The sequence below is a fragment of the Miniopterus natalensis genome, chromosome 1, assembly GCF_054644295.1.
Source record: "Miniopterus natalensis isolate mMinNat1 chromosome 1, mMinNat1.hap1, whole genome shotgun sequence".
Classification (NCBI taxonomy): domain Eukaryota; kingdom Metazoa; phylum Chordata; class Mammalia; order Chiroptera; family Miniopteridae; genus Miniopterus; species Miniopterus natalensis.
In genome coordinates this window covers 48,444,525-48,588,703 of record NC_142081.1, presented here as the reverse complement: position 1 = coordinate 48,588,703, position 144,179 = coordinate 48,444,525, and the positions used below count along the sequence as shown (strand labels likewise).

The following is a 144,179-nucleotide window of genomic DNA, read 5'->3' as shown; positions in this document are numbered from 1 at the left end:
GAAAGGACCTCTGAGCAGCTATACAAAATGAAAAACTTAAAAAATTTTTTAAAATATATTTTTTAATTGATTTCAAAGAGAGAGAAAGGGAGAGGGAGAGATAGAAACATCAATTATGAGAGTCATAGATCGGCTGCTTCCTGCACACCCCTTGCTGGGGACTGAGCTCGAAACCCTGGGCAAGTGCCCTGACTGGGAATCAAACCTATATCTCCTCGATCTCCTCGATCATAGGTCAATGCTCAACCCCTAAGCCATGCTGGCTGAAAAACTTTTATAGGCAGAGGGAGCAGGAACAAGAGAGTTATACTACCAAAACACAGATTGATTGTGGCAAGTCACTTTCCTTTAGAGCCTACCAGGCAGATTACCTAACAAGTGCTGATCAGGTGATTCCTGACTGGTTTAAGATCTATTTCTGGGAGACCCAAACTGTAATTAAGTTTGGTGACGTGGGGCTTAGCATAAGTGACTCCATTTTGGCGCTGTTATCTTTTTTCTTTTGTTGTTGTTGTTATCTTTTTTAAAATATGTTTTTATTGATTTCAGAGAGAAAGGAAAGGAGAGGGGGAGAGAGAGAAACATCAATTAGCTATCTCCTGCACACCCCCTACTGGGGATCAAGTGGGCAACCCTGGGCATGTGCCCTGACTGGAAATCAAACCAGCAACGTTTTGGTGCATGGGGCAACACTCAACCACTGAGCAACATCGGCCAGAGCTTTGCTTTTGTTTTTAATGCGGTTCAACAAATATTTATACAAGTAAAATTCTGTAATGTGAGCATGGGGATGCATAAGCTACACAGAAGCAGTGCTCATGAGACTAGAGAGGAGGAAGTCATTCTGATGGGAATGCTTAAAGAAGGCTTTGCATACAAGGTAGCATTTTAGTTTGGTTTTAAAGAATGAGTATAGTTTAATGTACAGATTTTGCTGGGGGGGAGGGCAGGGGTCAAGGGGGATATTCCAGGGATTAAAAAAGGGAAAACAGTTTGAAGAAAATCCTAGGGGAGGCAGCAAATGATGAGAGGCAGATAGGTAGAAATCAGCGAGTAGGTTTTGAACAATTACATTTTAGTTTGAAAAATCACATTGAGGAAGAGAAATGTAAAATTATAATTAATAACTGGATGGAGAGCAGAAGAAAATTTAAAGACAAGATCACTTTGGAGACTTAGTTCAAAATTACTTTTAAGAAAATAATAATATGGGTACATGGCAAAACCACTTTGGATGATACAAACATATTGGAAAAACCTTAGTATTTTAGACATGGTTAGGATTAAGGTAGAGGTTGGAAAAGGGAAGGTAATGTTCTCATTGGGTTCTCACAACATGTTTGAGCATCCACATATTCGTGCATATGTCTCTCCCACTGAACTCTTCTGGGTCCCTTGCACTTAGCGGGTACCCAAGGAGCATTTGCTAAAATTAAATGTGGCACATAGTGAGTTTACAGTTTAATATAAATGTTTAATGTAGGTGTCAGGGATAGCCCCCAACCTCAGATGTATAAAAAAAGTAAATTTACTTTTCTCTAAGTCCTATTCACTTCTCTCAGGATGATGGAAATTTCATAGTAGTCAGTCAGGGGGCCTCGCCTGCTTTCCCCTAGGACTGGGTATAAATTCTGGAGGGCCTGTACAGAGTCATCTTATACTCAGTCTTCCATCTACATAGCTCATAGCTGGGTAGTCTCTTGTTCCTTGAGTCTTCTCTGTGCTTCTCGGGCTCAAGGAAATTAATTCTACACCCCAGTCCCTGATTCTGGTGCTCAGACACTCACATAGCCACACCCATTCTGGCATCTGGGCTGTGCAGCCTCTGGGTTCTACCAGAGGACCGGGGTACAAAAGTCCTGTGCTCTCAGCTTCCCCAAACCCGTCTGTGGTTTCTGTTATCATTTCCTACTGCCACCCTCCAGGCTAAGTCAGAAGAGGCAGGCAGGGCCCAGGCCTCTTTTCTCAGGGAGCTACCTGCTAATGGTTATTTAAATTTTTATTTTATTTATTTTTTCCAGAATCCCAAGGATCCCTAAAAGGCCTGGACTTTTGACTGTCAAAAGTGATTCTTCCACTTGTTAAGGCACTAACTGTCCTCTGGTCTAGCTGCCTGATTAAGGGAAGGGTGGAGGGGTACTGGGCAACACTGGGTTGTGGGACTCTAACATTTCAGCTACACAGGCATCTGGCGATGTAGGCTTATGGTAGAGAAAAGAACTGGAAATGTAGATTTGGGAGTCAGCATAGTGGTGATAACCAAAGAAAGCTGAGAGTGAATCCATTTTCTCCACATATGTCTAAGGGGGGGGAATCAATCAAGTCATTTTTTTAATTAAGCACTCTGCTAATTACCCCTAAGGGACAGACAGGAAACTTGCAATTTACTTGTAAGAACCTTTCTCAACCTGGCCCCAGGCTCCCTCTGTAGCCTCTTTTCTCACCACTGCCTTCCTTAACCACACTTGACCACCCTGCTTCTCACTCTACCCTTTGCCAGGCCATTCCCTGAGGCTGGAATGCCTGTGAGGCTCTCTCCCTTCTCTTCCCCAGCCGGCAAACTCATCCTTAAAGAAGATCAAATGTCTTCTCTTGAAAGCTTTCCTGCTGCCTGCAGTGGTATTTCCCTGCAGCTCTCTCCAGGCTGGCATTACAGCAACCACTGACCTGTGAAATATCTGAGGGCAGGAACAGAATCTCTCCCCAGCACCTAGCATAGTGCTCGGCACAGGTAGATTCTCAGTAAATGTTTGTCGACTGAATGAGGGAATTATAAAGACATTCAAAGCTATAAGTGACAGAACAGTAATGATATCCAAGCAGTCAACAACAATAATAGTAGACACTTGTATGTTCCAGATACTGTTCTAAGCATCTTACCTTCATAGTGTTATTTAGCCCAAGCTGCAATCCTATGAAATAAACACAATTTTTATTTGAAGACTCCTGAGAACTAGAGAGGTCAAGTGACCTGCTTGGGGTTGGTTACCCAACCTTAAGAGCAGTTGCTTAGCCTTGGGCAGGCTTCTTAATTCCTCTAGACTCCACTTTCCCCATATTTAAAGGAAGAGCACTGGATCCTGTGATCTATGGGATCGCTTTCAGTTTGAAATGAATTATGGATCCGGCTAAAATGCAAGGCATGCAAATGATGGAACACTGATGAGGGCAGGGCTTGGAGGGTGGAGAAAGGTGTGTTCTGAAAGCAGATGCCGAAGAAAAAGGCCGAGCGAAGGCTCACATCCTTTCACAGACGCGGCCCACGCATTCCCTTCTGACCAGGAAGCGGCTGGACTGCCCTCTTCTCCCATCACATACTTCCCACACAATTCCTTCAGAGAGGCACCTTGTAGCTCCTTTTCCTTTCTTAAAGCTGGACTACTTATGCTCACTTGCACTGCCTCTCCCTGGGGAACAGCGCTGAGGAGGATCTGGCACGGATGCACCCCTAAGATGGACTCGGGCCCCACATCTTCCTGGATACAGGCCAGGCCCGCCAGGCATAGTGGCTCAAAGAAGTGGTGGGACCCTTCTGAGATGGCAAAGTGCAGCGCGTCCCAGGGCTAAGCGGGTTGTGGGATAAAGTAACGGATCTGTGAAGGTGCCCACTCCAGCTCTGTCTCCTTTGTCCCCTTAGTGTCCACACATCTAGTTAGTGAATCCTGTCCACTGTACTCCTCAACCGAGCTTGGTTCTCTCCTTCTCTTCCCCACCACCTCTATCTGGTTTGGGTTTTATGTACTTCTTTGCTTTGCTGCAGTGACCTACCTAACAGTCTCTCCTCTTTCCAGTTCATCTTATGCCAAGCTGTCAGAGTTATTTAAGTCGCAGGTCTGTCCCACAACCCCAAGGCCCCTGGCCTCCAGTCTCTTCCCAGTCTTTCTGCTTCATGTTCTGGTCCCAAACTCTTTGTATTCTCATTTCCCGCTGTGTACAGGAAAACCATCCCACCCCCATCAGTGTCTGTTGAAACCCTCTTAGACCCAGTTCAGATGTTGTGGCTTTATGAAGCTTTCCCCAATATCCACAAACTTAATCTCCACAGCACTTCCTGGTGCCCCTGTTAGAGCAGAAGATCACAACCAAACTTGTACTCATGGTTATTTCTGTAAATCTGATTCCGATAGGTTGTGAGCCCCAGGAAAGTAAGAATCCCATGCTTTCCTATTTGTCACAGAGGCCAAATACACAACCTTTCATTTTGTGGGCACTTGGTAGCCACAGGAGATGTGAAAGAATGTAGAAATGCCTAGGCCATGTTCACAGGGGTTGAGAACATAGCCAACACTCACCAGCCACATACTCATGTCCACATTGAACTAAGAAAGGGAATGTGTAGGGTCTCTTTTGTTGAAAGCCAAATGCGATGTACTGGGTAAAAGGAACCCGGTAGTGGTTTCCCTGGAGCTTTCTGCTCCTGGGTTCAACTTGGTAAGTTGCATTATTGATTTTTAGTTTGTTCAGCACTTTTCTGTGTGTGTGGACGGGAGTGACATCTTTCAAGCTTCTTACATGCGGATGGGAAGCCTGAAGTCTCTGTGGGGTCTATTTTGGAATGAGAGAGAGTCAGATGACTCAAATTTGGGAAGGAGAGGACCCAGGGCAGCTGTGGGTACTGTGTAGTAGAAGCTGACCTTCTCTCTGGAGCCTCCATTGAGGTGATTTAGCATCCACAGAGCCCAGGCTCCCCTGTTACCCCTCATACCTCGCATTCTAGGATCAGTCAGCTACAGCCAAGGTCACTGAGACACATGGTATGATTGTGGCCTCTGGAGCCCAACCTAGTGGGCTGGGGCCAGTCCTCAGAGGAGGAGGAGTCTTTTGAGAGCCGTGTAGCATCCCAAGAAGCAGATGCCTCACAGCAGAGGTCCCTGTGTAAAAAGTTTGGCAGGAGAGGGACCTGAGCAGGGGAAAGAATAAATTCACATTGAGAGGAGGCAAATGTTGGGTAAGAGAAGAGCTATTACTGTCCAATCCCAAAAAGCTTGAGAATGTAAACAAGTCTTTGTTTTAAAAATAAAAAATGTTACTGTTATCCCTAGTAACTTAGTCTACAGTATTTTGTAAACTGGAGAGGTGGAGGCTGGAGGGGGCAAAGTATACATAACAAAGAAATTGATCTTAAACCCATTGCAGATTTGAATCACATATTCAAAGAATCAACTGTTAATGGAAAGAGAAATAGGGTGGTGGTGGAAGGAGGCTGTAAATTTCAGGAATTGCTCTCTTCATGTTGGTGAAAATGTGAGGATGTGATTGAAGGTGAGGATGGGAGGAGGGGGTTAGAGGGTGCAGGGTGTATTCTTGGGGACTGGGGCATGGCCGTGGCAGTCATGGCAGCTTCAGAAAGCAGATCTGCTGCTAGCAGGATTTCAGGGGGTAAAGAGAGGATCAGGGCCAGGGCTTGCGTGGGGTTATTATGTGCTCAGGCAGAGAAAGGACATCTGTCTCCCTCTGAGAACACAAGAAAGATAAAGAATTTGGCTGCAGAGGCAGGTAATATGGAGCCCAAAGGGCGATGTGGGACTGATCATGTACTAGCTGCCTGACGTGTTAACCTATTATCTTATTACTTTCAAGATGAATATTGTTCCTGTATTAGTTTCCTAGGGCTGCTATAACCAAGTATAACAAACTGTGTGGCTTAACAACAGAAATGTATTGCCTCGCAGTTCTGGAGGCCAGGAGTCTGAAATCAAGGTGCTGGCAGGAATGGTTCCTTCCGAGGGCTGGGAGGGAGGATCTGTCTCATGCCTCTCTCCCCAACTTCCGGTTGTTTGCTGACAATCTTTGATGTTCCTGGTTTATAGATGCATCACTCCAATCTCCGCCTTCATCTTCATGTGGCATTTTCACTGTGCCCTTACATGGCTGTTTTCTTACAAGGACACTAATCAAATTGGATTAGGAATCTACCTAGCTCTATATGACATCATCTTAATTAATCACATCTTCAACTACCCTATTTCCACATAAGGTCACATTCTGAATTACTGGGTACATTCTGAGTCAACATACAGTGGTACCTCAATTTTTGAGCATCTCTGTTGACGAACGTTTTGGTTTAGGAATGCTGTAAACCTGGAAGTAAATGCTTCAGTTTAGGAACATGCTTCGGAAGTCGAACATGCCACATGGCTTCCACTGAGGGCAAGATCCCAAGGCCTGGCTGTCAGCTGTGGATCCCTCAGTTTTCCAACCTTTCAGAACTCGAATGGTTTTCTGGGACAGATTACATTAGAAAACCCAGGTATCACTGTATTTGTTTTGGCGGGGAACACAATTCAACCAATAACAGTTCCCATTTTACAGATTAGCAGACTGAGGCTCAGAGAGGCTAAATGCATTGCCCACGGTCATCCAACTGGTCATCCAACTAGTTAGGGTCAAAGTCAGGATTTCAACCCATGTCCTTCTAACTTCAAGACTGAGATGCTCTTATCATCTCTGTGAACTGATGGTGGGTTAAGAGAAAATGAAAAGTTCAAGAAAGAAAAGGTTAACAGCAGCCAATGTGGGCATTGAACTAGAGAAGTAACAAGAGGGCTATTGGCAAGTGGCCAGGGCTCACCTGAGCTGGAGGAACTAAAATTCTCCTGGCGAGTCTGTGTAGTCAGATGTCAACTGATACATTTTAATAGCATAATATTTATGCACCTTAAGGTGGGAATGGCAGAATTGGGATTTGAGAAGTCCTCCAAATTTTGAGGCAAAGCTACTGAGTGCTATTTTTAGAGGTCAGAAAATAAAGATAGTGATGATAGCAATAACCAATACTTCCACAGTGCTTTACAGTTTATGTAGGCTGTTGACCCTGTGCAGTATCTATGGCCATCCTTAACTTACTGACGAAGAAAGCAAGGCTCAGGAAAGTAGTTACACACGCGTGCTGCTTAACAATGGGGATAGGTTCTGAGAACTGCATCGTTAGGTGATGTGTTGTTCGAACATCATGGCGCTCACTGACACAAACCTGGATGGCATCGCCCGCTACACACCTAGGCCGCATGGCGTACCACCGTTATGTGCAGCCCGTCGTTGACCAAAATGTCCTCGTGCAGGCCATGTCTGTACGTGGCTTACCCAGGGGCACCCAGCCGGCACGGGAGGAATGGCCAGGGTCTATCCTGCCCTCTTTCCACCGAATCCCCTTAGATGTCCTTCACAGTGAGAAAGCGAAGGCATCACTAAGACACAGCACAGTGAGGAGAAAAAAGAGAAGAGGGACAAAGCCCGGTCCTCAGACCATGTTTTAAAGCCATGGCAGCGACAACGAAGGAAGAAGTGGATCCGCAATGGGCAGAAGCACAGACCCAGGAGGTAAGAGACGGTGATAGACAACCTCAGATCTGGGGGAGGGTTGAGAGAATGAAGGTGGAGAAATATCACTGGATTTGGAAATGAGTGGTTCACGGGTGACCTCTGAAAGGTTTCAGGAGAGCAGTGGGAGGAAGCTGGCGTGCAGGGGGTGGGGTTGAGGAAATGGGATGATGAGTGGCTCCATTTTTCATTCAGAAAGTTTGGCAGGGAAAGGGAAGAGAGAACAGGATCGTAGCTGGAGGGCACAGCAGGACCCAGCAAAGGTTTTTCCAAGGGGGAGGCAGGGGGACCTGTGCATGTCTGGAATACATCGGATTTCAAGGCTATCCTCTGTTTCCAGATGTGCAGCAGTCCATGATGAATACAATAACGTCTCCATCTGTCAGCCGAGCCGTAGTCCTTCTGCTCCCACAAAGACTTCCGTGTTTACTAACATGTGTTATTAATTTTGTTTGCATTGTAGTGGACAGTCTATTGCCTAACACATGTCTACACAGGATTTAGATCTACATTGCCATTCAGCAACATTTACTGCATAGTGACCAAGAGCTTGGTTTTTGAAGTGAGTCAGACCTGGATGTGAACATTGGATCTGCAGCCATGGACCAGTTAATGTCCCTTAACCTCAGTTTCTCCACCTGGAAATCAGGGATCATATCTATCACGGAGTATTGTGGGTAGGATTTAATGAGCTAATCCATGCACAGTGCTTAACACAATGCCTGGAACATACTTAGCACGATGCCTGGAACATAAACACTCAATCCATGGCAACTGCTCATAGTCTTAGGTGAAGCAATAAAAGCAATATTACTACTGCCTGGTCTTTAAAATCAGAGTGGGGAATTTGCTTTTACTTTTTGCACCTCTACACTGTCCAGCAATCTCACAGTCTCCTTCTACCAAGATCTTCTTTCAAGCAGGGGCTGAAGGTACTGAATTGGCGACCCTCTGCAGCAGAACAGACCCCTCCCCCACTCATTCCTCTACTATCAGCTCAGTCTGTGTGTGGGAAAGGAGATCTGAGTTCTTTTCAAACAGATCTGGGATGAGGGGGGAGGGGAAGGAAAGAGGAGTGAAGGAAGGACACCAAATGAAACTCTTTGATCTAAAAAAATGCCCCCCAACACACACACACACACACACACACACACACACACACACACACACACATTTGGTTTCTCTCTATCCAGGCTGTGTCCACAAGTCTGCCTTCCTTTCTGAGGTCTCAGAGACAAAGATAAGAACATTGATGAGGGTTTCTACTTTTATAGATATTAAAAATTATAAAATCCAAATGAACTACCACAGTTCCTTCTTAGCCTATGAAATCATGAATGGATTAGGTGCTTGGAAAAATTACAGAATTACATATACATTTTTTTAACTTAGAAAACTATCTACTTTTGGGAATTAATGGGGTGAGGGGTGGAGGGATGAGGAAAGGGCAGAGCTGCTGAATAGCTGCAGGCCAGACTGCCCCAGAAACCCAGACAAATATAAACAAATATCCATGCCCACTGTGATTTTCTTTCAAGTTTTCTCAGCTCTTCACAAATACCACTTTTCCTTTGATCAAAGTGTCTTCTGAAGACCTGGGGGGAAAGATGGAACAGGCTTCCTGCTGCTCTCACCCCATTTTATCTCATCGAGACCCTCTGCTGATTAGGAGAAGGCCACTTGGCCGGGGAGCCCACACAGCTCTGCTTCTGGAATGTGCTCGCTACAGTACTCTCTGCTGTCACGGGAAGAGTGATTGCCTCTCTGGAGTGTGAAGATAAACAGATTTCTCTGTCTGCAAAGCTTGTTCCCAGCACCACCTACCCACCCCTGCTCTGGAAGGACCCTTCTGGTCATCCTCCTGCTTTAAAAACAACCCCCAAATATGAATGACTGCTGTGCACCCCCACTTTTTCTACAGTCACATATTACTGTCGTCTTAGGATTCCTGGGGAGGATGGGTGTTTAGCACAACTCAGGTTCTTAGGTGGAGGCAATGCTGTGACAAACTGGTTGAAAAATAGTGAGCAAACAGGAAAACAGAGAAGACGGGTATGAACACATAGTGGCCTCTGATGTTGTCATTGCCTGAGAACAGTTGTTTGAATTTCTTTCTGGGGACTGACATGGATCTTACCAAAATCTCACTGGCATTCCTGTGCCTGTTATCTTGCAGCTGGCAGAGGCCCCAGGTCCTCAGGAGGCCCGTAGCCACCCCCTCCTCCAGCAGACAAGGAGCACCTCTGAAGCCCCAGTGCATCTTCTTTGTTTATTTGCTGTGATTCAATAGCAGGTGGGGGTGCAGAGCGATTACCTGTGGAAACGACTCAAGTAGTCATGCACCTATATACTTAATAGTTTGGTGAAAATCACTGTGAGAGGAGAGAGTAGACAAGGAGCAGTTTGGTTGCTAGAAGCCACAGGCCTGCTCTGAAAATTCATCTTCCTTTTCATGGCAAAAGCAATTGGCTTTGTTGTCGGGACAATGACAGTTACTTACTGGCATGATTTGCAAGCCCCGGATTTATCTTTTCAAAGTGAAGGCCCCACATAAATCGAAGGAATAACCACTGTTCCCTAATGGATCCACACATGCAAATCTCACGTCTGCTGGTGGGACTGAAGCACAGAAAAGCACAGCCCCGGGCCAGGTAGGAATTTTAAACCGATAACCTTCTCAGAACAGCCAATTGGGTCAATAATCCCCCAGCAGCAGGTAACAAAAGGCTGCTTGATGAGTTGCAGACAGCACTCCCTGCCAGAGGCCCCTAATGGTCAGAAGTACATTCCCTGGTGTCTTCGGGCTTTTGTCCTAGAAAAACCTCTCCAGGCTCTGTGGGTTCCCTTCTGGCGCCAGCTCCCCCGGCAGGTGAGGGGAGGGAGGGAGGGAGGAAGGGCTTCCCTCTGCAGTAGCCCCAGGAAAGGGCTCTGCAGGGAGGAGGGAGGAGGGAGGAGAGAGGAGGGAGGAGGACTGGGGAAGCAGTAGATCTTACTCTGTGTTCTGCTTCCCAGCTTAGGAGCTGGGTCCCTTGACTGTGGGCAAACGGATGTCCCCAGAGAAGATGGAGAAGCTTTAGTAACCCCCCTCTCGGCTTCCCAGGGCAGGCAGGAGAGTGGGCTTTGGGAGCTTGGGACCCCTTCTTGGGACTCCAAGAAAGGTCCAGCTTTCTATCTGATCTCAGACAGGAAAGACACACATTGGAGGTGGCAAGCTCACTGCTGGCACCCATTTATGTGTCTCCTCTCCTTCCCGCCAGTTCTTCCACACCCAGCACCCCAGCCTGTTCTCATCCCCCAGGTCTCAGCTTGAGTCACCTCCTCCCTGAGGCACCTACATGAAATTACTCCCTTCTCTTTCCCCTTTACTTCTTTAATCTCTGGCTTCCTTTTTACACTCAGCCTGATTTGTTACCTGTCTGTATATTCATCTCCTCTAAACCTTAGGGCCTTGAGGTCAGATCATGTCTACCTGGCTGGCCTGCTTGGCATATAGCAGCATCTTGCTGAGTGCTAAATTAATGGAGAAATGAATATATATGGATCATACCCAGGATCTCTAAAATGTCCCTTCCATTGTTCCAAAATGTCTCCTTATTCTTTAACCTTCACGGAGGGTCTTCTAGGTGTCTGATGCTCCAAAACAGGACAAAGAGAATAAACGCTAAGACACATAACACCACGTGCCAGGTACTCTACTACGCACTTTTCATTTACTTGTCTAGACCTCACAACTCTGTGATGGAGGCATAATTCTCATAATCTCCATTTTACAGATAATGAAACTCAGTTTACGTGGCTTCCCTGAGATCACACTGCCTGTAGTTGGCAGAGGTAGGATTAGGAACATGGGGGCCTCCTCCCTAAAGGCTGCATTCAAAGGCTATAAGAGGTTCCTAGCACTGGATGTATTACTAAACCAGCAAGGAAATTTTTGGTAAAAATAAATATACCTACTTGCTTGAAAGGGTTGGTTCCCACCTCTTTTAAGTAAGCTGTCATAAGTTAGAAAGGCAAAGAGCTTGAGTAGCCCCCTTCAGGAATCCCCTTCCCCTAGGAGAGAGGCAATGACAATGAACATTACGGTGTCCAGAAAGTAGCTTGTTCATGCAAAAGAACATTTGAAGAAGTTCAGCTGGTTGTGGGATCTCTGGTTGGGATGAGAAACAGCTGCCTGGGGCTGTAAGAGGGGCGTCTAGAGACTGGCTGCAGGTACAGGCAGGGGTGGCTGGCAGAAGGCTGGTCTCCCAGGATCCTCAGACCATCTTGCTGCAAAGGGGACCCAGTCCATAGATCCCCCTTCCCCGTGGGATTCTCTAACAGGGTCTGGCATTTTGTAATTTCTATAAAGCATTCACCTTTATTATTTTGTGGGATTCTCATAAGCAGCCCTATGATTGGAAAAATATGAATAAAAGACAGGAGCATGTTTTTCTTTTGGAAAATTGTGCTAATAAGTGGATGGCTCTAGGAATGATCATACACTATTCTTGGGATGCTGGTGGGAGTAAACACTGCATGCTGGGAGGCAGTGAGGAGAAAGCTGGATGGGCAGGGGGGCTATTTTATGGACAGTCTTAAAAGTCAGACAAGTTTAAATGCTCTATTGAGCCCGACCGGGCCTGGCTCAGTGGTTAAGCATCGACGTAGGATCCAGGCGATCAGGGTTCGATTCCCGGTCAGGGCACATGCCCGGGTTGCAGGCTGCAGCCAATCAATGACTCTCTTATCATTGATGTTTCTATCTCTCTCTCTCCCTGTCCCTTCCTCTCTCTGAAATCAATAAAGATATATTTAAAAAATAAATAAAAAAATAAATAAATGCTCTACTGAGTCTTATGATGCCTTTGGAAGTTTTTGAACTAAGGAGTGTCCACTCATTTATTCATAATTTAACAAAATGGTTGCCGCAGGTGCTGCCATGATGAGTAAGTCAGTTCCTGCAGCATGTGATCCCTTAGACTGGTAGAGGAGACAACTGTATAAGCAAATAACTACAATCCAGCTGGACAAGTGTGCTGACAGAGGACTGTCCAAATAGCTGCCCAAGCACAGGATAGAAGAGGAGGGGAGAAGCTGGGGCTGAGACCTCCAGGAAGGCTTCCTGGAGAGACATCGGAAATAGGTTTTAAGCAACGAATAGGTGTTCGCTAGATAGAGATTTGATTATAAGTGTGGGAATAGAGGAAGGTGGAGGACAGTCCAGGTAGAAGACAAAGCATCAGCCAAAGCCCAGATGTGGGAAATAGCAATGTACCATCAAGGATTGCCAGTCTTATGACATGGGGTGTTTTGGGGAGAGAGGTAGAGAAAGAGAGATGATGGTGATATAAAAAAGAAAGAAAGAAAAGTAAAAGAGGTTAGAAAAGTTGTTTGGAGCCTGATGGTGAAGGCCTTGCCTGTCTACATCAGGGTTTGAAGCCAATCCCAGCCTTTCTCTCATTGTTTTCCAAAGGAACAGCAGTACTCTTAGCCATGGTAGTGCATGTTCCAGTTTGAAGGAGTCCTGTGGTCTAAAATACTTAAGGAATTCTTGGGTTAGACAAAGTTAGACAAAGGTCTTTTTCACTTCCAGAATTTCAGTGTCTAATATATTCAGAGAGGTGTCTGTTTGTGTGTGGGGGGGGGGGAGTTTTGTTGTGTTTTTTTTTTTTTTGCAGGACACACAATGTTTTATTGTATAAGATAGAAGCATTTTTGTAAGATTCAATAAATATTTGAGTAGTATATTAGTCAGGGTTCTTCAGAGAAACAGAATAGGATTTGAGTGTACACATGTATATGTGTGTATCAAGAGGGAGGGAGGGAGACAGGATGGGGGGAGGGGGAGAGGGACAGAGGCTTAATTTAAGAAATTGGCTTACACAATTGTGGCAGCTGCCAAGTCTAAAATTTGCAGAGCTGGCCAGCCGGCTAGAAATTCTGGAAGGAATTCATGTTGAAGTCTTAAGTCTGAAGACTGGAGCCAATATTTCTTCCTCTTCTGGGGACCTCAGTCTTTTCTCTTAAAAGGCCTTCAACTGGTTGGACAAGACCCACCCATATTATAGAGGGTAATCTACTTTACTGAAATTCTACCGATTTAACGTTAATCTCGTTTTTTTTAAAAAAAAAAAGACCTTCACTGCAACGTCTAGACTGGTGTTTGAGCAAGCAACTGGACACTATAACCTATCCAAGTCGATGCATAAAATTAACCAACATAAGCACTCGTGAGTCACTAAACATTGCTCTGGACACTGAGGCCACAGTAATGAACTAAATAGATGAGATCCCTGCCCCCACAGAGCTTACATTCATATAGAAGAGTCTGAATGTCACTCATGGGATGAGTTGGGGACTGGAGGAGCAGGGAGGAGGCCAGAGAAGAGAGTCTTGTAATAGCATGAAGGCATGAGGTAATGATGCTAAGATTGGAGTGGGAGCAGTGTGAGGGGAGTGGCTGGGGCTGATAAAAGATCTTTTTTTGGAGGAGAAATAAATAGTAATTAAAATCATAGGAAGATGCACAGCCCATGGACACAGACAACAGACAGGGGAAGAACTAGGGAGAGCTGGCAGATGGGACGAGGGGCGGATATCTGTAACACTCTCAATAATAAAATAATTTTTTTTAAAAAGAAGAAATGGGGGAAAATCATAGGCAGGGCACCTACACTTTATTTTACAGAGAAGAAAACACAGGTCTTGAGAGGTAATATGACTAGTTTAAGATCTCATGACATGTGGGGAAATTCTTGATATAAGACATTTCTCAACAGGTTTGCACTGACATCCTAGATACCTTGAATCATGCATGGGTATGGGCCAAATTTTAATCACTGTGAATTTAAGAAAAATATAGAACTGAGGATGCTTTATTTGCCTACAACTAAACATAGCCTATCGTGAAAAATCAGACTAAGATGCGAGCTGAATGGGTCATATGATGGTGTATAGCATAAAGTACCCTTAACCTGAAAAATGGTGGGATATAAGGTCAGGCCACCTAGTTATTGGAACACGTGAGAACTTTGCCTCAGACAAGCCTGGAATAGACCCAAAACAAATCAGGTTACAAAAAAGTATAGCAATCCCCGTTTGTTTTTCTATTATAGCAAGCCCCACTGCAGAGCTGAGGGAGTAGACTGTGGGCAAGAGTGTAGAGAACCAGCAGTAAAAACCTCCCCACTGTCAACAGGCAACGAGAGCTTCACATGAGCCAAGAGAAGCCCTGAAAGTGGCAGGCCTGAGGGCACCCTTGCTTCCTTCTGAGCCCAGCTGTGTTCATGCTGCTAGCAGAGGCTTCAACTTAATTACACTTAGCATTTGTTCCGATTACATTTTGGAAACGTTTTCTGTAGCAAAGCAGCACCATTACATTTAGACATTTAAAAAAATACTAGAGAGTGTACTGAACTCATCTTACTCCAGGATGGCAGCTGCCAGATCAAAGAGACCACGTGTCCATGGGCTGCCAGACAGACGGACATGCTGGGTGTCCCTCGTCTCCCTCCCAAAGCCTGATGTGGGGTCAGATGGCTACTGTGGTTGTTGAGTTTGAGTCCAGGCCAAATCAGGCCTGCGGGCTGGGCTTATGTAGGAGAGAGTCCCAGCATCCCATTTAGTTTGAGGTCAACTGGGATCTGTCCCCCTTCCTGGCCTGTCTTTACTGGGTAATGCTGAGCTAGACCAACCCCCACCCCCACCCCCTTCATAAAGGCCCCTCTTCCCTAGCTCACTACAGGCCCAATCAAGCTGAGAGGCAATAAAATCAAAGACAGCCTGTGATTAAGCAACAGTTGCAGGTATAGAGAAAAGCTCCCTGACTGTAGACAGGGATCAGTGAGGACAGGGAAGGCTTCAGAAAGTAGGTGGAAATCAAGTTGAGCCTAGTGAGAACTCAGCCCCATCAGATGCTTGGAATAACCACGATTATTTATGCAGTGACCGCTGTGTGCCAAGCACTATGCTGAGCAGTTTGCATATATCTCATTCTTTCTGTTCAACGAGGGTGAGTAACACAGCTGGCCTGCTCACTGCTGTATCCCTGACATCCAGCACAGTTTCTTGTTCAGTCAATATTTGCCCAAGTCCTGGCCACGTAGCTCAGCTGGTTGGAGCATCGTCCTGATACACCAAGGTTGCAAGTTTGATCCCCAGTCAAGGCACATACAAGAATTAACCAATGAATGCATAAACAAGTAGAACAACACATCGATGTTATTTTCTTTCTCTCTTCCCCTCTCTCTAAAAAACAAAACAAAAAAACAAACAAAAATTGTCTAATACCAGAAAGGCAGGCATCATTATTTCTCTTTCACAGTGAAGAATTTAGGTTGAAAGAAATAAAGTGACCTGCGAGAGCCCAGGGATGGAGTAGGGACTCAAACCCAGGGCTTGCAGCTCTCACTCTAACCCTTCTCCTGCACAGGAACCACCCGGGCTTTCGAGAAGGCAGTGCTCAATACCTACAGCGTGACACCTGGAATCAGTGCTGGGAAGTACCTAGTCTGTACTGTGGGAAATTAAATGGAGTAACCAGAAGAGGTCAGCATAATTCCTACCTTCTAGAAATCACCCCACATCACTGCAACTTCAGGGCCGTTCCTCTCAGCCCCTCTCAGTCAGTCCTATAATATACAACAGGCACACTGTTGCTACTCATAAATATTATTTGAATGTGTTCTGTCCTTACTTGTTTATTGTATTTTTTCTCGCATTTTTTAATTGCCATTTAACATATTTTTGCATGTTTATCTGGTTGTCCCAATTAGATTATAAGTGAGGTTTCTGCTCTCAGGGTTATTCTTCAACTTACCCTTCCTACTGTAGCCAGGCCAGGGCGGAGCATGGGGCACAGCTTCACTAAGCCTAACAGGAGTGGAAAAGCTTGTTATAAAATGCTCCACCGGCAGGGGCTCATAGTTACCCGAGGTCTCCTCCTCCTCTGTCCACTATTAGTTCTTTCAATTGGTCCACTTGTCTGACCCCATGAAAGAGGCTGAGCAGGATGGGAGAATGAGAAGAAGCCTGGCTCCTGCCCTCAGAGGGTGTACACAGAACAGGGACACAGATATGGTTATTAATACCCATATCTCAAAACAGAAAGAAATGATTCCATTAGGGAGCGCAGATAAAGCTCAGTGCAGCACGTCACAGGAGGGAGAGATTGTTTCCAGCTGTTGCGATCAGGGAAGATGGCTTCTGGGATGTTCACTGTCTTATGCCACTCACCCCCATCAAAGAGAGGTGACCTCGAGAGACTTCAAAGGATGCCGCTAACTAAGTAGATAACCGAGCAACTGGAGAGCCCAGCCTTGTCGGTGGCCCTCGGAGCACTTCTGCACTGACTGCGAAGTGGAATCGTTTTAAAGACTTGTGTTGACTAGAGAGAGCTCAGAAAGCAGAGCACAGAGAGACAGCCCCCGGCCTCGGTGATCAAGTCAGAGGTAATTCTAGAAAGAGAAGTGTGAGAGCAGAAGCTGGACGCAAGGATATAAGTTGGGAATGTATAACGAGAATTGGAGACATTTAGTGACTTATTTAGTAAACGTCTGAGTGCCAACTATATGCTTGGCACTCGCGTAGCCCCCGGTGACACAGAGATATGCAAAACAGACATGTTCCTGCTCTTTGGAAGCAGCCGCCTGAGTCCCCTTTCAAGATTAGGAAAATGTTATGTGTCAACTATACCTCAACAATTAAAAAGAAAAGGAAAGAAAAAGAAAGAGAAGCTTAGAGGAAGCATGATGAGAACTAGGAGGGCAGCACCGCCAAGTAGTTGGGGGACCGTTGGCTTTGTCCTGTTGTTTTGGTATTAAGGTGACAGGGACCAGGGTGTGGTCTCAGCCTGAGGGGAGACAGAGATGGAGAGTTTGGAAATGCCAGGGGAGGCAGACACCTAAGAAAGCGAAATCCTAGAGGAGCTATGTATAGGGTGCTTAAATCACACCGGCACCGTGCTAAGCACACCTTGTAAATGATCTCACTGGATCCTTACAATAGCCCTATAAGGCAGCTATTAGAGGTGAGGAAACTGAGGTGCAAGGTCACAGAGCAAGCAGATCGAATCAGAGGTGTGACGCCAGATCCAACTGCAAAAGTCAGGCTCACATTGCAATGTTTCACAGTCCTCTGGGCCCATGGGTGCCTGAACTTTTCCGTTTTAAGCAGTGCAGCGCAGGGGCAGGGATCACCTGCCCCCCTCGGGCTGCAATCATGTTCCTGTGCAGATGTGGGGGGCTGGTACCAAGGCTGACCGCTTCTTCCTCGCCTCAGGCCCCACGCTGAATCATCCCTTGGTGCTACTGATGCCCAGCATCCATTTTCCCAGCCCATTTCTCTAGGTTCAGGCAGTCACTCTCTCTCCCCATCCACCCCAGTTAAGGCTCTCTTAACTTAAAGAAGTACTTAGCACATAGTAGGTGCTCTAGTAGTGATTGACAAATAACATTTTGCATTCCTAAAGCAATCAACCCACATGGAATATCAGAAAAGCACAGGATTGGTCAGACAAGCCTAGAGTTCAGCTCCCTTTCTGGTACCTAGAAGTGTGACTCGGGACAAGTTACTCCTTGTCTCTGAACCCGTTTGCTCATCTAAACAATGGGATAACAAAACCTTTACACACTGTAGTGAGGACTAGATGAGATGATTCACAGCATGTGCTAAACATCTTCTTCAGAGTCTGTTTCTAATAAATGTTGCTTTCTTCCCACCTCAAGTACATGTTAATAAAGCACTATCCCTCACAGGAGCCTGTAGGATTGGTTTCCTTAATCCTTTATTCAGGAGAGACGTCTCAAAGAAGGAAACAGGACCAAAAGCATCTCCCAGTTTGTCAGAAATCTGACTGGGTTTGCTTCTCAAAATAGAAAAACCTCTATCTTCTGCATGCTGTCACAAAAGGCATTTGTTTGCACACCAGAAATGTGACTTTAAAGTAAGCAAAGAAAAGAACCACCTTTTGCAAACACTAGGCCCGGTATTGATGACGTTTTTCAAAGCCACTGCAGAATCCTCTGACAGAGTTCATTTGTTGGTGACGTCATGAGATGCCTGGCTAATCTTAGAGTAGGACTCATTTATTAGACTAGGAGGAAGCAAAATAAGTTCTTCCACCAGCAGAAACAAATGAAACCACGATACTGCTCTCATCCACATGCCACCTGCTCCATTCTGCAGATGGCATGGGGGCAAGAGCAGGAGGAAATGCTTTGGATGTAGCGGCCCCCATCTTCCCAGCCCACTGCAAAAGCAAGCCTCTAGCGAAGTCTGCAGGACTCTTCAGAACCATCCTTCTGACAACCTCCTGGTCCCTCCCATCCCACCTTTTAACCCTTGAAAGATGGGAGGGATGTGGGTTTTAAATATACATTTCAATGCCACATACAAAACACTTGGTTAGTTAGAAATGAAGAAAAATGATTTTTTGTAACAAGAACTACACTGCCATCCATGCGACCTGATGGTGTGTGATGTGACTTCTCTAGCAATCTAAAATAATAGGGTTAGCTCTAATAGAAAAGACCAGGGAGGAAACTGTTCTGCCTTCTCACTCCCTCCGCCATAGACAAGGAATCATCGTCTCTACTTCAGATAATTAAAAAAACCTAGCACAGGGCCTAAAAATAAGTTTTTCCTCTTTAAAATGAAAACATCCTAAATGGTTTGCTGAGGCTGGTACCAGAGAAGAAAAGTTTTGACAACCTAACATTCAAAGGTCAAAATCAGTCCACAGGATAATTTGATTTAGCCCATTAATTTTCCAGCCCGCCAACCAGATACATGTTTAGTGCTGACATGTGTAAAGGAGACAGGGTGAGCTAGAAGCAAAGACCAAATAACATGTTTATATCTTCTACTTTCTAAACCTTAAAATTATTTCTTTCTTAAGAGGGGGAAGGCAGGATAATCTATTTGAACATTAACTATTTCAGAAAAGTCATCTACCCTTCTCCCCCTTTTCCTCTGCACGCCCTTTCGTGCCTTCTCCTTCCTTCTTCTTCTGTTTAACTCTTGAAAAAAGCCAAAGGGTGGAAGAGTTAGAGAATTTTCATCTTAAATTCACTTTACTATCCAGGACTGGCCTTGGGTAAAGTGAGGATTTGGGCCCTATTGGCCTTAAGTTCTTTTCCTGTCCTGCTCACACCCAATAAGACTGATCCTGTTCACAGTAACCCCAGAAGACTAGGGACCCACATTTTCTGGGCCTCTCCAGCTTAGCTGCTGCCAGAGATCTGGGGATGCAAAATTGTATCTGTGATCTCCTCCCTCCATGGCAAAGAGGCAATAGCCAGTGCAAGTGGCCATTTGTACCCCCTGAAAAGCATGCAAATGGCTGATTGTGGGTGCAATTCAATAGCACATGCTCCTTGGTGTCTGCAGTTGTGCTTTTGAGCAAAGGGAAAGACCACAGTGGGGAAGCTGGCCCTTCCAGACTTCTCTTTTCCCCCCTTTTCCTAAATACTAAGGACCGTCCAGAGAAAGACCATTTCAATATGCTGGGAGCAAGTGAAAGAGTGGAAAATCCAGCTCGCAGTGGGGCAACATCAGCACCATGGTTTTAAAAGTCAGTTTAGAGCAGCTGCTAAGCAGGCCAGTTTCCAAGCTGAGGGGAGATTAACAAATGGGCAACCCTCATCTTTGCTGGAAACATGAATTAGTGGTGCCACCTCCTGGCAGAGATGACCTCCTGGCACAGGCTGGGGAAACGTGGCATCCATTTTGTTTTGGGCAGCAGAAAGGTCAGAGCTGGAAGAAATCACAGGGCTTGTTCTAGTCCAACCCGCCCTCGTTTTAGAGGACAGGAAACAGAGGTCTGGACAAGTGACATAACAAAATCAGTAGCAGAGCCGAGACTTAGGAACTAAATTAACCACATCTGTTGAATCCTTACTAAGGGCTGAGCCCTGTGCAAAGCACATTGCCTCCTCACAACTACGCTCCCATTTTCCAGGTAAGAAGAATGAAGGCCAGAGAGGCTCAAGAGACAGCTAATAAATGACTGAGCTCCTCACTGCCTTTCTGGTACAGTACTTCCCCACCGCCTTTCACACACATGGACAGATATTAACCCCTGGCTCCAGTGTATCTGGAAAAAAATGCTGCCTCTGAACAACCCACATTGCTCTGTTCACTGGTACTGAGAGCTTGAATGGACAGAGGCCCCGGTCTGTGAAGTGGGGAGGGGGGTAAGGGGAACCCCTGGGAGAGGTGGAATGAAATCTCAAGACGGCAAGAGGTTCCTGAGAAGTCACTAAATGACACTCATCAGACACCCTGTTCTCTTCATGAGCTTTTTCATAAATGTCAGACCAGCATCTTATTTGGAAAATATGGTTCCTGTGTGAAATGCAGTAGAAACTCAACAGATACTTGTTAAATGAATTGTTCCAAAAGGGAATTGGGAGATCATCTCCCCAGGCAGTGCTGTAGCCGCCTTCTCCCCCTTACTCTTCTTCCCTCCCCCACCCCCTCACACACAAACTCCTCTCCAGTTTCTCATTCAGCTTGAATATCTCCAGGAAACTCACTATTTTCAGAGGTGGCCAATTTTCAGGAAAGTGCTTATCATTAAAATTATTCCTAGTGTTGAATTCGTTTGTCACCCAACAGTTGTACTTCCTGGTCCTAATTCTGACCTCTTGGGCTACACAGGACCTATTTCATTTGTTTTCTATATAGTAATGGTCAAGTTTCCACTGGGCGCCTTCTTTTTATGTTAACCCTTTGCGGTCGTTTGTCTACTCTCAGCCACCAAAGCTTTTTTACCATTCTGGTCGTATGTCTGCTCTCAGCCACCACAGCAAGGAACCGTACGAATCTTAACTCTATTTATTCATGTATCAGTTCATAATTTCTCTTGTTTATCCTTCATAATCTTGCATGTTATGTATCACTGCTCTTTCAATGGAAATTAATTCTGACCAGTACAACACCCATGTCCAAATTTAATACAACCGCAAAAGGTTAAATATCCTTGGTTTCTTTCATAGTTTCGACACAAGGCCTCCTTCTCTGGTCACATTGTGTTCTCAGAACTCAACTAGGCATCTGGGCAGATTGGCTACTGAGGAGCAAGACTTATTCTCTTGTTTAAGCCCAGGAACACCCGGCCTAGGACTGCCTACCTCTGGACTTGATATATGAGAAAACAAACCTGAACACTTTCCTAGCTGATATACATACCTGCTCTCTGCCTGACTCTGTGCTGGATGCTGCACTACTGCCATCTCCAATCACTGGGGAAGCTCACAACCATCCCCACCTCAGTGTTCTCGTCTGTACCATGAGGGGTCTGGACCCAATTATCTCTGCGGTCCTTTCTGTATCTGATGCCAGCTCTACTGGCATCACCACCAATAGTCCCAATGCCCACATTAAATTCTAAAACAGTGCTGGCATTTTTCTTCAATGGTTTACAGTCACAACTGTGTTTAATTTGCATTTTGATATTTTCCTTCCTGGAGCTATTTTCATAATTGCAGATTCTGTTCCTGCTGAGTTGGAGAATTAATATTTTAGATCACCTTCTTCCTCCTCCCCCTTGTCATCCATTCCTCAGGCCTATGTAAGGACAAGCACCCCCAAAAACAGCCTCCATCGCTTGGTACTGAGAAAGCGAATTGGGGGCTGGGGTGAGGGATCTGGTGTGGGCTGCTGCCCACGGGCCACCAGGCTCCGGGGGAAGGATCACACAGAGCGCATGGACATATGATGAGCCAGATGCAGCACTGGCTACTAACCAGCGCCTGGACTTCTCTAGGCCGTGTGTGTCCATCTGTAGAATGGGGGTGGGGAATGCTACCTGCCTGGACTGCCCTGTGCGATTGCCCTGAGGAGCTGAGGAGTTTTGAACACTGTGAAGACACTGTTCATAACAGGATCAATTTTAAGTTTCTGACAGCTACTCTTTCCACATCATGATAATTTTCATGACCAGGATTATTATTATCTGTTACAACTCAGAGCTAGTGGATGTGGACCCTTGTCCTTACTCAAATATCTCCATGTGGTTAGAGCATACATTTATTTGTATAATCACTACATTTATCAGACCAGAGAATACACAGAGTAAGCATCTAATTATTCTGGCACAAGAAACATTTACTCTATTCCTAAAGGGACAAATCACCCCTTTAAAGTAAGTGACAGTTGCCTGGCAATGGCTTTTAAACACAACACTATTCCCGACTTTTACTCTTCAATCTCTGAAAACCAATGGAAGCTCTAACTCTAGCCCAGCATCAGGGCTTGTGGCTGCCACTGTGCTCTCGGACTCCCTTGTAGAGAATGGAGGCAGGACCCGCTCTAGTGGCTGCCACTGCGCGGGAATAATCATCAGAAGAAAGAAGAGACAAAACTATTTTAACTGCCTTGTAACCTCTCCTTAGCTGTGAAACAAGGTGGCTTTTACAACTGCCCCCCAGAGAGACTAAACACTAGGCCAGGACTGTTTTGAATGGAAAGCTATAAAGTCCAAGCTTTTAAAAGGAGTGTTACTCTGTAATCACGGCGGCTCTTTATAGAGCTTCCCCTGCTCCACAGGGTATGGCTGCGCAGAGAACACCTCTCAGCAACTCCCTTTACCAGCTAACTTCGCTGCCACTGGAGGTGAGGTCCTGATGGGACTTGCAGTTGGAAGTCTGGGCCCTGTGATGCTGCAGTCACTCACACAAGGTTTCCCAGGAGCGCTCCAGGGCTTGAACCCAAGCAGGCGGCTTCCACTGTGCCAAGTCAAGCAGGGAGGAAGGTAAGCCCACCAGCTGATCCCTACCATCTTTCCAACTCTTGGAAGCTAGGATCTATTCCCTCGGAAAAATAAAATAAAATAGACAATTTCTAAATTAGAACTTCTCTCCTAATGAAATTGAGCAGCTCTGGAGTTGTCTAGATTTTAGCATTTAGGGATTGTCTGGTGGACAACTAGCTTCCTGCTCAGTCACCTGCTGGCTGACAGGCCTCTGCCATTCAGATAATTTCTTAATCTTTCAGTCTTAAACATGAACAGAAATCCAGACAGCTGGCTTGAACTACAACATGAAATTGCAATGAAGGAGCCAAACAAATAGAAAAATTGACTCCAGAGGAAACCAGGGAACAGAAAAGAACTTGGAAAAAAAATCTGTAAATAATGTCCTCAGGAAAATGTGAGAAGGTATCAGGTCCTTAAAATGAGAACAGAATGCTATTTTATTTTCTCAAAATGCTATTTTAAAAAGGAAATGCATGAAAGAAATCTTGGAAAATAAAATGTTAATACCTAACATCTATTGAGATATTCAACACAGATTTTTAGAAATAAAGAAAATCTTCTTAGAAGGTAAAAATCAAAAGACAAAGACACTAAAAATAAGAGGGGAAAAAAGAAGAGACACAGGAAGGAAGTCCAAACTTTGTCTTCTGAGTTCTGAAAGAAAGAACCAGAGAACATGAATGGAAGAAAATTTTGAATAGAAGCGTTTAAGAAAAACGTCCTAAAGCTTAATGATATTACAATGTCAATGAGTGACATTGTAATTAAAATGGTCCACTGAGTACCTGGTACAATAAATTAAAAAAAAATAGATTTATACCTAGCTATAGCATGATAGTTCACAATACTGAGACTGAAGAAGACCCTAAATGCTTCAAGGTAGGAAAAAAAAGAATGTCTACAGAACAAGAATAGATGACAGTAGCAAGAGCAAATCCTAGAAGACAGTGGGACAAAGACCTCAAAAATCTGAGGGAAAAATCTAATAAACTTTTGTATACCCAACAAAACTATCATTTGGACATGAAGCTTATGCCAAGGCATTTTCAGACATGTTAGGACTCAATTTATCCCTTTACTAGGAATTCACTTTATGATATACTCTTGAAAAGAGAGGGAGAAAGCTAAAGAAAAAGGATAATCTCGGCAACATTGGAGCCAGTATAGAAGGGGAGTCAAGACATCCTGGACATTCCTTGAGCAAGCAGACCCAACTTGAGCAGGAAGCCAGGAATCCCATGAAAGAAGTGTCCAGGGGAAATGGGGATTTAGAATACTTCTGGCATTAAGAGTTTGGAAATTGTTGGGAATAGGATAAAGACAATTGGTGGAAGAAACAAAAAAGAAAGCTAATGGGAAATTCCAGGAAAAACAGAAAGCTGCCCCAAAAGGGGAACTTTGATTACAGTGCATACACTAGTTGAATTAGTAGTGTGCAGTTTTACCTGGTTATAATAATATGATTATTGCTCACTGATTTTCAGTTGTAAGATTAAACCAGTTTTGTATATTGAAGGTTTATGATAGTAGAGGTGGAATACATGAGCTATATAATAGATAAATATAATAGGTAAATATAATAGATAAAATATAAAATTGATAAATCAAGAAATAGAGGCATAAACATTGTTTATAAATATGGAGATGGGAAATACTAAAACTCTGGAGGTAGAATTGAGGGTGTAATAGCTGCATTGATAAAAATTTCAAACTACATTCATTTTTTATTTTTGGATATAATTTTAAACTTAAAGTTGCAAAAAATAGTACATAGACTTCCCATATATTTTTCCACCCAGCTTCCCTTAATGTTACCATTTCACATGACCATAGATAGCACAATGATCAAAACCAGGAAATTAACACTGATATAATTCTATTAACTAAAACACAGACCCAATTTGAATTTCACCAGTTTTTCCACGATTGTCTTTTTTTCTGTCCTAGGATCCACTCCAATCCTAGGGCCCCGTAATTCATGTAGTAGTCATGCATCCTTAGTGTCCCCTAATTTCAGTCTTTTCTGGTCTTTCAAGACTTTGACACTTTTGAAGAGTACTGGTCAGTTATTTTATAAACTATATCTCAATTTGGGTTTGTCTGATGTTTTCTTGTTATTAGACTGAAGTTATGCCTTTTTGATACAAGTGATGCTGTGCACTTCTCACTGCCTCATATGGGAACATGCTATCAACATGGCTCAGCACTGGTGATTTAACCTTGATCATTTGGTCTGCAGGATTTTTCCACTGTGAAGTTAATGTTTTTCACTTAGTAATTAATCTTTCAGGGGGGATATTTTGAGGATATGCAAACATACTCTTTCTCTTCAAACTTTTGCCCACTTTAGCATCCACTAGTGAGTCTGGCCTGCAACAATTATCACTGTGGTTGATTGCCTAAATACGATTTTCAGTTTCTCTCATTTCTCCCACATTTGTTAACTGGAATTCTTCTGTAAGGAGTATTTATTCATTTATTTATTGAGTTAATTATATCGGTATAGACTCGTGGAAATTTATTTTATTCTATGGGCTATATTTTAATACTATCATTATTTATTTTCTTACTCAGTTTTTTCCAGTTTTCACTGTTGGGAGCTCCTCCAGGTTGGCTCCTGTGTCCTTTTGATACCCCTTTATCAGTTTCTGAGCACTTCTTTATTTTCTGTAACTCCAAGATGTTCCAGGCTCATCTTTTCTTTTCCAGGCCCCAGCCCTGGATTAAACTATTTCTCCAAGGAGCCTGGTTTCTTTCATTGGAGAACGATGGATCTATCTATCTACCATTATATATTACAAACCATAGTTTATCCTGATTCCTCCAAATTTAATTCAACACTACAGAGCTCCTTCTGCCTTCACACTTTTCTTTTTGGTAACTTCTTTCTCAGACCTTGAAAAATGTGGCCTTCAATATCTACAATATATGTACTTAATTTTTTTGAATATGTTTTTACCGATTTTTAGAAAGAGAGGTGGGGGGAGAGAGAGATTGAAATATCAGTTGCCTCCAATATGCGCCCTGAAGGGGGACTGAACCTGTAACCCAGGCTTGTGCCCTGATCAGGAATCGAACCAACAACCTTTTGATTCATGGGATGACCCTCAACCAACCGAGCCACACTGGTTAGGGCTGTACTTATTTGTTTAATCCTGGTTATACCTACAGTAGTTTCAGAATTGCTAATCAATACCACTTTTAGAAACAAGATTAGAAACTGGAGTGCAGTACTTATATAGTTTGTCTTTAACATTATAGTATCCAGTAAAAATACTGTTTTGCAAAGTTATTTAGGTGATTGATTTCTTCCTGACCCGCCCAATGTAATTATTTTCTATCAGGTTCATTTTTTACTGTTTGTATGCCACATTGAGTTCTCCCACATCCTGGTAGATTTTAAATGTTTATTTTGGGGAGGTATGTGAAACATTACTATGGTTCTGAGTCAGAGCCTCACAAAAAGTTTTATTCAGAGAGTGGGTGGCTCCATCTTCATCCCTACTACCACATTCTAATTCCTCCCCGTTTTCAACCTCCTTCCCACCCTCCCCCATTGGGAACTGTATTTCCTAAGGCTGCCATACAAGTGCCACAAACTGAGTGGTTTAAAATGAAAGTTATTGTCTCCCAGTCCTGGAGGCTAGAAGCCCAAAATCAAGGTGTTGGCAGGGCCATGCTCCCTCTGAACCCTTCTCTGCCACTTCTAGCTTCTGGTTTGTGGGCAGTCTTTCGAGTTCCTTGGCTTGTAGATGCATCACCCTTATCAGCACTTTCATCTTCACATGGAGTTTTCCCTGTGCCTTTCTTCACATGGCCATGCTCTTATAAAGACACCAGTCCTATTAGATTAGGGGCCCAGACTACTCCAGTACACCCTCACCTCAATTACATCTGCAACAGCCCTGTTTCCAAGCAAGGTTGGCTTCTGAGGTACTGGGGCTTCTGAAACATATCTTTTGGGGGGGGGAGAGGGGAGGAGAACCAGAATTCAACACAGTAAACTCCCTCTTTAGTTTCTGGTTTATCCTTTCTGTATTTCTTTTGTACAAAGGAACAAATACCTGTATATCTTACATAACTTTTTCTCACATGTAGGACAGCAGACTACAGATGCTCTTTTGCATGTTATTTTTTTTTACTTAACAGTATATCCTGAAAATCACTCCATATCAATTTTATGGAGACATTCCTCATTCTTTTATCAGGTTGCTTGTGTTCCATTTTAAAGATGAGCCATGGTTTATTCAATCAATATCCTATGATGATCATTTAGATTGCTGCAATGAATAACCTGTGTATGTATATTTTCACATTGCTGGATCGGGATCTGCAGAATAGATGTCCCGGAAGTGGCATTGCCGGGTCAAATTTTATAGGTGGTTCTGCTAGGCATTGACTAATTCTCTTGGCAGTTTGCATTCCCACCAGCAATGTGTGAGAATGCTTGTTTCCCCCACAAAATATATCGTCATGCTTTTTCATTTTGGCCAGTGTCATAGATTAGAAATGGCATCTCAGTTTAATTGGCATTTCTCTAATTATGAGTGAATTTCAACATTTTTTTCATATATTTGAAGCATATCTTCCCATTTTTTGATTGGATTTTTGGGTCGTCTTTTAATTATTTTTTTAACATTTTAAAGATGTAATTCATACACCATAAAATTCACCCCTTTCAAGTATACAGCTCACTGGTTTTCGTATATCCACAGAATTCTGCAAGCAGCAACACAATCTAAGTTTAGAACATTTTCATCACTCCAAAAAGAAACCTTGTGTCCACCTCTGTTCCTTCCCACTCCCCAGCCCTAGGCATCCTCCAACCAACTTTCTGTCCTTGTATGGATTTGCCTGTTTTAGAGCTTTAATATAAATAGAACCATACAGCAGTGGTCTTTTGTGACTGGCTTCTTTCACTTGGCATAATGTTTTCAAGCCTCACCCACGTTGTAGAATGCAGCAGCACTTCTTCCTTGTCAGCCACAGCACACCGGTGAGCCGCAGGAATTTTTAAACCATGTGATACCTGACTGTTTAGTCAGGGGCACCGACCTCTTTTCTCTAGACTGTCAAATAAAAAATGACAACAGCCAATGCAACAATAGCCGTCTGGTGTGAATGAATCAAAATTATACCTATTTTTTTGTCAGATTGGCAAAACATATATTTTTTGGTGTGCTGTAGAATTTTAATAATTAGTTTATGTGTGCCACGAGATAAAAGGTTGAAAATTGCTGCCTTAAGTGATGGACATTTGGGTTGTTTTCACTTTTTGGCTTTTGGAATAGCACCATTTATTAACTTGCCCTATTTGAAATGGCAACTTTCATATCTGCTAAATTTCCTTATGTATTTGGGTCTATTTTTGGGCTTTCTATTCTATTTTACCCCATCAATTTGTTTATTCATGTGGCACTACCGCACTTTTAGTTACAGAGGATTGATGGCATTTAAAAAAAATATGTCTTTATTGATTTCTGAGAGAGGAAGGGAAAGGGAGAGGGAGAGAGAGAGATAGAAACATCAATGATGAGTGTCATTGATCAGCTGCCTCCCGCACGCCCCTGACTGGGGATCAAGCCCGCAACCCGGGCATGTGCCCTGACCGGGAATCTAACTGCGATCTCCTGGCTCCTAGGTCAACGCTCAACCTCTGAGCCATGCCGGCCAGACTATGGCATATTTTAATGTCTGGTAGGGCTAGTCACCTCTTGTTATTCTTTTGCAAGTGTTTTCCTGGCCATTTTTGCATTTCTGTTTTTCCATGTAAACTTTATTTTATATCAACTTGTCTAACAAAGCTTGTTGGTAACTCATTAGATTTTTAAATTAACTTAGGGAAAATAATATCTTTATAATGTTGAATCATACCATGTAAGAACAGGGGGTATCTTTTCATTTGTTCAAGAATGCTTTTGTGTCTGTCAACAGTGTCAAACTATATTTTAAAATTGCTTTTCAATTATTTTAGGGGCTGTGTTGAGTTTTTAGGAGTGTGATAACATGCAAAGTGGAGACAACACTGAAGAAAAAGACTAATTTCTTAAATGCTAGTATGACCCACATAGTAAATGATGTTTTAAAAAACTGTAGCCTGGTTGACCAATGCCTTTGATGAAATTTTATCAATGTCAGCTGTAGAGAGATGCTTTGGGCAGCCAGGAAATGCCAGAAATACAGGTTTATTTTCTTTCTCAGATCTTCCTCTCAGGGCCCTGCAGGGAGCCAGATCTTTCCCACCTAAACCATAAAATTTCTCACGAAAGATAAACAGCTTCTCCCTTCTTGAAGATGGGGAGACGGAGGCTGACATAACCAATGCAGTCAATGATCTGAGACAAAAAATGTTCACAATAGAGGGAAAAAAGAAAGTGTGTAAGGGTTTGTAGCCAGGACAGCAAAGCCCATGCAATAGAATAATCAGGCGCTGGTATCTGCAAGAATTTACCCATATAACCCACCCTTTCTACCCTCTCGCACCCACAGAGGACAGGAGTGATGAAAGAACTGATCCAGACACAAAGGTCTGAGGACACAGACCCCAATCAGCCCCCCGCTGGAGAATTCAGAGCAAGCCTCTGTACGGGAGGGGTGGTGTTCTGCGCCTAAACACCTTGATACATCAGGTTTCTAATCAGTTGTAAAGTTTAACTAGTTAGAAAGTTGTACCCATTGCCGACACCTGGTATTTTGAGAATACTGTTTACTAGGAGTCTCAGTTTAAGAACCTAATAAGGTTACATGAAAAATGCAGACCTCGTTAGCTCCCGCTGCCCATTAGTCCCGGGCCTGGGGATGGCCGGCCTGCGTTTAGCTTGTCCCCACCCTTTCTGTCTGGAGCCAGGCAGGGTACTGGCTAGATGGCTGATGCTCCCAGCACAGGGTGGCCTCCGGCCTCACCTGCAGGTCAGGCATAGTGAGATGCAGGTGAGCTCACTCCCTGCTGCGCAGTCCTGGGGCTGTACAGAGCCTGGGTCAGGAGACCACCCACAGGGCTGACCTCCCTTCTAGGCGCAGGTCTGCTCCTGATTTATTCTGTGACCAAAGCAAACCCTTGCCGCGTCTTGTTTTTCCTTTCTGACCTGTCAGATGAGAGTGATGGCACGTGCCCTACCTACTTTGCCGGCACTGAGTAAAATGAGACAGTAAACGTGACGACGTGTCAGAGAGGAGGAGGAGTGTGGTCCAGGTGAGGGATGCGCCAGAGCGCTCAGTAAGCTCCGTGTCCCGGTACTTTTAGTGTCCTAATTAGGGAGTGGGAAACGTTAGGTAGCTTGCAAACATATTTGTCATGGATTTAAAAATATCCACTCACTTGGGCTGAGGCACCATTGCAACCACAGTTGTATGTTAGGCCATTTAAGGGGCTGAGAAATCCTGTTCCACCAGCTGAAAAGACTCCAAGCCCCATCACCTGGCAGACAGGCTTGGGAAGGAAGCCATCCCCACACCTCTGCAGGGGAGCCCAGAAGATGGAGAAAGTTGGGTCAAAGACAGAAGCTATTGTCACTCTGGAAAAGAGTCTATGGACTCAAGGAAGGAGCATCTGTTATATTGAACTAGGGGATCAATATAATGAAGAAAGCGGCACATTTACATCTGTCCCTTTCTGTGTGAGCACATCTGTTCTCTGAGCTCATGCCCACGAGTAGTAAGCTCCTTCTGGGAACTCAGTACTTGGAAGCAGTTTGTGGCGTAGAGATTTGTGAGACGCTTCCACACAACAATCTAGTGAAACCTCACACAGAAGAAGTGACTCAGCAGTGACCTGCTGCAGCGGCCCCACCACTGCCCAGGCCGGGAGCGCTGCTCCAGCCATTCCTCCTGGACTGAGCTTGGACTCAGGTGAACCGGGTCCAGGAGACACGGCGAGGCTGGGACTTCGGTCTTTCAGGACCTCAACCTCCCATTTCAGGGCACTTTCCAACCCAGGGGAGGTGTCCTTTTCTGTGGGCCACACGCACTGCTGAAAATTAGAGGGCTGGTTCCAGTTCAAAGCCTTTGGCTGGACTGAGCTCCCAGGCAGAAGTTCTCCATCTGCACTCTATTAGCCTCCTGATCGCATTTTGTTATTCTCTTTGCACCAGAGAAAACAAACAGATGTCTCTCCCACAGTCTGCCTTCCCCCCAGTGTCAAAGAGGTTCTCTCCCAGGTGACCCCCTGTGACCCCATGGAGTTCCTTCCTCTGCAGTGGCCCTACCCTCTGGGTTGTCCAGTCTCACTGTCGCCCTCCCATTTCTGGCTGTTTCTTTCTGATAAACCACCCCATCCCCTGACCCCCTCTCATGTTCTGGTGATGATCTGCCAAGGTCCTAGATCTAGTACTTCACACAGGGCGCTAGTGCCAACAATTCCCATATGTTTGCTCTGCTACAGCTTCCGTGACCTTCAGGGTGGGACACCTTCAGTACTAGGGAGCAGGTCTCAGGCGTGACTTGGGGATTTGGCTTTCCTCCCCATAATCTGTATCAGATCTCTTCTAAGCCATTCCTAGGAAAACTACGATCTTAGTGGAAACAGTGTGCTTACAGGGTAAACACAGCTCCCCTTTCAACCAGACCACCATCCTTAAGCTCCTGAGTGTAAAATTTGGAATTGCCACAGAGCAACTGTCTAGAATGTTGTTTAGCTTTCAACATTTGGTGCTCCTGGAGGAACTTCCAAGTCTCTGGAGTTGCCTGGAGGAGGCAAGCTAATTTAGCACATCACCAGGGGAGCCACTTCTAGCTGCTTTTCAACTCCCTTTTGCTGTGTCAAAGCCTGACTTAGACCCACTGATTCCCGTGCTGTCCGATATGGTAGCACCAGCCACATGTGGCTATTTGAAATGTGGCCAGTCTGAACTGAGATATGCTGTAAGCATAAACTACATACTGCGTTTTGAAGACTTAGCACCAAAAAAGTGAAAGATATCTCATTAACAACTTCATATTGATTACAAACTGAAATGGTACTATTTTAGATATATTGGGTTAAATAAAATATATTCTTACCAGTAAATTTACTTATCTCTTACTTTTTAAAATGTGCTACTAGAAAATGTAAAATCACAGATGTCACCTACATTATATTTCTATTGGACAGTGCTGGACTAGACCTCCGCTCAGGGTGAGGCCTTAAATATGTCTTCATACGCCCTCCGAAGGCTTGCAGTAGACCCTAAATGCTTTCTCTTTCTCTCCCCTGGCAATGCCAATAACCCCAAATTCCTATCCACATTGTCCCTAGATGGCCATGGGACAAGTATGTAAATTGAGTCTCTGGGGCAACCACAGATACTGAGTCCTGGAAGTGACTGAGATGACAGAGCTTTCTATTTTCCCTTCTCATACTTCTCGTGAAGAATAAAACATGACTGGATTCCTCATCATTTAAAGCCCCACATCAACACGTATCCACAGGCAATACACCATCCCAACAAACGGCAGTACTGAAAAAGGAAGCCCAGTGGGCCACTACTCAATCACCACTGAGAACCTGGCCCTCCCGTTGTATGACCATAAGCTATTGCACTGTCAAGCCTGGAAGAATTGATGCTGCATTTGGGCTAACGCATGGTGACTGGGTATTAACAAATTCATTCATTTGGATCGTGTTTTCAAGTCCAGCATCAATGAAAATATGGTTTGTTTCAACGGAGGTGACTCTTAGCTCACTGTGCTCATTACCCCTTATTAATTTGAGAGAATATGCTTGAGTTTCTCATTTATGAAATATATGTGTTACAGAAAAACAACTCTCAGGAAGGCATGGGATTTGCCTTGCTAATAATTATTTTTCATATGAGAAATTAAATGAGAACCTAAATGATGAATTGAGTATGTTCATGGGCCTATAGTTATGGCTTTAATCTACGGTTAGCTTTCCAAGGAGAAAACTCTGCTCCAGACCTGCGTGATTGCTCAGGACTTTCCAGGGACTGGGGCCTGTGGAAGCCCTCACCTCCCTTTCTGGAAATTGAAGGACTGTAAATGACCAGCAACTCTGGGCTGCGAATGGCTTTCTTACCTTCTCGGCTCTATTTTGATTTACACCCATGTCATTGTCCAGAACATGATTTCACCAAAAAGAATACCAACCCTCCAAATAAATGAAAAGAGCAGCTGTGACCTTTCATTTCTGTTTAAATCATAAGGAATCTCCTAAGGATGAGATGAATCTAATTTCAGGCCAATTCAGTCTTGATGCAGCTGAGAAAAATGCAAACTGGCGGGCGCTCACCTGAAGGTAGTGACTTGTGAATTTACAGCAGCTGAGGTTGAATCCTGCCGGCTGATATTAGCATTAGTTTATCTGGCCTTTCATTGGCTGAGAATGGAAACTGGACTGTGCACTTTAAAATTAGATATATTTAGGTGTCTTCCAAGCTGAAGCTCTATAACCTATGTCCTTTACATTGTGTGGGAAGCAGGATTTCTAGGAATTGTCCCCAAGGGCTCTAGCCCCCAATCCCTGCAACCTATGAATGTGCTGAGACCTCACTTCTTTGATTGTTATGCCTGTGGCACAGCAGACCTTCCAAAGGGGAGATTATCCAGGTGGGCCCAATCTATTCAAGCGAGTCTTGAAAGCTAGAGAACTTTCTCTCTCTGGTGGCAGAAGAGTATGCAGAAGTTGACATGTGGGAGATCCTGAGCATAAGGATTGAATGATAGAGGAGTGTAGGTGGCATCTTGAAGTTTAGAGTGGCCCAGCTGACAGCCAGCAAGAAACTGGGGACCTCAGCCACAAGGAATTGGATTTTGTCAACAACCTGAAGGATCAGGGAAGCAGGTAAGAGCCCAACCGGTTGGCAGCTTCATTTTGGCCTTGTGAGATCCTAAGCAGAGAACCCAGATGGGCCCATGTAGATTCTGAGCTACTGAACTGTGAGATAAAAAAATGGGTGTTGATTTTAGCTGCTAAATTCATAGTATGGAATTTATTATGCAGGAATAGAAAACAAATACACCTTGATAATTTGTTGGATTCCATAGCTTTTGTTGTTGTTGTAGTTCATAATCCACTGAGTTTGCAAAGCTGTGTGGCCTCAGGTGAATTACTTGCCCTTCTTGAACCTATAAAACCTGCCTCGCTGAGTTTTCATAAAGATTAAATGGGATACACTTAAATGTTTACTGCAGACCCTGGCTCTCAGCAGGATCTCAATCAAGCTCCCACTCTGCATGTGTATTTATATAGTCCCCAATATCCCCCTCAGTACGGAACTTCCTGCATCTTGTACAGTGGTGGGGACATTGTAGGCGCTCAATACATGCGCACTGAATTGACTGTATACACAAACAGTACTCATCAGATTGTCAATTCATCAATTATTTGTGTTGGTACATGAACATATTAAAAAGATGTATACAAAGTAGTCTTTGTTCTCAAGCTTCCCCAGAGAGTGTAGGAGACAATTATGTAAACAAAGAATTGCAATACAATGCCATTCATGCTAGTACAGCGGTACCTCGGTCTTCTAACGTGATCCGTTCCCGAAGGCCGTTCAGGTTCTGAAACGCTGGAAAACCCAGCGATCCACAGCGCCAGCTGGGCCTCAGGATCCTGCCCTCAGCGGAAGCCGCGGGGCATGTTCCACTTCCGGGGCATGTCGGGAAACCTGAAGCATCTACTTCCGGGCTTACGGCGTTTGTAAACCGAAAAGTTCGTCAACGGAGACGTTCGAAAACCGAGGTACCACTGTACATCTCAAACAGCCCCTTTCCGCTGGCCTGAAAGGAGTGATTTCTCCAGTGGCTGTGGGGGTGAAAGCATGCCGGGCAGACCAGGGGCTGGAGGGGGGCTGCTTTGGGTGGAGCAGAGCCCCCGAGTGAGGTCGGATGGAAGGTGGAACTCACACACTAGGCACACACTGCATTTCATGTCCACAGGTTTGAGCTTCATGCTTCTGGCTCTGAGGAGCTCCCAGAGGTGATTTTGGCTGTAGAGTAACCTGCTCAGATTTGTTTACTGGAAACACTAGTGTGGGATGGAGGGACTGCATGGCACGGAGTGCAGAAGAGACGGGCAGAACCGAAAGAGGTGCTAATGTAGTAATAATCCTTAACTTTCAAAAATACACAAAAGTCTACTGAAGCCCTTTATTCTTAGTAACGTCCTGACATTCTAACACTTAGTTTAATACGCTTTATAAAAGGAATCTGTCTGTCCCTAGTGTGTGAGTTCCACCTTCCCTCCTGTATGGTGACGCAGGGTGTGAGCCAGTCAATGCTTGAGCTGGTCAGCACCAGAGGGGTGGAAGCAGAGAGGGCAGGGGCCCGAGTCCCAAAGATTCTCTGGATTTTAGCAGAAACTGAAAACTGGAACAGGGTGTGGGAGTGGATTCCTTTCTAGCTGGGAAACTTCCAGGTGCCTGAGACACTCAGTTCTGATTCAACACTCGGAACTCCTTTCCTCATAGAAACAATGTTATAAACAACAGTTAGGTTAAAGGCTGGCTTCTTTAATGACCAGTGGGCAGTGCCTGAAATCCAGTCCATTTGTAACTTTATTATTTTGTCTCCTGGATATTTCACTAAAAACCAGACTTTTGGAACATGACCTGTTTGTAGAGTGGAGATTATCTATGGTTAACAGTGTATAATGTATAACGATGCTAGTTCATCAGATATAAATGCAGGATGTCTTGAGAATTCCATCTCTGTTGCTGCAAAGGACTAGGCCAGAAGATATCACCCAGAACACTGGCCTGGAGGTATTTCTATTTAAAATTAATCACAGTTTTAAAAAATTAGGATAGAACTTTATTTGTGGCATCAAGATTTTTAAAAATGATTTTGTACTTTATTTAATAAATTTTGATACATTAATTTGATGAAGGTTTACCATATCAGGTTTTTTAAAACAAGGTCAAATGGCTTAGAATCAGAACGAAGTGTGTTTAACTTAATAATTATATGGAACAATTTTAGTATTATAAATAAAAAATGAAAACAAATACCACTTAAATTTCAGTTAGGATGAAATACATCTGTAATACAATTTTATGTCTATGTTAAAGTTTGTCTGATTACAGAGAAAATATAGGCTACAATTATGTACTTATCATTTCTAGAAAAATATGATGTTCTTGCTTTAAGAAAATGACATTACTTCCTCTCCCTCCATAGAATGCATGTGAGATATTTTCTGTCTGGGGTGAGAGGCTGTGTTGCTTGATACAGGTTTCTTCCAGACTGACAGCCCACAGCTGGGAGACAGAGGGGACGATGGTCTGTGGCTGGGGGCTGGTGGGAGTGAGCCTGGTCTCATTGATTTATCTGAGTCACAGGGTCATCCAAATGAATATCAGTCAGATGAAAAGCAAGCTTTATATTTTCTCAAGCTCTGATATCTGCTCTGGTATTTTACAGAAGTGATATTTAAACAATCGTGATAAAATCCTGTGTTGACAAAAATAGTTTTCACATTCAGTTCTACGTAACGAGAACATTCCAAAATGTATTGGCCATGCTAATGACTTTGCTAATGTGGAGAAAATAGATTCTGATAAGATCCATGTACAGTCAAACATATGTATACATATATGTGTGTATGTATTCAGTATCAGAGCGGTACCTACTTCCTTGTCTATTAGCAGTTTATTTTTAAATAAAGAGATTCTTCTTTGGGAGCAGTTAGTGTCAACGCTTGATTTGATGAAATCTGATGGTCGGCACAAAGCATCTTCTGATTGTAAAATACTTCATAAAAAAACCTCTCTGGAACAACAATCTTACGTGACAGTGAGACTGGGCACGATGATTCTCATTGGACAGATTACAAAATAGGAGCCCAGAGAGGTCAAATAAGTTGCTTCAGTTTAAACAGCAGGTAAGTGATAAAATTAGGACTGCACCTGCTGGTCTTGCCTGAACACTGGTTAGCACGAGTAGACATAAAACACAGGGTGCATGGATCTATGAGTTCCTTCCTCTACACTGAGCTGTTTGGAAAGTGGTTTTGCTACGGTCACATCTCAGATCTCTACCAGGTGCTGGCAGGTACCCATTTCCTTATATACCCACCAACTTAAACCAACAGCCAGAAGCACTTTTTGCAACACTTGGGGTATATATACATATATGTATTTAAGAGGCTTCATAACACTTATATGATATTTACAATTATTCCTGGATCCCCAAGACACCATATTGAGAAACAGGTTTAACTTTCTGCAAGAGCGTTTTCTATATAATCATTCCAAGACAGGTAGGAAACACATACAGTCTTGGCACACTATTTGGCAGGTACACTGAAACACTTTCCCTTTTGCCTTATTCTGCTCACTCCTACTTTGATTGTTGAAAAAGTCACTTACACACCTGTGAGTTCCTTGGGGATGAGGACTGGGCCAGGTTTCTTGGAAGCTGACAACTCTCTCCCCAGGGCCTAGCACAGTGCTATGTGCATAGCAGGCAAAATTTAATAAATGTTTGTTGAATGTACATGGTTTTCATGTACTTCAGTGTGATTAAGGTAGGATTCTATCTGTAACATTTTGCTAAAGAGTTTTGGAGTAATAGTAAAACGTCATCATTTTCATAGTAAACAGTATTTTTTTAAAAGCATAAGAAATGCAGTAATAAATTTAATACAATTTATGCATTATAACTATTCTTTGGTTATTTTTAACAAATTATTTGGTTTTTTTTACTAAAGTGACATACTAAAAATATAAAAAGGCGACTACAGAAATCAGCTTAATGTGTAAACATAATAAACCCTGTAAACATAGAGTTACTACATAATTGTGCAAGTGTAAAGAATGTCTAGTCAAGGCAAGTACTATACATTTAAACTTAGTTCTTCGAGGCACACTTAGAAATACTGCTTTGTGGAGCTCTAGCTTAACATCAGAAGGAGGAATTCTTTGAACTAACCTACCACACGAGAGAGCGGTGACTATACCGATAAACCATAAGGATACGCAGGCAAGAAGGACAGCGCTAATACTTCTCACCCTTTGCAAATCTGAGTTTGCGTCACATGTCCTCTACACCACTTTGTTCAGTAAAACCACATATTAACAAAAACCAAATACTTTTAAAATGAAGTAAACAAGTTTTGTTGTTGTTGTTCTGCCAGTGAGTCAGCTGACTGAAAATACAGCTAACACACTTTCTAAGGTTGTTCCAAAACTCTGGGCAATAAGGTGCATTGGGCAGGTCTACGAGGTAATAAATAGCTGTAGGCAGCGCTAAATATGGTGTAGTTGACTCAATGTTAAAGTATCCTTTTCCAGATTTCAGTTTTCCTTCTCAAAAAGCATCAAACTTTTCACACATGACACTTACCACAAATATTTCACAGTTATAAATTCAGTAGTTTAAGAAAGGACTGCCTGGCACATACTGGAAAAGAGGTAAATGTTAAAGACACAACTCGCTATTTCAGGCACGAAGGACTTAGGTCCGGGAGTGTGAACTCTAAAGACAGAAGGAAACAACTGTGTAAATGCAACACATCATTTTAAAGTGGATGAAATACTGGTAAAGTCGTCGCACTATTTCTTCTAATGCTTTTATATGATTTTCTCCACTATATGGGAAGAATCAACGGCTAAGTTTTAGTAGTTCCCTGGAAAATTTTAAGTCAAGATGTTGCTTATAAAAATGTGTCAGTAAAACACCGTAGATTTTTTACTTATAATCTAATCGACTCCATCGAAACCCTGAGTGTTCTCAATTGCCACCTGAAGTTTATCCCATAATTCTTCAAATGATTCATAGGGCGGCAAGTCCAAGCGATTGAAGCTGAAAAACAGAGAGCAACTGGTTATGAGAGACTTCGAGAAACTGAGCATCCCCATGGCGGACGCAGTAAGGCAGCTCTTCGTGATGATGGGTCCCAGCAGCACTAAAGGCCAGGTAATCGCCACGGGAGAAGGAAGATAGAGGTCAGCACTCTGGGCATGGACTCTCCCCATGACTTCTTGGTAAACTCCCCTTGTCCCCACCTCCAAATGTCTGGGTCCCTCTGTCATTTTAACCGCAAACAGGCAATATTCTAGCCTTCTTGGCATGGCCCGCTATTCGTGCGATGGGGGCAACATGTGGTCAACTGCTGAGGTTGGCATCTCCGATGTGCAACTACCTGGACTTCAAGCTCCAACCTACCTTGGGTTGGTGCTCCTGCCTCCTCCCCCTCCTCCTCCTTCCCTCCCTCCCCTCCCCACAGCTGTCACTGACACGGCACAGAGGGGACTGGGCCGTCTGTGCCAAAAGAACTTCGCTCTCTGAGGCCCGGTTCTCTCAGGGTCTAAGAGCCTGCTTACCATGTATGGGCTCGCGGCAGCTTTTCAGGGGTACCCCACTGCTCAACTGTAAAAGACTGTGGTCCATTCGAGCCTGTGAGGAAGAAGAGTTGCTTTGGCTTCATTTACTCTCTATGGGAAGCCCTAGGCATGTCACAACTCACTTTTTCTATAGTAAGACCTAAACATGCAGAGAACTAATCTAGTTTCTTCAAACTCCTGCACTTGATGCTTTATTGTCCAGCCATGAAGTGAGGATTCCTCCTCCGCCTAGTCACGCTGCCCATGGGGTGGGATGTCCCAAGGTGCTCTTGCTGTTCCCTAGCCCTGCACTTCTGTCCACCACCTCCTTCACAGGTACACAGAGAAAATGAGCATTTTTCTCTTTTATGTGTCCCACTTAAAAGAGCTTTAATTTTTCTGATGATAAAATCTTACCATAAAAAATTAAAGCAATCAAGAAAAATAAAGGCTGTAAAAATCACCTCAAATTCGACTATTAAATCTGAGTAAACATCCCATCATGAATCTTTTGTGCATGAGCATATATAATTTTATGTGTATGTGTATTGTATGTTATACATGCTACATTTTTCTTCTATTATGGACATTTCTAGAAACTCTTTTTTCCTTTGATAATTCCACTTAGCTCTTCCTCCTCTGATTCTCAAACTCCTCCAACCACCTAGCTAATCAATGCCGACATGTAACCTTCTGTACTTTTCTCTGTGTCCTGTGTTCTCAGAAAGCATTACTTTCCACACATTACCCATCACAGTTATGTTCACAGTTAACGCTTCAGTACTTTTGTTTTCTATAACATGGAGTCGTATCTGTTTCCCTGCCTCTTGATTCTCTCACCTAAACAATCCACTGGGAAGACTCCCTCTAAGTCTACTGATATAAACTTAACATACTTTTAACTGGCTAGATAATATTGCATTGTAATATTAATATTTTGAAGCAATGTTATCTTTGTAAATATAAAAGAATTTGAATTTAACTTTGTTTAAAAATTAACGCAAAATCAATCAAAGACCTAAATGTAAGGCCCGAAACAATAAGTTATATAGAAGAAAACATAGGTACCAAATTTATGGACCTTCCTTGGTCATAGAGAACACTTTATGAACTTCCCAAAGGCAAGGGAAGTAAAGACACAAATAAATGTTTGGGACTGTATCAAACTAAAAAGCTGCCCAGCAAAAGAAAACTTCCAACAAAACAAAGAAGCAGCCAACCAGATGGGAGATGATATTTGCAAACAGTAGCTCTGACAAAGGTTTCCAAAATATATAAAGAACTCATAAAACTCAACACCAAACAAACAACCCAATCAAAAAGTGGGCAGAAGACCTGAACAGACACCTTTCCCAAGAAGACATACAAACAGCCAACAGATATATGAAAAGATGTTTGACCTCACTAGCAGTTAGGGAAATGCAAATCAAAACTATAATGAGACAGCACCTCACACCTGTTAGAGCGGCTATCATCAACAAGACAGACACTAAGTGTTGGAGAGGTTGTGGAGAAAACAGAAGCTTCGTTCACTGCTGGTAGGAATGTAGGCTACTGGTACGACCACTATGGGAAGCGTCGGGAGATTCCTCAAAAAATTAAGAATAGAGCTACCATATGACCCAGCAATCCCTCTCCTGGGTATCTACCTGAAAAACTCAAAAACATGTATTCACAAAGATATCTGCACCCCTATGTTCACTGCAGCATTATTCATGGTGGCCAGGACATGGAGACAACCAAGGTGACCTGCGATAGAGGACTGGATAAAGAATACATGAGACATGGACACAATGGAATACGACTCAGCCATAAGAAGAGATGAAATACTGCCATTTGCAACAACATGGGTGGACCTTGAGAATACTATGTTAAGTGAAATAAGTCAGTCAGAAAAAGCTAAGAGCCATAAGATTTCACTCATATGTGAAATATAAATCTGAAACTCGTGGACACAAACGGCAGTGTGGTGGGTGCCGGGGGGAAGGGGGTGGGGGAGTGGCGGGTGAAGGGGGTCTTACTATATGGTGATGGGAGAAGATATGACTTTGGGTGGTGGGCACACAGTGCAATATACAGATCTTGTAACATAGAAACCCACACCTGAAACCTATATGTTCATATTAACCACTGCCACCCCAACAAATTTAATAAAGTGTTTAAAAAAAACTTTTAGTCCAGTATTTCCAATATGTATTCTACTACGAAACTCTTTGTGTTTTGTTGTATACTACAGGCAATGCCTTTTCTGTACTGGAACAAGAAATTTAAAACTTAAGGAGGGACAGTAACTCAAGTCATTTCCCATTTCCAATTTTCTCCTTTGCTATATGATTAGAAGGCATACATACATTTTGGCCTCCTTCAGGGTATCTAATTACGTCATTAAAAATCGTTTTTATTAAGCTGAATGTCTGTATAAATGATAGAGGCTTGAAGACTAATCAGCCATGAAAAGACAGTTGGCGCTGCTCCATTTTTAAGTGCCGCACGGGAAATCCTTACCATACAGTTCAGCAAATCCGTTCATGGGCACTCGCGACGTGCCCGTTACAAACTGCAGTAACCTTATTCTCTTCTCTGAGTCCATCATTAAAACAGCCTGAGCGAGAGAAAAACAGCGCTTAGGACTATCATGGGAAAAAGGTACCAAAATGATCCTGAAAAATATGATGTCCGAATTCAATGAGCATTAATGATCACTGACATATACACTAATAAAGTGACAAAAATGTCTTCTCAGATATGGGTCATGTTTGTTTGTTTTTTAATTACATTTATTGATATTATTGAGCGGTATACACACTTCCCTGTAAGACTGAACATCACACTTAAAGGAGCCACGTAGGAGTCCTAGACAATACAGTGCAGTTTATTACAAATTCTCTTGAAGAATTCCTACTTCAGTAAGAAACTAAGTGCCTATTTTAGCTGTCACTGCCACTTGCTACATTCTGAACATTTTACTTACTTATGTATAAATATGGATGGAGGCTGGGACCAGAAGGTAGATGTATACAGTACAAAATCAACTATAATCTTTGCTGGACTATATTCTGTATTCTCTATGAGAAGTTAACTAATATAGTTAAATATGATTGAACCTACTGAAAGTAATTTATGACAACAGAAGCTTTCGATTACCTTCCAAAACCACTGGATGACCTGATGGTTGGCGCTGTAGCCGTTTTTGTACTTGGTGTGTTCTCTCCAGTCGTTCACGTCGACATCTCCCAATCCACACATAAGAAGCTACGTAATCAGAAATGTCAAACTGCAGACAAGAAAAATAACCAGTACAAAAGTCCCATTTTAAAACAAAAATAGTATTTCTTACCTCTAGTTCATTTTCATCAAAAATCTTGATGAGATCCTGTGGTATCAGTTCAAAAAATCCCTAGAAGAAAGAATGTATTTAAAAACCTGGTTAGCAGGGTCAATGGACAATTCTCTACTTCAGCTCCTGGGTGCAACTGGAGAAATCGCACATCCACATAGATTCTACCATTACACATTCATGGGCTCTGAACGCGACTGAGATTTCAATATTGGCAAGAAAATATGTGTCTCTAGTCTGTTCTCTCATTGAATCCTCAAAGCGGCAATTTTAAAGCTTCCCCAAACTCCTCAAGCCTCCTTCTCCTCCATGTCACCCCTTCTTTACAGGAGATAATTTCTATTTGAAAGAGGAAACAGAGTCAATTATGCAGGACGAAATTCACTCAACCTTCCACATCCCCATGTACCAACCAGCACCTACACCTACCACGGCCTCCTCCCACCGCAGTGGGGAGGTCCCTCTCCCTCTGTGCTTCTCCTGCTTCCTCAAGGTCATCTCTCTAAACCTCCTTCTCTTTATTAGCTCACTCTTTATGCATTTAAATCCATTCCAGAAATATCTCCCTTAAAAACAAAACAAAAGAGCAAACATCCCTTCTTCTCTTCACAGCCCAGGTCTCGACGGTGTTGTATGTCACCAAATCTACTTGTTCACCTGTCTATCCCTCAACCCACTGCAGTCTGACCCCCAGGACACCGCTTCCCTGAAGCTGTCCTGGAAAAAAGTCAAAAGCAACTTTGCAGCTAAATCTAATAAACACGTTCTAGTTCCATGTCTTATTTGCCTTCTCTGCAGTATATCGTTGAAAACACCTTTGTTCTTGAAACTCTGTCTGCTGTTGATGGTTTTACCCTATGTCTCTGTCTACCTTTGCTAATTTCCTATATTCACTGTCCATCCTTTAAATGTTGGTGTTCCCAGGTCTCCACGTGTGGTCATCCACTTTCACCTTCCTGTTCTTTCAAATTTTCCATCTTATCTGGTCCACAGCTCAGCTACACTTTGACAGACCATTCCCAAGTCCATACTGCCACCTCAAGTATCTATCCTTTAGTCACCCTAGGCTGTGGATCTCCCCTCCCGAATACCATTCGAATGCACCACCATCTTGCTTCCTAATCCATTCTTCACCTGGATTACCGGAGCTCTTTCCCAGCTAGCCCTCCCCTCCTCTGACTCACTGCATATCACTTCCAGAATGATCTGACTGAAGTGTACATTGCATCTTAATGCCGCCTTCCTTCCCCTCACTGGACTTCAGAGAAAACTAACAAACAGGCCCTTCATAATCTGGATTTTTGGCCAGCTCCCCAGGCTCAGCTTTACCTTTCGCATCCTGTTTTCCAGTATAGGAACTGCTTGTATGCTCTCTACTGTGTGCACAGTCTGTCGCACGGCCAGACTTCACGGGTGCTGCTCCCTCTGCTCAGAACTGCATTTCCCCCCCTCTGTGGCTGGCCGGTCAGTCCCTCTATCCTTCCCTGCCCCTCCTCTACCTCTCCCCACCCTGGTTCCGTCGTCTCTCTGGGGTTCCCTAGCATGTCAGCCTTGCCTCTGTCCATTTCACATTTTAGATTCTTGGCTCCCCGATAGCACGACCTATGTCTTTTTGCCTGATTATAGCACCAAACACACAGTCAGTGCTCAGTACTGAATAAATAAAAAAGTATGTGATAAATATTTAACAAGATTTTAAGACAGCTTAAGAAATGAGTGCCCTGACAACAGCCTGAATGCCCATCAGTTAGGAGAAGCTTAAATAACTTAATTTATATTATGAATAAAAAATGCAGCCACAAAAGAAAGGTAGCTATATACCTTTTTTTTTTTTTTAGAGAGAGAGAGGAAGGGAGGGAGAGAGAAACCGATTTGTTGTTCCACTTACAGTACATTTGTTTATGTGCTCATTGGTTGAGTCTTATATGTGCCCTGCCCGACCAGGGATGGGACCTGCAGCCTTGGTGTCCTGGGACCATGCTCTAAATTAGCTGAGCTGGCTGACCAGGGCAGGGTAGCTATATATCTTGACACTGTAAGATCTCCAATAAATATTTGATGAGAAGAAAACAAGTCACAAACAAATATGTAGAGTGTGATCCTATTTAGGAAAAGAAACAAATGGTATATTCCAGTGTCCCTACCTATCGCACTCTTGTTCCTTTGTTCACTAAGGTTACTTAAGGTGAAAGGGGTGGGACTGGGAGCGGGAAGAGGCAGTGATAGATGTGAAGGGGGACTCTCAAGGTTGACTGCATGGACTTTTTTTTTTTTTTCATTCTTCTATTATTATTTATTAATTGCATGGACCTCTTGAATGACTAAGTTTTAACAGTGAACCTCTATTCATTTAATATTTTGTTAATATAAAAACGTAATTACATTGGTTTTAAAAAGTAAGTCACATACTAGTTTTTCTCTGACGTGATAAAGCTCCACTACTTACAACTTAAGGATTGTACTTTGAAATTACAGAAGCACAAACAAAAGAAGAATTACCTCTTTAAAAGCAGCCATTTGCTTCTGGATGCGATTCACAAATCGCCACTGTATTACAAGACTGAAAAACAAAATAGCTGGTTGTTTTCACGTGAACCAAAAAAAAAACTCAAGGTATATTTATTCTTGTTAGAAACAGACAAACGAAAAACTAGCTAAGCCCAAGGTAAATATTGAATCTCAGTGGGTAAAACGGCACCGTTAGAGAAAGGGACAGGGAACATTGAGACTCCAGCTATTGGGGAAGAGAGAGAACAAAGCCTCCCTGGAAAGAAGTACAAAATTATTTCCAGTAAAGCATTTACTAAATATAGTAAAATACCTACTAACAAAATACTTACTAAATATATTCCTTTTTGTTCTTATTGGTGACAACTATTTCTGATCCTCCAACTTTCAACTCATGCTGATGTGTCTGAAATTAAGCATGATAGCTTGATATGTTATTTTAGTGAAAAAAATTAAATACACATATTATAATTATACCAGAAACCTGGTTTTTAATTAAATCCATTCAAAAGCTAAGAAAACTTAAAATATTAGCTTTTACTAAAATAAATATGGAATGAGCCAAGTGTCAAAGGAAGCAGAAATTCTTGCTGAGGGACAGCTTTTGTTATTGGAAAATAAATTTAAAAATCGAGCACAGAAGTGTTTTGAGTATATACATTATTTAACACCTAAACTTGTTATAACATTTGTTTCCAAATTCCTGTACCATTTTAATGAATCAAAGTTTACAAACCTGTCCAAAAAGTTCTTCATCTATGACAAACCTGAGGTCCAGTTCTGTTGGGTCATTTTCAAGAATCCATCTCAGTGAATTATAATATTCACTATCCTAGACAGGGAAATGACATATTTAAAATTTGTAGACATATAAACAGAAGACACCTGAACCTGCAAAGAAAGTATACTAACAGTCTGAATGAATTGGACCAAAGACGAAAAGGTCATTGGACATCTTTTCCACACACACACACACACACACACCCCACACACGTATTATAGAAAGAGATGGATGACTAGTACGTGTGAGAGTAAAAATGTATCAATCAACAGAGTGGGGCCTGCTTAAAAGTTTAGAAATTTATCTCTGTGTGGAAGCAGTGAAGGTGCAAATTTTATTATCCAGTTAAAGGTCAATAAAGCAGTTTTCAGGTGAATCCTGACTTCAGTGGATGCCCAGAAGCACCTGGTGCCTTTCTCGGGTGGCCACTGAGACTGTGTGTGAACTGTTTAAGTAGCTATGAGGAGGCTGTTATTCATACCTGGTCCAAGTTAAAGAAAAACCTCAAATACAGAACCTCTATTAACCAACTCGAGTAACTGTGCAATCTTAGGATTTGTAAAGAATTACACTGTTCACACTGATACTGTGCCACAGAAAGGGGATAAAAAAATGAACCTGGTACCAAGGGAAAGGTCTTGGGGTCCATGTGTACACACAGCGTTTGAGGCCATTCAGCATGGGCTACAGTCAGGGATTCAATCCTTATGTTTCTGTTTCTTTGTAGTGGCCTAATCTCAAGGTCTTGCCTTTGAACTGCTATTTTGAAAACATATGCCATTCATCAAAAATGATCACAATTCAAATACTGATGTGAGAAATGCATTAAAATGTTGTTTAGTATATTGAAGTATTTAGGGAGAAGTTTATTGATATCTATAACTTTCTTTGAAATGCATCACAAAAATAAAATGAATTGATGGATACGGGGTGGACAGGTGGATGGGTATGTGATAAATAAGTATAGATAAAAAGCCAACTGTGGGATCTGGATAGGGGATACACACATGTCCACTGTAAAATTATATTATTATATGTTATAAATTTTTCATAATAAAATGTTGGGGAAAATGTTCATTTGTATTTTGGAACACTGTAACCTATTAATTTCTTCATCATTCAAAGCTAACTCTTTAAAATATTCAGTTGCCTGTTAAACTATACTCTCTCTATATTGTAAGTGAAAAAGACATACCACTGATTCCATATCATGAAGTGTTATTGGTTTGTGTAGCATCATCTTGTAAAATGGGCGGATGAAAAAACCTTGCGAAAAAAATCAAATATTTTCAAAATGATTACTAAGTGAAAGAAATCAGATAATCACATTATGATTACATTATACTATAACAAGTATAATTACATAGAAGGAAGTTTTAAGCTGAATACTAACCATCTAACAGTTTGCCGTGATAAACTGCCATTCCAGCTACCCGGCCAATAAACTTGAAGTAAGAGAGGTGATCTTCATTACACAATCCAGAATTTGGATTTATCTGTAGTGTATAATTATCCCTGCAAAGACAACAACATTTAAGTGCTCCTCTCTCTGTTTCATATAAAAAATTTAATATGACAAATAATTATAAATTATCTCCCTCTTTTTAGAGTTGTTTAACCTCTATTAGAGCCATATTAGACCATCGCCCTGGCGGGTATGGCTCATTGGTTAGAATGTCAGCCGTCGGACCAAAGGGTCGTGGGTTCAATTCCCCGTCAAGGGCACATACCTGGGTTGCCGGTTCGATCCCCCGTCCCAGTTGGGGCACATGTGGAGGCAACCAACTGATGTGTCTCTCTCACATTGATGTCTCTCTCTCTCTCTCCCCCCTCCCTCCCTTCCATTCTCTCTAAAAATCAATGGGAAAAAAATATCCTCAGATGAAGATTAACAAACAAAAAAAAAGAAAGAAAAGAAAAAGAAAGAACCATATTAGACAATTAGATTTAATAGTTTTAAAAACAGCGATGTCTGTCAAAAGATAGAAACCGCCCAAATGTTCACTGAAAGATGAGTGGAGAAACAAAATGTGGTATATACACATGATGGGATAGGATCCAGCCTTTAAAAGGAAGGAAATCCTGACGCAGTCTACAAGACGGATGAACCTTGAGGACGTTGCGCTAATGAAGTCAGTCAGGCGCAAAAAGACAATGCTGGATGATTCCACTTACATGAGGTATCTAAAGATGACAAATCCACAGAGACAGAAAGTACAACAGCGGCGCCGGGGACTGGGGGAGTTAGTGTTTAATGGGCCCAGAGGTTCGGTTGGGGGTGACGCCGAAGTTCTAGAGACGGATGGTGCTGATGGCGGCACAGCCACGTGCAAGTACCTGATGCCACTGAACTGTACACTCACTTTAAAATGGTTAACATGGTAAATTTTATGTTAAGTGTACTTTACCACAACTAAAAAGAATTTTTTTGTTGTTAATCCTCACTCGAGGATATTTTTTCCATTGATTGTTAGAGAGAGTGGAAGGGAGGGGGAGGGAGAGAGAGAGAAACATTGATGTGTGAGAGAGACATCGATTGGCTGCCTCCCACATGCACCCCAACCTGGGCTGGGGACAAAGCAACCCCAGTCAGGGCTAAAAAAGTTATTTTTGAAACATAAGTGATACTCTTCCTTTTGGCACATGGTACCATACGGTTTCCTTGCATCATACAACTCGGTCACTTTCAAAACAGTGATTTCTTTTTCTGTGTACGCTCATTGTAAAAGTGCTTACGTAGCAGAATATTCAAACAACCCATAATAAGGGTTAAACATTTCCTTTGAGATCAGGAAGAACCATTCTCTGGCGACGCCTCCGTAATCTAATCCCTTTTCACCGTCGAACTCAATCCACAGCCGGGCCTTGAGGAAATCTGCCCTCTTGACACCCATGATCCTCCTGTACGAGTCCTCGAGCACAGTCGCGCGGCGAAGTTTCATTTCTAACTTGTTTGGAATGTCATTCTGAAAGCCCAGAGGAGAGAGACTTCTGGATTAAATCAATTCAACACGACCGCAAATTTCTCTCTCATGAGAGTTATAAAATTCACTGTATTGCACCTTGTGCCCAAGACCCCCTTTCAGGGAAAATATGACTAGGAATATTGCCCCTGTTTCTTCTACAGTATGATATAATTCATGAATGCTCCCTTATCACTTAATAACACAGACTTCTGATTTTTATATTTGAAGCAGCTATTGATGGTAATGTCGCTCGGGTGAAGGCGGTTCATGAATAGTCGTTTGCACATTAAGTCCCAATGCAGACCCACCTGTGACCCCTGACGTGGCTGCGACTCTGCCTGTCGTCAGCTCAGGGTTTTTCCCTCCCTCCCCCACCCCTCCTTGGAGCCCATCGCGCCCACTCATTAACAGGTGCTGTGCCAGGCACTGTGCCAGCACTTTAATGGGTTAACTCGTTTGCTCCCTATAACAACACTATGAGGAAGCTACTATTATTATCTCCAGTTTATGGGTGAAGAAGCTGAACACCGAAGTTAAGAAAGGCTCAGCCCCTGAGTCTCTGCTCTTAATGAATGTGCTACGTTGTTAAGGAGAAGGCAGAGGTCAAGATTAAAGACAGCGCCAGGCTATGAGGCACTGGTTTCTAATATTTTTATCTCTGCCTTGGTGTTCTGCTCTTCTGCTGTGCTGTGTCCAGATATGGGTTTCATTGTTTAAGTCACGCCTGGGACTTTTTGTTAAACTGGGGATTCGGATTCATAGCCTCTTGCCCCAGGCTTCTCATTCTCTCCTTCTGGAGTGACTCCTTGTCTCTTAACTGTTCATTCATGTTTTTATCTCTTCATATGCGTCCGTTGCATTGCAGATAATTTCCTCACAAATTTTCTCTCTTAATCACCAACATATGTCATGACGGTTAAGAACACAGGCTCTGAAGCTTTGCCACTAACAACCGTGGGACTTGATCACGTTATCTAATCTCTCTGTGCCTCAGTTTCCTCACCTGTAAAATGGGATAACAGTCCCTTCCTGACATATAAAGAGCTTCCCAGACAAGACAAAGCTAAAGGAGTTCACCACCACCAAACCAGTATCACATGAAATGTTAAGGGGGACGGGGGGGGGGGGGAGGAGGAGAGGGAGGGATAAAATATATGAACAACAAAATGGCAATAAATACACATCTATCGACAATTGAATCTAAAAACAAAAGAAATGAGCAAGCAGAACAAATAGACTCATAGATACAGAGAACATTTTGACGGTTGCCAGATGGGAGGGGTGCTGGGGGGATGTGTGAACAAGGTGAAGGGCCTGAGAAGCACAAATTGGTTGTTACAGGTCACTAGGATGTAAAGCATGAGCATAGTAATATTCTAGTAACTATGTATGGGGCCAGGTGGGTGTGAGAGTTATTGGGATGACCGCTTAGTAAGTTACATCATGTCTAATCACTGGGGCATACATCTGAAACAAATATAATATCAACTGTTATAGAAAAATAAAAAATTATTTAAAAAAAACTTTTCCCAGAAATATTCAAGTTTAACGGATGTCCTGGGCCAATTTTAGAAAGTGATAGTTTTCTAGGAATTTTGTCTAAATTTATCATTTCAAGTAAGTTTTCAAATCTAAAAGTGTTATAGCAGTTTTTAATTTTCTCTTATATGTTAATTGCTGATGTAAATGTCATTTTAGTCCTCTTACATTTATGAGTTGTTTGTGCTTTGTGGTTTTTTTCTTTACAAGATGCCTATTATTCCACACAAAATAATTTAAAACAGATTTAATGTCACATTTTAAAAAGTCCTTTCTTTCATTTACTGTCACTTTTTAAAACTAAGTGATTTAGGTATATTCTGTTTGTTTTTTTAAAAAATTCTAATTTAACAATTTGATGTTGAACCCATTACTCTTTCCCTCTCTTAGGCAGAATATAAGGCTATAAATATCCATGAATGTGTTTTCACTTAACTCTATAGTCATTATTATTTAGTTACATGGATTTTCAAACCCCATTATGATTTAATTGTCTCAGAATGCATTATTAAAAGTACTTTTATTCATTTAAAAAAAAAGTCCCTTCCTTATAGAGTTATTGTAGAGATTACATGAGTAATACATGTAACTTGCTAAGAAGACTACCCAGTATGTAGTGAAAGCTCAATAAATATTACTGCTTTCATTATAATTTTTGTGTTCTGTAACCTGTTTATAAAGGCCTTGTCCGTATCTCCTGTCTGGAAGACATAAAAAAATAGGTATTGTTATAAGTGTTCGGAGTGACAAATAGAGAAGTTAGTCCTTTTATTTTACTAGCATCTTTTCAATAAGACTGAAAATATTTACCAGACAAATAAATCAATAATGACTTAAAATCCCAAAGAATTTTAAGAAGTAGGAAACAAATTTCCAGAGCAATTTTAACACAGTTACTATTGAAGATGAGTTTTAAAAGTTGTTGATATTTTAGGGTCTTATTTGGGCATAAAATAGGCATAAATAACTATTATATCTCATTTTTGTTAAATTTTGGATCTTGAATGTGCAAAAGCAGGCTTCTGGTTCAGAAAGCAAGAAAATATAACCCAATATGGCCACCTAGTGGTAGTATTTCTAAGCTGCAGGGAAAGCGGAAACAGATGAGCTACTTAGGTATTCAAAAAACGGTCACCAACAGAAACGAATTAGATGGGCAGGTAATGAGTTTAGTTCCAAACACATGTGATGGAAAAAAGTGTAGTGAACATATGTGTAGTACAAGGAGACAAGCAACAAGAGCACTGTCCCAACCACCGTTGTATTTTCAAATTATGCAGAGATATGTAATATTTGAAGTTGTAGAGAATGAAATAACTCTCATTGGAAAACAATGGTCAAAGCAGAAAAGGAATCCAGAGTCCTCCTACCCAGTCCAAGGCCAGGCCAGGAGATTATCTCCTGCGCTATTCTTGCTCAGATTCTATAAAGCCCAAGCCCTGCAAACCCCACTAGGAAACCACGTTAGAGTTCTTTAAAAGAAAACTTTTAATATTATTTTTCTAGATTACAGGATATCTTAAAAACTAAAGACATAAAATAATTATGGTCTCTAATGATATATCAAAAATAAGCATCCTTTCCCTGTAAGAAACTATTTTAAGTTACTACAAATATAGAATAAATTCTCTATTACTTTTTTTTTTCCTTTCTTTCTCTTTCTTTCTTTCTTTCTTTCTTTCTTTCTTTCTTTCTTTCTTTCTTTCTTTCTTTCTTTCTTTCTTTCTTTCTTTCTCTTTCTTTCTTTCTTTCTTTCTTTCTTTCTTTCTTTCTTTCTTTCTTTCTTTCTTTCTTTCCTTCCTTCCTTCCTTCCTTCCTTCCTTCCTTCCTTCCTTCCTTCTTTCCTTCCTTCCTTCCTTCTTTTCCTTCCTTCCTTCCTTCCTTCCTTCCTTCCTTCCTTCCTTCCTTCCTTCCTTCCTTCCTTCCTTCCCTTCCTTCCTTCCTTCCTTCCTTTCCTTCCTCCCTTCCCTTCCCTTCCCTTCCCTTCCCTTCCCTTCCCTTCCCTTCCCTTCCCTTCCCTTCCCTTCCCTTCCCTTCCCTTCCCTTCCCTTCCCTTCCCTTCCCTTCCCTTCCCTTCCCTTCCCTTCCCTTCCCTTCCCTTCCCTTCCCTTCCCTTCCCTTCCCTTCCCTTCCCTTCCCTCCTTCTCTCTCTCTTTCTGTGTTTGATCCCCTTCATCCATTTAAAAATGTGTTTACCATCACTTTTATAACATTCATTCCTAAGAACTCATTATAAGTATCACTAACCTGCTTCTTCAGCTTTCTTCGGAAGAACTCATACTTTCTTTTGTAATCCCTGGAGTAGGGCACGGCCTTGAGTTGAAATTTTTGGAAAAATAAAGAAGGTTTAGGTTGTTTTATTTTGGAACAATTTTAAAAGTTCCCCTCTGGGTATTTTATGAATGTAAGTTTAAGGCATTCAAAGAGGATATTTGGAAAGAAAAGTTTAATTTAAAGAAAAACAAATACAAAACTTAAAATTTCTAAATTTCTCTGTTTAAGATAAAATTGTACTCAGCAATTCCTATGGCTGTAATTTTCATCAGTCAATATTCCTGAAATGCAACATGCCAGAAACAGGGTATTTCTTCCAAGCAGAGAAATATTAGAAATGAAAATTTCCATTTCTAAAGAGGCTTTCAAAGTGATTTCTCCATTAAGGGAACAATTTGAAAAATGTACTTTTCCCCTGAACTTTGAGGAGTCACCTTTTTTATCCATTACTTTAAAAGACTAAACATGGAGACTAAAGAATAACCTAAAAGAACTGTATCTTCAATTTTACTTATTTTTGTGAATTAAAAACAAAATCTGAAAAACTAAAAATGGGAAAAGTAGCTCTATAAAAGAGGATAATAATTTTCCTATTATTAACCTGACTCAAGAGTAGTGTAAACATCATACATGGCGATATTTATACTTAAATATGAATGTGTCATACATATATATGTGTGTGTGTGTATATGTATACATGAATGTGTCATATATACAGGGTGTCCCAAAAAAATGTATACACACTTTAACAGCTGATAGCTCAATTTTGAAAATGAAATGTATTAATAAACACTGCCTTTATAACTATTCTAAGTGTGTGTATAATTTTTTGGGATACCCTATATATATATCTTATATCTTACATATACAATAATTTCTACCCAAAAGTTCAAGACCCAGCCCTGCAGTGGGTAGGGCGCGGTCTACTTCACCTGCGCACTAGGCTCCTCCCTGATTAGCTGTGGCCTGACGACACTGTTTTTCAGACAAGGCAAGTACGAGCCTGAGCACAGCAGCCCACCGCCTTAGCACTTTCACTCTCTGGCTCACTAGTCTCCCAAAGCTATTGTGCAGAATAATGATCTTACATGCTTTTTCCAAATATCTGAGACCTGGAGTGTGGGTGGTAACAGAGAGGACAGCAAATGTGCTTTCCTCTCAGTGCCTATGGGGTTATGCCCTTGACCATTCGCCCTTGAAGAGACAGGCGAGAGGACAATCCCATCAGAAGATACTGATACAAAGAGACTTACTGGTCCAGTAATTGCTACATTCTGCAACCGAGGATCTTCCCATTGCGTTCTTTTAATATCTGAAGAGAGGGAGGGAAAAAAGATGTTCTTCATTCTTATGCAAAAAATTCAATATTACGGAAATAATGTAATGAAAAATCACGTTGCACATACTGTGATTTATGTAGAAAATTCTTCCATCCGTGTGAGTTCTTTCTTCCCATCCTGGCTATAATAAAAAATGTATTTTAATTATTTTACAAAAAGGGTTTTAGACGTACGGGTAGAAAAATAGCATTGGTTATATAGTTACTTTAATTTGCATATTCATTCTCAGTAGAAGGCATCAACACTTTAATAATAATATTACTTATAGTTGTTAAAGAACTACTGTATTCCAAGATGCAAAACGTTGGAGATAGCCAAGTCAGACTGGTAGCAGCTCTACAAACTTACAGGTAAAGGCCCCAGGTCGTTGGAAGAATCGAGCGCTGTCTTTCCTCTCAGATGAGCTGGAATTCTCAGTCTGGGGTCTTCCTTTTTTGGTAGAGTAAATGAAGAGAACAATACACACACACAAATTTTAAAATCATGAAAGTCAATCTGTTATATGTTTTCTAGCATCAATGGATATTTAAACTATTCTTTTATTTCATTTGCTTAATCTGAAAAATAAGAGTTTCTCCGTGTACAACCCATCACTTTTAGGCCCTAGTATTCGGTTCTCAGATCTCAGTGGGACCTGTGTCAGCTCATCATCGCTCTCACAGAAACCATTCAGAATATTCTGCCCCACTCCTTAGCGGTTGTGTTACTACACAGGACTCTTCTCTCAATAAAAACTGGTGAGACAGTGGGACAGGAAATTGGACCACATGTTATTTCTGAGTCCCTGAACATGCTTTTTGACACCTATCTGTTAAGGTGTTAATTTATTAATATTTTTGAAACATAGGACAGTAAGCCCAAATAGGTTATTAAAATCAACCAAATTGTTGAAAAAAGAGAAAATTCAATTTATTTGGATTAATTTATAAGTATTATTATTTTGACATCTTATTAATTAAATAATTTATTAAATTATTTTAGGTTTTTTTAGGTACACTGGTCTTTTAAATAAATTGATTAATCAAATCTATTTATCTTGCTGCTAATTTTTAGTAATTTTTCTCTTTGTGGTGAACCAACTGCTAAACAACTTTAAACCTTGTCTTAAAATAAAAATACTTATTCTACTTAGCCTCACAGGTTTTTTTTTTATATTAAGTGAGGTGTGGATTCAAAAGTACTTTGGAACTATAAAGCCTCTTATAAAGGTAAAGGGTTATTACCACCTTCCTAAGCATTTATGACTAGTGAGTTAAAAACTGGATATAGGAAGTAAATTTATCTACAGAACAACCCCCCAAAATACTAAAAATAGTCATAAACCTATCTGGAATAGAAATAATACTATTATGAATTCAACATATCTTTAAATGAATACTAGAAAGTGTAGGTTATACTAATGTACACTTAAAGATTACAAAGAATTATACATAAGAGGTTATTATTGTTATTATAAGTTTAAACTGGAGAGTATTAAAGTTACCCAGGTGGTGGTTTTGGTGTTGTGGTCAATAAAGAAAGGCCTCCCATTTGGTGCATGCCGGACTTCCCAGCCTTTAGGAAGGAATCCTTGCTCCATTTCAGACGGCTGAGTCACCTGCTGTTCCGAATCACTTGTGGGGACCTGTGGTTGAGGGCTTGCAGAAAAACTCTGGCTTGGTGGCAGCTGACTCTCCACTGTGGCCTAGCACATTAATTAAGTCATGTTGTAATGTTTTATAGGGAACACACAAATTGCTGTGGTCAAAACAGTAACAGCCTGCAGGCAGAATATATACTTATAAATAGGCCTAAACACTGGAGACTCATTTTTTTTAATAAAGTGTTTTGTTAAACTTTGTTTTTAAAATCATTTATAATTTCTCAGCTAACTCCTGAGCAGTAAGATGCTGGTTAGCAAAGCTGTTGTTGTTGATGCACGTGACCGAGGAAGCTAGGTCAGCGGCCTGTGCCTACCTGCAAGGGAAGACTCATAGAGTGGGGAGTTCTCCACACACAGAAGTGGGTTCAAACGCTGGGTGGACAAACAGAACGGCAAATATCCACTATAGAAATGGATAACTGAGATGTGAATATAGTCATCTGATGAAATATTAGGCAGCAGTTAAAAAAAATACACTGGCTCTATCTATAAAACATGGATAGGGTTTTAAAAGAATGCTGCGTAAAAAGATTTAGAGTTATACAACACAACAGCTTTGCAAAATTTGAAACACAGGCATAAACAATATTTTGCATTTTTTAGCTCTCTTTGTAAGTATATAAAATAGGCTAGAAGAATACCCCAAAAAGTCAAGAAGGTGGTTGCCTCCAGGGGATGGGACCAAGTATTTGGCTAAAAGAAATTTTGTTTCATCTGCAAAATTTTATTTTGAAAAATAAAATGTCTAGAAATGAATACGGTAATTTGTTAATGGTGGTAAATTCTGGATGTGAGGAAAACGGTATTATTCTCTGTACTTTGCAGTGTTAAAATATTTCTCAGTAAGAGACATGATAATAAAATAAAATAAATATTTCTCTAAACACAAGAAAATATTACAAAAGCACTCACTGTTGTCAAGGACAAAATGTCATCAATACGTATTTCTTTAATAGATACAAATCACTAAGATTATCTTTTAGTTAAATAATGGTCTTAACTGTTTAAATTACAAAATTACCCAATGGATTGGATCATTTACTTTGTCCACTTACTCCCAACTGGACTTGTTTTACGTCATGACAAGTGGTAATTCGTGCGTATCAGAGATGCACAGGAAACAGTAGACACTTAGCACCAATGTCAGAAAATAATTAGAACATGCTAGAAGCATCCAGCATATACTACAAAGTGATGTAATAGCTTCCATACAAATAGGATAGTTTCAATTATGTAAGAAAAGTTAATCGATAGGTTGCAGGGTACCTGTACAGTGGGCTTTGTCCACGTAGTGGTTCTGGAATTGTGATCTACATAATACGATCTTCCTCTTTCATCTTGTTTTTCTTCCCAACCTGGTGGTAATCCAGATGATGTAGGCAAGAGCTAAGGTGAAGGATAATGGGAGAATTAAATATTACTAAGAAAAAAATTAGTTTAAAAAGACCACATCCCTCTGTCACTGCTAGCTCTCTTAAAAATGAACCATGTTTTGCCCGGCGGGGCGTGGCTCAGCGGTTGAGCGTCGACCTAGGATCCAGGCGATCGGGGTTCGATTCCCGGTCAGGGCACATGCCCGGGTTGTGGGCTCGATCAATGACTCTCTCATCATTGATGTTTCTATCTCTCTCTCTCTCTCCTTTCCTCTCTCTGAAATCAATAAAGGTATACTTAAAACAAAACAAAACATGTTTTAAATAATATTTTGAAGTGTACAAAATAATGTATATAACAGTTCACTTAAAAAAAAAAAAAGACAATAATGATGAGGGTGATAACACTTTGAAAACATGACAGTAGAAAATCTGGCTCAAGATGGGGGAGTAGGTGGAAGTTACATTCACCTCCTCTCAGGACCACATCAAAAGTACAACTAAATTACTTAACAATCAACCTGAATAATCAGAATAACCATCTGAAGACTAGCTGAACAGAAGTCTAATAACTGAGGATTCACAGAAGAAGCCAAGTGAGACTGGTTGGAGGAGTGGAGACATGAAACAGGCTGGCCCCGCACCCACATGTGGGAGTTGAGAATCTGGAGGGGTATCTCACCTGCAGAGGTGGCCCCTGAGGAGCTAGGGGTCCCAGCCCCATACTGGGCTCCCCAGCCGAGAACAAAAGTACTGGGAAGAGGAGCCCATATAACATCTGGCTGAATGGTTACAAGACCCTATATGCTGTCTACAAGGAACTCACTTTAGGTAGAAAGACACAAAGAGGCTAAAAATAAAGGGATGGAAAAAGATATTTCATGCAAATGGAAACGAAAAAGAGCTGTGGTAGCAATATTTATATCAGACAAAATAGACTTTAAAATAGAGGCTATAATAGACAAAGAAGGATATAAAAGACCTGTACTTGGAAAATTATAAGACACTGAAGAGGAAGATACAAATAAGTAGAAGCATATATATGGTGTTCATAGATAGGAAGAATTAACACCATTAAAATGTCAGTACTACCCAAAGCAATTTATAGATTCAGTGTGATTTCTATCAAAATACCAATGGTGCTTTTTTCACAGGACTAGAACAAATAATCCAAAAATTTATATATGGAACCACAAAAGATACCGAATAGCCTCAGCAATCTTGAGAAAGAAGAATGAACTTGGAGGTATCATGTTACTTGATTACTATACTACAAGGCCATAGTAATCAAAACAGCATGGTACTGGCATAAAAACAGGCATACAGATCAATGGAACACAACAGAGAGCCCAGAAATAAACCCATGCCTTTACGGTCAATCAATATTTGACAAAGGAGGCAAGAACATACAATGGGGTCAAGACAGCCTATTCAATAAATGATGTTGGGAAAATTGGACAGATATATGTAAAAAAATGAAACTAGACCACCTGCTTACACCATACTCAAGAATAAACTCAAAATGGATTAAAGACTTAAATGTCTCGAAACCATAAAAATCCTAGAAGAAAACAGGCAGTAAAATCTCAAACATTTTCTTGTAGCAATATTTTTTCAGATATATCTCTTCAGGTAAGGGAAACAAAAGAAAAAACAAACAAATGGAACTACATCAAACTAAAAAGTTTTGACATAGCAAAGGAGAACATCAACAAAATGAAAAGGCAATCTACTGAATGGGAGCAGATATTCACCAATGATACCTCTGGTAAGGGGTTAATACATAAAATTTTAAAGAATTCCTACAACTCATCCCCTCTCCCAAAAGAAATCCAATTACAAAATGGGCAGAGGACCTAAAAAGATACTTCTCCAAAGGGAACATACAGATGGCCAATAAACGTGTGAAAAGATGTTCAGCATCACAAATCATCAGAGAAATAAAAATTAAAACCACAATGTGATATCACCTCACGCCTATCAGAATGGCTATCATCAATAAATCAGCAAACTAGTATTGGCAGAAAAAGAAACCCTGTTGGTGGGAATGCAAATTGCTGTAGCCACTATGGAAAACAGTATGGAGGTTCCTCAAAAATTTAAAAATAAAACTACCAATGACCCAGAAGCTCCCCTTCTGGGTATGTATCCGAAGAAACCCAAAACACTAATTCGAAAAGAACCCCTATGCTCACTGAAGCGTATTTACAACAGCCAAGAGATGGAAACAACCCAAGTACCACCCATAGACAAATGGATAAAGCAGAGAGGTACATATATACAATGGAATATTGCTGCTCTATAAAAAAAAATAAAATCTTATCATTTATGACAGCATGGATGGACCTCCAGGGTATTATGCTAAGTGAAATAAGACAGAGAAAGACAAATACTATCTGATTTCACTTACATGTGGAATCTAAAGAACAAAATAAATGAACAAACAAAACAGAAACAGACTCATAGATACACACAAAACAAACTGATGGTTGCCAGAGAGGAGGAGGTTTGGGGGACTGGGTGAAAAAGGTAAAGGGGTTAAGAAGTACAATTTGGTAGTTATAAAAACAGTCACGGGATGTAAAGTACAGCATAGGGAATGTAGTCAGTAATAGTCTAGTAACTACGTATGGTGCCAGGTGGGTACTTGAAATATCGGAGGGGTCACTTTGTAAATTATACGATTGTCTAACCACATGCTGTACACCTGAATCTAATATAAAATAATATTGAAGGTCAACTGTAATTTAAAAATAAAGTTTTTAAACATTAATTATAATGGCTATATTAATACCAAATTAGATTTCTGAGTAAAGAATATTACCAAAGATATAGAAGGCAATTTTATAATGATAAAGGGTTGAGTCATCACAAAGACAAAGTAATCCTAAGTGTTTATGTACCTAAGAACAGAGCTTCCAAATACATACAGGAAACATGGACACAACTGCAAGGAGAAATATAAAAATCCATGCGTGTGGTCAAAACTTTCAGAACCCTTCCATTGTGACTGGTAGAACAAGCAAACAGAAAATCAGTAAGCATACAGAAAAGTTGAACAGCATAATTAATCCACCTGACCAACCTGAATCATAAAGCAAGTCAATACATTCAAAAGGATATAAATAAAACAAAGTATGTTCTCTGCTAAAATGGAATTAAATTAGGGATAACAAATATATATAATCTTTTCAAATGTTTAAAAACCAAACAGCATACACTAAATAAATAGCTCATGTGTCAAAGAAGAAATTAAAAGGGAAATTAGAAAGTACTCTGAATTGAATGAAAATAAAAAGACATTAGAATTCATGGGATGCCACTAAGCAGTACGTAGGGGGAAATTTATAGCACTAAATGCCTATATGAGAAAAGAAGGAAGGTCTCACATTAATGACTTCAGTTTTTACTTTAAGAAACAAGAAAGAGGAGAGCAAATTAAATGTAGATTAAGCATAATAAAGAAAAGATCAGAGTAAAAAAATTAAATAGAAAAATAACAGAGAAATAAATGAAACCAAGCTGTTTTGGGTTTTGTTTGTTTGTTTGGGTTTTTTTTTTGAGATCAATAAAATCATTTATCTTCTAGCCAGGATGATCAGGAAAAAAATGACAGAAAACAAGACAATTACCAATATAAAGAATGAAAGAAGTGATTTCTCAAGAATTGCTACAGATGTCAAAACCCAACAAAGACATCACATGAAAAAAATACTACAGACTAATAAAAATAGTAGGATTATAGAGATATTGCTAAACACAATTTTAGCTAATAAAATCCACTTTTCTCAAAAAACATGACAGTAGTAACACCACACTAAGTGCTTCAATACAGATGTCATTTAACTGCTACACAAATCTTATTGAGATAATTGCTATTATTGGCCCAGTTGAAGTAATTTCAACAGATACAATGCTAGTATGGAGCTGAGATCTGAACCCAGGTAGTCTAACTACAGAAATGATCACTGATACGTGCCAAGTCAAAAGTTATTCCTGCCTTCTTTCTGTAAGAGCTGGGGAGGTGCTGTTTATTATTGCTTATTTCCAGGTTCACTTAAAATAGTCCAGGTCTGGCTTCCTTTTGTCTTCTGAACCAGATTAGAGTCCTCAAGGTTTGGCCTAGTTCCCTAATATGCCTTATACATAAGAACGAGCACAACTAGTATGTTCACTAGATATGCAGGAGGTAGGCACACATTGTTGACAGTTATGGTCAGGGTTAGTCTATGAAATAACAGAATTCAAAGTTGCCCAGCTTTCTGAATGTCCAACAGCCGGTGAGACGATACATGAAATGTAGTAGGTATTATCTACACAACGGAATATTGAGAACTACTGAGACAGGCAGCAACATGGATAAATCTCAAGACACCATATTAAGTGAAAGAGGCCAGACACGGAAGACTACATATTATACGACTCCACTTATATGAAATTTGTAGAAAAGGCAAGCCTGTAGCAACAGAAAGCAGATGACCGGTTAGCAAGGGCTGAAAGTATGCACTGGGACTGAGGAAACTTTTTTGGGGTGATGAAAGGGTTCTTAACCTTGATTGTGGTGGTTTGCACGACTGTGTAAGTTTACTAAAGCTCATTTATTTGTACTTAGAAATGGGTAGATTTTATGGCATGTAAATTACACCTCAAGAAAGCTGTTAAAAAACACACTCATCCTAATCAATGTATAGAGACAAAAAAGGCAAAGAAATAGCTTTTCCAGTGCATAAAACATACATCATCTCTGGATTCCTCTGCTCATCTGGTGCACTTAAAATAGTGTCTTGGAGGAACGCCTGTTAGTCCATCAAAAATTCAACATTTTCACCGTATGGAGGACATTACAAAGTGCAGTGGGAAAAATACCACGGATCTCTGGTTTCGCGGGCTCCAGCCTAAGGCAGGAGGCCAGAAAGTGGCAGTGAGAGTGAGGCTGGTGCGGGCAGCCCTTTGGTGGCATCTACCTCTTGCTGATGCTCAATACTGACAGGGCCAACCGCACATGCGGGTGTGGCCCTCCCCCTCAGTGCAGGATCCGTGTCTCTCTCAGTGCGGGGACACCTTTTTAGACAGACGAGTCACCATTGGGTTGAGGAATTTTGAGCTTCTGCATTCCTCTGCTGGAACTTCCATAAAAGTGAAAACAATCCCATTTTTTCAAAATTAATGTACAGAATGCCATTCAGCATCGCACGTAGTTGGTGAAAAAAGTGAGGAGGCGATTCCAAGTGGGGAAGCGGGATGCACGGCGACCTGGGCGAGGGGAGCAGCCTGTGTGGAAGATCGAGCACAGACGGGAGGCACGCGGCCGGAGGCACGTGGGGTGGAGAAGGGGAGGCTGAAGGCGCTGGGAGCCTGGGAGTTTCCGTTTGGTTTCAGAAAAACAAGTGGGGCCCAGTAAGGGACACGCAAACTCAAAGTAATGAGCGTTGAGTCAGGAAAAGGGTGGAGGTGGGGAAACCAAAAGGGAGCCCACAGCCCAGTGTGAGGTCGTTAAGATCGAAGCTGAGTAAAGGGGGGAGGGGGAGCTCCTGAGGAGGTGAAAGGCCTGAAAGGGGTGGGGTGGGGCTGATGAACCCCAACCTGGCCACTGGGCCTGCTGAACGGGTGCACACCTGGCTGAGTGACTGGACCCCGACACGACACTTCACGTGTGTGGGGGGCAGAATGGCCACTATATGCCGTGGCCGTGTACAGAGCCAAGGCAGCTGGACACCATGATCCTGAGCCCTATGCTCCCTGCTGCGGACCACCCCCAGCCAGGACAGCCCTTCAACTGAGACGCCTGGATGTCACCCACAGTCGGGGATGGGCTTTCTTACTAGGCAGGAGATAGTTCTTCGGGCTTTGTTCTCTTTTTTTTTCTTTTTTTAAAATATATGTCTTTATTGATTTCAGAAAGAGGAAGGGAGAAGAAGAGAGAGAGAGAGAAACATCAGTGATGAGAGAGTCACTGATCAGCTGCCTCCTGCACACCCCCCACTGGAGGATGAGCCTGGAACCCGGGCACGTGCCCTGACTGGGAATCGAACCGCGTTCTCCTGGATCCTAGGCTGAGGCTCAATCGCTGAGCCACACCGGGCCGGGCATCGGGCTTTGATCTTGAAGGGATCACCTGCTCAGTTTCCCTCCCCAGCACCTCATATACCAGAGCCCAGACCCTGCACTGGATCAGTACTCGGCTTGGCCGCCAAAGGTCATGCTCAGTCACACTCAGTGTTAAAGAAAGAAGGAAAGGTTGCTGAGCTTTATGTTTTTATTGATAATTGAGGGGGGAGGGTAAACTCACCATGGGAAGGGTAGGCTGTTCCTCAAAAGTGTAGGCTTGTAAGCTGCCTCTTCTGCTGGAATGATTCTTATAAAAAAGAGAATGATGATAATTTTAGGTCTTGGGTTAGTCTTTGAACGGCAGATAACATCTGGGGGGGAGGGGTGCGTACAAGGGAGAAGAAAGAATGCTGGCTAGGAGGTGACCGTGGAGACTGAGTAAAAGCACTCAGTGCCCTCACCACCCACCACCCACGTGCCGATGCCTTCGACCCCCAGACACTTGTCCCCCACTCTAGACTGCCTCCCGCAGACTTCCTCTCCTGTCTGACTGATAGCCCTCACTGTGCCCCAAACTGGACTCTATTTTTCCCTGATCGCAGCCACTCAAACCTTCCCCGGCCCTCCTCACTTCGGCGGGTGGCGCGTGAGGCCAGCCGCTGCCCAGGTCGGGTGGCAGGCGGACCCGAGCGTCTCCGGCTCCTACCCTCACAGCCGGGTACATCCCCTCTCCACTTCAGCTCAAGTGTTTTGTTTTAAAACTTTAAGTCTTCCTCGTTTGCCACCGTGGTCATCACTGCAGCAACATCCTAGTAGATTTCCCGGCTTCGAGTCGGATTTCCCCGCCACACCGCGCCGCAGCCGAGAGCGCTCTGCAGAGAGCCTGTCACTGCGCCCTCCAGCTCAGGGCCCTGCACTGACTTCACACCGGCACCAGGATCCAAGCCACGGCCCAGACCACGATGCTGAGCGAGCCTCCTGACCCGGCTCTTCCTGGGGCTCCAGCACTGCCGGCCTCACCTCCTACCCTCTGGACATTCCAGCTGCCCGTTTCCTGGAATCCCATATATTCTCTTTCCTTGTGTTTCTACGCGCATGCTGTTGTCACTATCTAAAAGATACTAGTTTTGTCATTTAATGACATTGAAATTTATAACACACGTAGAAATGAACTCAGAAGATCCACTGTAGTATTGTCTATAATAACAAAGAACTGTAAACAATTTAACCTCCATTAATAGGAGACGGTACAATAGCTTAAGGTTTATTTGCACACTGCAATATGCCAAAGTTCTGTTGTTGGTTTTAAAAGGAGTAAGTTTATATTTAGTGAAATGGTCCAATGTCTATGATATAGCAAGTGAAAAAAGTAAGTTACCCAAAAGTGTGTATGAGATGATCTCAGGTTAAAAAATTATACAGAAATCTATGTGTGCTCACATATGTTTATAAACATAGAGAAAATGTTTAGGACAATATAAGGTGTCCCCAAAAATGTATATGCACACTTTTAAAAATTATAAAGGCAGTGTATATTAAAATGCATTTCATTTTCAAAATCGGGCTATCAGCTGTTACAGCGTGTATATATTTTTGGGGGACAACCTGTATATGCCAAACCATGAATAGCAATTTAGGAAGCATGTGTTAGAGGTGAGATGTAAGATTTCATTTTTATTTTACACACCTCAATACTGCTTTAATTGTTAACCATGACCACACAACACTTATAAAAGAATAAATTGTTTTGTTTTTTTTGAATAAGTAACACGTGCATCTGCTATGAAATTCAAAAGGAACCAAAGGTTTATGCCTGTTCACCTGTTCCACCCTTCAGAGCTGAGCAATGTTACCAGCTTTCTGTTTAGTCTTCAAGAAATCTCATACACATATTTATCCTGTCATTTAAATAACTTACATAAACAGTAGTACATTAAGCACCCTGTTCTACACCTTGCTGGTTTTCACCAACTACTCTCTCTTAGGGATTGTTTCAAGCAACACATACATTCAAAGCTCTCTCATTTTTTCCAGTGGCTGCATAGGATTTCACTGTATAGATGCCATGTATTACTTTTAAAAGTAAAAAAATAATAATAGGAGAAAAGGGAATAGGATCTCGTGTGATTTATCACCAGTAAACCTATATAGCTTATTCTTTAAGTCTCTGACTGACCTTTCCCACTCCCCTGATAAAAAATAAAAAGAAATGAATGGAAGACAGAGCAGACAGGTAGAAGAAAGGAGGGAAAGGGAGCAGGCAGGCAGATCTGCTCTTGGATATTCATACAAGTGTTCACACAGCACAGTCTACATTGAAGTTTCTTGAAGAAGGTGCTCAAACAGAAATCAGCAAACTTCCGGTACGGCCGGGAAAGTAAATATTTTTTGTCTCTGTTATAACTACTCAACTCTGTCGCTGTAGGGTGAAAGCAGCCGAAGGCAATACTTAAGCATACGGCTGTGGCCGTATTCCACTGATACTTGAGCGCACTGTGCCTTGGTACTGTCGGCCCTCAGTAAGTATCTACTAATTGAATGAAAAGCAGGAGAACTCCAACCAGAAATGACCACCGCATCCTCAGAGAATAATCTTTGTCTTTCACTGAAAGGAGTCCCGTGATGATACGGATTAGAGAGCTAGCCATAAAGATCGCATTGTGGCAGAGTATGTTGGAATACTTGCTTCTGGACCCTACAGACAGCAATTTTTATAGCGGTTACGGGAAGGAGAATGTCATCTATCTCCTCATTTAATCAAAGTACATCAGCTCTTACTCACGCATGTGCACTGGTACCATCTGTGGTATAACTGAGAAGGGAAACGCAGCCTCTAACATCCAGGACCTGGCGTGGTGCTCATTGGTAGGATCAAGACAAAATCAAGACCACTCTGTACTCACGCCAGAGCACAGACAAAACAGGGCCATTTTCCAAGCCAGAAACACCAGCTATCTCCCTATCCTGGCAAATGTGAGTGAGTGCTGCTTCTTTACTAATGATAGCTTTCGCCTCACTACATATAAGACTTGAAGAGCCTATCACAGAATCACCACCACCTCCTGACAGCATCCAAGGCACAAGCAACATCCTGCTTTCCTACGCCCTCCCCCAAATTGACAAACATGAGCCCAAACCCATTAAATTTTTTCTAACATGCCCTTACCGAGACACTCATGGTGTGTGCTCTCCCTTGCTGAAATGAGTAATAAACCCAACTTGTTCAACTACAGGTGTGTTCATGGCAGTCTCTGGCTGAAGGGCGTTGACATAATGAACATTTGGATTCCAATGACCATTCAGATTATCCAAGACTCTGCTCCACACCATTAGTGGCAATACTTGGAAAAATACTGTAAAGTCCCAAAGTCCCTAACACATTATTACATGCCACTTAAGACAAATGTTTTCTCATCACAAGAAAAAAAAGTTTTTGTAAACATGTGAGGTGATGGATGTTAACTAAACTCACTGTGGTGATCACTCTGCAATATATACATATATCCAATCACTATGCTGTACACGTTGAGCTAACAAAGTTATATGTCAATGATATCTCAATAAAACTGGGAAAAGACAAAATTTTATGTAAAAGTTAGATACTAAATGGACTAATATATATAATATAAAATTCTGAAGCTACAACAAAATCTAAGAGCATCTTACTGAGCTGGATACTGGCTGGCCAGTGGCTGAATTTCCACAAATAGCAAGTAAAGCATTCAATTCTTCTGCAAGGTGAGTCTGAACTTCCGAGCTGCTTGAGGGCGGAGGTGATGAGAAGGCCTGATTGCTATACATGGTGCCTTCATCTTCTCTTATAATTTCCCAGTTCTAAAAAATGAACAGAATAAGCTTAAGCCACACATACTTTAATCTATTCACATAACATGTGTCTATCTACGGAAAAAAGAAAATGATCTCTACCTCGGAAGACTCTCGGTTGTCAACACTTTCTGTTTCCTCAGATATCTGCCGCCTGGTGGTAAAGGCACGCTGTGCTTGCAGTTGAATGTTACCATTCTCAGCATCTGTTAGGTTGTCCCTGTATTAGAAATATAGAAGCTATCACCCATGTCTGAAGAGAGTTAAAATGATAGTCAAATATTCTGTGATCATTTAAAAAATACTTGTTAGGTCAGAATTTATTATTTTTGGCCAGAGGCTCTTTCAACATGCAAAGATTAAGTTACGGGCACATTGGTACCTTATGGAATTAAAGTTTTTGAGAAAGTGTGTACATGATATGTCTGATTTTGATGTTTTAGTTCATCACTGTGCCTGACAGGCTGACATGTATGGGAACCCCAAAATATTTGTTGAATGAATATCTGCGAGTTCCACAAATACTTTCATTATATTATTTTGCCATGTTATTAGAAGAGTAAAATCTAAAGTAGCACTAGAAAGTTCATAAAAGAGAATCTTAAAGAGTTGCATATACGTCTTCAGGAACCAGACATCAACATTTTCTAGAACTGATCTTAAGCCAAGAGTAGCGGTCTCCATGTATGAATGTAGACGGCAGAATGAAAGTCAGTGTCAGGATACTACAATTAAAAACTTAATATATTATAATTAAATGGTATCTATTTTTGCTCATATACACTAACGGTCCTGGCCTGGAAAAAGGTAATAATAAAGACATGCCTGGGTTTAGGGAAGGTAAGGGGGTACCATACTGAGGGGTAGGTCTTTCCTACTGTACCTTTCCTAAGTTACCCCAGTCATTTATTAGTTATATTATTCTAGCTATTTGCATTTATTGTATCCAGACCAGTAGATCAAGAATTTTTTACAGATATTTAATAATAAAATTATTAATTTATTTAATGCCATATAAGCCCAGGATAATCAGAGGACCATTTCTTACTGTACTGTTGCTGGAGAAAACATAATTTTGACAGATCCCCTCCCCCGTTCAATACTTAATTTTGGCTAGCTGAAAATGACATCAACTATAGAGGAAATGTGATTCTGCTCAAGTCAGGCTTGCCATAATACTGAGTATGCAATACGACAATTTTGCAGAATTTTATAGTGTCTTCAGTTTTGCAATCTGTATGTCATTCTACAGAGATCAATGCCCCAGTGCCACGGATCACAGATTTGCTTTGGGAGGATTTGAGAACAGAAAGTACCTATGAAAGTGCTTGGGCTACATCAGACACAAAATACCAAAGCCCCAAATTAGAAGGTTAATGGACAAATAAAAAATTTTAAGTCTGTGTGAAAAAGTGGAAAACTAAAGAAAGACTTCAGAAGGTTATAAGGAAGAAGTGGAAGGATAGTTGATAATAAATATGAATAATCAGAGAATTTATTTACAAATACATAGTCTGATGATAATAAAAGAAAAATGTCACCGAGGAGACATAAATTAGAATGAAGGTCATGTTTGAAGGTCATTCTGTCCTTGATCTCTGTATGGTGGAAATTATGTATACATTGACCAGACTGGCAAATGGGTGTTTAACAAAAGACCCTTGTTATTGAATCCTATATATTTTACAAATAAGTTCTATTTTTAAAATAGTGTACTATAGAATTTAACATAGTGTACTGTAAAATATAAAATAATATTATATTTTAGTAACAAAATACAAAAAAATCTCTAAGATTTTCTAAATCATTCTAAAGAGAAAAATGTACCCTTTACGGCTCCATAATATTTAAAACATACATAGTTGACAATTTATTAAAATAAAGAAGCAATCAGAAGGGTGGCACTTATAACTCAAATAATTTTGAGTATTACCAAATTATTCTTAACAACAAAGAGCTAAGATAGCATTTTTAAAGCCCTAGACCTTAAAAATACTGGTATGCTTATGTAAAGTTTATGGATCCCTGTACTATCACGAATCCATCTGAGATATGACTTCAAAAAGAAAATGAGTGGTCAAAATGTATTTAGATTACAAAGTGCAAGCCATCAGCACATACTGAGGGGTTGGTCTTTTCCACTGCGTTCTTCTAGATTCATGGTTTACATAGTAGGTCCTTCCAAGAATATCCTGTCTCTCTTCCCATCCTGGAGGTAGAGGAGAAGGTTCTTGTTGCTGCTGCAAATGGCAAGCAGCATCTGGTTGGTCCAAAACAACCCAGCCAGGCTGAAAAACAGAATGTTAACAATGAAGTTCATGCTTGATTTTTTAACCTTATAAATTATGCTAGAGGAAATTCAACAAGTAATTTAGCATATCCAGTTCCAGAAATTATACAAAGACAGACTAAGCATACTGTCAACTTTTAAGACCATCATATAAATTTTTATGATAATGAAGGCATGTTTTTGCAAAATAACATTTAAATTTTGCTTGAAACTTTTAAAATGTTTCCAAAACGTTTTAAAACATATCTAATAGAAAAACAAACAAACAATAATAGAAAGCACTGAGAAATTAAGAAGCATAGTTTAAACTGGGGTAATCTTAGGCTATTTTCTAAATTATAAGCAAATAAATAAAGGGCAGGGATCGTGCTGTATTGCGCATTGCCTTCCCACAGAGAAAAAGCACCTTGTTTAGGGTGGAAATCCGTAACTCTCTGAGACCTGAAAAAATATTATTAAATGAAAGTGAAATATGTAGAAGCATGATAGGAGAGTGCAAATGATTTAGAAATAATTGCTACAATGAACTCTCTAGTGACTGAAAAGTCATGACTTTCTAGTCTGACTTTTCTCTTTCTCCTCTGGACCAAGGGAAAACATTTTGGTCAAGTCTGAAAGCAGCCAAGTAGCTCAGTTGGTTAGAGCATCATCCCAATATGCCGAGGTTGCAGGTTCAATCCCTTGTCAGGGCACATACAAGAAGCAACCAATGAATGCATCGATAAGATCAACAAGTGAACAGCAAATTGATGTGTCTTCCCTCCCTCATCAATAGGAAAGAAAGTTTTGTTTTGAATGCCAGGGAGGCACTGGAAATTTCCTGACACTGTCGAGAGGGTAAATATTATAATGCCTTAAGTTAGGTAATTAGAGTAAGGAATTCACTGAAAAGGCTAACAAAAGTTAATGACTTTTTTTTAATACCAGAAACCTCAAAACAGAAAAGCCAGTCGGTAAAAGGTTCTACTAAATGCTAGATTGGTTAGGAAAGCATAAATAAACTAGTGAAGAGAACTTAAAAATTGTCCTACAGGGACAGAAAGGAAGTCCTGAATGAATAAAAAGCCTTAATATGACCTTGGCTAGGAAGACAGTCTCAAAAAGGTGTCAATTCTACCCAAGTTAATTTGTATAGTTGCCAGGATTCCAATTAAACTACATCATGGATGTTTTTAAAATGACGAGACTCAGCAATTCTCAAGTTCAAACGGAAATACAAACATGCAAGAAAAATCAGCATAATTCTATGAAAGAAGAGCAACACGTGGAAATGAACCCTACCAGATGAAACATTATAAACCACAGAATGAAAGCTGTGTGGTGCTGGAGCATGATTAGATAGCTCAACAGAACGGATTAGAAAGCCCAGCAAGAGACTAAAAATTGCAGGAATTTAGTATAAAGACATTTCAAATTTGTGGTAAAATAGATAAAATTACCTAGAAAATAGAAAAAAAAATCATTTAGATTGCTACCTCATACAGATATCGTTGTAATTAATGTAGTTATTAATGAACAGGCAAGAAGCAAAGGGAAGGCCAAATAATAGAAGGCATGCCTTTTGTGCAACTTGACACTCCCCAGGTAGTCTGTTCCCTACACATCCCTGGGGGAAGGGACTGTAGGGGGCAAAGAGACACAAGCTCAGTAAAGTCTGGGTGCACAGGGAAGGTGCTTGTCTGTCGGTCACACCTGGGAACAGGTCACTGGCTAGAGCAGGCGTGGCTACTGCAAGGGGGGAAGAACTGAGATATTTAATCTCCTAAACAAAGGAGTTCGCCCCCTCGCGTTTTCGGGACTCCTGGGATTCTTGTGGCAGGGGGCACGCTCTCTCGGCTCCCCTGCGTTCGCCCACGTGGCCCACAGCCATGGGGACCCCACCCGACGGACTAACGCCTGCAGCTAGCCCGGTGCTGTGCCGGACCCAGCTTCACCCGGGAAGGAAACTTCGGACGCCGGCTCCACTGAATCCCCAGCTGCGCATCTCCCAGGACTGGGTTAAGGGAAATGGGGCTTTGGAAACCCAAGGATGTCATTTCATGCAAATAAAAATCACTTGTCCTCCTGTGTGAGTCTCAGAAAATTCTTTTTCCTCAGGTATGGTAAGGAGCCCACCCCAAGCCCTCAGTGGGGAAAGGGGACCTTACTTCCACCACCACCAATGCCTTACACCAGGATGTTACAGAATGAGCAATATTTAAATGTTAAAAAGCCAAACCGAAATGTATTAGAACAAACCTGGGGAGGTTTAAAAAGTATATTCTAAGAGTGGGAAAGCCATTATGTATATAATACCAAATCCAGAGCATAAAAGAAAATATTGATAAATTTGATTACAAAAAAACCCCAAATTTGTTCATGGCAAAAACCACTAAACCAAAGTTTAAAAAATGACAAACTGGCCAACATTTGGCACTATGATAATGGACAAAAAAATTAACTTCCTTAATATATACAGAGTTTTTTCCTAGGCACTAGGGATCCCACACTAAAGGACTGCTGTGTGCCCACCAGTTGATGGCTTAGAAGATAGAAGATAATTCTTCTATATTGAAAACTGGATCTAAAAATGAGGGATCCGGGAGAAGAGCTGGGAAGGAAAGGAGTACTTTCTGGCCGCAGGGGTTCCTACAGCAAGGCTGAGCTCTCCTAGCCAGCTCTGGTGCGACTGTTACAGCCCCAGGCAGAACAGAAGGGGAGGGGGAGGGGAGGGGGGAGGGGAGAGGGTGGGGAGGGGGAGGGGAGGGGGAAGGGAGGGGGAGGGAGACAGAATTGTTCTGGGAAAAGGGATGTAGACCGGCAGTAACACTGACTCCCTTTCTTTCTTACCCTTTGCTACGTTTCCCTTTTTATCTCTTCTATGAGAACTGACATGTTTATATTTTTTAACGCTCAAACTCCATTCTGTTCCTTCCCTCAATCCTCTAACTTTTTCTCTTCATCTATGTTTACCTTCCTTTTCTCTCTTTCCTTTCTTTTAAATAATCATAATATAGAATCTACATGCCTAAAATTTAGTCTTGTATATATTAAATAGAATTTTATTTCTCCAGTTCAATGTACATTGAATTTTTATATTTTACTCTAAAAAAAAAAAGACTAACAAGTATTTTTTAATATGGTCACTGATTATTTTTATGCAGATTAATGACATTTATTAATAAAAGGGTCCTCACTGCTGCTTTAAAGAACTAAAAATATTCAGAGCTGGGAATATAGTACCAGAAAATATTTTAAATCTTCTTAAAGATTTCTCTCTTAAAGGTCTGCTTATTGAATTTATGTTGTCAAAGTAAATCCAAGAAGAGGGGAAAACTAATTTAATTAAGAACTTTTTTTAAAAAGCCTGTTTCAAGTTTGAAAAAGTAAAGTTTTACATTTTAACATTGTTTAGGAAGTCTGAGTTCTCATTTTTTGTATATAATATCTCCCTATTAATCATGTACCAGCTAATATTCTTCACAGAATGATTTTCTAAGTACCAATAAATGTTACTTAATTACTAACCTCAAAGCTAAGATGCAACTGCCCACAATTAATGGAGTCAAAGAAGGTCAGAAAGAAAGCATTCAGAGCTACAACAAACACTGAAAGTTAATCTTGTGAAATACATAGGCCCAAATCTAAAGTTGCAAAGGGTACAAAAATCAAATGTTACATGACTATCTATTATAACCACACTTTATCTTACAAAGGAATACTAACTGCCTTAGAGTGAGCCTCTTATGAAGATTACAACTGTTTTCTTTAAATAGTCGAATTGTATATATTCAGTCACAAACTAGATGTCAAAGGCAAGACTTCTCTGGTCATTAGCTACACAGAACATAAATAAGCACAGATTCATGTGTTTGAATTCCTAGGGCCTTTCATAAATAAACTCCGACACGCTTACATCTACTGAAATTATAAGGTGCATTCTGAGGGAATTCAAATATTGAGACTTGGATACCACAAATGGAGCAAAGCAGCTCTGTCCACAGAAACTGAACTGTGGATAAGGTACCCGTGATACGTGCGTGTGGCCAAAACTTGGAGCAGATTACTAAATAATAAAATGTTAATTTTTTTAAAGTTACTAAATAAAGAATTCTCGTTCTTTGCAGCAGACATCCTTCAATACAAACAGAATTTCATTATGCAAAATACCCTGTGCACCAAAATGCCAGAAACTTCAACCCAATAAATATCTTAAAATTTTTAAGTGATTATTATATGATAAACCAGAGAAAAACTAAAAAGATGAAAAGGTAATCAGATAAGTAAATACAGACATAAGAAAGGCTACCAAGTTCTTTGACCACCAAACTAAGGGCTAATTATATTCTGTGATTCAAAGAAAAAAGGTCCTTTCTATTATATTAGGTTCCCCCACAAAGCAAAATCTCATTTGTATATGTAAAAAATTCCCTGAAAGTTCTGTTCCAAAGGCACCACTTGTTCTCGAGCTTTCTCTCCCTTTCAGGAGGTTATAGTTCTTCTGGAGACCTAAGGCAAAGAGGCATGGCTGTTGACGGAGACACACACCCACACCCACACCCACACCCACACCCCCTCCAAAGCAAGTGTTCCTGCAATGGGAACCTCACGGTGCAGGTGTTTTTTTGTTCCCTTTTCAAATTGTGAATCTTTCTGCTGGAAGAAACCCTAGCACTCATCTGGCCCAGCGCTGTCACTCTGCAAATGAAGAACCTGAGGTTCAGAGATGTTCAGGGACTCACGGAGTCACTGGGCTGGCTTGTAGCAGATCTTGTGACTAAGGATTCCAGTCTCCAAATCCCAGACCAATTTTATTCCGAATACATGCTCTCGGCCTCGTCTTCACTCACTCTGATGTGTGCAGTTCTGCCCAGATGGTTGACTTGGACTGCCTCTTACCCTGTCACCCATGAAAAGTAAGTCCTACTTGACCCAAATAAATGTGGCCTTTTATGAGATCACTTGACTTCTCTCCTCTCTCTCTCATTCCCCTCCTTTCCTATGAGTCCCCTCCCCAACCATGAGAGGAAAAGGAATTACATGTTATAAAAAAATTTCCTAATTAGCAGTCTCCTCAAAATTTCCATGTATTGAGCTTACAAAGTGTTCTTACTTTAATGAAGAGGGACATGACATGGTTTAGAGAACAGAAATCTAGAAACAGTTAATGACTTAATTATAACAAACGCTCTCATTTGTCAACATTGTATTTTCTAACCTTTAAGAATGCCACTGATAATGACCATTAATTCCACAGAAGTATTCTTAGAGGAAAGAAATGTTTAATACATGCTTGGGTAAAATACATAAATATCCAGGTAAATAATTCATATTGCACACATTAACTTCATTGCGTAAAGTTATTTCTTCTTCACAGTATACTAAAACAAGAAATTAGTTATTTCACCTTTAGTTTAACCAAATGTTTATATAAAATCTCACCTCTAATTCCTCAGCCTGTTCTGCGTTATCATCTTCTGAGCCATTGGTTTTAGGTAAGTAAGTCATTTTTAATCTCAGATAACCTTTAACTCTTGATTTGTGACTGTAGAAAAGAAGAGAATTATTCACAAAACTTTCACACTAGGAAGAGAAGCATTCATTCACTGAGAGTTTCCTGAGCACCCACCAACTACCAGAGGAGACTCAAAGACAAGCTCCGGCGCAGGGCTTCCTAGGAAAAAGAATAAACGGTGGAGCGAAAGGAACACGCATAAATAAATAACTGTTACGAGATAAATAAGATACTTAGGAAGTTTAAGGGAAAGACCAGGGAGAGTTTGAAAGAGCAGCTGGCATCTGAACTGGGACTCGAAGGCTGGGGAGGGTTTTGATCTGTGGCAGCGAAGGGAACGGCGTGCGAGTGAAGACAACGGCAACGAGGAGCTGGACGGGGGCCCGGGGCCCTCAAGGGCATCGCTGCAGCTGAGCGCGCCTGGGTTTCGGGGCGCACAGCGGAGGTGCAGGGGGTCTAGGCGGTGAGGTCCAGGCGACACACGGGAGCTTGAGATTTTATTTTGCATACTCTGTGAAGCCACAGAATTTGGGCGGATACGAAAGGCATCCTCAGAGATGTGCCTTCGAGGTGCTAATCTAGCCACACTGTCAAGATGACAAAGAGTGAAGAGCAAAGCCTGGTAACCGTCGGGAACCTACTGTCTTCCTTTGACAGCTGTTTGAGTCTGTCATACGCTAGTTGACCTAATCTATTTTCATATTGTGTCACCTCTTTGAATAATGAGTTGTCTATGCTAAAGGTTGCTACCCACTGTATTAATATTTAAAATTTTTAAACCTGTCTTTTTCTTTTTTTTAAAATATACTTTTATTGATTTCCGAGAGAGGAAGGGAGAGGGAGAGAGAGACAGAAACATCAATGATGAGAGAGTCATTGATGGGCTGCCTCCTGCACGCCCCCTGCTGGGGATCGAGCCCGCAACCCGGGCATGTGCCCTGACCGGGAATCGAACTGCGATCTCCTGGATCATAGGTCGATGCTCAACCGCTGAGCCACAGCCGGTGGGGCAAACCTGTCTTTCTTAAGCTTCTAACTTAAGACTTATTATTGCCCTCATCAATTCTAACATCCTATTTACTTAAGAAATCTTTGCTTGTTCTACCTTTCTATATATATATTTTTTGGTGATGTTTACAGATAGCAGTTATGTAACCAATAAGCCTTTGTCTTTCTAGACAAGAATCCCAATCCTTTAATTCTTTCTTCAAGAAATACGCCTCCCCCATGCCTCCCTCAATCTTTTTAGCTCTTCTTCTGTGTATAGTTCTTATGGACTTGGAAAGTATATCTTTCCTGAGTGGTCAAGAAAATCCCTGATGCTTATTTCCAAGGCCACTAACAGTGGCCTGTCACCATATTTAAGGGGTTGTGAACACTGAGTTGTTGCTATAAAAGATAGATATAGAAACTTGCTCTGATAATGTTTTATAGAAGAGTTTCTCTGCAATAATATGTTTCATATCTTTCCATCTAGATAGCAAGTCTGTAGATTTGGACTTAATGGGGCCAAAAAAAAAAAATCTAGGAATACAGTTCATTTTCTATCTGAATAAAATTCTTTCTGCACTTGCAGTAATATCCAGTGCAGACAGAAGATGTAAATTGTTATAGTTTTTATTTTATTTATTATTATTACTATTATTTTAATTGTTGCAGTTTTTAAAGATAAGCATACTAGAAAGCATTTAACAAATTGAAAAGCAGGCTACCAGGGCAGTCAAAAAAAAAGAAATATTTAGTTATTCTTGGTATGCAGAAGTCACAATCAGTCTAAAATTAAAGGGAGAAAAGAAATTTGTATTCCAAGACTTCTATAGAAATTAAATATGTGACTTCTCTTAGAGAAAGTAAATATTAATAGTCAGAGAGCGCTGCCCGTTTTTGTTTTAATATTTATATTACAAAGAGTAATTTAAAAAAATTTTTAAATAAAAAAATGTTGCTAAGTTCCCACCATATGCTTTTCAAATGCGTTTTCTAGTTTTAAAAACAAGACAAATACTGTTTTCACAGATGTCCTTCCTCTGCTTTGCTTTGACCTTTTTGACAGTAAATCCACACACGTGTCTTGACTAGATTTTTCTTGACTACGTGGTACAAAAGATCAAAAGGAGTTTTATTTACAGCTTAAACTTTAGAATTTTGACAAAAGTCAAGTAATTTAGTTTAGGAAAATGAAATTACGGGTTTTAAATTCCAGTCTTTACTCATGTTATTTTCTTTAAATATTTGAGTTTTCTGAAATACCTTTTAAAATCAAAAGTATGCAAAATGTAGTTAGGTTTTTCTGAAATTGGTTTTGTGCATGTCAAGTTGGATATTAGTTTTAGGTGAACTGATATTTGTGATTTTTTAAAGCATAGTATGACAAAATGACATATACTTTATGATATAAAATCAATATAAAATAACAAATTTTAGCCTTTTGTCTGGTAAGTATTATGGGGACAAATCTTTTCCAAAGGGGTGTGATCACTTTTCTGTATTTTCAGAAGTCCTGTACTATGTATATATTACTTTGTAATCAGATGTAACAATAAAGCTTTAAAAAAATAATAAAATAGTTAGAAGTAGCTTATTTACAAGGTTTAAACCTTGAATTTACAAGGTTTAAACCTCGAATTTCCAAAGTGGCTACTATAAAGTATAATGAAGAAATTTTTTAAAAACTTAATATGTTATTATTTTATATTTACTGACCTTCTTGGGTGAAGAACAAAATCCTTAAATGTATATGGTCTCTCCATTCTTGGATTTTCTGTCTAGAATAAAACAGTGGGTTTTCAAGATATATCTATAACACCAAAATATGTACTTTTCAAGAATATTCACGAACTATGATGTAAGGCATAATTGAAGTTAAAACTGAGAAAAAAGTAGCTTCAGATTAGATGGTTACAATCAACAGTGCTTTCACTTTCCTACACCCTAGGAATTGCAACCGGCATCACAACTCAGTCTAAACCCAGCTGAGCAGGTGTGTTGTGGAGCCAAAAATAGGGTAGGAAGAGAAAAAACAGTAGAGTGGTTAGTGGAATATGCCATGTCAGAAAGTTGGCATGGTTAGAGCAGAGACAATTCTAGGAGAATGAAAAAGTAAACAGCATGGAAAGTAAGACTGAATTCAAGATATTATTAAAAGCTTGTAATCTCTGAAGACCCTGAACAGCCAATAAAGATCTCAAAAGACTGATACCATAAAGAAGTATCACTTCTCTTTCTTATCAAGTTCAGCAGCCTTTTGTTCTAATTATCCTTTACTTCCCATTGCATTATTTTCATTAACTACCCATTCAGTCATGAAAGTCTTGAATTCTCGGGACATTGGTTCTTTTCCTGTCTCTCCTTGTCTTCTCTTTCTCCTCTGACAGACCCACGCTGTCTCAGGTCAATGTTTGGCCTTCAATGCTTTCTTCTCTCTTGTTTGGACAGCCAATCATTCTCAGCGATTCTGCAGTTACCTTGACAGTGGTAACTTTCAATCCTTCAGTCCCTGTGCCCTACACAATTTATTTTCATATCTCTATCAGCTGCATGCTTTAAGTTTTCATTTTGACTGCTTTCTATTGAAATTCAATATGGCAAAAAATAAATGTATCTATCATATTTCAAAACAAAAGGGCTTTTCCACCTAACTTTTCTACTTACCTCCTAAGTGCAACCTGTGTTATCTGTACTTTTTGCTTATTTTTTAACTCTCCCTGTCAGAAACTTCATCCAATATAGTTTTATTATAAAATGTTTCCTGAATCTGTCTGTTTTCCTCCATTACTATATACCTCGCCCAGGTTCAGTTTCATGCCTATGTTGTTATAACCTATCTCCCCATTCTAGTTATTTAGTAGACTATTTCCAAACTGATCTTCCTCAAACCATGTTTTCATGTCAACAAACTTCAATGGCTCCATTTCTTACTGGGGCTCATGTAAGGAAATCTTGAAGATAAGATTAAAACAGAAAATTGAGATGGTATCAGAAAATAATATATTGAAGAAATGATAGTAGTATGTATTTTAGAAATCAAGTGTTTATATTAATTACATTGTGTATTTAAAATATTAAATTAAATTTAAATAAAAATAATAAACATAAAAAGTAAAATCATGAACATTTATACTAACTGGTAATGGGTAAAGAGGAACATCCACTTGACCTAGGAAATCATCTCTTGTCTATAAGAGAAAAAAGAAAAAATAAGGTTAGTAACATGCACAATCATTTAGAAAACTTTGAAGAGCTACTGCCATGATTCACAAAAAAAAGTAGAAGGTTTTTATTTCTTCAATCCTATACAGTATCAATAGGAAATAAAAAGTAATATGGTATAACTTCTGGTAATGGAAGAATAGAGTATATTAGATTGATCCTTTTGCAGATAATAATTACACAGTCTCAAATACATAAAAATAACTATAGGGTGTCCAAAAAGAGTATACATACTCTGAATAATTATTAAAATGCACTTCATTTTCAAAATGTAACAGAAATCAGCTGTTATAATGTATACACATTTTTGAGGGACACACCCTTTATTTGAAAGCACCATACACCTAAAACAGGCAGAAGCTGGAGGGGAGTCAATTTTGAAAGAAAGAACTATACTGGGTAGGATTCATATTTAAATGGCTTTTCACCTGGTAGTACTCCACAGTTCATACGGTGAGGTGATTAGAAGTTAAGCAGGAACCTGAAATCTTACTTGAAGAGTTAGAAGACCTAGTTTGAGTTTAGCAGCATAACTGGAAATTGAAGGGGACAATCCCTGAAACGAAGAAGCCACAAGAGTCCCTCCAAATCTCTATATATTGATTTCAAAGAGAGGAAGGGAGAGGGGGAGAGAGAGACAAACATCAATGACGAGAGAGCTGTCATTGATCAGCTGCCTCCTGCACGCCCCCTACTAGGATTGAACTGGTAACCCGGGCATGTGCCCTGACCAGGAACTGAACCATGATCTCCAGGTCCATGGGTCGACGCTCAACCACTGAGCCACGCGGGTTAGGCCCTCGCTGATTCTTGAACTGCACATGTGAAAGGTAACAGCTGGAAGGCTTGAAAGGACTGAGCACAGACATCAGTTTATGTTTATCTGATGAGAGATAGCATTTGGAGTTCTGTTAAAAACTTGCTAGAACAAAGATCCCTTCAGGGAAAGATAACAAAATTCATGTTTTCTGTCATGTACCACACACACTGTCCAGTATACAATAAAAAATCACTAAACATACAAAGACTATGATCCAGTATCAAAGGAAATATAATAAATAGGAAATATGAATAATTAATAATTAATATGAAAAAAATCATTTGCAAAAAAATATCAAGCAGTCAAGAGAGAGGGGGAATAGGGCAGGAAAGTACTTGAAGAAAAAAAGCAGTCATCTTCCTCAAATGTTAACATCTTACATAACCATACCACAATGATCAAAATCAGGAATACTATTATTCAACCTACAGACCTCACTCTAATTTTGCTAACTGCCCCAATAATTTTGATCCAGGGTCCAATTCAGGATCACACATTGCATTAAATTGTTATGCTTAGTTTCTTTTAACCTAGAAAGTACCTCAGTCTTCCTTTGTCTTTCACAGTCTTGACATTTTTGAAGAGTACTGGCTAATTACAGAATGTCTCTGAATTTGGGTTTGTCTGTTTCTTCATGGTTGAATGTAGGGTATACATTTTGGGGGCAAGAATACTATATAAGTGGTGTTTGGGCTTTTCTTAGTACATCATATCAGGAGGACATAGACACTGAAATCTTACACATTATGAACAGTTAAGGAAGACTAAATATTTGAGAAAAGTCTGTAACTTGAAAAACAGACACCTAATCCAAAAGGCAAACAGAAAGAAGGGAGTCAAATGAGTAAGAACCAAGTTAGACTGTAGAATAAATACTCTAGAAAAACTGTATTAACATCCTCAGAAATAAGAGATGAAACGTCTGCCAACCTGACTATGAGGCTCTAAAACAAGCAGAAATCAAGAAATTAAAAATACAACTTCAATTAAAAGTTTAAGATAGAGTTGGAAGATAAAGTTAAAAAATTTCTCAGAAATTAGAACTAAAAACATAATTTCAAAATGAGAACTTCCCAAATAAGAAAACTATAGGATTTAAAAAGTTAACATTCAAATAATAGGCATTCCAGGAAAAGAAAACAGGAAAGGGAGGAAATGATCAAATAACCATTTTAAGAAGCTTTCCTTGAACTCAAGAAAATGAATTTTGAGAGTGAAAGACCCCACTGAGTATTAGGCAAATTCCATGAAAAAAAGACCCACAGCAAGGCACATCATTGTGACATTTCAGAGCACTAGAGATAAAGCAATTCTAAAAGTTCAGAGAGACACAAAATATATCATACCCAAAACTGAATGACAAGAGACATAATGCCTCCAAAATTATGAGCAAAAAGTATTTCCTACATAGAATTCTATACCCAGACATATTATCGTTTTCAATGATAAAGGTAGAATAAAGACATTTGCAGACACTGGTGTTCTCAGGAATGTAATAGAGGATATACTTCACCAAAATGAGCGAGTTCACCATGGTAAGGGCAGTGAAGGGGACTCGACAGGAAAGAAGCAAAGAATGCCCAGAGTGGTGGGGAAGGGAACTCTCAGAATAACAGCAGTGTAAGATCTGCAGAACAACAAGGGGGGTGCTTCTAGAAGAAGAGGAATAAGCATACCTACCTAATAGGTTTTGTTAGAATTAAATGAGATAATATACATACATACATATATGTGTGTGTGTGTGTGTGCTTTGCATAATACCCAGCATACAGTAAGCATTCGATAAATGTTAGCTGTTATGCCTGAAATGATGGCTTCTATAATGAACTCGCTGCTCCCTTTCCTCTGGGCCCGTCTGTGGACATTTCAAACAGGTACAAACAATAACAGGAGCATGGCTGGAGATTGAAGCCTAACAGACTAGCTTAGTTTAGGGCCATATTCCCATTCCAGAACAAGAGTTGATAATAATTTTTGCAATGGAGAAGTTAGCTTTTAATTATACCTTCAAAGCTGTGCTGTGGCATGTTTTTTTATTCCTGTATTTATTACAAGTAGATGTTATAATTCATAAATTTGATCTTTAAGAAGCTTTAAGTAAGAAAGTAAAATGTAACAGAATATAGTAAAATCTCAACCAGGATGACTGAGGAATAAAATATTTTGGTTAGTTGAATTATCTAACTTAGGTTTAGGTTTAACCAGATTAAAAAAATAAAACACTTACTTTTGAGTGAAGTCTATTGAATAGCCTTGCCCGTAGTAAGCTGAATATAATGAATATCTCTGTTTGATGATACATAACCTTACAGTGCTTCAAAAACATAGCTGTGATAAACGATCACTTGAGCAACACAGATATGAAATGAGGTTTCTCAACTTGGGCACTACTGACAATTTTAGCCAGATAACACTTTTTTGTGTGGGGGGGAGCTGTTCCATGCATTGAAGGACGTTTAACGACATCCCTGGACTCTACCCGCTAGATGCCAGTACCACTCCTCCCCCCGTTGTGACAACGAAAAATATCTCCTGGCATTTGCCCCTGGGTGACAAGACTGTCCCTGGCTGAGAACCACTGGTAAAGAAGGTAGGAAACACATTGTCTCAATCAGTGAACAAAAGACTCCCTCTCCACCTTTCTAAAATAACAGCTTTATTGACATATAATTCACATCCTATACAATTCACCCACTTAAAGTGTACACTTTTAGAACACTTTGATCACCCCGTAAAGAAAAACGACACCCATGTCCTCTCTCTTCTCTCAGGCCTGGGCAACCACCAATTTACTTTCTATCTCTATGGGTTTGCTTATTTTGGGCATTTTATATAAATGGAATCATATAATATGTAGCCTTTTATGCCTGATTTCTCTTACGTACCATAATGTTTTCAAGGTTCATTCGTGCTATAGCAAATATCAGTACTTCATTCCTTTTTTTATTGCTGAATATTATATTGTATGGATATACATGCATTTATCTATCCATTTATCAGCTGATTGACACTGACGTTTCCATTTTTTTGCTATTATAAATAATGCTGCTATGAACATTCTAGTACAAGTTTTTGTGCTAACATATGTTTTCATTTCTCATGGGTACATACATAGGAGTGGAATTAGGGGTCATACGGTATCTCTTTCAAGGAACTACCAGACCCTCCACAGCGCTGCGCCACACTGCAAGAGCGTCGACTTCTCTTTGCCAACACTGATTCCTATCTACCTTTTTGATAATAGCCCTCCTAGTGGATGTGAAGTGACATCTCATTGTGGCTTCGTCTGCATTTCCACAATGACCAATGACATTGAATATCTTTCCATGTGTTCATTGTGCTCCTTATTTCTTAAAAACTCAATTTATAAATCTTCCCTAGACACTCAGTCTTCACTGCAGAGGCGGTGCCTGGTCACTGCGGGACAGAAAGAAAACATTTCGTCCCACGTACTGTTGCTCAATACTCCTGGTTCTTTTATCACATTCTGGCAACAAAACCACAGAACAAGAATCGCATATAATAAAAATGTCCGTGTCTCAAGTAACTCTGGTATATAAACATGTTTAAAAAATTTCTTGCCACACATCTTCTTTCCGCCTTCCTTCTTTGAGACAAGTGATCTGAAGTGAGTTTCTTAACTTCTACTTAAAATGAAATGATTCCAAAGAACTATATTTCTATTAGAAGAATGCACAAGTTTTCCAAACTAAAAATCAATACTCCTGGTCTGAGGAGATGGAGAATATAAAATGAGGAACTGCCCTGGAAAGTCTGGGACATATGGTTGCTATAAATACGGACATTTAGAAGTTCTTTTTCCATTTACAAAGAAACAGTCGTAGTTTTAAATTCATTCCTGTGAAAGCAAGTCAGTCTGTGATGTTCATTAATGTTTCCCAGCCAACCAATTGTTCCAAATTCTGAATATCAAGCATTTCTTTGCAAGAGTTATTTCCTATAGTTGAACTGCATGCCATTTACTTCATAAAGCAAATTTGCATTTGGTAAAATTAATTTAAGAATGCTTGAAAAATCTAAAAAAGTATTCAGAACAGCAAGTGATTTTAAACTGTAGTGGCACAGTTTAGTCAGTAAATAATACTTTTTCTAATATTTTAAAGATACAAATTTCAGTTTCTTAAAACAACTTCTAGAATACAAAAAAAGTCCAAATTGCCATTTGTGCAAAACTTCAATTAGAGCTACAGATGGCTCTAAGTTTAGGAGGACAGACTGTTATTAATTTTGATAAGGCTGAATAGTGACTGGATGTTCTGCTTTAAGAGAACCCAATATTACAAAAAATCAGAATTTTAAGAACAGATAAGTGTCACAGCTTTGAAGAATACTTGGCTTTACCAAGAGTTTCCATTGAATCTGAGCTACGAATAATTTCCCAGGATAGATCTACAGTATAAAGCAAAATATTAAAGAAGAGTCACTTCCTCATAACAAGAGCCAAACACCACCGCCCAAGTTTTCTGTTGTAATGTCCAACTTTTCATTTTAATCATGCTTTTTAATCAGTAAAAATGCACTTTATTCATGAACGTTAAATATAGCATAGCTTCCGTTTTCAGACTCACCTATCAGCGCTTTTCTAATTAGGATGATCTTTTAAAAAGTAATTTTATTAGATAGGCTCTACTGGGTACAAAACTGAAAGGGAAGAAAAAGGGTTTCTGGCCTCCAGCTACCTAACTCGCCCGCTGTCCTTCCAAAAGGCAAGAGTAGTCATTTTTTTGAGTTTGGATTTCCCTTCAGATATTTCCTTGACATACTGTTATGCATCTTACTTTTTTCCCCTTCAACAATATCTCTAAGACCCTGTCTCATATCAGTCCACAAAGAGATGCTTTACCTCTTGGACGGTTGAATAGCATGATGCTGTACGGAAAACCAACATTTATTTAACTAGTTCCCTCCCTGTCGATAGACATTTAGGCTCTTTCTGATCTTTTGCCATTACAAACAATGCTTCAGTGAATGAACTTGCATCTATCATTTTGCATATATACCCACGGTAATTTTCATTTTGTGTAATAATAAAGACTACAGTGAACTAATCTGAAATGGAAACAGATCTCAATGGCTCATTGGGCCTTACAGAGAAAAACAGTGTCATGAGTAAGCCCAAAAACAGATACAAGTTTTCAAAGATAAAATTTAGCTCAAAGATTCAAGATCAAGAAATTTGCATTTGGCCCTGGCTGGTTTTGCTCAGTGGTTAGAGCATCAACCCTCTGACTGAAGGGTCATGGGTTCGATTCCCAGTCATGGGCATGTACCTCAGTTGCCCGTTTGATCCCCAGCCCCGGTCAGGGCCTGTGTGGGAGGCCACCAAATCGATGTCTGTCTGCCTGTCTGCCTCTCTCTCCTTCTCCTCCCTCCCTTCCAGTCTCCCTAAAAAAAAAAAAAAAAATCAACAGAAAAAGTGCCCTCGGGTGAGGATTAAAAAAATATATATATTCATTTGAATTAATATCTTACTCAATGTCAGTAATTACTGTCTTCACACAAGTGTATTCAAATTCTCTATGTCATGGTTCTTCTATATAGATCACTAATTCTAAAGAAATGAACTGGGGTAAGCAATAAAAAAAAGAAACTAAATAAATGCATAGCTATAAATATGTTCCAGTCATTGTTAATCATATTATTTAAATTAAGTCAAGAGATATTTCAGAGACCATAAAAGACTAAGTAGAGTTAAAAGCTATGAAGCTGAGATAATAAAAGTAAAATGACCTGAAAACCTGTTTGGGTAAAGTAGAATTTAAACTATTTACGAGTTAAGAGGTTAAATGTTTTCTTGATTTGAACACATGAAAAGTCAATATTTTGACAGAGGATATTAGCACATGTGAATGAATCTCTGAGAAAAATAAGCAGAACGTATATGAATGGACCCATTTATAGCATTTTAAAAAATAAGGAACCACATATTTTCTCCTTCTAAAATTTTATAAAACTATTATTTTTAATGAACATCCTTTTAAAATCCATACTACATGGTTTCATACTACGTCCCAGACGCTATAAATAAAAGATTTGTGAAAACGACTCTAAATTTAGCTTTTTTTCTAATGTATACAAATCTTATTAAGTAAAATTTCATTGGCATAACTTCTACCTTCCCACTCACATACAGACTCACTCTATGCTATGACCTGCTTATTTTAAACATTTTTTTAAGAAGTTCAAAATTTATTGATTCAATCTTTTCAGTAGGTTGAGGGGGAAATGGTGTTAGCTAAATAAACAGTATAATCTGATCTATGCTATAAAATCACAGTGCTATGGAAACCGGATGTCTTTGCTTAAAACAAACATTCAACGTCCCCACCTTGTGACTTGCTCAGCCAGCCGGCCTGTCTGGTGGATTTAACCATAAGACACAAATTGTACTTGTTCTCTGACAATAGCTCACCCTGCTTGAAAAGTTGGGCACATGCATCCCCCAGTCCTCAGCAGCCTTCACGTTCTTTAAGGGGTGTTTTACCAGCAGACGGGGGTGGGGAGGGAGCCGGAGAAACCTCTGTCTAAATCAGTTTCAGTTTGCCTTCTCCTCTGAATTCCAGTTTCTCTGGAGGTGTCCACTTTACAATCATCACAAATCTGGAAACTGATGATCCACCCTGGCAAGTTTCTCTGTCTCTACGTGCCTTAAAGTTAAGTTTATAATTTACCGTGAGGATTTTCAAATGTAAGTCATGTTTTTAATATGCTACAGAAGAGAGGGAATCTGAAGCGAGTGATGGGTAATCGGAATTGGGCTGTGTTGTATCAGACGTGAATTGGATTTTAGAATTAGTTTCTAAATTAAAATGTAATATATCCAACATACTTTTAGAGGCAACTTGTACTGAATGTCCCTCAGATAGAAGACTGCATAGGTGAGGAAAAAGTTTTGGACTTATTACAACTTTTCTCACCCCACTCCAAGAAGGGGAGGGGCTCATCAAGTTTTCCCATTGTTTCAAATGTGTATTTCTTTTTTTTTTTTAAATATATCTTTATTGATTTCAGAGAGAGGAAAGGAGAGGGGGAGAGAGAGATAGAAACATCAATGATGAGAGAGTCATTGATCAGCTGCAGCCCGCAACCCGGGCATGTGCCCTGACCGGGAATCGAACCCTGATCGCGTGGATCCTAGGTTGATGCTTAACCACTGAGCCATGCCCGGCCGGGCTCAAATGTGTATTTCTAAACAAAGGAAAATAAAAAGAAGACTAATATATAAAGTTCTAATTTAACCAGGAAATACCCACAGCTAGATAACTGATAAAAGGGACAAGGCTCTTCCCCTCAGAGAGAAAAATATTCATTGTTGATTGAAAATAAACAGATACTGTGGCACATTTGCTGTGGCACATTTACACCATGGAATACTATGCAGCTGTAAAGAGGAAGGACCTTTTAGCCTTTGGCACAGCATGGAGGGAACTAGAAAGTATTACACTAAGTGAAATAAGCCAGTCAGAGAAAGACAAGCACCACAGGATCTCACTTATATGTGGAATGTAATACATAAGATAAACTGGTGAACAAAGTGGATCCAGAGACATAGAAGCAGGGAACAGACTGAGGGATCTCAGAGGGAAGGCAGGGAGGGGGCTGTGGGTGGGGAGAGATTAATCAAAGAACTTGTATGTTTATATGCATAACCCACGGACACAGACATTGGCCTGGGGAAGGTCTGGGGGTGGGGTGGGGGTGGGGTGGAGGGGATCAGTGGGGTTAAAAAGGGGACATCTGTAATAGTCTTAACAATAAAGATAAAGAAACATTAAAAATAAATTGATTTTTAAAAATAAATAAATAAATAAAAATTCATGCCTTTTTCTGTCAAAAAAAAAGAAAGAAAGAAAAGAAACAGACACAGAGAGTCCACTCTTCTGAGTGCCACTGTTACGGTACTATTTTTGTGGGTTGTTTTTTTTCCGAGGAATGTCTGCCACGCTACCAGGGAAAGAAAAGGTAAACTTTGAAGCTACAGAAGCTAATATTCTCTGGAGAATTATATCCATAATCTAAATGAGAAACAAATTTAGCTGATGGCTGTCACTGTTGAGAAAGATATAGTGACTTTAATTCTAAGAAACCAAAAAGCTGTGTAAAATCTCAGATATGTAAGTTATAGCCAAGTTGAAGACGAACTAAAATAATCATTTAAAAATAGGTAAGCAGAAGCTGTGGCAGCTGAGGAAGTGTCTAGAAACTTCTGTCTTCAACCTAAGCTAGAGTATAAAAAGATTTAGGTAGCCATCTCAAGTGGTTTTCCAACTTCAGTGTGTGTCAGAATCATTTGGAAGGCTTTCTAGATCATGGGGCCTCATCCCCAGAATTTCTAATTCAGTAGGTCTGCGATGGGGCTTGAGAACATTCAGTTCTTACAAGTTCTCAGGTAATACTCACGCATCTGATCCAGTAGTCACACCTTGAGAACCACAACTCTACTTAATCCTTGGAGAAAACTAGGAAGAGTAAGCAAAGATGGATAATAGCTGAATATGCATAGCTGGGCATCTAAATTTATCTATTTTTAGCCTGCCTACTTCCAAATGAACTTGGTCATTTTAAGATAACGCACAATGTAAATCAGGACAAAGATAACACCTATCAGAATCCCTCTAGAAGAAGCAAAATGAGTCAGGTATCTATGTATTTGCATTTCTTTCTAGCTTAAGTTGTGAAAACATAAACATATTTTCTAATTAAGGCCATCCTCTTTTCAAAACCTTTGAAGACTGGCTATTGCACAAACATCATTTCCCAAGTGCGCTCTAAGGAATAATAGATTTACTAGATACTAAAGAGTTCAAAGGCGGTCACATATTTCAGAAACAGTTGGTTAAAGGAAGTTCAAAAGTTTACTCCTGTAGGACTTCAGGAACTTAACTTTACTAGTTTGCACTGTGACATTCCAAGAAATATAGCATCATACAAACTTATTTGTCAATGGGATGGGTTTTATATGAGGTATCTTACAGACCAGTGAGAACACTTTTCAAAAATATTGGTCCAAAGGGAAAACTATAAATTCCTTAGCATGGGATGCTAGGCCCTTCATATTTGTTTTTCCAATCTACCTTGCAGTCTTATCTATTCATATAAGCCTTCCCAGTAGAATACTCTGTCTTTGCTCCCAAACTCACTTCTGCTTTCTGGAAAGTTTCTTGATCTCTCTCTGCCTGTGCACTTATGAGGCTCAGCTAAATGTCATTTTAATGAAAATTTTCTTGATGAGACTAAGTTGCTAATTTTCTCCTCCGAAATTCTACTTCACCTTGTGTCTTTTAACATCTGTGTTATAGTGCCCTTCTACTCCAGTGAGACTATAAATTCTGTGAGGTCAACCAATATTGGTGACTGGCTCCTATAGCCAGGCTCCATGCTAAGTGTGGGAGAATGTTCCTGATATCATGGAGCACACAGTCCTGCATGCTTGACAAGCACACACCTATAATTAAAGTGGTGCAAAAACTGAAGGAAAAATACAGAATTCTATGGATGTACATAGAAGAGTTAGGGAAAACTTTTATTCTTTGTTATATCCATTGCAATCTGCCCTGCCTTTATGGGTATTTAATATCTAGAGGTAAATTCTAAATTATTAATTATTTAAAAAAATTGAAGTGGCCTGACTTATTAGAAAATTATGTCATCTTTATATCAATCCATCCTTTGCAGAAACTAGATATGTAGACCTGAGGAAGTACTTTATGGCGTGAAGAGAACTTACCAGGAAGAGAATAGTAATAGTTCTAACATGATAAAACCAACTCAGAATTATGACAGGAAATGCTACAAAATCAAAAGGAGGTAGTTATCAGATTTCCCTTGTGACTGAAAGTACCACTTTCCCATTCCAAGAGGGTCAGTATGTTGAATTAGAGAAATAGTGGAAAGGGTTAAATGACCTGCTCCACTCCCTACAATCTGACTGCTTTCTTCAACCCAGACTTGAATTTAGTTCACTGTCACAAGCGTGATAACCTGGTAATGTTTGGGCTCAGACTGGTTTATTGATTCCCTGACCACGTCTCTCACTGCTTTGACTATGGCCTACGTTCCTAGATCATTTACTGGCTTTCCTGCCTCCAAGACTGAACTGTATTTTCTTGAGTTGTAAGACGTTGTTTTCTTTGTGAAGTAGTGGAGCAAGCTTTTCCCTACACTTCTCCCCAGGCTTCCCCATCTGTTCCTGACTTTTTCTGCCCCCTAGTGACCATGAGCGACTCTCCCATCCTTGGAACATGAAATCCAATACTTGGAATCTGCACAGAGTTGGTAGCTTGACAGAATGTTTTGTGTGAAACTCTATTATTCAAGCCTCATGAGATTACAACCCTGATCTCCTAGTGATACTACACACAACTTTGAAAAAATATATCCACAAGAGGCGAAATCCACAACTCAACGTAGACTAGGATTCAGATAAAACTACTTCATTTAATGGTTTAAATATAATTTAAGAATGTTTAAACAATGTTAAAAAGGAAGGTTAAAAATAATTGCTAAGTTTTGCCATATTGTGCAGGGCCTAGCAACACACTGCACATAATTAGGAAATCACTATTTAGCTCATTGTTAGGTTAGTTGCTAGATTCATTGCTCCAAGTTCCAGTTTAATCAACTTTAAAGGTAACTGAATCTGAAGTTTATAAGCCACTAAACTCCATACTGAATATGTTCTTCAGTGTATGAAAAGGAGCTAGAATTGGTGGGTCTGGAGAATGCTGTTGACAAATCAGTTTTCAGTCTACAGACTAATGGGGTGATCCTCCTGCAAATTCCTTTGATTCGTGGGTGAGCAGCCTTAAAGTTACACACATTTCAACTCTCCAATATTTCTATTTTAATTAACTCCTAAATTAATTTCAAGCTATATGATAGAGATTCTTTGTCTTCCTTGCTTAGACTGCCCCATCAAAAGTTGGGTTGATGTCTCCTGCTCTTTTGTGTATTTCACAACAAAAGACATTTTAAAAGCAAAATCTGCTTGTTGGAGTATCAATAGTATTTTCCCTAATCACTGATAAGACTGGCAAATACATTTAAGGATTTATTGTTGGTAAAATAATCTCATTGGGAGAAGACCTGAAAGGACTGGCCAAACGGTACCTCTGAACAACAAACAAAATAATTAATTATCAAATGATTCCCAAAGTAGGTTTTTTTCTTTCTTTTTTTCTTTCTTTGCTCTTTTTAGGGGAGGGAGGGTAGAGCTTGGCACAAGACTACTTATACAACAGTAAAATAAAATGTTTAACAAGTTTTACTTTTTGAAATAATCTTTTCTCAGTTAAAAAAATTTTCAGAAATACAATGATTATTCTTACCATTTGATGACCTGATTATATGGTCAAATATAAGTTTCGCCGGTCTATAAGCAGTTTTTAAAATTTCTCCCAAGGTTGGAGACTCATAATTTTTATTCAAGAATATAATATATCAATGAAAACAGGAAAAAAAGGGGGGGATTGTGGGTTACTGTTGTTTAAGAAAATAAGAACTCAAAAGATCCCTTTAAAGCCAAATTTTCTTGCTTAAAAAGCAAGGAGTACCAGTAGAGAAAAATAAGGCCATTGGATGTGGCTCCCCTTCTTTAGCCACCACAGCTACCAGGCACTGCAGCTTTAGGTGCCTTCCTCGTACACTGGAGCATGGTCAAAGGGGTAGCCTGCTTTGCAACTCAAACGTCATGTTCTAGGGGAGCCCTATCCAGCAGAACTTTCTGCAGTAATGGTATATCCTGTATCTGCGCTGTCCAGTGCAGCAGCCACTAATCACATGTGAGCGCTCAAAATGTGGGTAGTGCAAATGAGGTTCAGAATTTTAAATGTGATTTCATTTAAATTAATTAAAATCTCAATAGCCACATGAGGTTATTATACTAAACAGATGGAGTTCTGGAGAATTTTTTAGTGAAACAGTACTTTCGGGTTTTAAGATTTTATTTTAGTTCTTGCCCTGGGATTCAGACAGGTCCCCTGAGCTGACTGATTTCTTCATGCTACTGTATTCAGAATCATGACTCCTCTTTAAAAAAAAAAAGGTTGGCTCATCAGAGCTAAGGAAAGGCTGAGTTAAGCCTTTTAAGGGTGCGTTTAAGGAAAAAAATCACCGAAAGTGAAAAAAAAAAAAGAAGAAATGAATGACATGATTGCCAAAATGTTGATAATTGTTGAAACTGGGGGTTCACTGTGGGCACACAGGGGGCTCAGCACATTAATCTTTCTACTTTTGTGTGTGTTTGAAATTTTCCATAATAAAAAAAAAATTTTAATACTTAAAAAAAGTAAGGTAGTTTATAATGATTTAGGTAGTTTACAATAGTTATTGAAGAAAAAGAGCATAGGAATGAAATTAATAAACAGTGTTTTAGGAGGTAGAAAAACACAGTATGTATTCTTTGATCAATAAAAATAATCAGAAACAACAAAGTAATTATAAATATTGGGTCATAAGTCAGAAGAATAGAAAAAAATATTTGAAAGATAAACTGGTTCTCTAGTAATAATGTGCCCAAATAATAATCCCTGAGTTTAGCTTTCACTCAACAGTGGCAATAAGAAAGGACTTGATTGGACTTTATGTTCTACAGAGTGTAAAAGTTAATCATCAGACGGTAGTGAGTCCAGGTGGAAACTTTCCTCTGGACAACTCTTACTTTTTTTTCTTTCTGATGCTATTTATACTAGAAGAACCTGCCCTAAGCAGCTTTATCTTGTGGATTCTTCCTGCTGCGGGGTAAAATGAAAGTTCTCTTGGCTTGTGATGCTGTAGAAAAAGTGCTTTAGAATATATAATAGATCTGAGTTTTGGTTGAACTATGACATTTACTAGATTTATGATCTTGAGTACATCATTTTAACTTTTCTGAGCTTGTCCCCTATTTCAAATATGGAGATAATCACTACCTCAGAGAGTTGTTTGAAATGTGGTATATAATATGTGTTACCTGGTTCAAAGTTTTACAGATACACTTATAGGGTTAAGAGTTTAAAAACATTGTGGTGGGGGAGGGGGGGGTGGAGGTGGGAGAGGGCGGAGAGGGGATAAATGGTGATGAAAAAAAGGAAATAAATATTTAAAAAGAGTTTAAAAACACACATCAGTTTAAAAAACCATAGTTGATGTTTTAAGTTCTAGTGACAGTGAGCATGCAATGTTACCCTCCAGCAGAGGGCCATTATGGTCTCCTATTCCTTCCAACCCCATTCTGAATAGGTCTATTCTCTCCCTCAGAGTGACAGGCACACACACTCACATTTAAATGTGTGGCCAAGAATGTAAAAGGTTGGGAAATATGTTAAGGAAACCATATATTCTATTATAAAGAATATTTCACTTAGTCTTTCTAGGAGTATCTTCATTTCTGGAATATATTCAATATATTTCAGATAACAGGTATGAAAAACAGGTCCCTCACTTACTGTAAATTATTTAAATTATCATCAGGCCTTAAGAATTTGGTGAGTAAATGTTGCTTTTAAGGCATGTTCTACCCTGAATTAACTCAGTTTCAGAACCTATAGAAAGAAATCACCTTTGTTCCTGGTTTATCATTAACCATGGCTATACAACATAACTGGGTAATCACGGGAAGTTTCTTTTCTGGAGAAACAAACTGACCTCCAGATGCTGAGTTACTGGTCTCCCAGCAATGAAGCCTCCCGGCTGAAATGCCCCACACAATTACAGAGCCTCCGGATTGCGTCCTAGGGACCCATTCTCAAGCATGGACAGACAGCAAGCCCCCCCAGACCCCTGGAGACAACTGTGCGGTAACAAGAAACAAACAGCCATAACAATAAAGTGACCTACAGGAACCAGAGGCAATGTAGGACCCATATCAAAACAAAACAAATAAAATAGTCTCAGACGAATAAAAGTTTGTATTTATTCAATACATCTGTAAACACTACTAGCAAACTGTCTAGAACAGTCTAGTTCTAGTGTTTCAATTAGCTGCGCATTCTCTGGTATCTGCAGTGAACTGCTTGAACACACTTAGATTGAATACATGCCAAGCAGACTTTGGCAAATTGTTTTCAATACAGACAAGAACTGCTAAAGGAAACTCCTACTATGTAATGAACGTTCCAGCGTGCTGCCCCAATAAATGGCATTAGGTTTTAATATTTCAATGAAGGTACAAGCAATCCAAAAAAACCCACTGGGAATCGTCACAAAACAAGGTAAAACTTTAGAAATTAAAATAATCAAAATTTTAAAACTGAAAAGGAGAAACTTGAGGGAGATCTTCCAGAAAAGGGTAAGGAGGCAAAGAGACAGGAAAGAGGAGAGAATAGTAAGTTATAAGATAATCCAAGAGGCACAAACTTTGGCTAATAGGAATTCTAGGAAGAGAGAACAGAGAAAAAGGCAGGAAGGAAATCTCCAAAGAAACAACACCTGATTTTAAAAATAGGCACATGTATTATCTTGATAAAAATTAGAATTGGTTAAAAATTTATATCGGCAACCACATATCCCAGAGCTTAGGTGCTCACATGCCTGAAGTAAGTATATGGATATTATTATAGATTATATATTATTGTACTTTGGTTGCTTATGCTAATGGCTTCTGCTGTCTTCTCATCTAAATTATAAACTTGTCAATGCCAGGAATAATATTTGCCACTTACGGCAGGCACATATTCTATTTCTGATAAATGCTTGTTAAACTCATTTGCTTTGAAGATGACTTGAGTTTCCATTAAGCTCTGTGACTTTTTCAGAGGGTTCAGGTCAGAAGGTAAAGGTCATTCTCAGCTAAAACAGTTACTTGAGACTCCAGGACCAACTGTGAGAATCCAGCTCTTACATCAAGTCTGGAATGAAGTCATTGTATCAAACAGTGATAAATTTAAAGCTAGTCAAATGACCTTTGTTTAAACACCCTTAAACGTTTTGGCCCATTCAATCTTCTCTTGAGAAAACTTGGTCTGAACCTCTATCCAGACACATAGTTCTACGGTACCAGTGAGTGGAATATGTAGCCTATGAATCAGACTCCACTGAGGAAACTAATCCTTGAGTCACGATCATAATATTCCACTGGCATCCACCCGGGGACAAGGTATTCATTTAGGAGTGCCACTCTTTCACGAAAAGCATGAAGCATCAGGTAGCTCCCACTCATCGTTAGAGTCATCACTTAAATACCCTAGTTTGGTTACCTGCTTGTGCGAGGCTGTCCGGCTACCCTCATCTCTCAGGATTCTCCAGGCACCTCTACACCATCCCAGTGGGTCCCGTTATTAATGTAATAAATATTTATTGAGAGTCTATTTTGAGCTAGGCACTGTTCTAGGTCCTGGAGATATAACAGTGAACAAGACAAAAAGTCCCTGATTTTTAGGGAATTACATTCTGATAAATTAGAGCTCAGAAAAGATGACCCATTTGCTTTAATTCTTTGTCTAGATTCTTCTCCGATCAATTCTAGAAAATTTACATTTGCCTGCCTGCTCGGCTGCCTATCTATATCCATCTCCCCATCTTTAACTTTTTTCTTGCTATGCTTCCTTTTTCTCTTTTTTTTTACATGAAATATTTAATATCTCATGAGGCTCTTCAAAACTAGGCTAAGCCATTCAGCAACCACAAAGACTACAAAAACCCAGCCACCAATAAGATTTCTTAAACTGCTCGCGTGGAAGAACAGTTCCTAAGATTTTCATATACTGATTTACACTAGAGAAGTAATATGTAATTTTAAGAAGCACTAAAGTTATATATAAAGGATGTTTAAACCTTCTCCTTATAGAGCTATCACAAGGACAGTTCATACTGGACAGCTCATACAGAAACACATGGTGTTTCGATTCATCACATAAACCAATGTAAGATTTAAACATTCTTAGTAGTACCCTACCTGGCACTGCTAGAGAAAAGTATATTGAAAAGACTGAAAAATGTTCAGAGAGAGGAAGACAGACGATATAGCTTGGACAGTCAGAATAATGAAGGAAAATACATTTCAACTGTATATTTTTCAAATCTCATGCTGAGACGGGACACAATTAATATAGGCAACAATCATGAAAGCAACATCAATAAGGATAAGAGCCATGATGAATTCAAGAGATCACTTTAAGTAGAACCGCATGCCTTATAGACTGATATTTTTAAGTCTTCAGATGAAACTAAAATGTAATCCTGGAAAATTTAATAGTCAGAATTCTGGAAGAGTCAAATTAAAGTCCTTTTATGAGGCCAGTAGACAGCCTTGCTCGTGAATGTTTCTTGATCTGAACAATCTCTTCTGTATTACATGGTCTCAATCGAGAACTAGTCTAACTGCCTAAGTGGATTTAAATCTCTGCAAATTATTTGGCCCTGGCCACAGTACACCTATGGCTTTTCTTTATGTAGAAGCAGGAGCGGGACTCATTGGCTACTTCAGCCATGACTATTACTGTTCTCGTGAGTGGTCTTAGGCCTTGCTTCTCAAAGTGAGTTTGGGGAAACGGTAGCACTGGTATGATCTGGGAGTTTGTCAGGAATACGCAACTCTCAGGTCCCACCCACCACAGACCTACTGAGCCAGAATCTGCACTTAACACCTGACAGCTTAATAAGCCATTCTCCAACTGCAATTGTTAAAGCATTAGAAGGCAATACTTACCAACAAAAATTTGAGAGAAAAAGAAAATAAAAAAAGGAAATAGTCCTGGATATTATTATTTTAGCTATATCACAAAATGGTACACTCTCAGCTTTTGTAAGGGGGACTAAAGATAAAAATTCCGTTAAAAATATTTCTTTACTTAATGAACAACTGGATTTAAGGACATTGTCTGCTGTACTACCAATATCCTTGATGTAAATTTCTTGCTGCTTGGAAATATATTTTCCATGAAGGTAAGCACAAAATATGTCAGAGTGTTATGGTTTTGTAATACACCTAAGTCAAGAGAAGGCCTGATATCCCACCCCACCCCCGCCCTGGGACACTCTAGAACCTAAATAGACACATCATGGATTCTCTTGGTCAAGGTGTTCTTTGTTGTGACTTGCCACGAGTTGAGCTACAAGGCACACAGACATGCTACTGCTTGCCCTTCCAAGTTCTCAGATCTGCTCTAGTTACATCTAAGCAGTTCGGTTACATCTCAGTGAAGGTAAAATTACCTTTCAACAATTGCTCCCATGTTGAGAGCCTTCCCCAAAAGATCCCACTGAATCGGGAAAGATCTGTTTGCATCTTGTTTTGAAAGGCTTCCTTATATAAACCTCTAAGCATGTCTTCATCTGATCATAGGCTTCCAATCTCACACATGGGCAAACAAAGAAAACTGAATCACACACTTGAGCAATACTTCAGGTATTTCCTGGGTATGTTGACAACATCATTGGTTCACTTTCTCGGCACTCATTCGTTCCTTCCGCTCACCACCCTCCTGACCTCAACACACTGGCTGGCCACACCCAGGGACTCTGCCAAGCCCCTTCTGCCTAAATAGGCTCCTGATCCTGGCTTCTCCTGGTCTATCTTATCCCACTGTCACTCATAATGTAAGGGGAGAGTGTGTTTACAAAGGTGAGGCCTCTCAACAGCTAGTACCTGGGGGGCTCCCTATCCTGGAGGAAGCCAGTGACATAAAGACAGAGGTACCTTTCTCCAAGTAGTTTCTAGGAATAGGCCTTAAACCCTGACTTGTTTTCTACAGGGAAGCTCTGTTTTTGTTTTGTTTTATTTTTGGTGGTAGGAAGGAGACTGAGAAAAAGTAATGCTGTTTAAATTGATTGTACCTATTTATAGGCAGTCTCAAGTTTTCACTTCTAATTTTGTTTCCTTCACTTCACATTGCTGAATCTCCATTTCGGTGTTTCCCGTGTATACTCACTTATTCTATAGTTCTAAGATGAAAAAACAGAGAGGTACAGTCTTTTACTCCCCCTAGAAAACAGACTGCAGTGTTCTTGTAGACAGAGAATCTCTAATGCCTCTTATATCCACCTAATACCGTGTCTTCTATATAGTAGCCACTAATACACCTTGCCTACACTATCTCATGCCTATTTTATGACATTTAGCAAGCAATCTTCGCTTGCTATTTTGCTTCCTTACCTGTCTTTCTTATTTCAACCAGGCTTCTCCAGTATTTTCCTGAGAATACTCTTGCTAATGGCCCCAAGGACCTCCTAGCTGCCACATTCGATGGATATATAAATTCTGTGGCACAGTGTGCTGCCAACCTTGCATCTTTCCTTCCCTTGGCTTCCATGCCTCCACGCTTTCCTGCGCTCCCTGCCCCTCTAGGGGCTCTTTCTTAGTCTCCTCTTTATCTCTCCTCCCACCATCTCCTCAAAGTTGGTGGTCCCAGAATTCTGACTTATTCCCACCCACCCCCAACCCCATCTCCCTTTCATGCTTTTCAGTTCATCCTTACCTAAGGCTTCAACTATACTCCTAACTCCAAGCTCCATTTCCAGCTCTCACATCTCCCCTGAGCCCTGGTCCTGTATCTCCACCTGCCCTACGTGACAGTCCTGCCAGGGCAGCCTCCCAGCACATAAACGTAGTAACGCACGACTTCTTCACTCTCCCCATCTGGCCCCTTCTCTTGAACTCCCTATCTCAGTTCATGATGTAACCATTCGCTCAGTAATCTAAGTTAAAAAAAAAAAAAATTCATTTATAATCCACGGTGTCAAAAAAATATTATTTAAAAACACAAAAATGAGCACATTACACTCACAAGTCAAGCCTCCCGTTGCCTAACTATTTTCTGTCAGCAGGAGGCACGTTGCTTTTTCTTCTGCATGAGGGACCACACCCAATGGGCCTCCAAGCGGCTTCCAGTTCACCATCACCTCCCATATCCCTGGACTCCCTATGCTCGATCACACTGAACCCTTTATAGGGTGATTCTGCCACACAACTCGCCTTGCATGTGCGACTGCTTCTCCCTAGAGCAGCAATTTTCAACTGGTATGCCACAAGAATTTTTAAAACATGCGATACCTGACCAGTTAGTCAGGGGCACTGACCTCTTTTCCCTTAGATTTTCAAATTTTAAAAAAAGACAACAGTCAACACAACAACAGCTGTCTAATGTGAATGAATCAAAATTATACCTATTTTTTGTCAGATCGACAAAATATACATTTTTTGGCATGTTGCAGAATATTAGTCATTACTTTATATGTGCCACAAGATGAAAACGGTTGAAAATCGCTGGCCTACGAGACATCTGGCAATGGCTGGAGATATTTTTTGATTGCTCCACCTGGGGAAGAGGGGTGTTACTGGCATCCAGTGGGTAGAGGCCAGAGATGCTGCTAAACATCCTAAAAGGCACGGATCAGCCCCATATAACAAAAAGTATCTAGCCCTAAATGTCAATAGTGCTGAGATTGAGGATCACTGCCCTAGAATATTCTCCTTGATTTCTCTGCGTGGTGAACTCCAGCTCACCTACCAAGACTCAGATTAAATATCACCTCCTCTGTGAAGCCTTCCTCTATCAACCAGGTCCTGCACCTTTCTCACTTTCTCATACACATCTCTATTTTAGCACATCACACATTAGACTGAATTTTTGTTTTGTTTACCAGTGTGTCTCTATTACTAGAATGGGAACTTTCCCAAATAGAGACTGCATTTTATTATCTTTTATTCCCAGGTCAGTGCCTGGCACATAGTAGGAACTCAATTGTGTGCTAGATGAATGCATTAAAGAATACACATCTACAGAGAAAATCTGAGTGTTTCTGAGGGAAACAATTCAACTCCCTGACCCATTTCGAAATTAGTATTATAGTTCCTCAGTTCTAAGAAATATACACATACAAGCATATATATTTCTCACTAAATTTCCAAACCTGGTAATTAACATGGTTGCATCACAGTTTGAGAGTCGATATTTATAAACTATATTTGTTTTTAAAAAATTGATATGGGGGGGAGGGAAGGAGGGAGGGACGGACCTATTGATATATGGATGGGCTGCCTCCTGCAGGTCTCCACCAGAGACCGAGCCCACAACCTGGGCATGCGCCCTGGCTGGGAACTGAGCCAGCAACCCTTCTGTGCACGGGGCGATGCCCAACCATCTGAGCCATACTGGCCAGGGCAAAACTATATTGGTTTTTATAGGAAAGATTAAGTGTTGTTCAAAATAAGTTTAAGCAAATGTCTCTAAATATGCTGCTAAAGTTAATAAGATACCAAGAAAATAATGGGACACTAAAATATGTATATATTTAAGATATTTATTTTAGAAAGAACTAAATAAATTACTGAAATGTATAATCTTGAGATTAGTGTTAAGGACTTTTGAAATAACTGAGACATAGTCTTTTAAAGTCATACTATACTAAAGTTAAGCAATTTACCTAACCAGGATTAAGTAACAGAAAATGAACAAAATGTTTTATTAACAAAAAGAAAAAAATGGAAAGCCAAACTTTCTGGTCAAAAAGAATGGAAGAAATGTATAAGTTTGGGCAAAATGCTACAGTATTTTAAATAATAAGGTAATGAAAACTCTGAGCAGCCTCACAATATAGGAAATTTAGAAAACAATTGATAGAGAAAAATAAAATAATAATACAGTAAACTATTATACAGATTCTAGAAATATGAATAGTAATTTCTGTAACTGTACAAAAACTACCTTATTTCCTTAACTTATTTCTTAATATACCTAACAAAATATTACACTCAATGTTAAAACACCAAATACCTACTTTCAGATCAAAAGTCATTCGACAGCCTTTACAAAGTAACACTATATTTCAAAAGTATATGTAGTAAACATATGTCAGTTACTGTTATAGTCTTTGACAGCAAATAAATAAAATAAACACTATCATGAAGAGACAAGACAAGGCTCATCTTCATTCTAAGTTGTAAACACAGAACAGAGCCCTGTCGTACATACAGGTAAAAGTTGTCACTGGATTTAAAAAATTAGCCATTAATGAGCTGTCGATTACAGAGAGCTAGAAACTGGATACTGTGCTGCTAGAGACCAGTAGCTTAAACATGTAAGAAAAGAATATGTCGTCCTCTCAGTGCTTTAGAAACAAGGGTCCCTGACCAAAGCAGTGATTTAATTTCACGGCTGCTCGGTACAGATAGCTGACATTACTAAATGCTACTCTAATATCAACTTGTTAAATGTGAATCCAGACTCAGCATATCAGAATACTAACCCAGACTAACTGGAGTCATGGGAAATATTTTGGGAGCTGTTTATTTATAAGTGAGTTACAATATACCACTATAATTAGATTAATATACAATTATTGATAAACACAGGATTATTTATAAAACCCCATTATTGTTGCCACTGCTATGTTTAGAAAAAACATTAGTATTTTCCTCCTAAAACAAGCACTTGATTTACCATTAATCATTTAGGTCAATTTCGATCTAGTATATGTTGAATTTAATGGTCATTATATTGTTTATAATGCTTTTATAAAGAGTTGTTTAACAAACATTAAAAAAAGGAACAATTTAAAGCTCTCCAGCAAATTACACACTTTTGAACTATTTTATAATCCAATAATCTACCCAAAAAAAATAGAATCTGCACAAAGCTAGGCATTTGGCTGTCACAAAAAAATATTTGCAAGCTTACCTAAGTTAAATAAAACCAATAAAAGTGCATATTTTTAGCCATGCAAAAAGCATTTAGTCACACTTTATTAAAAAACATTAAAAATACTATTTCCAAAAGCATAAACAACAGCAAACTATACTATTACCACAAAATCAACTATTTTAAGGATATTTCTATAAGTATTTCTAGGTTAATTATTCCTGGCAGATTAATTATTTCATGAAAAGTAAAAGAAATTCACAAGGTACATGTAAATTCAATTAGAAAACTATTAATATATTTCTTTATAGTATCACTTCATTGTTTTCTTTTAGGGGGCAAAACAGTTAAATAGATTATAATCTCCTAAAAGCTGGTTTTTAAACAGTTTTATAAATAGAATTAATAATTCTAAAAGATAGATTAGACTATGAAATCTGACCTTTTTCATTCTCAGTAAAATAGTTGCTTATATTAACATCTGGGCATTGGGTAACAATGATTATATTTACCAGGTTTCAAAAGAGAGCAGACTAACTAGCAATTACTGAATATTTTATTTACTTTAAGCTACTTATCCAGAAGTTTTAAAAAAATCTTTAATATAGATATTGAACATTATATAAACACAAATAAACTGTTTCCCCTCCTCTCAAAATTATTTTGTACTGCCACCTAGAATTGGTTTAGTCAGAATTTGTTTTTAAATTTCCTGGTATTAAAAATGTTTTAATATCCTGGCAAGACCTTCCAACTACAAAAAAATTTTTTAATCTATTTAAGGTCCAAACACTTAACATTCTTTGAAAGGCCGTATTACATAAAGAAATGTTTCAGTCAAGATTCATGAGAGTTAAATTATTAAGATAATAAAGCAAAATTATAAAAATAACAAATTAATAAGGTAACTAGAAAATCATGGGAAATACCTAGCAACTGAAACCAAATTCAAAAATATGAAATTTAAATTTTAATATTGTTGAAAGAGTAAATTACATTCTAGAAGGCAGTCTTAACTGGTAGCTAAAGAAAAATTGGGTGGAAACAAAATTCCTGTGGTTAAGGGTATATATACAAATGAAAATGCCATTTATTTTTCCTCTGCTTTAAATATGAAACATAATAGTTTTAAACAATGATCTAATAAATACATGTATTTTAGAAAACATTTTTCTCTATGTTCATTTATCACATTGTTACATAGGCTTTTTTTATTGTTTAATATTTTAAATAAGCATTCTACATTTTACTTTATTTCACAAATGATTAAGGAGGGGAGAGTACTAAATGAGCATTTTTGAAAATCGGAATAAAAAATGAAGTTAGACATTAAAATACTATGCCACTTGAGGGGAGGGAAAAATAAATATACCAAGGTAAAGTGTTACAAAATAAATTATTATTTAAAGCTTGTTTTTATGCTACAGAAATGGTTTATGGCTTAAATCACTTTGGAAAGTTTTTTTAATGACTATTTTCTACATTGGTAAAATAAAGTGAAAAATTACTGGGGGTTCTTCAGATTTACAAATATAAAGTTCATTCCTACAAAAATATTTGCTAGCTAAGGACCAGGAAAGTATATAAAACTGCTAAGTCATAATAAATTTTAACCAACTATTTCATAAAGCTATTCTAATATAAATTAACATTTACCAAGACCAAAGGAAACTTACCTTACAAGAATGCTTCGAAGATTTAGATAGTTCATTTGTGAAATCTCTGTTGCTGTCTCTTGGTAAATGATCGACTTTACCTTCATTTCCAGATGCAAACTTTATGAGTAATTGAGATGGTCCCCCTTTAGAACAATTGTGCTTAAGGCTGGATAAACAGGAAACATTTGGATACGTTCCTCCTAATGAAATACTTCTTTGGAAAAGAGCATGGCTTTTGTGTATCTGTAAATTTGGTCTTTCCAACTGTCCATTGATATTTATTTGATAATCTACATTTTGGGAGGACGGTAAACACGCGGATGTCCTATGCATAAGCTTAATATACTCTGGGTCAGAATTAAGCTTAATTTCTGACATCTCTGGTTTACGATCACCATTCACTGCTTCACAATCGAATGTGGTGGTTTTCTGTTGGGTGAAATGCACCGAAACGCAAGAATATCCTTCAGATGACTTTTCCAAGGCAGCCTGATTTGGACTATTACTTGCAATAATCGTTTTCTTCTGTGACGAGCCCTTCCCGTGGAGGGGCCGTATGTCCCTTACTTCTCCGGGGGTGCAGATTGTTTTCGACAACCGAAGTCCATTGACAGCTGTGGAAAGAAACCCCTTAGCACCAGTACCATCTTCATGGTGGGCCATCTCACTGGGAGAAATAATAAACTGGTGTGAGGTTTGATAGGATCCTTTGCTTGGAAGAGTGCCCATACCTGTTGGAGAAGTTGGTGGGGTATTCGAAGGACTCCTAGGAAAAATGACTAAGGATGAACAACGTTTTAGTGGAATTTTCGAGCCCCGGCTCACTGGCAACTTCATAATCTCCAGTCCGTGCTCCAAGTCATCCTGGACAAAAGGAATCGTACTCGTACTTCTTGAAAACATGTCACCTGGAGAAGTATTCCTGTTTGGCACACTTCTGTTGGAGGCGCTGTCCGAAGATAAATTTCCACCGAAAAATGTATCATCCGCGGGCGGAAAAGCATAACCACTGCTATCGCTGATGATACTGTTGGTGTACGAACCTCCGCTTGTGATACTTGTGCATGACCCATAATCACTGCCGTTGCTGGTGTAAGACCCATTCTCACTGGTGGAAAAGTTACTGAGGCTGCCGCCGCACGTGGCAGGACTGCTCAGGAGGGTGTCGTCACTCACGGCGTTCAGTTCGCGATCGACCGCGGCGCTGCCGTCCGCGCCGTCCTTCCAGACACAGGTAAGCGAGGCGTCGTCCCCATCAGCGGAGACGCTGCTGGGCGGGAGACACCTACCGGACCTTGTTGGCTGCAGGGAAATCTGCAGACAGCTGCTCTTTTTATTAGCATTTTCAGGTGAAGGAGCAGATGCTCTCTCCTGGGACCTAACGTTTTCCTTTATTAACGGAGCCAGTGCGGTCTGTCTGGGAGTCAGCTTCATTTGAACAACGTTCGATGTTGAAATCCGTGTCGGTCTTTTGAAGCACATGTGAGCACTGCTATCCAAACCATCTCCGGAGCTTTCCGACAAAGGGTAAGTATTGCTTCTCCTGGCTGCAAAGTGCAATCGTAAGCTTTGTGCCATTTGTTCTCATTTCCAAACATGTTAACGGCTGAAAGTCATAACAAAGATCTCTGTCGGTAGACAGGCTAGAAGCAGCTGCACTGCGTCGAAAGAAAAAATCATTTGTGGTGCCCGAAAGAGCTCTTAAGTAGTAGTCTTTATCCTAAGTAAAACATTAGATACCAGATATCACAGAGAGAAAAGTCCTGAGACTGACGCTTCCAAAATGTCTTGAATTGCTTGTAGTCAAAATGCCTTCACTTACAAAGCACTTGATTTCCAGCGACCTTTAAGCTGAGCTCAGCTGCAGCACACTGCCTCGAACACTGCCAACCTTGTTTCAATTATACCTTCTCCAATTTGCATGAATGAGTAACACAAGAACAACAATCTTCTAGCATTTCAAGTTGAAACAGTATTTTTTCACTCCAGCTCTATTAAATGAACATTTAACTACGTGAATCACAGCGCCTATACTTTCTCCAGCGGAGTTTGACCACTAATATTTTTACCCATAGGGATAGAATTACAGGAAGTTGGTAGGAATGAAACCCCATGTAATTGAGTATCAAATCGGGGATTGAATTTCCAAATAGTAGCCATACTAGGAATCTAGTCAAGTTAGTTAATGTAGAAAAGAATAGAGACTGTTACATTTTTTTCAGATAAGTCCGAACAGTTATACAATTTGGAAATACCCAAATTGTGGGGTGAATTAAAAATTCAGCATGAAATCAAATAGATAAATATTTTAGCTTCCAAAACACTTCTTACACAAAGTGAAAGCTTAAGAAGAGGAATACAAAACTTGCCTAGTAATACTATCGCAAAAATTGAGCATACGGCTGAGAGAAAAAAAGTTAAAGAGAAGCTGTCACCAAGCATTTTCTCCTATAATTTTGGGACCTATTGCAGCCAAGTAGTACAGTCTTTAAATGATGCCATTTATATTTTGACTATTAAAACTCTGCCAAGAAATAGCATAAGCAAACATTCCATTAAAAATATATGCAGATTAGACAGAAAAACTATACCCCAATATAGTTGGAGCACACAAGATATTTTATTCCACTGTCTCTGCAATTTGTTCACTTAGGAGAGTGTTTTGGTAAGTAAAGAAGTCTAAAAAGAATTTAACACATCAAATAAACATATCTCAATGCCAATTCTGTTCTGAAAAACTCTAAGAGCTCTTTGCTGGCCCCTACTGGTGCACTGAAACAATCCATTTAGCTGTTTGATATCTATAAAGAAATATACACCATGCTGCATATTTCTTTATATAAACAAAGTACATACTTGTTTACATTTTTTGAGTACTAGCACTGCCCTCGAGGTGGAATTACTACAGCTGATAAAGCTCTCATAGTTGAGAACAGTAGACTATTTGTCCTCTCAGGGGTTGTGATTTTGTACATATATTTTTTCTGCTTTGTATTTATTTAACCTTTACTTTATTTTCAGTTTACTAGGTAATAAAAGTTTAATATTTTAATTTCTGTCCCAAATGTCATAGACCAAGGTTGGTACCCTATTTGAAAGAAACAAATTTATTTTTAAATAATACTCTAGGGTATATTTAAATCCCTTACCTGAATTTTATAGCTGGAACTCCAGTAATAAATATATACTGGCTCATTCATAGGAAAGTAAAAAGTAAAATAGTTCAGTTGTTTACACCACATGGTACTACACCCAAGTTGTATTTTTCTAAGTGAGGTTTTTTTTTCTCTAAGTAAAAGCAAATATGTAAAATATATACTTGCACTTTGTTTAAAAAAGAAAACTCCGTAAGACGGACCTGTTCTCAATCACAATTTTCTAAACAGTTTTTAAAATCAATTAAGACAGGAAAAACAGAAATATGAAAATAATTAAGTTATATTTCTGACTAGAATGAGAAGTACTATGTTTTAGAATGTACACAATTGTAAATTTAGTAATAAAATTATTGTATTATTTTGGTTTTACATAATCTATCTCCTTCATAATTTTACAGACTTCAGTAGATATTCCCTTATAATACTTTTACTTTATAGAAGGAAAGTCCTGATCTTTTTACTTTGCCTTCAAATGACTTCAGCTTTCCTTCCTGAATTATATTAGGGGTCTGATAATTCAAAGACTGGATCACTTCTAATAGTGATCTAATCAATGAGAGCTAACTGCTCATGCCTGTGACTTAAAACTTCCAGTTCATAAGCAAAGCTCTCTGGTTGTTCATATAAAATAATGAACCCCAAGTATTTGGCAAGATAAATGTTTTCTCTTTGGTAAGCTTCACTATAAACATCAGTTTCATGCCCCCTAACTAGATTTTCAGCTTTGAAAAGTGTGAGGGCCATAACTAAACATTTCTCCTGAGCTCATGCTGGGCACAAAGTAAGCATGAAGTAACACCAGAGGGGAGGTTGGATGGATGGATGAATGGTCACCACCATTACTCTGACTGCCTAATGCTTTCTTTCAGGAGATAGATATAGATAGATATAGATATAGATATAGATATAGATATAGATATAGATATAGATATAGATATAGATATAGATATAGATATAGATATAGATATAGATATAGATATAGATAGATATAGATAGATATAGATATAGATATATAGATATATAGATATAGATATAGATAGATATATAGATATACAGATATATAGGGATATATATAGATATATTTTTAAGATGATCCAGTTACTACTCTAAAGAAATATCAAGCTCTGGCCAGTGCAGCTCAGTGGATAGAGTGTGGGCCCAAGCACCGAAGGGTCACGGGTTCTCTTCCCAGTCAAGGACACATACCTGGGTTACAGGTTCAATCCCTAGCCCCGGTCAGGGTGTGTGCAGGAGGCAACCAATCAATGTGTCTCTCTCACATTGATGTTTCTCTCTCTCTCTCCCCCTCTCTCTCCCTTCCACACTCTGAAAAAATCAACGGAAAAAATATCCTCAGGTGAGAATTAACAAGAAAAAAATATATATCAAAAAGCACTACAGCTGGACAAGAAGGAATAATGCTTGAAAAATATGCAAAGAGGCCCTGGATGATGTGGTTCAGTTGGTTGAGTGTCGTCCCAGGCACTGAGAGGTTGCTGGTTAAAAATTTTTCAAAGAGGGCTTCAGCCAAGGAAAAGTAAAGTAAGAGAACCATATGCACTCCCTAGCACTCCAGTCTGGGTTTAATTCTATAGAGGCTGAACAGTTTGCACTGCTGACTCCGGTCTGAGACTGCACGGGACGGGTACTGCAATCATAGCGGTTATGTGTAGAACCCGGGGAGCCTGCAAAACATAGCCCTTTAACTAAACAGATGCCAAAAAAGGGGCATTAACCCAAGTAGAAAAGAGCTGGAGAGTGGTGGCAGCCCTCATCTGGGGGGAATCTATGCAAGTCCTATAGAATTCTATATTCTGAAATAAAACAACGTCTTAGGATCAGATTGAAGCTTGGGACCCCACATTCTGACCTGTTTGGTTACTGATTATCTATACAGAAATAATGTGTTTCTCTCCATGCTTCAGATAAGCCCAGGATAACCCTAGTCATCGACTAGAAATTTGAAGGCCAAAGTCCACTGTGACCATGAGATGTATGTGTCAGTGTTGCTGGGCTATTTTGCCCAGTTGTTTGGTCAAACACCAGTCTAAGTGTTGCTATGAAGCTATTTTTCAAGATGCGATTAACACTTAAATCAGTAGATTTTGAATAAAGCAGATTACCTTCCATAATGTGGTGGGCCTCATCCAATCAGTTAAAGACCTTAATCAGCAAAGACAGTTTTCCTGAGCAAGAAGCAATTCTGCCTCGACACAACACAGAAACCCTGCCTGAATTTCCAGCTCATGGGCCTGCCCCGCAGACTTCAGACTTAAGACTGTAACATCAGCTCTCACCTGAGTCTTCAGTCTGCTATCCCTGCCCCACAGATGTCAGACTTAACAGTTTCCACAACTACACGAACCAATTCCTTAAAATCTCCCCCATCCCTCTCTGCCCCCCTCCTATTTGTTACCTGCGGGAACTAGCAACAAATCAGAGGATGAGAATGACACATACCACCCTGTTCTAATTATTTCTTGCTCCATTTTCTCGTAAAGTGAGCTTCTTGAGAAAAGCTGTGTTTCTAAGACACAGCAGAATATCTAACAGTAGGCACCTAATGGCACACCTTAGTTAATACAAAAAATATAGTATCAGAGAGCCATAAATGCGTGAGTCCATGAATGTTAAATAACACTTTATATCTGAATCATGATGAAAAATTTTGAGTGCTTTGATGGCCACTGTCTAAATCAATCGTCACAATATATTTATCAGATAAAGAAGGCAAATATTGTTATCCCCATTTTTGTAAACATGAGAAAATATTTTCAGAAGGATTGAATGACTTGTCCAGGGGTACAAGCTCATGTGCCAAATCACAAGCGGGACTGCAACAGGACCTCTGACTCCTTGGTTTGGGGATCTATAAAATCCCGAGCAGTGCATTCCGTTTTTGCTTTCAGCTTAAAGGTTTTTAAATTTTTTATGTATCATGTTTATAACTCTAGAAATATCCCATTGTTAATATCAGAAGCAATGTTTTTTTTTTTCTTTTGACACATCATGATTCCCTGTGTAGTGCTCTATGCACAGTAAACGCTCAAAGAGGGTTAATGCACCGATCAGAGTATGAGAAATGTCAATTTGGCAATAAAGAAAGTGTCACACCATTCTGAAGTTACTGGCAAAAAAAAGCGTCAGGCAACCAGGGTGAAAAGCCCAAGGGCAAGCTATCCATCCTTGTGAACAACTTGCAAATAACTCACATAAAATACTTCGCCGCCGATGCACCCGAGAATCAGGGAGAAATTCACATCAGTGTCAATAACAACAGGAAAAATAACAGTGATACCACAACCCAGCTGTTCAGCCCCAAAATATGCATCTTAGAGATACACTCATACACATACAGCAGGAGACTCAGCAAGAAAGTTTATCAGTTGGTATAAGATGGATAAATGCACACATAAGATATGATGGGCTTTTCAGATGAAGGAAAACTATGCATCAGTGAAAATGTGCTAAGGAGCAATCTCACAAATATAACATTAACCGAAAAGCATGTCACGGAGGAATATATAGAGTGATACTATTTTAATACATTTTAAAAATATGCAAAAGGAAACTACGTTATTTTACAGATACATATATACATGATAAAAATATCTAAAGCAACAAAGTGATAAACACAATATTCAAGACAATATACTAGTTGTAGAGGAAGAAACGAGATGCTATTGGAAAGGGATATGGGGGGTGGTGGTTGAAGATTCTGCTCACGTTCTAGTTCTTCTGTCATAAACTACACAGATATTTGTCTTATTATTTAAAATAAAAATTTATACTATATACACTCTGAGTATGTATATTTCATAATTTAAAAAACACCAATACTAAATGTCACCTGGTTCTATGTAGAAAGAAAACTGATCTGTAGAGGCAGAAGGGAAAAAACATTTGCTCTTCTATAGAAAAAGCAAACATACTAACAGAAAACAAAAAGCTCTGCAACTGACCACACTGAGAAGCAAATCAGCAACGCCTGCCACTCAGCCTTGAACTATCAGCTGTCAGTCAGCGATGGCATCTCCATTTGGCAGCAAGAAAGCACGACTGCATATTACAGTGCTAATTACTAATGTCGTTTGAAATACTTTCAGTTACTAGTATAGTTACAATTTCTTGAAGAAAAAAACCTATTGTGTAGTCTAATACTAAGAACAGATTCTTTAAGAAAAACCCAGTGTCTCTGTTAGCTAAAAAATGAATAAAACTGTTTAACTTCCTTTTGGGTGCTTCCGTGTAATCACAGATGAGCTTTGAACACGTAACCCTGTCCTTGCGCCTTCATGTTCAGGTCTTACAGGTGTAACTATAAATGTAAGGTTTCAAAGTAAGAGGGTTTGAAATAGGATCCCAAAGAGAGAAAATTACGAAGAGGAAAGGGCTTCAAGACAGTCTCTAGGGAATAAGAAATCAACACTATCATTAAAAAAAAATAAAACCAGGCGTAACTTTGCTTTTTGCCTCTGTAAGAGCTGGTGATCTTTTAGAGGACTTCATTTTCCTGATGTAAAGAGGACAGTTTCCCTTCGTAGAAGAGTGGGGATAAGACGGTGGATGGGATGTTGTAACTGGATGCAGGTAACCCCCCAAAATCCACTGGAGTGAGGAGGCACCACCCAAGCCAGGCAAACGCTGGACCACCAGCCAGGGTGCAAGGATGGCCGCGAGAGAAGGCAAGACAAAGGGGCTGGCTTTCCTGTCATCTCCTGTCGCCACAGGCTCTGAGTAAGACCTCGTAATCTACTGAGAACTGACAGTCAGGAGAGGTGCCTGGGAGATGGATGGAAGGAGAAAAGAAATTGCAGCCGGCCCACCACATCGCCCAGAGTCTCCAAAACCACCCGCCCCGTCTCTCCCATCACAGGTTCCCACGCCGCTTCTGCTTGCTGCGTGGCTGAAACAGGCCCTGGCTCCTGTTTCTCACGCGCGCAATGTAACTTACCAATCGATTCTCATCAAATACTTCGAAAAGAAGCCGGTGCTGCTGAGGATGGACCTGAGGAAGAGAAACACGACCTTTCTTTAAAAACAAGTGACCATCAACCCACAGAGACTGAGAATAAATGCCTGAAAATGTGGCCGTTTCCTAGTTTCTGTTCTCTTCAAGGTATTTTAAATTACATGAGATACTTAGGACAAAAGCAGACGTGTCAACCATTTTCTAATGATTGGACCATATCTGCAAAGTGGACTTGGCTGCTTATTTATCCAATTTTTCCAAAATAGAGAGGAAGTAAAATAACATTTCAAAAAATTATTTAAATGTTTGCCTGCACTTAAAAGTATAGACTTGATTTGCGCTTCTAATTATCAATTTTATTTACTCATTTTTTTTCTTAAATCCTCTCCCGAGGATATTTTCCCCATTGCTTTTCAGAGAGAGTGGAAGGGAGAGAGAGAGAGAAACATCGATGAGAGAGACGCATCAATTGGCTGCCTCTCGCACGCTCCCAGACCAGGGCCAGGGATCGAGCTGGCAACTGAGGTACGTGCCCTTTAGCCGGAATCGAACCCAGGACCCTCAGTCTGCAGACGGACGCTCTAACCACTGAGCCAAACTGGCCAGGGCTCTTTATTTGCTTTTCATTTATCAGGTTAGAACTAGCCAAAGTGGACGTTGCTTTTATGGGAACTAGGGTCTGAATCCTTTTAGTATTGACTTGGTAAAGGAACTTGTTGCTTCTATTAAAAGTACAGGAGCAGTCAAAAAGAATAAACCGAGTTTTCACTTACTGTTTATATTTTACATGAGTAAAAATTAACATGCAGTATTTTATTTTTCAAAGCTGATGCTTTAATTTTTGCTGAAATATTTCAACAAGTTAAAATCTACTTAATGTCTGATATAAGTCAGAGAAAGACAAATGCCATATGATTTCACTTTATATGTGGAATCTAAAAAAACAAAAATAAATGAACAAACAAAGCAAACAAACTCATAGATACAGAGAACAAACTGATGGTTGCCTGACGGGAAGGGGTTGGGGTACTGGGTGAAAAAGGTGAAGGGATTGAGAAGTGCAAATTTCCGGTATATGACAGTCATTGGGGATGTAAAGTATAGAATAGGAAATATAGTCAATAATACTGTAATAACTATCTATGGTGTCAGGTGGGTAATAGATTTACTGGGATGATCACTTTGTAAAATAAATAATATCTAATCACTATATTGTACACCTGAAACTAATACAATATTGTATGTCAACTGTAACTGAAAATAATTTTTCAATTTTTAAAAAGTATTTGATATAAAAAAAACAAAGAAAATATTTAATAATTTTTATACCAGATGTTAAAATGTGTAAGATAAAATACATATATATTGGTCTCTGCCTGGTTCCTGGCATAGAGCTCCTGAAACCCTTGTAATATCCTGGGTGATAGGGGTGTCTTTTGTTCTAATGAGGTCACTCTGGGTTGGCTCCTGGATGAGGGCTGGTCAAAATGAACCGGACTGGAGAAAGACCCCGGAGTCCACAGGGACTGTGGTCCAGTAACTCAGGCACAAAGTGATCAGAGCTCTGCCTGGGACTGTCCCCGTGAGAGCAGAGAGGGAGACAAGGCCGTGGAAAACATTTTGAGGGGAAAAAAATCAGAAGTCTCATTGTCTATCAAAGTACCTGGCAGACACTATAGACATTCAATGTCAACAATGAATATTCTAAGACACTAGGAATAACCTCTGATCTAACGAGGTATTGGCTGCCCTGGTTCAAGCCATATCCCTAACAAGATTTGCTACCACAACTATCTTCTCCTTTTCATCTATCTTCCCTACTACAACTGGAGTGACTCACCCTAAAAGACAGTTTGGGCCATGCTTCCTGCCCTACTCTAAAGTTGTTCCTAATAACCTAAGGAATACAATCCAAAGCTGAACACGGTGGAACGGTGCTTCTGACCTGAGTCCAATTTGCCTTTCCAGCCTTGCCTCCTACACCGGTCCCCCTGCCCACCCGAATACACTAGAAACAGACCACTCACTGCTTACTGAACAAAGTCAGTGAAAGAATTGAGCCCTAATAACCTAAAAGACAGGTTAAGCAAACTATGGCTTGTGGGCCAAACTCAGTCACCTGCCCCCCCCCCGCCAGCCCATGAGATAAGAATGTATTTTATATTTTTAAGTGGTTATACTTGAAACAATACATAACTACCTACATAATAGCCTCAATTTTTGCCACCTGGCTGGCGACACCTAAGATATTTACTCTCTGGCCCTTTGAGAAAAAGTTTGCTGACCCCTGTTCTAAGACATTCACTGTGTGCTATCTATTAATTTACTCCTATGTATCTACAATGGTACTGCATAAAAGCATCCTTGGGAGATGTGAGAAAGTCACTCACACCACTCTGTGTTCTGTAGTTCACATGAGGATACTGTTGAGAAAGTTAGATTTCAGTCTGGGCGACCCACATCCAGCTAGTTGGAATCCCCAAACAATAATATGTGCAGAGGGAAGAACATTATTACAAAAATTATTCACACACAAATTCTCAGAGCTGAAGAGAAACAGTTGACTTTAAATGGAAATGCTTCACAAAGGTCCAACACAATGAACTTATTAAACTGTAGACACATGGCACATCACTGTGAAATTTTAAAACACTGGGGTAAAGATAATTATCAACTTTTTCAGAGAGAAGGATCACCCCAAAAGGAACAAAAATCACACTTCTCAACTGCACCACAATGCCCAGCGAGAAAGCAGTGCCTTCAAGTTTCTCAGGAAAAGTTGTTTTTGACCTAGAATATGCGAGGGGCCAAAATGCTGGCCAAACATGAGCTGGCTATTTACTCATCTGTTATGGCTGGAAGTCAGTTTGGGACATGAATGTATGAGCTATTGAGCAATACAGGAATAATGACCAGAAAACAAACAGAAACAGTTAAAAAGTGGTTCCTTTTGAGAAGCGGGGAGGATGGGGCACCGGAGTCTGCTGTTTTTCATTATAAGCCCTTTATACCACCTCCTTTTAAAGCTGTGTGTGAATTCTTCGATGAGATGACTTTTTAAAATGTATTAAAAATAGGAGTAAAGCTATGATCACCAAAAAAGAAAAAGTTTACAGGGTCATTTTTATAGGAAAGATGAAAGCAGAAGAAACAAAAGTAAAAATACTGGTAATAGGTTTTTTGAAAAAAGGGTACGTATGTAACTCTATCAATACATAAAAGAGTAGAAAATAAACCTTGCCAGGGGAGGAACCAAATTTTCAAAGAAGAACAAAAGTATTGATAAGTGTCAATTTATTCCATGATGTTCATAAAAAAACACTGATCTAATTCACATACCATACGAATGACCCATGGAAAGTGCACCATTCGGGTGTATTTATAGAGTGTGCAGCCACCATCACAATCTCAACACCTTTGGTCGCCTCAGAAAGAAACACAATGCCCTTCGGCAGTCACTCCTCATTTCCCCTCAACCTCCCCATTCTCAGGTAATCATGACTTTCTGTGTTCATAGATTTGACTATCTTGGAAATTTAATATAAATGAAATCATACAATATGTGGTCTTTTGTAATTGCCTTCTTTCACTTAGCATAACGTCTTCAGGGCTCACCCATATTGTAGCAGGTATCAGTACTTCATGCCCCTTTATAGCTGAATAACTTTCCATTGTATGTATATTACCCCATTTTGTTTATCCATTCATCTGTGGTTTTTCTCTACTTTTTTACTATAATGAATAATAATGCTATAATGTACAAGTTTCATGTACAAGTTTCATGTATTCATGTACAAGTTTTTGTGTAGGCATATAAGTACATTTTAAAATAGAAACTAAAAAGTTAAATGAATTAGATGTTTTTATAAGCATAAAGAATTACATAAATAGAAAGCATCTTACCATTTCTATTTACCTGTTTTATATCTATTTTCTCAATAGTTATTTATAATCAACAAATATAGAAATAAATTATAGCTACGCAGCCATGGGAGAAAAACCCAAAAAGTAAAAACGATATATAGTGAATTATAAGATCTCTCTCTCTTATCCCTGTCCCTCCCTCAGAGAAAATTCTGTAAACAGTTTCTTTGGTCCTTCCAGGAGTATTTTCTGCAAATATCAGCATTTGAGAGGGCATTTTTAAATTTCTGTTTTGACACAAAAAGGTATATCACGTACACTATGCTTTGCACTTTTTTCCTTTTGTTTAACATATTTTTAAATTAATGATGTCAGTACATATACCTCAGTCTTTTAAAACAGCTGATGTGGATTTCATCCTATGGATGTACCATAACTTACTCGGTGCTTTATTAATGAGCTGCCCCCCTTCTTCCTAGCCAACAGAATTCTGATTTTATTCAAATACTACATAACAACGTGTGTCAGGGGCTGAATCCTGATTCCTCTAAGCCTCAGGGTAACTCCATCCTCCTTACCAAGGACTAGGTTAAAAATAAGCACATGACACAATTCTGGCTCAAGAGATGTAAATCAAAGTCTCCTGGGGGAGCTTTTAGAAAAATTTTAAGACAAACGCAAGGGGAAACACTCCCCCGGTTCTGCCTGGGGGCATCATGGAGTGAGGCTTATGAGGTTTGAAACTACTGCAAGCATCTTGTGACCACGGACAGAAAGCCAAGAGAATCCCCCAGAGGCTGGGTCGGGCGTGACTCTGTTCAGCTGCTGCAGTCACCACCCTTCCTCTATATGCTTCTTGTGATTAGAGATAAGAAGCGTGCTTATTCTTTAAGACATTACCTGTTACTTCCAGGTTATGCATCCCAGACGATACATCCTTAGAGAACCTTTCCTAAATCCCCTAAATTTAGGGAATCCCCTAAATTCCCTGATAACCCTTGACATTCACTCCCTAGGACCTGGGTTTTACTCTCATAATGCTCAGCACACTGGTAATTATGTAGAGAAACTCGTTCACAGGGGTGCACAGTAGGCAGTAAGCTCCTTGAGGGTGGGGACTGTAGCCATCTCATTAACCAGCACTAGTAAAGTGCCTGGGAAACAAGCATAGAAAAATATCACGCTAACTTTGAGTGTGTGTGCAGAGGTGGAGGAGTATAAATATACCGGTAAAAATACCAGAGGACCACACAATCAGCGGTGGTTTTATGGAGATTAAATTATGGCTTATTTTAGTTCTCTTTATTAAAATATCTATTATGGCCTGGCCAGGCGTGGCTCAGCGGTTGAGCGTCGACCTAGGATCCAGGCGATCGGGGTTCGATTCCCGGTCAGGGCACATGCCTGGGTTGCGGGCTCGATCAATGACTCTCTCATCATTGATGTTTCTACCTCTCTCTCTCTCTTTTCCTCTGTCTGAGATCAATAAAGATATATTTTTAAAAAATAAAATATTATGTACAAGTTACATTGCTTCTGTAACATAACACATACATGCATGAACATATATACATTATGTAAATACAGTATATGAGTATGAGTCCTAACGATACAAAACAAGCACCGTGGGAACAGAGGGAACGGAGCGGGCTGCCTCCTTCACATGTTCACGCACTACGCGTGTGCAAGAGGACATAATGTGTACATCGGGCCTCCTGCGGTATTTTTCCCTCCTGCAACTTTCCTCCCTCGGTCTCATCTGAGCACCTATAACTGCAGATTTTACTGTAATTTGCTACTGAGCACTAACTTCAATTGGGAGTGTCCCCTGTCTGTCTCTAACAATAACAGTTCTCCAGAAAAACTTGCTTTGAACTTCATGTTTTCTCAGAGACATGAAGGCTCCCTTCACCTTCTGACCACAATGTCCATTTGACCGAATGCCCAATAACCAAGTTCTGACTGTGGTATATCATCTCAATATGCATTTTTACGTGAATACATTCCATTGAAAACGTTCTGTGCTATGTATAAATAATGACATAAATGACAACGAGGAAAGTAGGGGCCCATCATGAAGTCCTTTGTACAGAAAGTATTAAGTCACAATGTATTTTCAATTCTCTATTTAGCTGTGATGAATTAGCACTGGTCCACACAAATTTATCTAGTTATCCTTGTAATAAATTGGCAAAATTCTGATTGAAATAAATGTGCCGCCTATGGTCCCAGAATAAAGTAATGCTGGCTAGGACACTTGCTAATAGTAAAATTATGGTAAAAGAAACAATGAGTAAAAGGCAGTAGATTCCAGAGCCTGCTTTATCACTTACAAATGACCTTCCTTCTAATTTTGGGGGTAGCATCTCTAATTCAAACGTAGTACTGACTTTCAAGCATCCTTTCTAATTGGAAATCAAGATAAAAAATAATGGGAAGATTTTTAGTTATAATTAAAATTTTTAGTTATAATTAAAATTTTTTTAATTAAAAATTTTTTAATTACAATGTTAATTCCTCTGATACCCATATTTTCCATTTCTATTCGTACTGGTTTTGCTGTATTTTTGCCCTTTAGAGTATTTTTCCATTTTAGCTAAGCTGTTAGAATTATTGGCCATATCAAGTTGTCCATAATATTACCTTGTCTATAGGATGTTCCTTTCATTCTTGATATTGGTCATTTGAGCTTTCCCCCTCTCTCTTATTTGGGGTAGCTATAGCATATGAAAGAATCACTTTGGTTTCATTGATTTTATCTACTTTTTATCCATTTTCCATTTCACTGATTTCCATTCTTATTTCCTTCCCTCTATTTTCTTTTCTTTTTATTTTTTTGCTTAAGGTAGAAACTTAGACCATTGGTTTTTAATCTTTTTTCTTTTGTATATAAGTAAATAAAGGTGTAAATTTTTCTCTAAGCACTGAGTTAGCTCATTCCCTATTTTGCTATGTTGTGCTTTGTCAATCAGTTAAAATGTTTTCTAACTTTTCTTATGATTTCTTTTTTAATCTATGGCTTAAAATGTTGCTTAATTTCCAAATATTTGTGGATCTTCCAGATATAGTTGTGTTGCTGAATTCTACTTTAACTTTGTTGTAGTCAGAGAACATATTCTGTTAAATCTCAACCTTTTAAAATGTATTCAAGCCTGGATGGGCGTGGCTCAGCGGCTGAGCCAGGAGAACAAGGTTCGATTCCGGGTCAGGGCACATGCCCCGGTTGCGGAGGCAGCCAATCAATCACTCTCTCATCACTGATGTTTCTCTCTCTCTCTCTCCCCCTCTCTCCCCCTCTCTCTGAAATCAACAAAGATATATGTTTTAAAAAGTAAAATGTATTCAAACTTGTTTTATGGCCCAAAACATGGTCTCATCTTGGTGGATGCTCCATGGGCATATAAAAATGTATATTCTTCAGATATTTGAGGTAATGCTCTATACATGCCAAATAGGCTAAATTGACTGATAGTGTTTTTCACATCTTTTATGGACTTACTTTTTTTGTCTAGTTCAGGCCTGGGGAACCTTTTTTCTGTGAAGTGCCGTTTGGATACTTATAACAACATTCATGGGCCATACAAAATTATCAACTTAAAAATTAGCTATGAAAAAAGCTCCTAGATTTATTGAATTTCAAGTCGTGCTTGCAGTTGCCTTGACGGGCCCAGATCAAATGATTTCCTGGACGTTTCCCACCCCTGGTCTAGTTGTTTTATCAGTTGAAAGAGGAGTAATAAAATTTTCAACTATTCTGGGTTTATTTATTCCTCTATTTAGTTCTGTCAATTTTGCTTCATAATTTTGAAGCTCTTTTATTAGGTGCATACAAATTTAGGATTGTACGTCTTCTTGATAAATAAGCCCTTTTATGATCATGAAATGTCAGTCTTTATCTCTGGTAATATTCTTCATCCTGAAGTCTACTTCATCTGGGTTTTATTTGGGGTTTTTTAGCTTCGTGTTTGCATGGTAAATCTTTTTCTACACTTTTACTGTTAACCTGCCTGTGTCTTTATACTCAAATTGTATCTTTTGTAAATAGCATACAGTTGAATCTTGCTTTTTAAAGAAATTATTGAGATGGTTGGCTTTACGACTATCATCATTCTACTTCTTCCCTATTTATCTTTATTCCGCTTTTCCTCCCTTAAAAAAAAAAAAATTACCACTCGTCCGGGCATGGCTTAGAGGTTGAGCGTCGACCTAGGATCCAGGAAATCTCAGTTTGATTCCTGGTCAGGGCACATGCCTGGGTTGCGGGCTTGGTCCACAGTAGGGGGCGTGCAGGAGGCAGCCGATCAATGACTCTCTCATCATTGATGTTTCTCTCTCCCTCTCCCTTCCTCTCTGAAAATCAATAGACATATTTGAAGAAAATACATACATACATATATATATATATCTCAAGTATTTCTTGGTGGTTCATGTTATTTCCTTCATTGGATTTTTAGCTATAATTTTCTTAGTAGCTGCTCTAAGGATTATAACATACATCCTTAAACATCGTAACTGAAACAGCTAGAGTCGAACCACCTGGATCTCTTTCAAGAGAAGCTGCATAGTAGACTGACAGCCCCCAGTTGACATGCATCTTTGAATCTATCCATTGTGTCCTGCTTGCTCGCTACCAAAGATTGGACACAGTGGGGGTTCAACAGCCCAGTCATTCTTGCCCGACACAGGTCTTCTCTAGCAGACAGCCTCTCCCGGGGAACTCTCCATCAGCCCGGATGAGACTTTCTCCGGATGGTGCTGCAACGTAAGGCTCTTCCTCTCCAATCCCTCCGCACCTCTCCCTGCACAGATGTTAGGCCTGCATCATGATGAGAAGCTCTCCCCATCTGTGTATCCACTGTCTTTGACCTTCACAGGTGCCTCCATAATAAACCTCTTGCATATTTAACCCCATCCTGGTGTCTGTTTCTCAGAGGGCCCAAAGCCAACACTGATGGTACGGGTGGTGGGGTTTTAGGACCAGCCCAAATTCAGCTGGCAGGCCAGGAGCTGCCCTCCCCATCCTGAGCCGAATGTGGGGCACAGAAAGTCCCATGCATAAGGTGGTGGCCCACGTTCTAAAGATTTCTCCAGTGGTGTCCTGAGGATATGTCCTGGTGGAGGGGAACACCCTTGCAGTGTGATGTTTAAGGCACTTGAAAGGAATGGGGAGAGCAATGCCTATGAAAACAATGGAGTTGGCTAGTGACTACTAGGCTGTATCGAGGACTTACAGAGAGATAATGGGAGCAGTCTCAAATCTGACAGAGTTGCAGAGCTCATAGGTATTTAAATACTCAGGCACTGAAGGTCTATTATGTTCAAGTCAGGGCCCTGGCTGGGAAAACCTGGGACCCTGACTCCTATCCCACAGATGGGAGTATCTGGGTGAGTGCCCCTGAGTTTTGGTTCTGCAAATCCCTAACCCTCAGAGCTTGCAGAGCAGCCCATCTCTCTGTAGTAAGAGCTAGCGCCTCCCCTGTGCAGGAAGACACTGCCGAGGCTTCTTGCCTGCGAGGAGAAGAGGTCTCTCCTCAGGAGTTTCTCTACCTTCTCTTCTGCCGACCAAGATAATAACCAGTGTTAAATTCCAGCACAGCACAGCTGGGCTTGATATGGCATGAAAGAGATTATTATATCTGGGAGCAGCTTCAAGAATTAAATGTCATGGACGAGCAGGAGCCAGAGAAATAGCCCTGGCACAACAATGCTTGATCAAAAGAGCAGAAACAGGAGACCGGATAAGCAAGATTCCACTGACTTGGGATTTAACATCCAGTCAAGGACCCCATGAGATGAGGCAAATTTACTGCTAGAGTGGCTGCTAGAAGCCTGAAAGAATAATGTGCCCAGTGGAAATGCCTAAGTTGCCCAGGCAGGTGGTAGGAGAAGGAATGAAAAGGTGGATGAAGGTGGCCATGCTAGAATGAAAATACGTATATACAATAATTACATGAGGCCAAAATACCCATCAGACTTTTGTGCCCAGGGGACGCACCACTAACCACAGCCACCAGGCGTGTGCTGGTGAGAGGGGCAGCGCAGCGGTGGCTCTCTCCTGCATGCTGGGACTGATGGTAGGAGAGGGGTCACAGAGCTGGGCTCATTAATACCCATGCAAACAGATATCCTCCCCCTCTCCAGTAACAGAGGCCAGCTGGTGGCATTTCACTGCCAGAATCAAGGGGGCCACAATTACTGTAGTGACCGGACAGATCAGAGAGGCAGTGAAGCAGACTTGACTCGACCTGCAGAGTATAGAGGTGGCATCCCTTCCAAAACAGGCAGGTGGCCAAGGAAGGTGCCGCTTAACATGTACAATCATGACAAGGCAACAGTGGAGAAGTGAGTGGCTAAAGACAGTTTCCCCAATAAAATAAAATCATAATCCCTTGTCCAGTTCCCCAACCTGAGCCAATATTCTGATCCAAAGTCCACTTACTGAAGAAGTGGCCTAGTCCTTAGAAGGAACGACCCTGCATCACTGCAGGAAGTGTATATTGTAATGATTCCTGCCTTCCTCCCCCAAAAGGACTATGGCCATTTATTTGGGTGATTGTATCCCAGGGGGAAATGAATACTCAGTCATACTGAAGACCGTTGGAAACAGGGTCTCTGTTGACACTAGAAACCCAAAGCATTATCATGGCTTCCTTATTAGAGCAAGGACTTGCAGGACCAGATAATAAATGGAATCCTGGCTAAAGGTCAGCTTACACAGAGTCCACCGGTTCTGCGGATCCTCCAGTAGTCATTTCCCTGGTTTACAAGTATAAAATTGGGATTGACATACTGGAAGTTGGATCTCCTCACCACCACCACCACCACACTGACTCATGACTTGTGGGAAAAGAGCTCACAGTGAGAAGGCCACGTGGATGCCTCTGAAACTGTCCTCCCTCTGGTCAAGACAGTAAATCTAAAACAGTATCGATTAGAAATGACAATGAAAGCACAAGCAACAAAAGAGAACAATAGGTAAATAACAGAGAAAATAGATACTTTTTAATCAAAATTTAAAACTTTTGTGCTTCCAAGGACACTATCAATAACATTAAAGGACAGCCTACAGAATGGGAGAAAATTTTTGCAAATCATGTATCTGACAAGGAACTTGTAATCTAGAAAAATAAAGAACTACAACAACTTAATAACAAAAGGACGAATAACCCAATTATAAAACAGACAAAAGATCTGAACAGACAATTCTCCAAAGGAGATATACAACTGGAAAATAAGCTCATGAAAAGATGCTCAACATCCTTATCCAAAGGAAAATGCAAATCAAAACCACAAGTAAATGCCACTTCACACCCACAAAGAGGGCTATAATAAAAAGACAAATAATAACAAGTATTGTTGAAGATGTGAAGAAATCAGAACTCTTATACACTGTTGGTGGGAATGTAATATGGTATAGAACTTTGGAAAACTGGCAGCTCCTCATATGATCCAGCAATCTCACGTCTAGGCATATACTTCCCCAAGTGAAAATCTATGTTCACACAAAAACTTGTACACCAATGTTATGTTCGTAGCACCAGCATTCACCATAGTTAAAAAATGGAAAGAACCCACATGTCCCATGAACTGACGCATGGATAAAGTGTGGTTATCTATACAATGGACTATTATTTGGCAATAAAAAGAAATGAAGTACTGATACATGTTATAACATGATTAAACCTTGAAAGCATTACGCCAAGTGAAAGAAGTCAGACACAAAGGAGCATATATTGCATGACACCATTTATATGAAATGTCCAAAATAGGCAAATCTAAGAGACAGAAAGTAGATTGGCAGTTGCGTGGAGGAGGGGCAGCTGTTGAGGGAAAAATGGGGAGTGACAGCTTGTGGCTATGGGGTTCCTTTTTGGGGCGATGAAAATGTTCAAAAAATGATTCTGTGAATATACTAAAAAGCACTGAATTGTATACCTGAGCTAGTGAATTGTATGTTATGTGAATTTTATCTCAATAAAGCTATTTGAAAAACAAAAACATTGCAACCTCATGGGAATGTTAAAGATTAGTACCAGCAGAAAAGACCTAAAGGCTAGAAGAGTGGCTCCTATAAAATGTTCATTTGATTCTCTAGTCTGATCCCTACAGAAATCAGATAGGCTGTGGAGGAGGACTCTACCTGCAAGGTCAACCAAGAAATAGCCCCAGTCGCCTGCTGGTTCCTGGATACAAGGAGTCCAAAGTGCCCTCATGGCAGCTGTAGCCTGGTTTGATAGAATCCTTGCTATGTCCCCTGGAAAGTGTGCTCCCTTTGGGGACTTGACCTCTAACTCAACAGAGCCGAGTTCCAGGGAAGAGAAGCACATAGTCCTCCACTGGGTCTTTGGCAATAATGGTAAGTGGGGCCACTCCTAGTTCTACTCCTTTGTTGCTGGACCCACGTATACTTTCTGTTGCGAATATAGCCTCATATTGAGGTCTCTGGCTTAATGAATAAACTGGCAAAGTACTGACAGTACTTTGCCATCTTTGTAAAGCACTGCCTCCATATTGGTGCTTCAGTTGTGCCTTCAGTAGCTATTCCAGCTCTATGAGCTCCTGGATGGTGTGGCAGGTGCTGTGACCAATGGATCCCACGGTCAGGGACTCATTCTTGAACCTCCTTCTCTGTGAATTGGGTCCCCTGGAAGCATAAAATGTTGTGTGGATTTCTATCCCTATGGAACACGCCTTCTGTAAGCCCCCAGACAGTTACGCTGGCTGAGTTCCTGCAGATAGAAATGGCAAACCCATACCCAGAAGTAATTTGAGGACAAATTTCTGGCCCTTTCAGAATAGAACGGGTCCAATTTAGTAAACTTACCACAAAATGGCTATGGTCATGAGGGTTAAGGAATGGTGTGCAGTTATATCTTCTTATAAAGTCTTTGTCTGGTTTTGGTATCAGGCTAATGCTGACCTCATGAATTGAGACATGTTCCCTCCTACTCTATTTTCAGAAAGATGTTATATAGAATTGAAATTATTTATTTCTTAAATGTGTAGTAGAATTTAACAGAAAAACCATCTGGACCTGAAGTTTTCTTTGTTGGAAGATTTTTAACTTCAAATGCAATTTATTTAAAAGACAGGGCTTTCTTTATTTCAGGTAATTTATTTCTTCTTAGAATTTTGGTAGTATGTGTCTTTAAAGGACTTGGTCCATTTCATCTGTTACTGAATATGGGCACAGAGCTGTTCATACTACCTCGTATTATCCATTTAATGTCTATAGGTTCTAGAATGATGCTACTTTCTTTTTTTTTGTTTTTTTTTGTTAATCCTCACTTGAGGGTATTTTTTCCATTGTTTTTCAGAGAGAGTTGAAGGGAGGGACAGGGATAGAGAGAAACATCAACGATGAGAGAGAATCACTGACTGGCTGCCTCCTACACGCCCCCACTGGGGATCGAGCCCTCAACCAGGACATGTGCCCTGACAGGGAATTGAACCATGACCTCCTGATTCATAAGGTCAATGCTCAATCACTAAGCCACACCAGCTGCACTATTTCATTCTTTTCTACAGTTTCTATTTCTCTGCTGCGAACATCTATCTTATATTATAAAGAGTGTTTATCTATATTATAAAGAGTGTTTACCTTTATGTCATGGAGCCTGGTTATAATTGTTATAATAGCTGTTTTACAGGGTTTCACCGATAATTCCAATGTCTGGGTCATCTTGGGATTGTCATTTATTGACTGTCTTTTCTTCTGAGAATTGGTCAGATTTTCATGGTTTGTTGTATATAAAATAATTTTGGAGACATGTTGAGTATTATGTGGTGAAACTGGATCCTGCTAAAATCCTTAACAGCTTTACAGTTGTATATGGCATCAGGTTAAGGACTCTGACAGGTACGCATAGGAGACATTCTCAGTTTGAGGGCCCTCCTGAGGAGCCTGAAATACCTGCTGACTAGAGTCTGCTCTTATGGTATAGTGAGGCAGGGGGAAGGGGAAGGCAGGAATGTGCAGGAAGGGTGCAAAAGAAGAAATATATACACTTATTGGTAGTCCTTCATCATCTCTTGCCTGGATCAGTCTATATAATAAATCACTGGGGAGATGAAAATATTGCATCATCTTTAAGGGAAAACACTAAAATATTCTAAATTGGAATAAGACCACCATATAGTCTCTAAATCAGAATTCAATTAGAATAAAATAATTCCAGGTTTACAATCATCATTTACCCCTTCATTACCTTATATACATGGTTTTCATAATAAAATAAATGGTTACAGACCATGCCATCTTGGGAATACTTAGATTTAACTTTTTAAATTTTAAAAAATCTACACAAATTCTTACAAGATACATTTTAGAATATTATAAGTGAGAATTTATTCCAACCTTTTGAGAAAAATTTTTTTGCTGTTTTAATGACATAAAATGCATACTTACTTTGAATAATATTTCTTCATTCCACTTTGGATTCAAAGTCTAAAAGACAATAAACATAGTGTAACTAATTTTTTATATTTTGTCATATAAATTTAAAACAGTATATTAAAAGTGTTTTGAATCCTGCTAAGTCTGACCTTTTTAATGGTTTTCGTTTGCACACTTGTTAAAATTCCATTCATTGGGTCATATAACGTCACTCTCACATAAGGATCACTGTTAAAATTAAGAAAAAAATTAATTGTTGCTTATTCCCAAACTTAGTCAAACTATAAAAATCACAGAATTTTCCTTGTTAACAATTTCTACAATTACTTCCTATAATTAAAAGGTTCCCCATGCAACAGACTGACATATTTCAGAGGGAAGGGGGGAAGGTGCTGGAAAAGATTAACTAGAAAACATATGCATATATGCATAACCATGAATACAGACAATAGTGTGGCGAAGTCCAGGGGAGGGGGCTAGAGTGGGGTGGAGGGGGTCAATGGGGCGGTAAAAGAGGAACATCTGTTCTACTGTCAACAATGAAGATAAATTAAAAAAAAAAAGTAAGGTCTCCTTAGGTAGGGGTAATTATAGTAATTTTTGCATCTTGTTAAAAAGCTAAAATACCACGTTAGTGAAATAGAAAAGAATGACAAAGAAAACCTTTCAGTCCCAATTAAATGATTTCCAATCTTTTTAGATTTTTAAAATTTTGTTTGATTTTTTTATAATGTTCTTTCTTCTTTTGGATTAAGATGGTTAATTCAATGATTTTCAAGAACTAGCTCTGCAAGACCTCAGGTTGTTCCAAGTTATCTCATTGGTGTAAACTCTTTTTACAAAATAAAGGCAAAAAGCTTTAAGTGAAAAATAATTATGTCAATAACCCCTTTTACAAAGAGACATGGAGAAGGACACCTTGGCCAAAGTGGCTCAGTTGGCTGGAGAGTTGTCCCCTGAACCGAAGGGTCTTGGGTTGAGTTCCTGGTCAGGGAACACACATGGGTTGCAGGTTCCATCCCAGTCAGTGGGGGCACATGCAGGAGGCAACCAATCAGTTTCTTTCTCACATCAATGTTTCTCTCTCTCCCCCTTCCTCTCGCTCTAAAAAATTCAGTGAGAGAAAAAAAAAGAAATTGAGAAGGAAAATCAAGATTTTTGCCCATTTTGAATTGGCCTTATCATATTATTACTGAATTGTAAGAGGACTTTATATATTGTGAATTAAAGGCCTTTTTCAGATAATATGTTTTGAAAATTTTATTGATTGCTTCAAAGAACAAGTTTTTGATTTCAATGATTTTCCTGTCGTGTCCATCTCACCAATTTTTGCTTTATCCTTAATTCTTTTCATCCCTCTACTTACTTCAGAATTATTTGCTCTTCTTTTTCTAATTTCTTAAGATTAGAACTCCAATCATTCATCTAGGTCCTGCTCCTTTTCTAAGTTAAACATTTTAAAATTTTCCACTTTCCTCTAAATATTACTTTAGCTGCACCCTTCAAATTTTGATATTGCTGTATTTTCATTTTCATTCTGTTCAAAATGTTTTCTAATTTTTCTTGTGATTTCTTCTTCAACCTATAGATTATTTAGAAACATACTGTTTTATTTCCAAATACTTGGGATACCTTAATGAAAAATCTAGATGCCTTAATGTTATCGGTTTCTAACTTAATTCCAGTGTTATTAGAGAACATCCTGTATATAATTTCAGTGTTTCCAAAACTCCTGAGACTTGTCTTATTGCCCTACACATGGTCTATATTGGTGAATGCACCATGTACACTTGCAAAGAATGCAAAATCTGCAGTTGTTTTATGGCCCAACATATTATGGCAGACAGACTAGGGTAGCTCCTGTTATCTCCACATCCTAACGTTCATGCCCTTGTGGTACACTCCTCTTAAATATGGGAAGGACCTATGAATTCTAACCAATACATTACAGAAAAAAATGACAAAATGTATGTGATTGCATAAGATTGTAGCCCATCTTGCCAGGAGACTCTCTCCTTTGCCAGCTCAGGAGAGGCAGGCTGCTAGCTCCTGAGCTGCCATATGAAGAAGGCCATGTGGCAAGGAACTCAGGGTGGCCTCTGGCTGACAGCCAGCAAAAAACTGAAACCCTGCAAGGAAATGAATGCTGTCAACCACCACATAAGCTGGGAAGTGGATCCTTCCCAAAACAAGGCGCAGCTGAGGCCATAGTCTGGCCAATACCTTGATTGAAGCTTTGTAAGACCAAGAACCAGAGGACTTAGCTAAACCTTACAGAACCTTCTAACCCACAAAAAGTATGAGTTAATAAGTGTGTGTTCTTTTAAGCTGCTAAGTTTGTGGTTATCATAATTGTGCAGTAATAGATAAATAACAAATGTATGGACTATGTTGGTGTATGTACCATGTGCACTTGGAAAGAATGTTTTTTAGGTCAAAGTTGTACATAATACTGCTTAAATTTATGTTTTTGTTGATTTTTTTAATCTACTTGTTTCATCAGTCACTGAGAGAGGCGTTAATGTCTCCAATTATGACTGTGGAATTATTTGTTTGTTCCTTTAATTCTGCCCAGTTTTGCTTCATATACAGCGTGTCCTGAAAAAATGTCTACACACTTTTTCCTGATAGCTCAATTGTTTTCTTTCTTTACAGATTTAACCCATTGGAATAAATAATTATTCAGAGTGTATATACATTGTTTGCAACACCTTACATTTACAACTTCTGTTAATAGGCACATACGAATTTATCATTTTTATATCTTCAAAATAAATTTATTATTTTATTGTTATGAAACATCTGCAAAAAAAATGTTGTGCTGGAATATATTTTATCAGATATTAAAATATCTACTTCACTCTTTTTACACTAACTGTCTACATGGCAAATTTCTTTGTATTCACTGTATTTCAACTTAGTTGTGTTTGTATTTTAAACGTGTCTTTTATAGACAGCACACAATTGAGCCTTGATTTTTAATCCATTAGAACACCCTCTGCCTCATATTTACCTTAGTCCATTAATTTTTTCTTCTTCTCAGAGACCCACTTCATTCAGCTCTGTACATATGGAGACATCGGCCCAAGCCCAACCCACCTTAGCATGTATCACTCTGGGGAATAAAGCATCCTATGTGCACAGCCAGAAGCTGCACCGCCTGCGCCCTGGAACCCGGGTCTGGCCCTCCTAAGTCCCTTGCCCCTCCACAGTGCCTGAAAGGGACATGTGAGGGCCTGCTCAGCATTAGCACAAACAAGGAAATAAATAGATGTTGGGGGAGCCATGCTTAGGACACTGCTCCCTGCTTCGTTCCTCCTAGCTTGGGAGCCAACAGCACAGCAAAGCAGTCAGCCCCGGGTGGTCCCTTCCATGTCTGCGATCCCAGGGCTGCTCCTCACCAAAGGGACACAGTTTAGGGCGTGTGCCCATACCGTTCTCCTGATCCATCTGGGCCCTTTGTTCATCACCTATTGTCCATAGCCTAGTAATCTGTTTTGATCTCCCACATGGTGAATAATACAGCCCCCTCGGGCCACACACTGCTGGAGTAGGGGCCTCTTTATGCTGTTGAGGGCGGCACCCCTCCAGCTACTGACTCCTGGGGCCAATGGGGCTTGACATAACTTTGGTGAGAATAATCTGCTCCCTGTGTGCCTCTGCAGAGGAGGGAGGGAAGGAAGGACCCCTGGAATTCAAATGAGGATGAAGGGAAGAAGAGAGGAGCATGTTTTCCTGCGTGTATTTCTCAGAGCTGCCTCAGGTGGCTGCGGGGTTAGGAGCACGAGGGGGACAGGCATCTCCAATTGTCTGAGATCTAAGCATCTCTGTACTGAGCGCGTTTGTTACAGCCACAGGGAGGCGTGAACACATTCTGGAGAGAAGGGGGACCACCCACTGTGTGTTCCTGTTTCAAGTGCTGCATCACCCTCCCCTGAGTAACTAGAGAGACACTGCCTTGTCCCAAGTCAGCAGGTGGGGGGTGGAGGGTGGAGGACTGGGGCATCGTCCCAGGGCTGAGTGGACTGTGGCCCTGTGATCATCTCCTTGGCGCTGTGGGTCTTTGGCTAGAACTTGAGATGTCCCACAATCACCGGCTCAGTGAGACTGCTCTCCTTCCCCAGGAATTGTACCACTCAGTATGCCAGCTGAGGGTCTCAGCATAGACACTCAGGGACCTGACCTTGTGCAGGGGAAGAAGTTCATGGATAAGGAACATCTTGTGCCCTTCCTTAAGGGGCAAGGCAAAGCCCTTGATGCTGCTGCCCAGGATCTCCAGGAGCTCGACAGTCCCATTGTGATGCTCTGTCTCATAGATGAAACTGTAGATGTGGCTGATGTGCTGCGCATAGGCCAGGAGCCCCAGAAACTGGCCATGGATTCGATGCAAGATGGTCTTGAGGAAGGCCCACTCTCGAGGATCCTCACTGTCAAAACAGGTCCAGGAGAGCAAAGACAAACTTCTGGTCAAGGTACTTCTTGGCTATGTTTGGCTGGAAATCAGGAGACTCAAGGAACCTTAGAAGAAACTCATACACGAGCTGGAGATGTGCCAGGCAGCTTCCCGGATGGGCTCATCTCCCTCTGGGTCAAACAGGCCCCAGTGGGATTTGATGAAGGTGTCGGTGTCTGGAAGAGGTTCGGTGAAAACACGGTGACAGCCTCGGGCCTCCATGAGAACACTGCCGCTATGGGTGATGCACTCCACTGTTTCCTGAATCCCATCTCCTTCACCTCCTTGAACCTGAGGTCACTGCGTGGGTCGGACACAAAACCAAAGAGGGCGCAGCACTGGAGAAGCTTCTGGATGAACAGCTCCTCCGGCTCCTGGGTTGGCGAATCTTTCAGGGCAGGAAGCTTCTGCAACTCCCAGTACTGAAATGGACGCAGGAGGAGCTTTGCCCTGGCTCCTTCTGGACATCCTGGGGCCCCCTGAGCACTTGGTTTTGCTGAGCTGCGCGGGGGCTCGTTTGCTGGACGCCCGCGGAGCCTGGGCCTGCGGCTGCGGCTGGGCCTCCTCAGCACTCTCGCCTCCACCCTCCTTGCCGCGCTGCTGGGCTTGGCCTGGCCCTTGGTAAGTTTGGGGGGCTCTTTCTCCTGTTTCAGTTTATAGGGTATCTCAGCTCGTCAGGTCCCCGCACAGGCTCCAGCTTCGCTCTGCCGCACTCTGCACACGCATGTCCGCCACCTAGGCGCAGCGCCCCATTAATGTTTAATGTAATTATTGATAGGATTAGACTTATGTCTACCAATTGGTGGGTTTTTTTCTATTCTTCCCCTTCCCCCTTTATTCTTTTTTTGATCGTTTGTCCTATCCTCGCTTTTTAACTGTTTATGTGTTGTTGTCTTTTCAGGAATTTCATTTTGAGCTGTCTATTATCTATAATTCTTTACAGTATGTTTAGTAGTTTATCTAGGTATTACAATATACACCCTTAATTTTTTTTATTCCACTTACACATAATACTGTACCACTCTAGTAAATGGGTCCATAACTCACACCTACCCTTGTCCTTTATGCTAAAATTGTTATATATATTCCACCTACATATATAAATCCCGCAAGACAATGTTATGATTTTAGCAGGCTTAAGTTTCAGTCTTAAAAGTTTTCATGAAAACAACAAAAAAGTCTTTTGAATCCTCCCAGATATTTACCATTTCTGCTGAGTTTCCATTGCCTGTTCTTTTTACCTGAAAAACTTCCTTTAGCTTTTCTCATAGTGCCAATGACAGTCTCATAGTTTTCTTCTACCTGAAAATGGTATTTTGTCATCATCCTGAAGGATACTTTCACTGACTATAGAATTCTGGATTTGACAGTTGTGATTTCATTGTTTCATTTCCCTCTGGCCTCCATAGTTTGTGAGCAGTGAGTGCTGACCTGAATTGCAGCTCCTGTTTATGGAACATGTCATTTTCTTCTCTGTCTTCTGTCAGGGTTTTTATTTATACTTGGCTTTCAATAGTTTGACACTATGTGCCTCAGTATGTTCTTAGTGTTTATCCTGCTTGGTATTTTTTATATATTTGTATCTTTCATCGAGTTTGGAAAAATTGGCCATTATTTCTTCAAAAAATGTTCTGCCTCATTCTTTCTCTCTCCTCTATTTCTAATTTCATGTATGTTAGACTGTTTAACATGATTTAACAAGTTCCTGAGGCTCTATCCATTTAAAAAATTTTTTCCATCTTAGTCTCATTTTCTCATTGGGAAATATTTTCTATTGACCTATCCTTAAGTCTTCCTCATCTCCATTCTGCTGTTGATTCCACCCAAGAATTTTAATTTCAAACATTCTATGTTTTAATTCTAGAATTTTCACTTTTGATAGTTTCTCTTTCATTCCTGAGATTTCCAATCTTTTGATTTTTTTTTTTGTGAGTATATTTTACTTTCTCTACTGAGAATGTGTTCCATTTTCCTGGTTCTTTATGGATCATACTATTTTGGATTATATTCTGGACATTATAAATGTTAAATTGTGGAGACTCTGGATTCTGCAATTTTTCTCTGATGAGTACTTGTTTTATTTTATCATGCAATTAATTATCTTATTTGAACAAGAACCACAAACCCTTTTCCCTGGGCAGTAACTCTGGTCTCTTTTCATATCTTTTGTCTTTAGCTGAGTTGCTCTGAATCTACTTCAGATGTGTGATTCACGGTCAGCAAGAGATGTTAGTAGATGAGTTTGAGATTCTCCTCTCCAGTTCTTTCCCTTCCAAAATCCCTACCACTGCCATGCCTTTTTTCAGATGAAGTCTTCTGGTTTCCTGGGCCATGAAGACTACAATTTTTCCAGGTGCTAATTACACTTGGCCTCAAACTAATTCATAAAATTGGGAACTCACTTAGTACAACTTCCCGCCTCCATTCATGGACTCGCCACTAGATTCTGCCTGCTACGTTCACTCTCCACTGCCTTCAGGTTGCTGCTTTTTGTGTTCTGTTCAGAGTTTATGGTTGTTATCTGCTAAAGAATTAGTCTGTTACAATCTTATTGAGGCTCAGAAGCAGAAATCATAAATGTATCTTATGAGTTATATCTTTGTCTAATTTCACAAATTCAGTAATTCAGACATCAAGGAGTTTGGCAAACCACCAATTATAAATATTACTATTCTACCTGGAACAACAATTTAATAATAAAATATATATATTTAAGAATAGTTTATTGATTCTTAGAGAGAGAGGAAGGGAGAGGAGAGAAACATTGATGTGAGAGGGTAACATTGATCGGCTGCGTCCTGCATACCCCGCACTGGGGATCGAGCCCTCAACCCAGGTATGTTCCCTGACCCTGACTGGAAACTGAACCAGCAACCTTTGGTGCATGGGAGGACACCCAACCAACTGAGCCACACCGGCCAGAGCAATAATAATATTATTCAATGTTTCATCTAATCAAAGTTTAGAAAAATTCATTTAAAAAGTGCAAATTTTAATATTACAACCCAAATTAATATACTTATATACTTACCTAGATCCCAAGATATCCTTCTTCGCAAGGCCTATTCCAGCTATAACTTTCACCCTCACAATTCGAACATTTTCCTAAAATACAAAAATGTATATTTTATTTTCATGTACTTTATAACTTATCTAAGACACAGTCCTTCAAATATATATATCAAATACAATAAACAGGTTATTAAAATTAATTGGAGGAATCTTTTTCAACAATTAATTTCATTAAAAGCTATAAAAAAAATTAAAAACTATTTGTTATTTGTAGATGATTTGATTATCCAAAAAGAAAAGCCAGAAAAACTAAAGTCAAATTATTGCATGAAGAATTTATCATTCCTTCCAAGAAAATCTATAGCTAAGTTATTAAAACTAGTATGAATTTACCATTGTTGCTATGTATACAATAACACAAATCAAGAGTTCATAATCATTTGTAATAACTGTTTAGGATACTAATTATTTTTATAGCCCCATTCAATAGATTATGTATTAAATAAAACTAATATATTGATACTATAATATATCAAATATTAAATATTTTGGGTATCATAATACTATTATGAGGTTTTATATACTAATGTCTTAGTTTCAAGATATACATATTGAAATATTTAGGGATAAAGTATAATCAGTCTCCAACATACTCAAATGGCTCAGCAAATAAAAAGCTGAAAGTGAGTGTGAGTGTATGTGTGTGTGTGTGTGTGTATGTGTGTGTGTATATGTGAGTGGACAAAGGGAATAAGCAAAATGCTATCAATTTGATGGGTATCATTATGCTACTCTTCAACTGTCCTTTAGATGTGAAATTTTTCAAAATTAAAAGGTGGGTAAGAAAATATTATAACACAGAATGCATATTTTTTAAAATTCCCAATTAAACAAAACTGTTAGACACAAAGAAATAAAAATAAAAATCTTTTAAAACTCTATGGATAAAATTATTTCTTAAATTATTGAACATAAAGAAGACTTAAATTTAAAAATTCACTATGTTCACAGATGAAAATAATTAATATTGTCTGTTTACTCCAACGTAACGGATAAACTGAATTCAGTTTCAACTCTCCCCTTGGATTTTTTTCATGGGTCTTAACCAATGATTCTGAAATTCATAGGGCGGCATAAAAATGAGCAGAGAAGTAAACAATAATATACAATCACTACCTTATACTGTATATAAACCTAAGTTCCAGGTTCATTCAAGTGTAAAAGTGAAAAATAAAACTTCAAAATTTTTATAAGAAGTTTAAGAATAAGAATTTTAAAAACTACAAACCCTCATAGGAAAAGTTGTTAGATTTTACACTAACAACTTTTGTATGAGGAAAGATGCCTGAGCAAAATGAAAAGGCAAGGGGACAGATAGGGTGAAAGTGTCTAAAATATGTACCACTGACAAATTATGATTATCCAGAATATATAAACGATTTCTAAAAACCAATAAGTGAAATATAAACAACCTAATACAAGAAGTCAAAGAGAATGGCCAGTAAACACATGAAAAGATCCTCAATCTCACCAGTCATCAGAGAGAACTCTAATACACTGTTGGTGGAAGTGTAAGTTGAAGAATCATTTTTAAGAGATATTTGGTAACATCCACTTTTAGATACATCCCCTACACAAACTCTGACTCATGTATTCAAGGACATCAGTACAAAAGTATTCACAGTAGGTAGCAGTTATAAGATCAAAAAAATATTAAATAAATGTTGCCCAACTGATACCAACCTGATTCTATTCTAAAATTAACCCACCTCTAATAGTCATATTCCCTTCTGGGGAGAGGTCTGGGTGGGAGAAAATATATATATTATAGAGTATTTATTTCAATCTTCTTCCATTTCTAAATACTTACAACCACCATTCCTGAAGGTTTCACTGAAAAAAATATAATTGAAATATTCTATTAACTCTAAAACTCAGATGATAAATTCAGATAGCACAAAAATCCTTTAACTAGAGATGCTAGATAAAATATAACTTCCTCTATCCCAATTAAAGCTTAATACACAGCTGATCTTATAAGAAAGGAAGTCTTCAGGTATCAGAAATAAAGACAGAATTGAAAACCGGAGAAGAAAATGTAAACTGAAATTTCAGTTTTCTACAGGGATTGGCTGGCAAAAATCTGAAGAGGTTTTCAGATTACCTTTTTTTCCTGGAAAGTCACTGAATAAATAGAGCCATGAACGTATTCTATGGGCCCCAACAGCCAAATTCTCACTATACCATTTGACTGGGAAGTGGCTATACTTTATTAAACAAGGTACTAATTCCAAGACTGAATTCTGAAAATTAGATATATTTTTTGTGATGACTTAATTAATAATACAAACTTTTTCCAGTATATGATTGTCTAACCATTGCTATGCTGTACACCTGAAACTAACACAAGATAATATTGAATGCAAAAAGAAGTGCCATCAGCAAATAATGTGTGTTATTTGATAATCTTAGCTTTCCTAAGTGCAGACAAGTGTTTATAATTTGTACATGAACTTGAGGAAAGAGGTCATCATACCCCTCTAAGAAAATTAAGCGATTCTTGTGGAGCCTCTACGGAAACTATCCCCCAGAAGTCTCCAAAGGAAAAATATAACAAGCATTAATTAAAAACAATTCCAGGAAATGATAAACTTCTGACAGTTTAACTTTTCAACTTTCTCCTTGCACTTCCCATCACAAAAATCGGAACCAGCTATATTAGATGTTGTAGTTACTTGATATGAAATATTTAATGTCACTCTTTCCCTTAAACTATAAGTTCAGCAAAATCTGTAATTCATCATTATAACCTCATGACTCAACCCAAATGCCTTACACATAAGTGTTCAAGAAATATTTGTTAAGCAAATATGAAATTCAGTTATTTCAGAGGTCCACTGAAAAGCTGTAATGACAAAAAAAGACAGAAGATATGGAAGAAAGAACATGAAAACAATCACAAGTTAATTTTGCTCATGTTCCACTCGTCTTTCTGAGAAAGAATTTCTTCTGTTAAATTCTTTTATTTGGGCAGCTATGTACAGCAGCACAGTGGAAAGACCAAGTCTTTGGTACTAAAGAGATCAGGTTTTCAGTCCCAGACCTGCTCCCTACCAGGAATAAGTCCCTGAGCAAATCACAACCTCAGATTCCCTATCTGTAAGGTGGGAATAACACTATCTATCTTTGCAAGATTGTTGTGATGATCACAGCTAAAGTATGAGAACACGTAACCTGGCACCTGGCATATAGCAAGTGTTCAATTAAAGGCAGCTATGATTATATTTTGGTTGAGTCTTTTACCCTGAAGGAGAATATTTATATTAAAGCATCTTTATGCACTGACATGATTGTTTGTTCACACTACTCTCTTCACTGCTCCAACATGTCTTGCATCCATGGAAACCAGACATTTGGTCAGGGCATGAGGTTACAACATTGGACTACAGACATATTATTCCTCAGGACTTTCAGAAAAGTATTATCAAAACCTTTTTGCATTTGTTTGTACTGTGTGTTTTCCCCTGCATTTATTTCCAGACTTCTCCTACCTTCTCCATTCATTTATCCTCTTAAAACTGTGATAGGATTGGCAAGGGACCTGCACTAAATAGAAGCTTCAAGGAGAGAAAGGCCAGTAACACCCACTGCCATAGAATTCAGTAGAATAGTGGGATTTGCGATTCAAATCAGCAATCTTACATGTCTGGCAGAATATTCCTAATGCTAGATATAGCTAGAGGATGGGAGAATCAACTGATTTAAATATCCTGTTCTGAAGGATGTCAAATACCTAGGCCGCTGACTCAGTAAGTGACAGGGCCAGAATTCTAACCTAGTCAGATTCCATTTTCTATACCCCTGCTTATCCTAAATGATTTATTTATAAGGTGCCTTCAAGATTCTATTCCTATGTGATATATGAATTGCTAGCTCTGTGTGTGTGTGTGTGTGTGTGTGTGTGTGTGTGAGAATTTATAAACTCTTTCCTCATCTTCTCTTTCTGGTGCAGAGGAGTCAACAGCAGGCCTACCTGAGGCAGAGTTTGGGGGCCGGGGTAGTTACAGGGAGGTGCATAACTCTCCAGCCCGGGGCACTGCGGGGAGGAGGGAGGTGCCATACAGAGATGCTCAGTAACGTACCCACTGGCATGGGACACAGAGGAGGAAGGTGTTGCACAGAGATGTAACAGCAGGACTCCCACTGGAGCAGAAAGTGGGGTGCACAAGTGGCAGAGGAGATGCCTGCACAGTTAGAAAATTAGTTACACCAAAAACATAGGTAAATGGATTGAGCACATAATATGAGGATAATGAAAGTCAGAATTTTCAGTTAGAGAAGGTACTTAGGGCTACAAAGAACCCTGAGATATCAGATTTGAATTGGAGAAATTGGCATGAATTAATGGTTTTTAACTATCTGTATACAGACTGATATAGAAATAACTATAGATTTATGTGTGTACTTATATATGCCTATGTGTGTAGTGCGTCGGCGCACGCACACACGCGCGTACACACACACACACACACTTCTTAATTCTGTTTCCTGAAATGGCTGAAGAGCAATGACATGCAGTAGCAATGAGCACACTGATCACTCAGATCTTGGCTTCTAAAAAACATTTCCTACCAAATGGAACCAGTGTTCTTAAGAGAAATGACAAATTCCAGACAGCACTGGGTGAGACTAAATACAAGAGGAGCTTGGAACATCTGCCAGAAAAAAAAATGAAATGTTCAAAGAATGATGGAGACATGTCACAATGACCTAAGAGCCTCCTTGAAAGGACTTCCACTAGCCAACCTGGATTAATCTGAGCAACAAAATAGTTAATGACAGTAATTAATTACAACCCAATGAATAAGGTGGGATTCTACAAGTCCATGCTGATATAAAAAAAAAAGAATAAGTAAGTGAAGAGACAAGGAAAGCCCTTCTTACACAAAATGCCAATTAATAAAGATGGAAATTAAAAAATAGTGGTGTTTGGTTCTGGTGGACATCATCAATGGATGCTAAAACTGGTGGATGGAGGTCTGATGAATGAGAAATAAGATACGAGCATAATCTCTGAATATGTCCTGACAAAATACTAGCCAATTATTAAAAAGGGAGATGGTAACATTACAAAAAAGAAACCTGGTAGACACCAAAATGACCAAGTGATCAAGGTTACCATCAACAGCAACGGGACAAGTCAATATCATGTACTCCTTGACGTGGTGCACTGAGAACACAGCAGCAGCTCTGTGATTCTTGCCAAAAAAGCAGGACCTTCATGTGATCACGAGGAAACAGTAAGCAGACCCAGGCTGAGGAACATCCTACAGGTTGTCCAGCCTATACTCCTTAAAACTACTAAGGACAAGAAAGACTGAGGAACTTGCACAGATGAGACACTTCAAATATATGACAAGTACACGCACCATATGTTCCTCAATGTGATCTTGGATCAGAAAGGAAAAAAGAGAAATCATTAGAACGCTTGTCAAAGATTGAATGGGATCTGTGGATTGCATGGTAGTGTATCAATGTCGACTTCCTGGTTTTAGAGGGCTGGATGGTTGTTACGTAGGAAAGTATTGCTGTTTCAGGAAAATACATTCTAAAGTATTTAGAGGTGATAGGGCATTATATCTGCAGCTTGCCCTGAAATGGTTCAGAAAAAGACCAATGAAAATGGCAAAAAATGGAGCCACTGTGGTAAAATGTCAGCAGCTGGAAAATCTGAATCAGGAGGATTTGGAGCTCTTCATACTGTACTTCCAAACTTTCTGTTGGTTTAAAATAATTAAAGAGCAAATTGTTACAAAGAAACTATATTTATGCACTTCTTTGATCCCATGGGAACCCATGAAAAATACTTTAGGATGATGCTGGAATTAAAGAGTTGCAAAAAAGCAGTAATGGCATAAACAATACATGAAAGATTGGGCTAAACACTGACGCAGCTGCTGCTTCAACTGTGCTTCTCCTTCTCTGTGCGCAGTGAATAAAGGTTTGGGAACTGTGTTCCCAGGCTGAGTATAATGCCAATGCAGGCAGATCTGCTTCTGCTCAGCATTAGTGGGTCTAGAGGTGTCAGAACATGCACGTGTTAGTTATCCCGCTGCTAATGCATTGTGGCAGCTGACACCACCAAAGGCACCCATTCCTCTGTGTGTGGGAATTGTGGAATGGACACTCTCAGCTCTTTCCCCTTTATTTCTTTCCAGAGGACATGAAAATACCTCAGTACTGGCCCACCCAGGAACCTGCCACTTCTGCCCCAGTCAGAAAAGTAGGTGATCAGCTTTCACAGACCTGCTGACTTTAAGAACACACCCAATCAAGACATCAGGAAGTCACCACCACCAACCCTCTACTTGCAGTTTCCTATCAATACCCACAAGCCAGTATTACCAGATACCAGAACACTTTTGCAGAAAAACTCATGTCTACATGACAATGTTTGTCAGCAGAAAAACCAACAGCCCCCCACACACGAAAAAACAACCACCCCACAACAAGAAGTTATGCTGTACTTATTTCCACCTTCCAAATCTCAAGTGCGTGCACCTCATGAGGAAGCCTATTTCACAACCTATTTCCAGAATGCTAAGGGCAAGAGAGTCTGGGAAACACGGTGTTTAGCTTTCCGGCCTCTGCATAACAGGGAAGTCCGCTGGCACGAGGTTGGAAGGGATGCTGATTTCCAGTCCCCAATCCTCCACACTCCTCCTCCCCAAAGATCTATGGCAGTTATCTTCTGTTAACTTCAGGACGCTGTCCGAGCAAATTTGGTAGAAATTATATTACATGACTTCCTTAGTTTGTTATGCTCTAATGGCAAAATTCTGCTTGTGGAGCCAGGACCATCTCTTACCGAAAGACACAAGTCGGAGAAGAGCTAAAACTCGTGGAAAAGTGAGAGGCATTATGAGCTACACTTCAGCAGACTTCAATACTAATATGCTCACGGTGTGACAAAGTGGCTATTCAGTACATACTGGTTAAGTTACAGTTCTCTCGCTAGCTTCTACCCCATGTCTATTCATCTTTCTCCTTGTTTCAGTTTCAAATTTAAAATAAGAATCATCTTTCTTTTTTGGCTGTAATAGAAGAAGCTACCTTACTTTTAATCAACAGCAGAGGGCTGCCTATTCCCAGACTAGTCTGAGTTTTAGACAATGACATAGCTACATAGTTTTTCTTTTTTAAAAATAGGGAGGGGGAGGCTTTTCTAAGCCCTCTTTCATTTTTGTGATGGAGCAGAAAATAAATGGCAAATGATAGTGATGAGATGGCAACCTCTACCAGAAAACAAGCGATTTCTCTCTCTTTCCCAACAGACTGTGAGCTCTTCAGAGGCGGACACTGTTGTTTCTCTCTGAATCCCTGGTGCCTAGCAAACTGCGTGAAACAGAACAGACAGTCAATAAATGTTGAATGAATAACCTACATTACAATGGAAGAAGTGGAAGACAACACCACCATCATGTCTTTTATCTTCCTGTCTCATTCTCTTTCTCAATGTGGACAAAGTGGACAGGGGGAGCTGGAAGAAAATTTGGGTCATGTGACTGACAACCAGACCCCCATCACACAAATTAGAGTGGGCCCCATGCCATGAAACTTCCCAGAAGTACGAATCCTTCAGCAAGTTCAGGAAAGCCTCATTTCAAAGGGTGGAGTTTCTGGCCTTTAGCCCCAGTTGCTTAATGACCACCCACTAACTGCCACAAGTCATTTCATCTCAGCTGGGCAGAGGGTGATGTGAGAAGCAGATAACTGTAAACACAGATCCTGTCTGTACCAAGGGGGAGAGAAGTGAATGATACCTTTGGCAATGTTCTGTCTATGATCAATTGGCTCTGCTGGGAGTGGAATGAGAAATCTGGAACAGCAGGGCCTATATCTGAGTAACAACAAACACAACAACAACAACAACAACAACAGAGAAAGGAAGTCCAAGGCCAGCCAGATTGCGCTGGATGCCAGCTTGAGGTTATCAGCATTGGACAGCTTGTAGCAAGGAAATCTGATAAGAAGAAAGCTATTGTAGGGTCAACACTGCATTACTTTCCTCTGATCTCTTCTACAGAACATTAGCTGGATATTATCTTTAGCTAAACATACTGAGTGTTGCTTCCAAGGGACTACCAAGCTGCCACCATCTGTCCACCACCCCTCTGCTTCTTTTCTAGTAGCAATCACTAAGAAATTAAAGTCTAAGCGCATTGCATAATCATTCTCCAAACACGCTGAGTTAACTTGCCCGCATCAACAAGTCGCCCACTGTTTATAAACAAAGGACTTTCAAGAGAAATGTAAAAGACATTTTGTAAAAGATGCTTAAAGATACCAAGTTACTGAGAGAAGGTACTATTACAGCACTGTTAGAAGGCATCTAAGCAATTAGGCTTAAAGATTTACAGTCCAGTGGGTCCAATCTTGAGAACAGAAACATGTGACAGTTAAGTCAATAAGAATGCTTAAATTTGACGGGTGTTTTTTCTCCAAACTGTTAAAGAAACTAAACAGTCTTTTCACTTCCCACCCACCTCATTTAAAACAGAACAACCCTTTCCAAATGACTTATTTTTAAGAAGCGTTAAGGCATAACCACCCTCAAGTTACTTAACTGAGAAGAGGCAGCTTTGCCTTCTCAAGTCGCAGAACTTCATTCTCAAAGGGAACAGCTATAGGACATCCTTTCATGTATGTATACTTTTTCAGGTCTGTTGTTTAAATATCAGTATAGACCGGTGAAACATAGCAGGAACTTTTCAACACGTGACACTAGTTGCTAAATATGAGGAGGAAAAGCGATCTGCCTGTTTCACCATCCCCGTCTCCAAAGAAGGTTAAAAAGGATTGCAGATGAAGAAGAAGAAAACCAAAACTGCTCATCACAATCCCCATGGACGTCCTCAGGACAAAAGTCCAAAGAACTGAGCCCAGCGGGCCTCTGCCAGAGTAGGCTAATCAACTGCGGGGATGCCCAGCTCCAGGGAAGCCCCCCCAGCTCCCGGGCCGGGCCGGGGTGGCAGGAAGGGGCCGGCCCGGGGCTGCGCGCCCCCGCGCCCCCGCGCGCCCCCGCGCCGCTCGCCGCCGAGCCCCCGCCGCAGCACTTCCTGAAGGAAACGGACTCGGAAGGCGGCGGCGCGGGGAGGACAGGGCTGTGGAGCCTAAGGGGTTTGCGGAGAGAATGCGGCTCCCTCCCGCGTGCCCCAGCCCCGGCCCGCGCGCGCCGGGTCGCCCCCCACCCCCCCCCAAGGTCCCACGGCGCCTCGCGCGTCCCCGGGGCGCGCGCGGAGGAAGCACGGGGCTGAGAGCCGACCCCCCTGGCCGCCGCCGCCTCCCCGGGTCTGGCAGCTAGGCAGCGCGATGGGAAGCCCGCCCCGCAACCCCGGGGCCCCCGCACCTCGTCCTCCTGGAGTCCGAACACCTCCACCGCGCAAGTTGCCATTTCCGTACGGTTCCTGCGAAGCGGCCGCGCTCACCCCGCCCAGGGAGTGGGAACTGGAGTGGGGAAGAGAGGAGGGAGGAGGCGGGAGGAATTGGAGGAAGAGGAGGCGGCGCTCCCACCGCGCCCGCAGCGCCTCCCCCGGCCGGTGGGCGCTAGTGGGCGAGGGCGCGCGGCGGCAGCGGGCCGGCTGCGCCTCCGCCGGCGGCGCGCGTGGCGGGGCTCCGGGCGTGGGGGGCGCGCCTGCCCCGGGCGTACCTTTCCCGGCGGGGAGGCTGGTGGCCGACGGACGCGGCTGCAGGAGCCATGCAGCCCCAGGGCACTGGGGCCCAGCCCGCGTCCGAGGCCTGGAGGACGCCAGCCCTTCTTCCCCTGGGAGACCGAGCTGCGGTCTTCCCCGCTCCAAGGCGCACTGGGTCCCCCCGGAGCGCGGCCCCTCACCAGGCGCTCGGGGCAGGGAGAGCTTCATCGCCGCCTCGCCATCGCCGCAAGCTGGCGGGCGAGGCTGTGCCTGGCCGCGTGCTCAGTCGGTTAGAGCGCCGTCCTTCCTATGGCCGAGCTTGCGGGTTCAGTCCCTGGTCAGAGCGCATACAAGAATCAAGCAGTGGGTGCATACATAAGTGCAACAGTAAATCACTCTCTCTCTCTCCTCTCGTGCCGCCTTGGGGGTGGGTCAACGCTGCGATTCCAGTGGAAGCTGGACCTTGGGAACTCCAGGGAAAGCCCAGCCTTGAGTGTGGCAGCAACTGCGGAAGCCTGAAGGGGTCGCATCAACCCTAGACTCGGGATCTGAAATTTTCTCCCCGTGGTTTGTAAACACCGGGGCAGTTCACAAGCTATTTCCTGTCGTGTGGTCTATAAAGACTCCCAATCGCGTCCGGCCTCCAGGCTTCTCCTCTAAACCTGCTTAGCCAAGCCTTGACCTTCAGCACCCCTGGAAGGCGGTGGACAAGGGGGGGGCGAATAAAATGAACGAGGACCTCCTGGGCTATGGAATAATTATGCTTATTTTACGGTCATGTCTAATGGGTTTTGTAGTTCCCTAAGCACAGGAGGACCCCCCACCACCAAATAAGCACTCATTGTCAGAATTAATATTGCCGTTTTTCTACAGTTGTAGAAATTTGCAGAACTCTAGAATCTCAAATCTAACTAATTTAAATGTTCTTTTAAGAAATTCAGAATAAACAGTTTAAAGGGCTGAAAGGTGGGAATGAGACTGTAGCCCATAATGTTGATTTGTTATGTAAGATTTTATCGTACTTTAATTATGTTTGGCAGGGTCCATTTCATTTATATGCTGTATCAGAATTCTATTAATACACAATCCAAATTTAATCATCTGTATTATAGGGGGAAAGAGGTGGCAATAAACAGGAGTGCAGAATTCCAGAATGGTCAGGAATTGTTGACTTAACTAAATTTAAAAAGCCATCACAGCATTAATTCCTTTGTTTTAGAAACTGTCACATACCCATGTTTTTTTAGTGGATTAGTAGTAAAATAATCTGAAAATATTCAGTATGTCCTTTTACTTTGGAAATAATACTTTTCCTTAATCTCTCTTTCTCTGATACACTTTTTTTTTTATGTTCACCTAAGGATATGGTTTTTTTTCATTGATTTTAGAAAGAGAGGAAAAGAGAGAGAGAGAAACAGCAACATGAAAGAGAAATTGATTGGTTGTCTCCCGTACGCGCCCCAACCGGGGACCTAACAACCACAGCCTAGGTATGTGCCCTGACCAGGAATTGAACCCACCACCTTTTGGTATATGCTCCAATCAACTGAGCCACCTGGCCAGGGCTCGATACACATTTTTATAATTAATTTTAAGCAGGACATTCATGTTATTTCGAGGCATAGTAACAAACAG

At 40.2% G+C, this 144,179-nt stretch overlaps 1 protein-coding gene and 1 pseudogene across 3 annotated transcripts; both read right to left on the bottom strand.

Moving 5' to 3' along the window:
- Positions 1–36,359: 36,359 nt before the first annotated feature.
- Positions 36,360–142,360, bottom strand: NEDD4 (NEDD4 E3 ubiquitin protein ligase). 3 transcript variants are annotated; one of them, XM_087821331.1, is made up of 29 exons: positions 142,262–142,360; positions 132,872–132,945; positions 125,537–125,615; positions 125,400–125,438; positions 111,110–111,163; positions 78,860–78,910; positions 77,439–77,500; positions 74,663–74,765; positions 69,073–69,239; positions 67,054–67,171; positions 66,793–66,960; positions 63,368–63,433; positions 56,972–57,091; positions 55,547–55,747; positions 54,412–54,492; positions 54,130–54,184; positions 53,977–54,035; positions 52,697–52,762; positions 48,681–48,910; positions 47,338–47,459; positions 47,140–47,210; positions 45,900–45,995; positions 45,496–45,569; positions 45,155–45,215; positions 42,656–42,715; positions 42,463–42,570; positions 41,824–41,920; positions 39,319–39,391; positions 36,360–38,797 (listed from the first exon to the last, which is right to left on the bottom strand). In XM_087821331.1, exons 1-29 carry the CDS (start codon positions 142,304–142,306, stop codon positions 38,695–38,697), a joined length of 2,703 nt encoding a protein of 900 aa, XP_087677457.1. In that variant the 5' UTR covers positions 142,307–142,360; the 3' UTR covers positions 36,360–38,694. The 3 variants fall into 3 exon arrangements, with proteins under 3 accessions (XP_087677457.1, XP_087677459.1, XP_016080444.2); XM_087821333.1 differs by lacking the exon at positions 142,262–142,360 and adding an exon at positions 141,480–141,716; XM_016224958.2 differs by lacking the exons at positions 111,110–111,163; positions 125,400–125,438; positions 125,537–125,615; positions 132,872–132,945; positions 142,262–142,360 and adding an exon at positions 103,016–105,799.
- Positions 129,356–131,163, bottom strand: LOC107546545 (serine/threonine-protein phosphatase 2A 56 kDa regulatory subunit delta isoform pseudogene; annotated as a pseudogene).
- Positions 142,361–144,179: the final 1,819 nt, after the last annotated feature.

Bases quoted from the DNA above. Each gene is read 5' to 3' on its own strand.
- NEDD4 (XM_016224958.2), bottom strand. From the start codon at position 104,575: ATGGCACAAAGCTTACGATTGCACTTTGCAGCCAGGAGAAGCAATACT. The intron at 48,911-52,696 runs GTTAGTGATACT...CTGGGCTTTCAG, and splicing joins GAAGAAAGCTGAAGAAGCAG to AATGACATTCCAAACAAGTT. The intron at 41,921-42,462 runs GTAATCGAAAGC...TCTCTCGCTCAG, and splicing joins TCATCCAGTGGTTTTGGAAG to GCTGTTTTAATGATGGACTC.